At 33.3% G+C, this 113,487-nt stretch overlaps 3 protein-coding genes and 1 long non-coding RNA gene across 4 annotated transcripts; 1 reads left to right on the top strand and 3 right to left on the bottom strand.

Annotated features, from left to right (window-relative positions):
- Positions 1-20,482: 20,482 nt before the first annotated feature.
- On the bottom strand, positions 20,483-24,001 carry LOC110103051 (protein FAR1-RELATED SEQUENCE 5). The gene is made up of 2 exons (XM_020831596.2): positions 23,763-24,001; positions 20,483-23,338 (listed from the first exon to the last, which is right to left on the bottom strand). The coding sequence occupies exon 2, from the start codon at positions 23,335-23,337 to the stop codon at positions 20,782-20,784; it is 2,556 nt and encodes an 851-aa protein (XP_020687255.1). The 5' UTR covers position 23,338; positions 23,763-24,001; the 3' UTR covers positions 20,483-20,781.
- A 27,105-nt stretch (positions 24,002-51,106) lies between these two features.
- Positions 51,107-56,319, top strand: LOC114580503. The gene is made up of 2 exons (XR_003701939.1): positions 51,107-51,334; positions 56,117-56,319. It is a non-coding gene; the product is annotated as an uncharacterized LOC114580503 (long non-coding RNA).
- A 1,465-nt stretch (positions 56,320-57,784) lies between these two features.
- On the bottom strand, positions 57,785-80,849 carry LOC110103049. Its single transcript, XM_020831595.2, has 3 exons — positions 80,194-80,849; positions 59,592-60,228; positions 57,785-58,761 (listed from the first exon to the last, which is right to left on the bottom strand). Exons 2-3 carry the CDS (start codon positions 60,206-60,208, stop codon positions 58,059-58,061), a joined length of 1,320 nt encoding a protein of 439 aa, XP_020687254.1. The 5' UTR covers positions 60,209-60,228; positions 80,194-80,849; the 3' UTR covers positions 57,785-58,058.
- A 5,879-nt stretch (positions 80,850-86,728) lies between these two features.
- Positions 86,729-102,904, bottom strand: LOC110103044 (probable E3 ubiquitin-protein ligase HIP1). Its single transcript, XM_020831589.2, has 6 exons — positions 102,370-102,904; positions 99,324-100,187; positions 99,064-99,258; positions 98,274-98,428; positions 97,815-97,925; positions 86,729-87,013 (listed from the first exon to the last, which is right to left on the bottom strand). The coding sequence occupies exons 1-6, from the start codon at positions 102,484-102,486 to the stop codon at positions 86,977-86,979; spliced, it is 1,479 nt and encodes a 492-aa protein (XP_020687248.1). The 5' UTR covers positions 102,487-102,904; the 3' UTR covers positions 86,729-86,976.
- Between the last annotated feature and the right edge of the window lie 10,583 nt (positions 102,905-113,487).

Raw genomic sequence — 113,487 nt, 5'->3', positions numbered from 1 at the left:
TATATGTATCAGCCACTAGCCCGCTATTCATTTCTATGTGTATCGTTCCTCTCTTGTCTGTCAGCTCTCCCCTCTTCTCTTATGTATCTTATCTCCTCCACATCCAGAGTTCGCTCGGAGCTTTCTTCGGTTTCGGTTCCTCCTCTTACTTAAGTTTTATTTCATGCAATTTGTTTCTTCTTGACTACTGCTTTCGTAAGTCACGACACATGACTAGGTTTTTTTTTTAGTTTTTTTTTTTTTTTCTTTTATGACTTTTCTTTTTTCAATAGCTATTAGCTCTTTCTCTTTCCGTCTTTCGAATGATCTTGTCTAGGTTTGTGTTGAACCTCTCGTTTTTTGTCTCATTTGCCATTAAAGCTTCATTTTTCTCCTAGTTATACTTTCAATTTTTTATGGCTTTGTATTTTTTAGGGTCGATTAGTACTTCTCTTAAAGGAATAAAGGAATGTATTCCTTTTTGTTATTGGCTTCTTGGCTTGTTAGTTGTTTCATTTATACAATTATACATGTAACATGAACTCCTCCTGTAGTAGCAGCATTGCATGTAGTCTTTCTCACTCTTCAGGTTGGATAAGTTGATTAAACGTAGGGTAAATGAATAAATGTTATTAAGGCAGGACCGGTGGAGAAACCTTTAACCTTTTGAGTGTTGACTACCATAATTTTAAAATGTAGTAATGCTTATGTCATTATATTTCATTTTTGTCCTTTTGCACTTTGCCTTTTCAGTTTGTTGTTGCTCTTATATGCAAATTTATAATACATTCTCACATTCTACAACATTTGTTGTTGTTGTGTTGCACTGTGTTTGCACTTTGTCGTTGTCTATTGCAACTGAAATCAACTTTAATGTGTTACATTATTGTGTACTAGTTTGATATTTAAGAAATAATTATTCATATTTGGCATATTTGGACTGTAAAAATATAGTTTAATTGGTTGGCTAGATGGAGGATTCAAACACCATTGCTAGGAATTTTTTTTATGAGCATAAGCAAGTGGGTAGTGGTGATAATGTGGTAAAGCCATCTAATGATGCATGTAATGATTGTAAACTATTAAAAAGCGTAGAATGATGACTTCAACAGTTTGGGGTCATTTTAAGATGTTGTCTAATGTCAAAGATGATAAACAAAAGTGTAAATATAAGAAATGTGGTGCACAATATATATGTGATAGCAAAAAATGGCACTGATAATTAACGGTGTCACTTAAAAAATTGTAAAAAAAAAAAGAGATATGTAGGATATAGGACAGGTTATATTGTAAACTAACTATAACTCATCTATCTCTATGGCTAAATGTAAGTTTGACTATGTAGAATTTCATTATTTATTTAATTCCTGCATCATTATGCATGATTCCCATGTGCGGAATGGGTTAGTGTTCGAACACTTTTGTTGTATCTTTGTAAAAACCTACAACTATTTTTTTTAGTAATACTGCAAGGAATTATTGTAATAAATTATTCACTAAAGAAAAAAACTCATATATCACAATTATCAAAGTGCATTATTAGGGTTTGTCTAACATCAGACTTATGGACACCAATAAACACTGATGCATTTATTTGCTTAACAGTACATTTTATTGATAATGATTGATACCTACATAAAAAGATCATAAGTTTTTCTTTCATGCCACCCCCTCATGATGGTATATCGATATTTAAGAAATTATAATCTCTTGTGCTTGAGTGGAAATTAGAGTGCAAGCACTTCAGCATTACTTTGGGCAGTGCCTCTACAAATAATATTTATGTTGACTTCCTAAGAAATCAACTTAATTTACATGGCGGTCTGCTATGCGACTGCATATTTTTTCATATCTGATGCACTGCATATATTATTAATCTTATAATTTAGGAAGGGATGAAAGAGATTGAGAGTGCAATCTTAAAAATTAGAGAGAGAATCAAATATGTGAAGGGCTCTTAAGCAAAGAAGCAAAAAAAAAAAAATAGATTGTGTTAAGCAGAGTTGTTTAGAATCAAAAAAGGTCTTAAGCAAGATGTTCCAACAAGATAAAACTCTACTTTCACAATGATTGATAGTGATATATACTATCGTAGGGCATTCCTATATCTGGAGTTGGACGATTTTAACTACAAAGCTTGTCCTATTGTTGCAGAATGGGAAAGAGTATAAACTATTCATACCTTTCTAGCTCCTTTCTATGAAATTACCTTGTAATATTTGGCACAAAGTATCCAATAGTGAATCTTTACTTTCCTTGCATTTTAATTGCTTATACAGCTTTAAAACATGAACTTTCATTTGGTCATGACTACATAAAAAGAATGGTTGTAGGTATGACTGGAAAACTTAAAAAGTACTAGTCATAGTTTAGTGACATATTGGCAATAGCAATTATTCTGGATCCTCGATATAAACATACATTTGTAGAGTGGTGTTACACAAGATTGTATGAAGGTGATTATGCATCCGAACAAAAATAAAATAAGAGATATATTATTCTCATTATTTGCAAACTACACAAGGGTAAGTGGTTAAAGTTCTAATGCAACATAGAGGGGATATAATGATGTCTCTAGAAGCAATTCTTCTACTATCATTAAGTCATAATTTCTTCAGGTATTTGTTATAATACTGTCATTTTTCAATTATTCATATTAGTGTTTTAGTTTGATTAATCAAATATGAGATTCCAAAACATGATTTTGATTCATTCAAAGAGGAAGCCATTTTTCCTAAGAAGTCAGAACTCGAACTCTACCTCGATGAACCTAAACTTGATAGGAAAGGCAATCAATAAAGAATTGTTGAGGTCTATGCAATGGCCCATGATGTGTTGTGTATTCCCATAACAACAATAGCCTTTGAAAGTGCCTTCAATAATAGTGGTAGAATCCTAGATCAATATTGAAGTGCACTTAAACATGATATAGTTGAGACCTTTGTTTGTGCTAAGGATTAGTTATATGGAGAAAATGGTGTAGTATCATATAACCTATTGAGTTCCTCCTTTAAAAAAAATATTTTTACACCACTTTAATTATTTAAGAGGTCAAATTTTTTTCTTGTAGTAGTAAATGATCCCGAACTTGAAAAATATGACTGAAGATATCCTAAATTAAAATATTTGCCAAGTCAAAGAAGATCCTAGTTAAACTTGGTGAAAGTTCAATCATTAGATAATTTTTCATCCTCTTTAAACCTATTGGGTATTAGTTGTTGGCTTGTTCCTGGCTATGAACTGAATTCATTTTTAGTTATTGGGTCTTGTGTGTTGATTATCAGCTAGTTGCTGGTTGTTGGGTGATTGATGCTGGCTTGTCGTTGGTTGTGAATTAAATTTATTGTTGGCTTCTAGCCTGTTGCAATTATGAACTAAATTCATTGTTGATTTTATTATTTTATATATCTATTTTTTATATTTTAATATAAACTAAGCTAATAAATGGTTAGATGTTACTAATTTAGCAATTTTGTACCTATAGTCTGTCGGTTGAATCCTCTTATGGTTGCTGGATAATTTATTTTTGGGTTGTAGTGGTTTCCATGTTTGGTTGTTATTGAACTTGTTAGCTTAGTTTATATTACTAAACATATACTGTTAGTCACTAGTTGTTGTTACCATACTTGTGTTTATGTGTTAATTGTTAGTTGCTTAGCTATTGTTGAACTTGTTAGTTATGCTTGGCAATTTTTTGTGTTGTTTGTGGTATGTTTTAGTCTTACGGCAATTATTTTCAGAACTTGTCTATTTGTCTGGTTCGGTGTTGTTGAGTTCAAGTAATAAGAACTTAAGCAATGATGATAAACCCTTAAAAATTGAAAGTGAGAGCCCGTTGGGGTAAAAATAAAAAACTATTGCAACCAGGTGGCATTTGTATGAAGTTAGCCCAAGCCGATACTATCAATTTTTAAGTAAGCTTAACTTAATGCAAAGAGCAAAGTGTGTCCTTGGATGGTAATAGAAATATTCATAACTCACATTTTATTAGTTGTTGAATGAGTTAGAGGGTAAATCTATGCTATTAAATTAATCATCTTACTATCTCATGATTTAGAATTCTATCTATTTAACCATTTTTTCGCAGTTTTTTCTTCTTGAAGTATCAAAGATAGATTGTTCTCCACTTTCCAGTAGTAAATTCAAAGATTTGAAATTTGTTTCTCTTGTAGTGGTTGCAATGTAAGAAGTTTGGTTGTAAGCTTGTAATGCAAAATTGTAAATTGATCTGTTGCAAAATTATTTATTAAATTTACTCAATTATTCATGTACTAGCTTATGCTTATAAAGAGAAATAGCTCAAATAAAAAAAATTAATTTTTGTGTACAGCTCCCTTTCCTATTCAATCATTTGTTTTTTCTATGTTGCTAATTGTTATTGCTGATTTGATCATTAAAAAAAAATATATTATGTTAAGAAAATTTTGAAGTTGCACTATTATTTTTTTAAATAGTAATTCTACTTAAACTTGGATTTTTTTTAATACACTAAAAAGCTCAATTTAAAAAAAATTGAAACAAATCGAGTTGGTGGGTCATTTCAGGTTTACCCAATACTCGACCAGGTCGATTTTCGGTTAAGAAAGTAGACCCAAAATGCTAATCGAGATGGGTCCAGGTTGGATCAAAATAAGTCGGGTTTGACCCAAACCTGACTCGCCGACCCATTTTGACAACCACTACTTAGGCAAGCCACATACATAGTGCGTAGCTCAAGCTTCAGGCATTATATTTTATATGAGATCTTATTTCTTATTATGCACATGAAATGATTGTGAGATCTTACTTTTTTTATTATGTTTATGATGCTTTATGATTGTGAGCTCTATCACACCTCAATACAAACCTATTAGGGAATGATGATTTATGTTATGTATGTCCTTCCTTTGTTTACTTGAGTAGTTATGATTATTTGATAAAAAAGATAGAAATATTTTCTTTAGATTTCCTTGGATGAAGAGGAGGGTCATCAATTATGAGGTCCCAAGTTCGTACCAAGATAATTTATCTAAAACTATTTAAAAAAATAAGTAATTTGAGTAATTATTGCACATATAATTTGATGATTGCTTTATGTATTATTTACAATGATGACAGTAGAGTGCATGCATTGTAATAACCATTTACTTTACTGACTGATAAAAGTTTTATGATAGAAGGAATCAATATAGACCATTTGATGGAGTACTCCAGCTTTGACCTAGATTTTCTCTTTATTTATGTAGTATGCCACTCTCAAAAACCTATAAATAATTCTTCACATGAAAAAGGAGGAATAAAGGAGAAGAGAGCTATAGAGAAAAGTCTCTTGCATTTTTCAGCGACCACCACCGATGAGAGCCATCAGCTATCGCCATCGAGAATCAGCATAAAAAATCACCACCATATCTAGAATATATCTAAGATCAAACCCTATTGTTAGGTATATTTGTCCTCTTATGAACATCTATTTCTATAATCGCTATTAGGAAAAATTAAGCTATGTTGTTAGGTATAGACTATCCCTTTGTGGATACTTGATCTTTGTACTCTCACTCTTCTTCAACAATGAAGAAAGGAAGGATCTTTATATCATTTTCTATATAGTAGATTTTATAACTAGGACAGACCCCCATGATTTTTTCCCTTTCTAGATTTTCCACATAAAAAAAATCCTTAGTCTTAATACTTTCATCTATATGTGTTGAATCTTTGTACAACTCTAAGACATAAAACATACACTCTACTGACTAAAATTTTATAGCACGCAATAATAATATAAATCCATATGCCCGTTTATTATTCTAATATGAATATAATTTTTTTATGCACATTTATTATTTTATTAATCCAATTTATATTTCTTTTGAATTTACATCTATGTGTTGTGAATGTTGTGTTATAGCTCTTGAATTATACAATTAGATAGACTTTGTGCCATATTTGTTATGTGAAATATCTTCAATTATACTATGTTATGTTATATTATAATATCTCTTATAATTTTTTATTATTATTGCATTAACTCAGCTAAATCATAATTGAATAATCTTAAAAAGAAATTTAAATGATCTTTGAATGTTGTTTGTACCATAATTAAACCATCTATAATCATGATTAAACTCAATTTTCAAATCATGTTAAAACAAAATTTAATAGATACTCAAGATATGTTTGAACCTTGATCAAACTTGTCATATTCAAACCTTGCTGGAACATGATTAGTTCAAATGTGCCCAAAATAAGGTTTAAACTTGCATTGAGTATGGACCTAAACCTTATTATAATAAGGTTCAAAATTTCTTTGAACATTATTTGAATCTTTTTCAAACTAATGGCATTCGAAACGAACTTTAAAAGCAAGGATATTTTAGTCTAAGAGAAACTTTAGGGTATATTTCCTAAAAAAAAAAAAATAAGCAGCGAATATTTCTCTAATTCTTACTATTATAGAGCATATAAAGTCAAATTTTGCTTGTTTAATTACATACTTTAAAAATAAGTGTCATATTATGAGAAAAATTATTTTTTTATAAAATTATTCAAAAATTCTTTATGAAAATTTGATGCATTTAATATGTGCATATTTAAACATTCATTCATAATCAAATGTGTGGCATTAAATTTGAATCCTCTCTTATGTAATGATAATTATGCAAGAGCATTTATCAGTCTTATTCATGCAAAAAACCCACAGATAGTTGGATATATTCCATATTTTCCTCTTATATTTTTAAGAAAATGCTATGACTTTGATAGATTCTGTCCTTGCCCTCCATAAATTGTTACACATTTGAGATAAAAGTAGTTACATATAAATACATTCCAGAATAATTTGTGAGGTTCCAAATGTAATAACTCAAAAATGTAAAAAGTAAATATTTGAATTTTTAAAAGATTTAGATTTGAAATTTTGAGTTTAAAACTCATTTGCATGTGTTTGAAAGTGTTTTAAAGATGTGAACTCTTTGTAGTTGCACAGAATTCCATTGCTTCTTAAACTTAGGGCTCACTCGACTTGGACTCCATGCTACCACTAACCATGTGACAAACCACTCCTTCCAATATCAATTACTCTCCCAGTGCTAGACTGAGGGAGAACGACCACCCCAATCATCATTGTTAAAGCCATAATTCTCTTTGATAGCTTGAGAGAGAAATGATCAAATAAGGTTCAATAAAGTAAGTGGGGGATTACCGATACTATTGGAAGGATTCCTCTTTGGCTGATAGGCACTGTAATTGGTATTCTTGTGATTGGTTTCATAAGCATTTTCTTTTTAGACTAAACTCTTTCTACTAAACTATAATGAATAAGAAAAAGAAAACGAAGAAGTAAAACTAGAGAACAATGGTTGCTTACCCACAAGGAGCATAGCTAAACTTGAGATAACAAGTAATGCATGGATGCAACATCATATCAATAGGTCGAGCATTAGATGGACCCTGACATCTAGATACACAAAGGACCCAAAGAAGATATTAGCATTAGCTTACAAAAAGGGCTAATATTACGTCTTTGTTGTCTTTCAATATACCCAAGTGTTCGGGTGCATCAGGTTAGCACAAAAAACTTCTTGGGCTAAACGGTGGTGCCAATAACATTTTTATAGTGTTGTAGTGTGATTAAAATCTCGAAATGATATTTTACATAATCCTTTGTAATTTTGTTATGTTTTGAAACTATGCATTTTTACTTAGTAGGTATTTTATTAAAAGCATATTGTTATTACAAGCATTGAGAATAAAAATGAACATGTGATTGGATAATAATTGGTCATTATTACTTTTATTATAATGTGTGTACAAGGCAAGTAATGACTGGTTGACCTGTTGGTTGAGGATTGATTGGCCTGTACATGATGGTGAACTGATAAGCTTTTCTTTAGATATTGTGGTTGGGGGTTATCCTCTATTGATTCACTTGATACAACAATACCAAAATTGAGAGTTATGAAGATTTATTACTGTGTAGATGGGCAAAGAGTGACTACTCTGTTTATTGAGCCAATAGTTTATTAATTATTGATTATCGACTAATAAAACATATCATTATAGATAGGATTTCTTACTTGTTTAGTGTGACTATTGAAATGCATTTTATGGATTTATTATTATTGTATGACTTTAGTAATACTGTATTAATTTCCTGTCACTACACGAATCATTGATTTACTTTTACTATCACTAGATTTATTGGTATCAATACGAACACCAATACCATTGTCAATACTACTACTGATTCATTATTATTGTAACTATTATTGATTCATACTATCAATTATTAATATTGAGCATGTGATATATTGACCACATGTTATACTAAGCATGTGATTAAGATATCTAACTAGATAGTACTGGTACATCATTATAAAATTTCACTACATTGATATGAGTTTGACATTTCTTTACCAATACTTTAGTTTTATCATTTTATAGAACTTCTTTACTGATTGAAAGTACTTATTTCCCCACTATACTACTTTACTGATTTTTGTACCATAATATTTTACTGTTTATAAATTTTACTGCTACTGCAAGTGAGTTAGCTATTTTTTACACCGATTCTTGATCATATAATGATTATTTTTATAAATTTATTGATGACATGTATATTACTTCTTTATCATATTTTAAATTCATTGATAGGATTGTAATGTCATGCTGGGCTATTTAACTCATTATATGTGGTTTAAATAATTTCAAGTTGGGAAGAAATTTTGGAATGTGAGGCTGATCAAGGCCCCTCGTGTCCAATTCCTTTTTGTTTTAAGTTATTCTTTCATACTCAGCATTGAAAGGATATATTGTGATTATTTGAATCTTGAGCATTATATATAACTTTTGGGAGTATTGAATTCAGATGTATATTGATGTTTGATTAATAACTTTATTTTTGTTAATATTTTACTAATAAAAGAGATTAGATAGCTCAATTTGTTATTATATTAAAGATAAAAGAATAATGCTTCCAAATTAAATTTTGGGGAGTAACACTAAATCCACATGGCAACCAAGAGACTAAAATCACAATGTATATGTCAATTAAATTTAGTTAAATTTGGTAAAGTTATATGCCCATAACTTACTCATCCAGGAGCATTTAAATGAATCAAATACATTATTATTCAGGCACACTATGGATTGACCTAAGTAATAAATAAAGAGAAATCATTATGAACAAGCAGATTAAGCAGTCAACTAACCATTAAAGTTGTATTACTTCATTATGTCTAGCTACCTAGTATCAAGAGAGAAAATTTGAGCTAATTGGATGTAAAGTCAGATAGATTATGAATTGATTGGTGTGATCCATAAATAATAATTCAACTGGTTGTGCCCTTCTCAATCCTCAAAGCGAGGGTTATGTTTGATTTTGTTCCTAAAATTATGTATTACTTCATTGCCCCTATTAAAAATTCATCTTTTATTAAAGAAAAATTGTAAAAAGACCACAAAGATGAAGAGTTAAATATCCACGATCATTCTAAAATAGTTTAAACCATTTAAATTGACTAATTATAATTAAACCAAATATGTATAGTTTAGGAATTATTTAAGCATCCTATTCAAATGCCAACATCTTGAAGATGAAGGATTAAACATCCATGATTATTTTAATATAAGTTGAACCCACCTTAATTGACCCATTAGAGCAAATCCAAATCTATATAGTCAGGAATTAAATAGCCATGCTAATTATGAGTTAGTGTTGAGTAAAGTTAGAATAAGCCATTGGGGGATTATCAACCTCATTTTTTTTTATGAGGCAACCAAATTTTTCTTTGTGCTTAGCCTTGGTCCTTAAGAAAATTCTTTCTTGATATAAGACTATTCTTGTAGGATCTCCTAGAAGGGTTGCCAATGACCATAGTATTAGCTAGCTATAAAAATTCCTAGATCTTAGATTTCACCTCTAGAGTTCCTAAAGAGCTTAAACTTCATTAGAGTTTAGTTATATGGGTTCAAATCTTATTAGGAATCATTAAAAACCAATCTTAAAAGCCCTTGGTCTAAGTGGTGCTCCATACAAACCCTTCACCTACAATGGATTTTGACTTATTATTTAGGGCCTTTTTGGAATTGAATTAACCTAATTGACCTAGAACCTATCTTATTGGTTTAAAAGTTTAATGGTTGCCTTATTAAATTCAAATGTAAGCTACTATAAACCATTAAAGGACCCCTGGAACTTCATATGTTACATTGGCCCTAATTTGACTGGGGATTTGCCTAGGACCCTTTTGAACCTACCCTAGCACTATTGAAACTAGTTAAAATACTTTAACCCTTACAAATCTATTAGCAAAATGTTGAACCTATGCCTACACCATAAAAACCTAAATATTCCTTAAGAAGATCGTTGGGCTCAATTAGTTTATCCCTTAGGTCAACTAATTCAATTCTTGAGAAATACCAAACCTATTATCTTAGGAGAACCGCCCACCCTAGATTGGTTTTGAACCCCATTTGATCAAGTTTAGGTTAACCTAATGCTAAACCTAAAAAATTACCAAAAGAATCTAAAAATAGACTAAGCTTCTTTTAAGGACATTCTTTCTTAACCAACCATAAGAGGGTCCATTGCACATAACCTTGGACCGCTTTAAGACTCACCCTATGTAACAACCCACCATAATATGACCCACTAATAGAACAAGTCATATCGTGTTGAATGGTGACTGTCAAAGTCCAATATCTATATTTTGGAGGCTCTTCAGATTTCTTTAATTTAAAATAGATGACAGAGCTACTAATTAACCTTTAATAGAACAAAAAAACTCATCCACAAATTTCTTTTATTTTTATTCATATTCAAAATGCATATATAATAAAATTAATACACCATAGTATATTGCTACATAGCAAAATAAAATAAAGCAAAAAATAGCCACGATTGTATAAAGTCTATAAATCATAAATTACATTTACAATCTTGGACATATAAAAACTTGTAACCTCAGATACTCTACTAGCTCCTTCCCCATGCCTTGACCTAAAATAGGATGTAGAATAGGTGTGAGATAACACAGCTCAATATGTCACACCCACCAATCTAAAATTTCAATAATTAACCCATTATGCATTTAATTTAATTTAAAAATAGTCATTAACAATTTATTGTATTGAGGAGAATACTATTTGCATATAATAAAAATTGAATAAATATTACAAAAAAGATCAATAAACAAGCACTTCATATATCATAGCATAAAGTAATAGATTTCCCTCAAGATCTTATACCTCGATATCAGAATGCAAGCCCTTATAACTCCTTGTGCAAGCATATCAAAAAATAAGCTCTTATGACTCCCAAATTCTTAGTACATATTTAGATCTTAAAAAATATTATGCCCTTATGACTCCTAGTGCATTTAGCACAATAAAATTTCCTCCAACATCAGAGCTCCACAAAACACATATTTCAAGAAAGTAAGCATATATATAGTTATAGTGCACTAAAAGAAATATAAATAAATTAAGTTATAAAAACTTATATAGTGCTTTATCGGTAGCCAAGAAATTAAATAATTAGGAAAAATATTAGATTTTTAAAATTTCACCCATATTACTAAAGATTGTTTCAAATGTTATTATGAAGCCTTAAATGTACTACAACAAAGTTGGATGGTAAAAGATTAGCGGATATAAAATTATTCCCATTTATACGCTATAAAATTATAATTTTAATAAAAAAAATATCACAAAATTTTCTTATTTTTTCTAAAAATGAGATATAAAAATATAACAAACCTCGAACCGGATAACTTTTCGAATTGAGTCGACAACAAAAAATGGATTGAAGTCAATTGAAATGGAATTTCTCTCTCTAGAAATCTCTCCCATTCTCTCTTTAGGCTACTACTCGACTAGAGGAAATGTTTTAGTTAAAATAAGAAAATAGTGAATTTTTATAAGAAAATGACCTAACACTACGATGCTCCATATAGCAGTGCCATTGTGTTATCACTATTTATAATAAAATAAACTAAACCTTAGAGCTCAATGCCACATCGTCTCTTACCCTGTTTCAAGGCTCTCCTAAGGAAAAAATTCAAGATTTTATATTCATACACATAAACCCTTGACCCGCTTAAGTATAATTTCAATCATTTGCATGTATATAGAACTCTCACAAACACACGCATTGAGTAGTTAATTCATAATTTTAGTATATTACTCTTACCAGATCGTGTCAAAATAAGTAAAATATTGCATTGCTTCAGTGGGTATTCCAATCTTTCCCTCTTTAGAAAAATATCATCCTCAATATTTCAAACTCAGAATAAGCATATATTAGGATATAATTGTCTCATCTCAGATTCCTACTACCAAGTAGCTTCTCTCTCAGTTCTATTATTTTTACTGCACCTTAATCATTGGGATCTATTTATTCCTCAATCTTCTGAAATCATGCCCCAAATTTTTTTGCAGTTCTTCTCTATAGCTCAAATTTGGTTACACCGCAACTTCCTTTGTAGATATTTAATTTCTAGAAACAAATACTCATTTTATTAAAGATGATAGATAAAAGACATTAGGAATATAAGACATGCTTTGGCAACTATAACCTATATGCTTTCTAATAATTTCTATCACTTTAAATGGTCTAACATATCTTAGATTCAGCTTCCCTTCTTTTTTGAATATGATGATACCTTTCATTGGTTTGATCTTCATGTATATAAAACCTTTAAATTGGAACTCTATAGCTTAATATTTCACAGTATATTACTATATTTTCCTATCTTGAAAAACTTTCAATCTTCTTTGATCATACAAATCTTTTGAGTAGTGTCATCAACCAAAGCTGGCCCAATTAAACTCCTCCATCACACCTCTGTCCAAGGCACATGTGTTTTACATTTTCTATCATAGATAGCTTTAATATGGGTCATACCTATACTTGACTGAAAAGTGTTATTATAAATAAATTCAATCAGAGGAATGTGATATTCCCAACTTCACAAAAGTCTATGACATAGGACCTCAGTAAATCTTCGAATACTTGAATGGTCTTTTCAGACTGTCTGTCAGTCTTTAGATAAAAATTAGTTCTGAAATGTTACTTTGTACCAATACTCTACTATATTCCCCTCATGACTTAGAGATAAATTTGTTATCTCTATAAAAAATTATCACCCTCGGTATCCCATTTAGTTGGACAATTTCTCATACACAGATATGTGTCAACCTATCAAATTGGGATAATAAGCGTAGACTTCATCAGATGATCTACTACAACCCATATAGCATCATATCCCTACCTTGATCTAGAAAATCTCATAGCAAAGTCCATCATAACTTCTTTCCATTTCAATTCTAGAATAGGCAATGACTACATAAGACCTCTCAATCGTCGATGCTCATCTTTTGCTAGCTTATAAGCTTCAAATTTAGCAAAAACATTGCCACATCTTTCTTTAATCTAGGCCACCATAACATACCTTTTAAATCACTTTACATTTCTCTTGTGTCTCATGTAAAATCTCTTGCCTTTAATTTTAGAACTAGGAGCCCATAATATATTCTATAGAAGATGAGACTATTAACAAAAAATCACACTTTAGGTTTTTTACCAAACTAAATTTGATCAATCAAGTTTGAAAATTATGCATCTGATTTTTGGGGTTTGTAAATTATTTTTGGCAGAGATGGTTGGACAATCAGCTGAGTGATAATACTATAATCTCCTCCAATTCTAATCTTTCCATATCTCATACTAAAAAATCATAAGAGGTAAATAGAAGACATGATATCACAAAAGACTTCCTACTTAGTTTATAACACACTATATTTACCTTACCAAGTTAATATTGAATAGTCATATAGCCCTTAATCACCTCAAGCCACCTTTTTTGCCTCAGATTCAATTGTTTATATCTAGATATGTATTCAAGCTCTGATAGTCAATAAAGATCTCACACTTTACTCCGTACAAGTAATGCCTCCAACTTTTCAAAGAAAATACAACATTAGCAAGCTCCAAATCATATGTCAGATAATGACTATCATGCAATTTAACAGCCTAAAAACACATACTAAAACTTTTTCATGATGCATTAAAACACTTGCTAATCCTTTCCATGAAGCATCATTAATCACTTGAAATATTTCTATACCTGATGAGATGATCTTAGGCAAATAATCATTCAACCTTTAAAACTCTCCTCACACTCATTCTTTCTGATGAAAGGCATTGAATTCCAAGTTAGTCTCATTAAGGTGTAAAAATTTAAGAAATTTTTTTCACAAACTTTCTATAATAACATTCCATACCTATGAAATTATGTACCTCAGATATCGTAGTAGGTCTTAGGCCAATCAGCAATAGTTGAACCTTCTGAGGGACTGTAGAAATACCTACATACTCACTACATGATCCATAAATGAAATGCCCTTAACCAAAATTCACACATAAAAAACTTTGCATATAGCTGGTGCTGACTTAAGGTCTTCGGAATAATCCTCAAATGGGCTACAACCTACAAACACCTCCTTAGAAGTTGAAAAAATTAGGATATTATCTATAATATGATCACAAATTGATCCAGATATTCTCTAAACATCTTATTCATCAAATCTATAAAGGTTGCAGGTGCATTAATCACCAAAAAAAGCATAGTTAAGAACTCATAATAATCATATATAATACTGATTGTATTCTTCATTACATTTTCATTCTTCACCTTTACTTGATAATATCCCGACCTCAAATCAATCTTGGAAAATAAAGAAGCTCACACAAGTAGATCAAATATATTATTGATCATTAGAAGAGGATACTTATTCCTAATTGCTATCCCATAGTTCCATATAGTCAATACACATATATATAATACCATCCTTGTTCTTCAAAAATAAAATAGGTACTTCCCACAAAGATATAGTATGATGGAAAAATCCTTTTTCGATCAACTTCTGAAGCTGTACTTTCAGTTCCTAAAGCTTCTCAGGTTTCATCATATACACAACCTTAGATATTGAAGCAATGTTAAGAAACACGTCAATATAGAACTTGATCTCCCTACCATGTATCAAACTCACTAACTCCTTATAGCACACATCAGGAAGTTCCCATACTACTAGGATTTCATGTAAAGGTCCATATTCTATGCTCTAATCATAAACATATGCCAAAAATATAAAACAACCCTTCCTCCATAATTTATCTAGTTGCACAACATACATCAGAAAAGTTATAACTCACATAACTCTCTAAAATAAATAACTCTCATTGCCCATAAATAAAATGACTCTCTTATTGACATAATCAATCAGGGCTCTATACCAACTCAACCAGTCCATACCTAGAATTATATCAAACTAAAAAATAGGTAATAATATTAAACCAAACACCCATTTCCTACTAGATATATCTATATCATATAAACATACTCTCTAGCTACCCTACTATCCCTAATTGGCAAAATAAAAGATAAGAAGAAGGCAACATTATGGAAGGCAAACATAACAAGTCAAAGTATCTTAGAAATAAATGATTGATTAGCTATAAAATCAAATAAAATGTAATAAGGCATATCAAAAATATAAGTCATATCTATTGCCACATTTGGAAGATCTCTAACCTTGTGTTAAGTCAAATTGTATACACATGCTTGAATTGAAGTTACAATAATATAACTACCATGCTCTCCCTAACCAAAAATAATTGACCTCCCAATGATTAAACCTAAACCACTACCTCTACTAGAAGATCTTTTAGAACTATCCTTAGTCTTATTTTCAGTCTAATAGAACTCTCAAACATAGGTTCAAAATGTTAACCAAGTGATACCTGTGGACGCTCAATCACCTTTTGTTTAGTTTGACCACACCAAAAACAATGATCTATCATTCTATAACACTAGCCTAAGTATCTCCTATCACAACTTTGGCATATAGGTACAACATTAATAGAGCCTCCAGAATTGGCAATATTACAACCACTAGATAAGGGTGTCAATATTTAACATGAACCAAAAACTTAATCCGAACCTCACTAAAAAATTTTGGGTTAGGGTCAACCTGTTTGTCATATAGATTGGGTTTAGATTCAACAACTTGACCCATTTTAAAAATCAGGTCGGGTTCTAGTTGACCCAAAAACCTAAGAATGAATTGTATTTGACCCAGCGTGATCAACATCACTCGACTCATAGTCCAACCTATCATGTGGTGCTTCTCTGACTGCTCGTACAGTCTGGTCGCACCCCCGTGGCCACACGTCTCCCTTAGACTTCCTAGTCACCTACAAGGATGTAATTCCTAACATGTGCAACTTGCACATCTGGTGTTTGTCACGTCTTGCCTCTGCCCCCAATGTGCAAGTCCGACAACTCCAATGAGACTAACTCACGCCTCAACGTACGCCTTCGCAGCTTCGCTTTATATTTCTGCCCAGCCCTGAGTTAGTCATGTTCGGTCGAGTCTAGGTTATAAAATTTGTCCTTTTACAAAAATAGGTTAGGTTTGAGTCTTATAAAATATAAGGGGGTCAATGTTGGGTTCGACTTGAACTTGACTCGTAACCCGATTTTACACCTTTACCACCAGAAATTAAAATAATTAGTTCACATCTCCTAGAGTCTCTGGGTCTGAACTTGCTCCTCTTCTAGAAAAAGCTACTACTAAAAGCCTCACCACCAAATATCTTCCTTCTAGTAGCCCACCATTACTAAGTAGCTGACATATAATTCTTAATCATATGGGCTTTATCTACCAGCTCATAGAAATTAGTAATGTGGAATGGGGCTAACACCTACCTCAAACTATCCTAGTGCCCTCTTAGAAACCTATAACACTTCTCCTCTGATGTGCTAACTAACTGCGAAGCATGCTTGACTAGAGTAGTAAATTATGTCTCATATTGCATAACTATCCAACTCCCTTAAACTAATCATAGAAAAATCTCTTATATATGTTGCTGAGATGAAAGAATTATGAATTATAACCTAAAGACATCTGTAAACTCCTTAAAACTAATAAAAATATTAGCCTTCCTTGGAACTATTCTATCTACTATCTTAGCCACAAGCATTTAGACTCTTCATCAAATAGAAACACAACCATAAATACATTCCCCTCAAGAGGATACTACATCCCATTAAATGACTTCTCTAGCCTCATCAATCAATCATCTACCGCACTGGGCTCACTAATGCCCTCAAACCTCAAAGGCTTCAACCTCAGAAACATCTGTAAATGCCTACCCCCCTCACCCGTTCTAATAGAGAAAATCTTACTTTGGGCTTCACCTATTAATTACACTACCAGATTGCAAATTAAGGGAATAAATCAAAATTGATAGTAGGAATCGTACTCTATAATGATATTGTTTTGCCCATAATGCATATCAAGATCTTATCGATCCATGAAACGATCACATAGAACAAACAGCTAAATAGAACTTGCACATGCAAATAAAATAGAATCAATATCTAACACTACCTAGAACTATCTCACTCGACTACAGATCAATTCTTATAGCTATATGTATAATATGTCATCCAAAATTACTTCTCTGATACTAAAAAAGGCACTGTCACAACCCAACCTAATTTGATCCACTAAAATAATAGGTAATATCGTGTTCATTGGTGATAGGCCAATCCTAAGATTTAAGTTTTAGAGACTTTTCAGATGTCTTTAATTTTTTTTCATTTATTTTCAAAATGTATATATAATAAAGTTTATATACTACAATACATGGCTGCATATAAGAATAAAATAAAGTAGAAAATAACCATAATTGTATATAAAATTTAAATTAGAAAGAACCTATACAAACTTAGATTAATCAGGACCAGTAACCTTAACTACTCTACTAGCTCTTTCCCCTTGCCCTGACTTAAAACAGGATGCATAATAGGTGCGAGCCATCACAACTCAATATATCATATCTACCGATCTTAATTTTCAATAATCAACACATTATTATACATTTAACTAAATTTAAAAGTAGTTATTAGCAATTTATTGTACTGACCAGAGTAGAATTTATAGATAACAAAAAAGAATAAATATTGTGAGAAAGATAAATAAATAAGCACTTCATATATCAAAGAAAAAAGTACACATTTTTTTTCAGGCTCTTAGGCCTCCCATAAAAAATAGATATCAGAATCCAGGCCATTATTATTCTTTTTGCTAACATATCATAAAGCAGTTCATTATAACTCCCAAATTCTTAGCACATATTCATATATTCAAAAATTCATACACTTAAAGTCCTGCATTTAGCATAACAGAACTTTCTTCAACATTAGAGCTCCACAAAATTGCATATTTCAAGTAGATAAGCACATATATAATTTTATTATAGTAAAATAAATCTAAATAATCAAATTGCAAAAAATTTATAGAGTGCTCTATTGATAAACAACAAACTGAATAATTAGGTAAAATTTTAAATTTTCAGAAATTGGCCAGATTAATAGGGATTATTCAGAATATTATTTTAAAGCTTTAAATGTACAACATTATTTTTAGGATCAAAATTTTTTTTTTTTAATTTGCTAAAAATAACATACTTTTAATTTAATCAATTAACTTTTAAAAAAAAAAATACCTAAATATTCAGATGAACATATCTACTACATACAAAAAGTTGTACATTAAAGTTTAGCGAATATGGAATTAGTCTTATTTCTATGCTACAAATTTATAATTTTAATAAAAAATATTCTAAAATATTCTTATTTTTAAAAATTAAGATAAACATAATATATATAACCTATCTTGACCTGGACAACTTTCCAAATTAAGTCGATAGCAAAAAAAAAATGGATTGAAGTCGCTTGAAATGGTCATTCTCTAGCTAGAAATCTCTCCCTTTCTCTCTTTAGGTCGCAACTCAAATGCCAAAAATAGTTTGAGTAAAATGGGAAAATAGTAGATTTTTATATTTTTATAAAAACATGACCTAGCTCTACGACACTCTGCGCGGTGCTGTTGCGCTTGAACTATTCATAATAAAATGAACTAAACTCAATAGCTCAATGCCGTAGCATCGCCTAACCTGGTGTCGTGGTGCTCTCAAGGGAAAATTTTCATATTTTTTATTCCAATAATAACTCACTCTACTTGTGATGTTCAATCAAAATCCATGGTTATCTCCCATGTATCAATGGAGATCAAAGGATCTTGCGTGGACGACTCTTATGAGCTACTGCAGGAAGAGATGATCATATCTCCATTCATTTGAACTAATCTAATCTTAGGGAAATTAGGCTTATTTTGAAATAATTTAAGGTTTAGACTCCATTTAACAAAGTCATGTGATCTATGGCCAGACAACCTCTGTTTAATCTAGTTCAATTTGTATTGTGAACAAAGGGATTAAAATTAAAATAAAAATGTTAAATGGCTTAATTAAGTGCCTAATTAAACTTTGATAACATTTAAACTTTTATGGGATATTCTCAAAATTACTAAAGATCTTTGAGAATTTTCTTAGAAGGTTTTGTGTAGGCATTGAATCTTGATAAATTTTCTAAAGTAACTACTTATATAAATAGCTAAAATCTTACAAAATTTATAATTAAGTCGAATTAAATTTCAAAAATTTAAATTTAATTCTTACCTATTCATAATCAGTTAAAGAACAGAGAATAATAATTTCCAAATATTTGGAAATCAAGATGCCTTTTCTTTTTAATTTTCTACATATTAAACCCTAATTATTGAAAATATACAAAACAAAATCAATTAGAGATTAATTGAATTCAAATTTTAAAGCAATTTTGAGATTAGTAAACATGCTTTATTGATTTTGTAAGATAAATCATCCAAAAAATTATAAAATTCAAATAAAATCAAAACTACTTCCAAAACTCTTAACCTCTTTGATTAATTGCATGGGAATTATATATTATTTGGTTATATATTAGATTTTAGGTCATTAAATAACATAAAGTTTTAATTAAATTCAAAATAATTCCAAATAACTTTTAATATTCCTCTGGCTATTCATGGCCTCTGGAATTATTTAAATACTTTTTGCATTCCATTTAAATAGTAAATTGAATTTATCTTGTTAAATAATTATAAAGATTTTAATATACTTCCAAATTTGTGGAAAAAATTACATAATTTTGGGAAGTCATTTTGATAGAAATAGAAATAATTAAATTGTTTGTTATTAAATAATTAATTAGCCTATAAAATGAGAAATTGACAAATACTTTTATGGAAAAAAAAATACATGAAATAAAATCCTATGAACTAAAAAACATTACAAAGAATATTAATTAAATTGTTAACACTCATTTTATAATTTCATAAATTATTTATTTTTAATACAAAAAAATTCTTGAATTAGAAATTTTTTAACAAAAAACAATTTTATAAAATAACAAAAAAGTTGTCCCAATTGAAGCCTAAATCTATTCCCTAATGCTCTTTCTCATTAATACAATCCCTGCAAGAGCATAGTATTGGATATAAAATGTTTTCAGAAGCAAAAATAAGAACTTTCATAAATATAAATCTTCTCAGAAAAACAAAGCAGATAGTCTGGATATTTATGCTGAGATGCAACTATATTTATTTAAACAGACAAAAAGAGAGAGAGAGATTACATTTGTACAAGAAATCAAAAGGTTAAGCCTCCATTCTTCCTCAAAGAGATTAAACTGATGACAAACTAGTGCTTGCTACCTTAACATTTTAAACATTTTTACAGAAGTTTGTTCTACAGATCGCATCAAGTTTCAGATTTAAACTAAAGTTGCAACCCATCAAAATTTTAGGGCTTTATGTGCTTAATTCGGGATCCAGATAACAATAGCTCTATACAACAAGAAGATACTTCAGAGATTGTTACATGTAATCATTTTCTTCTGGTACTGTTGTCCTCTTAAATGTCTTGCTGGAAGAATCTTTCCTCGGTGTTGTTGTTTTGCCAGGTCTCTTTAGATTTTTCTTCTGGGCTATTTTGAAACTCTGTAGAGTTTGTTCTCCCCTCTTCTGCTTTGCTGATATAATTTCAGCAATAGCTTTCTGGAAAGCTTCCTTAGCTATACTATAGAATTCTGCAGATGTTGCTCCTTCTTTAGCACATCTGATAGCATCATGACAGAGATCATTATACCTAGCAACTGAATGTTCTTCACAATTGGCTCGAATGTCAAGACCAAATTCTTCAGACAGAGAAGAGCCCTTGGCATATTTTGTCCATCGCTTCAAAATGTATTCTTTCGGAAGCGTTCGTATACCAACTATTATAAAGACTTTCAACGCATGCCGACACAAAATTCCTGATGCTTCAAACATACAACAACTACAATGCGCTTTATTTTCAGAAACATTAACCACGACAGTGTAAGTGCCCTCGGCGTCCTCATTTCTTGATACTTGATACTTGCAAGGCATCCCATCCTCTACTTTGTCAACATGGTAACCCAAAGATTCAACAAATTCCTCCTGAAACCTGTCAAATACTGTCCTCGTATAGATATTAGCTGCTTGTTTTTCCATGGGAGAAGCAGTCCTGAGAAATGGTTTGTCAAACATGGTAATATAATCTGCCTGTGCCTCTTTTTCGCAGTTACTTGAAAGTGCCAGTCCAAGTTGCCTGACTGCTAATCGTAATTGAGTCTTGGAGGTGCAATACTTTTCAATAACCTTGTCAAAAGTTTGTGATCTCTGCAATGGAGAGATTTGTACACAGAATGTATCTCTCAAATACAAGGGAACCCACTTATTACGAATACTGTACAAAGAATGCAGATATACATTATCATTCAAATCATACTTTACAAGTATGGCGTTCCAGCAAGCTTCGAACGACTCACTTGTTCTGGACTCATCAATGCATCTGGTTAGTTCTTCCTCAAACACAGGATGCGCGGAGCATAAATCAGATAGTTCAACCAGAATTGTACTTACAACGTGCTTTCTGCAGAAAAAATGCCTAGTGCCTGGAAAGACCTTTGCAACTACAGTGTCAATGGCCCAATTCAGACTGGTAATCAATGAGACAGGAGGGCGGGAAAACATTGCCGCAATCCATGTCTCAAACAGCCATAAAAATGAGGTCTCTGATTCATCCACAAGAAAAGCAGATCCAAAAACTACAGGTTGCAGGTGATGATTAACACCAGTAAACAGAACAAGAGGAATGAAATCTTTATCATTCTTGTAGGTCATATCTAAAGTTACAGCATCACCAAAGTAGTGGTATGCCATCCGAGCTTTAGCATCTGCCCAGAAAATATTGGTCATACAGTTATTCTGCTCATACTGCACGGCATATAAAAATGCAGGATTATCCGTTTGGGTTTTCTTGAAATATTCAAGTAGATTATTGGCATCCTCTGGCCCCAAGTCATTGTACCGAATTTCCCGAGGAAAATTCAGTGAGTCTTGACCATTCAAGAGAAGATTGCGGGTATCAGAGAAGTTTTTGGCAATAACAAGTATCTCTCCCTGGGAACGAACACACCGCACCTTGCTAGGTGGAGATGGTGTCAGCTCATGCGTATGTTCTAACTCAAGCTTGGAAACCATCCAAACATCAGCTTCTTTGCGAACTATCTCAAACAATGCATTGCAACCTTCTTTTGATGGATCCTGATTTGACCCCTTTCTTCCATCATCACCATTTTCATCTCTTCCGGAGTGATATCGATGCTTTGAACAGACTAGTTTCAGCATCTTGAGTGATTCATCATGCAACGAACGGCGAGACTGCCTTACACGAGCTTCAAATCCGACACGACTGGCATATGCATAATAGAATGTTTTTGCCATCTCAAGAGATTCAAACTCCATCCCAACAAATGGAAGCAACTCGGCATCCCCTTCTGTGGCAATGTAATGCACCTTACTTGGCATTCCCACTTCATGATTATGCTCCTTGACAAGCTTGGTCACCACCCATTTCTCATCACCTCTACGAATCACCTCAAGCATTGCTTTGCAACCCTCCCTTATGGATGCCGCCCTCTTCCTTGTCTTCTTTCCTGCAATTATGCGCTTCTCCCTGCTGAACCCTTCTTTTGAGCAGACAAAGCGAAGCATTATGACAGATTCATTGCATTTTGATCTGCGAGACCGTGCAATTCGAACTGAGAATCCTACTTTCCCAGCATAGGCAATGTAAAAGGTCTTTGCAGCCTCTCCAGAATCAAATTCCATTCCAACATAGGGCTCGATCCTTGGGTCAACTTCCACAGCACAGAGCTCCCTGCGAGAAGGATGCTCACTATATGCCATGTGCTGCTCCATTTGCTGTTCGTGGTGCTGGATTGAGTGATCAGGCTCCACGACAACATGTGGGCCTACGCCAAATGATGCCCAGAAGTTGATGTTGTCGTCCAGTTCCACATGGCCTTCGATCAGTCCATTGGTACTGTTCGCATGGCCATCCATCATTCTGCAGAAATCAAAATCGCACACTGAGGACCATCACACCACTCTTTAGTATTTTCAGCATTCATCACACAACTAGACCGATTGCAAATTTAAAATTTTTCACAAGTTCGGATAAAACCAAGTCAATAACGAGTGAAACACAGATGAATTAATTTTATAGATCAATTGCATTAAAAGTAGAAATTTTTACTGGAAGATAAAGCTTGCAATCACTCAAGGTGTATTTTTTAATGAAACAAAAAGCTGCCCGGAAAAGATTAATCAATGAATTAGCAAAAATTACATAAAAATCACAGCTTATTAGCATTTCTTTTCAGGATGTAGAAAGTAGGAATAGGAGAAAAACCCTAAAACAAGGGAAAAGACCGATTTAGGGTTTGGAGGGAATTGAAAGATACAAAGAAGAAGAGGAGCTGACAACTTACAAAACTGGCAACAGAGACTCAGAGCTCGCGCTGCTACAATTTGGTTACGATGCTTCTCCGGGCTGCAGCCACTTGCTCCCTCAAACGAATCTACTCCGTCCTCCTTGGCGTGACGACAGTCTAAAGTTCACCGCACCGCAGCACAAACCCTCCGATTATTGGGCGTGACATGTTTCGGGAAAAGCCCTTAGTTATTTTTGAAGATGTAGAATAATTTTTAAAGTCCTTGTTTGAGGAACTAATTCAGGTTGTGAAAATTTGACTGAATAAATAACTGAAAAGAAAAGATGTTCGTGATTTAATCGGTTTGACGGATCGAGATCAAATTGAAAGATGTAATAATAATAATATTATTAAAATTAATTAAATTAACATAATACTATTAATATTATATATTTACTCTAAATTTAATTCAAATATAAGTTTATGAATTTAATATAAATTATTATTAATTTATATTATATGTTTAAATATACTTTACATATATATGTTATATACAAAATTTATTTTTTAAATTTATATCTAACAATTATTTATGCAAAAATAATTTATCATTAATTAATAGATATAATTATTTTTATAGTGTATAAATAAATAAATAAATTATTATTAACTAATATATAAATATTATTAGGTATATTATAAGTAGATGTATATTATAAATATAAATATATAAGCATTAAATATATATTTCAAAATTAAAAAAAAAACATATATAATATAAATGTATAAATATAACTTATAATAAGAATAATATTTAATGTAATTATAAATTTATAATATTAAAAAATTATATTATTACTTTGTAATACAGTTTATAATAAAATTATAATACATATTTGTTGCGTCTTTAAATATTAGCGGTAAAAGAGAAATATAAAATTCAATGTCTTAGCTTTGTAAGAAGATCCGACACACAATCAGATTAAAGAGATAGTGTAGTGTTATAAGAGACAACATTTTTACGTGAAAATTTCTGAAAATGAGGAAAAATCATAGGGTTTGCCCAATATGAATGAATCCACTAGTGTTTGCAATTGATTACAAATGAGGTTTTTTCTTAGGGGAAGGTCATGGCTTGATGTAGCAAATATACATCATATAGAGTCATTACATGGTGGAAATTAGAAGAATCAATATTGACATGTTTGTTTGGTTGGCACGACCATAGTCGGTGGGCGACGCAGGTCGAAAAGATCATAGTCGGGTGACGGTGGTTGGAAAGACCTTAGTGGGAAGGCGACGAAGGGCAGAAAGACCATTATTAGGTGATGAAAGTCGAAAGGATCATAGTCGGCGGGTGACTGATGCCATAAAGAACGTTGTCTTATGACGTAGGTCAGAAGGACCATAGTCGGCTGGCAACAGTGTTCAAAAAGAACGTTTTCTAGTGACAGATGTCAAAAGGATTGTAGTCGGCGGGCAACACAGGTTGAGAAGTCTGTTGTCTGGCAATGAAGGTTGGAAGGATCGTAGTCTAGCAACGGAGGTCGGATGTGTTGCAACTTAGTTTTCAAATATATGCTTTTATATCATATGAGTTTTTGATGATGCCAAAATATTATTGTGTTTGTTATTGTTTCTCCTAACACATATTGAAAAAATCTTGTTTGTGTTGTTTGAGTGTACTAATATTTAGGAAAATCATACTCCACACTACAGAAGAATTTAAAACAAATTATATTAGGGTTTCTTGTAATTAAAGTATGTTCATTTTTGAGAGAGTGTGATTGTAATTGAGTAACCATGTACAGACACACTGGGGGAGTGAGTCAAAAATTATTTTTCTTAAAACTAATTATTTTCCTGAGTGTTCCTCCAGAAAAAAGTTAATAGAATCATGCATTGAAAATTTCTTTTGTACTGTTCGTACTGTATGAAGTTGGATTCATACAGATGACGTACAGAGTATGAAATGGATATGTACCAGTTCATACCATATGAATAGGTATATTTTTTGAACTATTTATACTGTATGAAACTAGTTTCATACAAATGACGTCCAGAGTACGAAATGGGCTCGTCCATGTTCGTACCATACGAAGAATGATTTGATTTAAACAATTCATACTATATTATGTGTACAGACGATGATTAGAGTACTAAATAGATTCATACAAAATTATATAGGATGAACTTATTTAATTTTGAATTATTTGTATTGCATGATGTCAATTCGTATATATGACTGACATAGTACAAAATAAGTTTGTCCAGGATCATACAAGGATTTTTTTGAACTATTCTTATGTATGAAGTACGATCATATTGTATGATCTAAGATAGTCAACTTGAAATTTTTAGTTTTATGGATGATTTTTCTTATCCTTTCTATATAAGGGTCCTAAAAAATAACTGTCAATGCTTCTTCTATGAATTTTCTCTTAGGAGTGAGAGTGAGAGTGTTTGGGAGTGAGGATTGAGATATCTATCAAGTAGAAATTGTGAAGGGTTCATAAGATTACCCAAAGGTGATGACCTCTTTGTAATTTCGTCAAATCTCTTCCCTACTTCTTTGAAGACTCTTGATAGAAAGTTTTTGAAGAATATCCAATACTCTATCATCACCAAGAGGGTGAGAAAGGATATCGGTACTCTGTCGACACCAGGAGAGTGTAAAAGGAAGTCGATACTCTACCGACACAAGGAGGGTGTGAAAGGATGCTAATTCTTTACCTTCACTAGGAGGATAAGAAAGAACGATGGTACTCAGCCACACTAGGGTTTGGTGAAAGAGAGGTTATTGTAAGGGCTTCTCTGCCTTGCTATTGAAATTACTAAACGACAAGAGGGGGGGTGAATTGTAAAAATTGTTTTCTTAATAAAAATAACCCTAAACAAGAGTTCTAATTTTTTGTTGTTTTTGAAATTTTATAACAAAATTTTTATGCAATTTTTCTTCCACAAAATTTCACATGCAATAGATATGAAAAATTAAAAGCAAGTAAAACATAAATGACGAAAAGGAAAAAACACACCAAGAATTTTATAGTGGTTCGGTCAAAATATGACCTACGTCCACTCCCCGGAGTCCTCCACTCCGGGATTTTCACTATCAAAATAGTTCTCCTTTTGCCCCCCTCGGCAAGGCGGAGAAGCCTTTACAAACTTCCCTTTCACCAACCCGGCGTGGCGGAGTGCCAACCTCTGTTTTCGCCCTCCTAGCGACGACAGAGAACCTTCTCGTTTTTCTCCCTCCTGGAGAAGGCAGAGAACCTCGAGGTAACGGATGTAGACGAGCCTTTCCCTTGGAGATCCTCCCTCAAATCCTTCTAGGGACACAGGAGGAGCAAGATGCAGCAAGCTTGGAGCAACAGTGTGATCTCCCTCACACCTCTTCTCCCTCACAACGCTCACCTCCTCCTTCCTCTCTCAACCCTCAAGAACTTCTCTAGAGTTTTCTCCCTTGGAATCCCTCTCTAACCACGTTCACCCCCTCTGTAAATCTTACTGAAAAAGGACTTGATTGATATCTAAAAAAGGCTCCAAAAACCTCTGAATTCAAAAGTAACTGTTACTGTTCGTACAGTATGATTCCACATCGTACAGAACGATCTTCATAAACAGACGTCGTCCTGGTACGAAGATGTACGAACAGTTCAAAAACAATTCGTACTGTGCGATATAATATCGTACGGTACGATCCAACAAGATACTATTCATACAGGACGATGTTCTGGACGATCGGATGTCGTCTCTGTTCATCGTATGGTATGATTACTATCGTACAGTACGATGTGACAAAAACCAAGAGATCGTCTAGGACAATATCCGGGACGATCATACTTCGTCTCTGTTCATCGTATGGTACGATCGGGTTCGTACAGTACGATGTTCAAATTTTAATTAGGCCTGGATTACATGCACTAATCACGGGTTAATTTAAGTAAGTATTTAAAATAGATCGTACGAACGGCGCAAAATCACTTACTTAAACTAAACTACGGCTAAGGTTTTGGATCTGAACATATCGTACAGTACGAAGGGATTTGTACAGTACGATCTATTCATAGAATTGTCCACATAGCTTGGATCGTACGGTACGAATTAAAATCGTACAGTACGATATCCAGAGAAGAATTTTAATTACATTTTGCAGTTAAAAAATAACTCTCCCCCTGTGTGTGTGCATGGTTGCTCTTACTCTTACGCATTTTGTGGCCAGACTCAATAAAGAAAAAACAAAATAAATGAAAAAATACAATGTTTGACTCATACTCCTAATCTACCCGGTCTTGAGTCTTCCTTTCTTCCTGAGTCATTTGTGATCTTCCTGAAATGTTAGTGCTCAATTTAAATAGCAAATAAAATAATATTAAATGAAAGGTTGTTCCAAAACACTCATTATTTGGCATCATCAAAATCTCAAGCTCAGGGTCATGGGTTGCAACAGCTATGTGAGTAAAAAGAGAGTCACTTTGGTATAATGCAATACCTGAAGAGGGAGTGTTTAGGAAGGAACATATGTCTAGTTAGACCAAACCACTATAAAATTTTATATTTTGTCTTTACTTTTATTGCATTTTTATTTTCTACAAGTTTTAATTTTGTGGTTGGAAAAATATTTTTAAGAAAATTTATCATTATGATAAAATCTAAAATCAATTTTCTAAAATTCCAAGAGAATTTTTAAATTACCAATTCACCCCCTCTTGGATAGCCTTGGGATAGATCTTTAGGTCTAACAATATATTCAAACTTTCAAGTGGTATCAGAGCCTATATTCAAAAATTGAGGTTCAGACAACTTTTTGAAAATGTTCATGATTACTTTTGAAAACTGTAACAAACCTGAAGAATATTCGATCACTATATCACCACTATTTTATAACATGCTTTTTTTAACTTTTGAAAAACTCATATGTCTAATTTTCTTTAATCGCTTGACTAGCATGTGAACTTTTGTATAAGAATGTTACACTAGACCAACTAAACTTGTTGATGGTGTTAGAATCGAAGCATTATTTATTGATTGGACACTAGAGGAAAAAGAACTAGCTCAGTTAAATGCTAAATATTTAAATAGCTTTTTATGTACACTTAAATCTGAGAACTATATGCATGTTTTAACTTGTAAAATAGGAAAAGAAAATTGGGATAGAATTTGCTTAATGTATAAATGCACTAATGAAGTAAAATAGTCTAAATTGAACATTCTATTACACGATTACAAACATTTTCGCATGAAACCAAAAGAATCAATCACTGGCATGCATACTCATTTTATACAAATAGTCACTTCATTACATGTTTTAGGTAGGGAATTAATGAATTCTGAAAAGTCAATAAAATACTTCGTTGTTTACGCACATCTTATGATGCAAAGATTACTATTGACACCAGGAGGCTGTGAAAGGACGTCGATTCTCTGCCATCACCAAGAGGGTCAGAAAGGATGAAGGTACTCTACCACACTAGGGTTTGGTGGAAGAAATGTTATTGTAAGGGCTTCTCCACCTTGTTGTGGGAGCAAAATGAGAGTAACTTTGGTATAGTGCAATTCCTGAAGATGGAGTCTTCAGGGAGTGGATGTAGGTCAAGTTAGACCAAACCTTTATAAAATTATATATTTTTCTGTCTTTACTTTTACTACATTTCTATTTTTTATAAGTTTTAATTTTATGGTTGGAAAAATATTTTTGAGAGAATTTGTTATTGTGATAAAATCTAAAATTAGTTTTCTAAATTTCTAAGAGAATTTTTAAATTACCAAATCATCCCCCTCTTGGTTTGCCTTGGGAAAAATATTTAGGTATAACAACATATTCAAACTTTTAGGATGGATCATAATGGATGGGTGATAGTGGTCAGAAAGACCATTGTCTAGCGACAGAGGTTGGAAGGACCATAGTCGATAGACGACAGTGGTAAGAAAAATTATTGTCGATTATGGAGGCTAGAAAGATCATAGCCAGTAGGTGACGGAGGTCAGAAGGATCATAATCGATGAGTAATAATGGTTAGAAAGACCATTATCGCTGGTCAAGAAAGACCATTATTTAGCAATAGAGGTTGGAAGGATCATAGTCAATGGGTGACGAAGGTCGAAAGATCATTTTATGGTGAAGGAGGTTATAAGGATGGTAGACTATCTATAGATGTCTAAAGGAACTTATTAAAAGGTGACGGAGGTCAGAAGGATCGTAGTAGTTGGGTGACAGTGGTTAGAAATACCATTTTATGGTGATGGAGGTCAAAATGATCGTAGTCGGTCGGCAATAATAGTCAAGATTATTGTTTAGCAAATGAGTTTAGAAGGTCCATAGTCTGGTGATGGAGGTTGGAAGGACTTAGTCAGCAGGTGATGAAGCTCATAAGGATTGTATTAGGCGGGCGACTATGATAAAAAAGAATATTTTCTGGCAAAGGAGGTCAGAAGGATCATAGACTGCAGGAGACAAAGGTTAAAAAGACCTTAGTCCGCAAGCGACGCTGGTAAAAAAAAAAACTGTTGTTTGGCGATGGAGGTCGGAAGGATCATGGTTGGCAGACGACAGTGGTTAGAAAGACTATTATTTAGCAACAGAGGTCAGAAGGACTGTAGCCTATGGGAAATAAAGGTAAGAAAGATTGTTTCTTGGCGACGGAGGTTGGAAGGACCATAGTTTGGTGATGGAGGTCAAAAGTACTACAGTTGGTTGGAGACAAATGTTAGAAGGATTGTAATTGATGGATGATAATGGTCAAACAGATCATTGTCTAGTGACGAAGGTCAAAAGGACTATAGACGATGTGTGATAGTGGTCAGAAAGACCATTATATGGCAATAGAGGTCAAAAGATTGTAGTCGATAAATGATGGTGGTCAGAATGATCGTTGTCTAGCGATGGAGGCCGGAAGGACCAATAATAGTTGGTGCCCATGTGTAAATCCAACATTAGTTGGTGGCCCGACTTAAGTTTGACAATAGTTGGTGGGTGGGCAGAAGTCCAACGACAGCCGGTGGCAGGGTGGTGGTCGAGGAGAGGTTTGATGACAAGGAAGATCTCAAATTTCTATTCTTCTCCTCTCCTCTTTCCTTTTCTTCCCCCTTTGCTCCCTCCTTCCTACCCCTCCTAAATAAAGAATGATGGGTCTATTTATAGTTTTTGGGAGTAGCGTGACCAATAGGAGGGATATCAAAGGTATGTTGGGAGTGGTTTGAATGGATGATCAATATTGATCCCCTTAATCCTTGACTATTTACTGAGCATTTAAATATCTTAATGATATCAAAATTCAGTGATCTTGAGCTTGTTGGATTAGTCTCATCAAGTTGCTAGATTTGACTATAAGCATGTCACATTTGGAAACATTTTGGTCATCCAATATATAGTATGAACCTTTCAAATATGCTTTGAGTCTTTGATTTGGACCAATTTGGGTTCAGATTGAGTCAAATTTGGTGTCCTTGGGTTCATCTTTTTGAAACGTTCAGTATGACTATAAGTTGGCTAATATCATAGTTCATATGGTTTCAGATTTATTTTTTGAAGTTTCCAACTTAATTTTGCCTCGAGATTCATGCTTGATCATTATTAATTTTTTAGGATATATCAATATTAAAAGATTTTGCATCCCCAAATTATCATTCTAACCAATATAATATTCACGGCTTCATGCAATTTTTTTAGTCTCACATCATATAGGCATTTAAAAGAGTTATCCTGACATAGTTAAAAAGTACATACAACCTATAACAAGACCTGTTTAGTGAGATGACTTGTATATACCATGCTTAAGTTTATCTCTAACTTTAATAAAAATATTTTAAAATTTTTAAAAGATTTAAATAAAATAAACTATATTATTTAAACGAAAATAAATTAAAAATTAAATATTTTTTTAAAAAAATGACTAGTTATACAAAATCAACACCAATTTTACTAGTTTGAGCTAGATTGATGCAAATCCGATTTTTTTTTTAATTTGACCGGATCAGAAATTAGGACGGTTCATGCTCTAACTGATTGAACCGATCAGTCTGGTTTGATTTTCAAAATGTTGGAACTAATTCCTCATTGTTCTTAAAAGGCTAAGGACTAAATGAACTTCAACTTATCACCAAATGTAATTTTTCTTCAGAGAAAATATTGGTTAGAGTGGATAGAAAGACAAAAAAATCACACAATGGGCGATAATGAGTGTTTATTGATAAATAATCTCCAGATTTTATTTATTATAGTAGTAGTGGGTGACTATTTGTATCAATCTATCTATGGAAAATATCAAATTTCAAGTAACTATGAATTAAGTTCTAAAATGAATAATTGATTACTTTTTGCTAAAAATCCACTCATAATTGAATAAGAATATAAATTATGTAAGGATATAACATATTTATAAATTTTTGAAGGGGGTGTTCTAATTATCTCTATTATAATTATAGTCATTCTATTAGAGAGTCTAAATAGGTCTTGTACGATCCTTTCATTTTTTTGGGGACGAATTAGTGTCTTAAATGTTAGATATTGGTCCAGTTTTAAGTTAGTTATTTCTTAAGATCTCTTTATCTTAATAGGTTCATTCTTCTATAAATAGAAGAGGTTGTAATAGTAATTGTAAGGCCCATGAATGAAGGAATATATAATTCATGTGCAAGTTCTCTCCCTCTCCTCACTTCCCTGCCTCTCTTTCTTATCCAAGAATCATCTTCCTCATTTAAGAATTCGTAACACGTGGTATCAGAGCCTCATTAAGATGATCTCAAGGAGGAAGGAGGTGTTCGAGTTGCTAGTGACTCGCAGATCAAGTTTGTTGTAACAAGCACATGCGAGAGGTGGATAGGCATATTAGAGTGGCTTGTGTGTAGGGTTTGTGCGAGTAGTGTATAATGATGCGGCTTTGTGTCATGATCAAGAAAAGCATATGTGTAAGGGACGTGGGTAGGCTGGAAGGACACTCACTGGTTCCATATGTAAATAAACGGAAGACCAGCAGTGTGTGGTCGAAGTTAAATGATGTGAGCATGGGAACCAGGCGAACACTCACCAGAGAACACGCACCTAAAGAGAAAATGTTCTATTTATGTAAGGTGGAGTGGACAAAAAATTTTGCGGAGAAGGATAATGCATGGTGCGGGAGGTTAAATGCAAAAATGAAGTAGGGTCGCATGCTGAGCACAGATTCTTGCAAACACACTTAGACAGAAGCATAAGGAGAACATGAGTGGGATGACACATGAGCAAGACAAAAGCATGAATTGCACAAGGCATGGTGGTGTAGCACGAGCAGGCTGGAGGTGTTATTCTAGATCTTGGTGGAGCTATTCGGATTTGTGAACCTATGGATGGTGGAGCCGAAGCCCATGTAGGTATTGCGATTAGGGCTTGGTGTCACCTGGGTGGCAGTACGGGAGGAGGCCATAGGGCCGACGGGACTTATGTATCCTTTCATGTGGGGCAAAGGCAGATCAACAAGCATGATCTTTCTGATTTGGTGTGTTGGAGCAGCAGAGATAAAAGCATAATCAAGAACCTCAGGGCAATAGGCTGGTCACAAGCCGTGAAATTACACTAGCAGATGAGTGGCACGTGCGAAGTCATTAATCAGCGTGCACATGAGTGCTCGGGAAATACAAGTGAGCTGGAGGGTGGTGGGTGCTCAAGAGCGAGCATGTCGCATAGGAATAAGTACGTGAGATGAAAGCATATAGGAGCAAGAAATGTACAAGGCAGGAGTATACAGATCCCAAGAGGAACATTAAAGGTTGCAGGTGCACGCGGTTTGGAACATGTGGGAGATGAGCTGGATTCAGCTCGACTCAATGGATTTGCTTGTGGAGGTAGTATAAAGAGCATGTTAAATTCCAGCAGGCTCACATGTGGTTCTTTGATTGTAAAATTTGGACCAATGTGGAGTTTATTAGATATCATTTTAGTTTTAGATTAGTTTGTTTTGCAAGACACCGCACAATGTGTAAATGAGTATAAATACACTTATATGTGCTGTAATTGAAAGGTGCCTAATGAGTCAATAAAGAAGGCTCTCCTCCCATTCTTCACACTTTACCCTTCCCTGTCTCTCTCCCTTATTCAAGAAACATCTCTTCTTCCTTCAATAAATTTCATAACATTAATAAACATACAATTTTGTTATCTTGGACTCCTCAAAATAGTTTCATTGAGGAAATCATTTTAATTATAATTGCATAAAACCTGTATCATTTAATTCTTCAATGCCTTTTAGAAGTTTATAATTATACTTTTAAGCTCTTGATTTTGGCTCAGTTAAACTCAAATGAGAGGTTCTCATGAGATACCTCAGTTTTAAAATTTCTAAGATGAAGTACGCATGATTTTATAATCAAATTTTTAAACTTTTGGACTAAATACTCACATACATGACATTCAACAATTTTATCATATTCGTACTTGATTAGGTAAATTATACAATCCACATCACTAAAAAACTTGCTAAAAATTCATATTAATAATAACTCACCATAAAAAAGTTTAGAATTTCTTCTAATAATATGATAAATTGAATGATGATTTCTTCTCAAAAGAAAATCTTGAAAAATGATTATAATAAGGCAATCATCATTATAGCTTGAGAATTATTTAATCACTTTATGATCCATGCACTAGTTATACAATCCACAAACAATCATTAAGTCACCAATCAATTATCTTGAATAGCATATCATGTATACACTAGTTATAAAGCCATCAACACAAATTTAGTAATTCATTTAAATCTATTTAATATTTAATCTATGCACAACCACGTCAAGGAGATGACACAAATTACATGTGTGTAATATTGATTTGTTATGGAAGTAAAATAAGAGGAACATAGTTTAATTAATGGATTTACTAGGCTCCATGCATGGAGGAAGAAGTTCTTCCTTAAATCCCCTCTCTACTTATCCCTCTCTCTTGATTTCTTTCAAGTTTATGTCTCAAGGCATAATGAAACCCACTTAAAACCCTTATCTAACTTCCCTTTATAAAGAGAATGATAATCACTTAAATATAGGGTAACGATATATGTTTTATGGAAGAAAATATATATTATATATTTATGACAAAAATCAAGGCTCTGAATGAAGAAGTTATGGGGTATGAACCCTCATTATTATTGAAATCTTAGAGTGTCATTGCTATGCTATAATTATCATTACACGATTGATGATATATATAGCTATGATTTTGGCTTATCTTTAGAGTAAAATCATAGTTTTAAGGCTTAATACATGCTTTCAAGTATTTGTTAAGCCTCTTCTCAAGCTCTCTTCTCATCTTAAATCCTCTCACTAGCAATGTTGTTGGCTTAGAATCCTTTCGACTATATTATAGATTCTCTCATATGTCTACTTGGCTTTTACATATCATAACCAATTTCTAGATCATTGAATCAACAAGCTCTTGAGCATACACCTATCTTTATGAGGTGATCTATAAATCAAGTTGAGGAAGAAGAAACATTTCAACTTCTCTCTCCAAAGTGTGCCACTTTGAGTTAGATACTACTAGCCACCTTTACCTATTTTATAGAGCAATTTGATGCATTGATGGGTTATTGTGATCCTTTTCTCCACGAGTTGGCCAAAATTTAACTAATACTCTTAACCTAACAATAGATTATTAAAAGGACGTTTTATGCCACATTACTTATTATTGAAGAATCGGGTAACTTAATATTTTTCAATTTCACTATTGTGTATATCTTTGTGTAAGTGGGAAAGTCCAACAAAGTAAGTATTGACTCTAGCCATCTTCAAGATTTTGAATGTTCCATACCTTATGGCCTTGATTTTTTTTCTTTCAAATTTTGTTCTCTTTTTATTAATATAGAGTTAGATAAAAATTTTCTTCTTCAAACTTATTTTTTAGTCAATATTGGATATGTTAACTCTTATAGAGGTGTTGCATTTTCTTGAAGTGTGCTATTAAATTAAAGTAAATTCTTTAGATTTTCTCCAAACATATTTGATCTTTCTGGAGGCTTTCAACTTGACTCTTGAGGGTATTCATCATTTAGATGCGAACTCTTAATCAATTTTGTTTTAAACATGAGAGCAATGGCACATCTCAAATGGAGCTAGCTTGTTGAACCATGGACTATCTTATTTAAAGTGAATCTAATTTATGATAGATATTTCTTCAATATCTTTAGATATTGTGCATTAAATCATCATAAAAGATTAGTAATCATGTTCACCTCATAAAATTGGCCATCAATTTAATAATGGAAGGGGATGCTTCTCTTGAACATTGTATTTATTATGAATTTCAAAGTGATTTTCAAAATGGTCTATAAAGTAAGAATTTCTATTTGAGATGATCAAGCTAGGCAAACCAACATGCTCCAAAACATTCTTAATGAAAAGACATCACTTCTTCTCTCATGATGCTCTTTTGCAATTATGTAAGAATGATAATCTTCAAAAACCTATTAAATAGAACAAAAAATATGATTACATGATAAAGTAATGTTATAGTCTTAAAGATGTGTGAAAAACAAATGTAAGCAAGGCAAGAGCACTAGTTGAAAATAATAACCTAATAACAACCATGCCCTCTCTAAAGGAGTTATCATTCTCTAAAAAAAAGGATGGTTATCATTCTCAACCTTGACAATGAAAGAGATAATAAATTTACCACCAGGCTATGTTTGGAAGAAAAATGAGTAATCTTAATTACATTTCAAACTATACTTCCTTACAACATAGAATTCCATAGCTATTTATAAAATTTACTTCATGAAAAATATTAAAAACATAAGAATATAAAATATATTAAATTATATGAGAAGTTATAATTTAATAAAAATACTTAATTACATGAGTTTTAACCTATTACCTTTGCATATTTAATATCCCGTTATTAAGCATCTTCATGGAGAAGTTATTGTATGTTAAATCCAAATCTCCAAATGAAAACTATATTAAGATCACTACAAATCTTCAAGAAGAACCTACCTCAAAATGATTTAAATATTGAAAAGAAGATACCTCAACATTTTCCCATATGATCTATGGCCAATTTTAGAATACTCAAAGTGTCCATTTTACTCATTGTGATCCTAGCCATGTAAGAGTGCATGATTCCTATGTAAGAAGAATAAATTCATATACAAGGCAATGATAATTTGTCTATATATATATATATATATATATATATTCTCTCTTTTTCCAAATTTATTGTTTAATAAATAATAATAAACTAAGACAATTAGCTTATATTATGATACAAATCTTTTGTATATAATTCAAACAAGGTTATGCATTTATGGATAGAATGTTTTACATAGTACTTGTGGATGTGGCCATCCATTTAGACATACAAATGCCTTATAATCTTAATTAAATTCAATTATTTTATTATCCTTACATATCTTAAAAGAACTCTTCTCTGGCACTTAAAAAAGATATTTGCAAGCATAAATGGGACACAAAATTAATATTTTCATCCACAAATTAGCTTAAAATCCTTAAAAATATTAATTAACCTTTTTATAATATATGCATTTATATAATTGGTATGAGATGCACAAAGTGTTTTAAATAAAATGAAAATAGCTATATTAGTATTAATTTTCTATTGGTTAATTCTAGAGTGGGGGATATTCTCGTTGGTAGTGTCTTCATGGTGGAGACTAGATCATCCTTACAAAGAGACAATGACCCCAATAGACATCAGGAACATAAGGAAGAGGAGTCATTTGTTGTAGATTCAGACTCAGATATGTTCGTCAGAGTTAGGGATAAAGATGAGCATATAATGAATCTAGAAAAAGAAGGTAGAAAAATGTTGTTAAGAGTAGTGAAAATGTAGGATCAATTAGCAAGAACACATTAACCTCATATTCATCAGCCTCGACCAGTAGTTCAAGTGTTAGATGAGTAGAATAAAAAGGCAAAAATAGACCCTATAGTCCTTGTAGAAAAAGATATCAAGTAAATGATTGAAAATCAAGTAAGTGAGGCCTTAGCCCAATCTTAAGGGGCCATATCTATTCCAAAAGGCAGACCCTACTCTGAAGAGTATGATTTGGTTCCTTATCCATAGGGCTTTGTGTCACATTCATTCAAAGTATTAAGAAGTTTGGAAAACTCAAGAAAATATCTAGCCCACTTCTGTGCCAGTTGTTGCAGCATTGGAGAGATGAATGCTCTGTTATTTTAATAGTTTATTAACAATCTTTCTGGAATTACTTTTATGGTATGTCGATATGCCTAGTGGGTCAGTTAGAATTTTGGTTAACTTGGAGAGTCTGTTTTTAAAGAGATTCTCTAGAACTCAACATTATATCACTGTAGGTAATTTGGTCATTGAATAGAAAAAGCCAAGTGAGATTCTAATTAAGTATATCTTGAGATGGAACCTTTCAATGAAATGTGAATCATAGCTGCAAGAGCAGTATGCATTAGAGATTTTTTAAAAGAATATTCATTGACCTATTGCATTTCTTCTAAAGAGTTCATAATAAAGACTTTTGAGAAACTACTTAACAAGGAAAATAGCCTACAAGAAGAGGCTCCTGTAATACCATTCTTGAAAGATTTATCTCATGAAAGAAAAGTTGTAAAGCCTCAAAAATCTTTTGAGAAAAAGTCAGCTACCGTGTTAGCAATAGATAACAGGAAGCTTAATGAAGAGCTCGTCAAATAATCCTCCACCTCAACCATTTCAGGCAACCTCTTATCCTCCTAGAGATGCTTTCCTTACAACTTTTAACGAGAAGATAACTAAGGTCAATACCTTAAAAGAAAGTCAGTAAGGAAGATATTTAAAAATTTATTAAAGAAAATATACTTCAAATTGTTGGAGGCCAAGAAGTCAAATGAGGCAAATATAAAGGATGACCCTAATTTCATTATCGTCTTATGTTAGGTCACACAATTGAAGATAGTTTTACCTTTAAGAATTGATTGGAAAATAATTTTAGATAGGGAAATGTAATCATCCCAAAGGAGTATCTTATGGATCTGGATTAGAGGCTTATCAAAATCATCTTAAGTAAATCATCTAACATTTCTTCTCCTCTTGAGATGAATCAGATGTTATTTTATCACGTGCATCTAAAAAGTCAATTAACAAATATTTTTAACTTTTAAATAATTTCCAATGAGAGCCAGGAGCCGATCTAGAAGATTAATCTACAGGAGGATGTTGGGATGATATCTTTTCTAGTAATTTTGAGAACTACTATAGATAAGAAACAAAGGAAAAATAATGGATGTGAATTTTGAGAGGAAGGAAAGAGTTGAAAAGAGATGTAGGCATGTGGTGGGTGGCGGAGTTAGATCCCTATCCCTGTTGATTTTACTTGGCTTTTACTTTGCCCCATCTAAGGAAAAGTGACCAAAATTAATGAAAAATCATTCTACATACATTTTAATGGTTAATGACAAAATGAAATGAAAGAAAAAATTATTAGTGATCAAAATTCAAATCTAGTAATGATCAATGAGAATCTAATAAATTATAATCCATTAATCTCAATTTCTAAAGAGAAAGAAAAACCTAGAACCTTATTAGATAGTAATTCTCCTAAAGTTAACTTTAAAGGAGTCCTATTATGATAGATTTTTCAAATTTTGACCCTCCATCAGAAAATTACATTACTTCGCCTAAGTGTGGTGTATACCTAACTATATTTTATCATCTCGAGGAGATTGTAGAAGTATAACTTCGTGGTGGCAAAGTTTTACCCCCTAGGCTTTCAATTAATGAGAAAGGCAAACAACTCATATCCAATGATCAAATTCAAACTTCAACTCAATAAGCAAATACTTGCTTAGTAGCATTGGTACCGAGGCTAATATTCTCAAAGTTGATTATAATGTTTTAGCTCATCTTAAAAAATTGCCAGCTAGGTTGAGTATCTATGATGCCCTCATTCTCTCAAAAGAAATGAAGGAGTCCTTAATTAAAGCACTTCTTGACCTAGAGATTTATTTAGCTCAGTTGGCTAAAACTTTATAAGATGAAGCTTTATATTTCAAAGAAATCCCAAGAGCAACCTTTTTTTAATGAGGATCTACTTTTGGGGACTGCATATCACAATCACCCATTGTACATTTTTGTAAAAGTAGGAAATTTTAAATTATCATGAGTCCTTATTGATTTTAGTGCATCAGTCAACATTATAAAAATAAAGACTCTAGCATATATTAAAGTTGACACGTGTAAACTTAGCACCGATAATATGATGCTACATGGGTATAATGAAAAAGGAGAGAAGGCTTTAGGTTCAATTACACTCTTGTTAGAAAAAAGAGAATTAAAAATAGAATTCAAATTTTATATAATTTATTTAAAGAAGTCTTTCAATGCACTCTTAGGTAGACCTTAGATCCACGAATATATGATGGTTCCATCTACCCTACACCAATGCATCGAGTACCAATGAGATGGCATTGAATTTGTGATTCTGGGTGATTTGCAATCATTCTCTATCCATAAGATTGATATCTACAAAGATGCTTCATATTATGCACTTAATAATATGTTACTTATTCTAAATGTGAAACTATGAATAAGGAGGATAAAATAAATAAAGAAAGAGCGGAAGAAAAAGTAATGACGAAAGAAAGAGAAAATGAAAGAGGAAAGAAAATAAAGAAAGAGAAGATATAGATAATGAATATAATGTTAAGGTCATAATCATTAGGCCTCTAAATACTTTCCCTCAAAAAGGTGGGAGAATGTCCCAAATAGCATGTAATCGAGGTCGTGCTTCATTTGAAAGAAAAATACCTCATATACACATTGAATTGGAGTTAAGTTCAGATGATGATTCATAGGTGCAGGGTGTAAAAATTCTTTTTGACTACAACAAGATAAATACTCCAAAATTTAATATAACTTTAAAATAAGATAACGATCTAGAGGATAATGTTCCAAAAATTTAGGTGACAAGCCTAAATTAACAACATACGAAAAGTTGAGTAGAAGAATAAAATTTTTAACCTTAACCTCTATGCTTATTTATAGGGTTACAAGGTTAGTAGTTAAGGACTCTAATTTAGATGGTGAAGTGGGTAAGGTCCAGAAGTTACTTTCCTGGTCCATCCACCTCAAGGAATGAAGAAGATGTAAATCTTTATGAGGTTGATTTCAATGAATTAATGAAATTATTTTTTGGCTACTTTCTTGTATATGTAAAAAGTTATGTTTCTAAATATTTTATCTAAGGTGTTTGACCAAGGGTCAATCTAGATACCATAAAGAGCTCTAGTATACCTTAAATAAAGAAATTTAAGGGTTTGGTATCCTCTTTGGTACCTTTGGGCTATTCTGCAATGATCAATATCATCTTTTGATAGCAAACCATCTTGAATCTGAAAGGGTACCTATATAAACTATCAATTCTCTCAATAGGATTTATTTTGAAACATCTGATGGCTTAAATGAACTTTAAGTTAGGGATGCACCCCCTGAATTTGTGGAAACAATTAAATTGACAATCAACGAGTTAAAAGAAATCAACCTTAGAATAGAGGATAAGCCTCGCTCTACTTTCATTTTCTCTTTATTTAGTGAAGGTGAATCAAATGATCTAATTAAACTCCTTTTCTAGTTTAAGGATTTCTTTGCTTAGTTAATATGACTAGATGCCAGGCTTTTCCTCCAATGTAGTGGTTCATAAACTCAAGATTCGACTTAATATTATTCTAATTAAGTAAGTTTCTCAATGCATTCATCTAGAGATCAAATAGTAAGTCATTTCTAAAATTAAGAAATTTATCAAGGCCGATTTTATTTAGGAGGATTAATATCCCTCTTAGGTGGCCAACATCATGCCAGTTTGAAAATTGGTCAAATTCAAATATTAACTATAAATATCTGAATAAGGTATGTCCCAAGGATGAGTTCCCATTGCCTATACCCGAACTTGTGGTGGATATTGCATCTTCTCATGTTCTTCTCTCCTTTATGAATGGCTCATATGGATATAACCAAATGAATATGGACCTAAAAGATGAGAGAAATACTGCATTTAGAACTCTTATAGGGATCTTTTATTATAAGGTGATGTCATTTGGTCTTAAAAATGATGGAATAACCTACCAACGAGCTATGACCCGAATCTTTGATGAACTTATTCATAATTTGGTGGAATGTTATATCGATGATTTAATCATAAAAAAGGAAGGTCAAAGAGTCTCATCTATATAACTTAAGAATTATCTTTGAATTATTGCATAGCTATGACCTCAAAACAAATACCTTAAAATGTGCCTTCGGCATCACTTTAGGAAAATTTTCTAGCTTTGTAGTGAGGCACCACATAATAAAAATTGATCATGCTAAGATTAAAGTCATCTTAAGCATGCAAACTCCTAGACATCTTACTCAGTTAAGGTCTCTTCAAGGTATGTTAACATACATAAGAAGGTTCATTTCCAATCTCTCTGAAAGATATCAACCTTTTTTGTCCTAGTTAAAAATGATTCCAAATTTATATGGGATGAAAAATATCAAAGTGCTTTTAAAAATACAAAGTAATATCTTATAAATCCTCAAGTTTTGGTAGCCCCAATTCCTGGGGAGCCTTTGATCCTATACAGTACCGCTTAGATGAGTTATATGGTGCTTTGTTGGCACAAATTGATGAGAATGGAAAAGAAGAGGCATTATACTATCTTAATTGATGACTAATTATTATAGAAATTTGATATCCTTCCAATGAGAAACATTATCATGCTTTAATTTTTATAACCAAAAGCTAAGGCATTACATGCTTTCTCACAAGATAAGTTTAATCTCTAGAATAAATTCATTACAATATATTATGACCTAACCTATGTTAGGATATTTGATATGGTGGTCTATGATATTGCTTCAATTTGAAATAACATTTATTCATCAACAAACTGTAAAAGAATAGGTCATTACTGACTTCCTTGCAGTGCATCCAGCTTTGGCAAAATCTTTCCTAAATGATGATTTACCTAATGACCAAATCATGAGTTTAGAAGAATCAAATGATCATGTTTGGGAGTTGCATTTTGATGGTGCAGCATCTTTTCAGTGAGATGAAGCACTAAAAGTTACTCTTCCTAAAAAAGTTGTAATCAACTTGATTTTCATAACACCAAAAAAGGGAATGATGTATTTTTCCTATCATTTGTCAGAGCCTTATTCAAACAACAAGGTTGAATATGAAGCTCAAATAAATGGTTTAGAGCTTACGATATTAATAGAAATAAAAGAAATTAAAATCTTTGGAGATTCTCAATTGGTTATCAACCTTATTGCAGGAACCTATAAGATTTTGAATCTAAAACTCCTAAAATATTATCAATACATAAATCATCTCCTCAAGTAGATTCTTATTGTAACTTTGTATAAGATTCCTCATAGAAGCAATTCTGTAGTGGATGTCTTAGCAAAGCTTCCAAATAAATTTGCATGTCTAAAAAAGGACTCCACTCCCATAAGTTCAGAATCGATAGGCTCTAGCTCATATAGATTTCAATCACATTAATAAGAAATCCTCTGGAATCCTCATTGCCACTTCAACGAGTAATGAAGAAGGTTATTAAAGATAGCCTTATATTGATTATCTTCAAGAAGGCAAACATCCTTGTGAGAAATAACTTTCCAATCAAATCATGAAAAGTGCCATCTTATATGCACTTTTGAATGAAATATTCTACTACCAATCATTTGATTAAATGTGGATGTATTATTTAAAAAAGCTTGAAGCACTAAGGATCATGAATGAGATGTATGATGGATTATGCGGTGCTCATCAATTGGGTCCCAAATTAAAACTAAAAATTAAATGACTTTGATATTATTAGCCTTATATGATTGACAATTACTTGAACGTTGTAAGATGTTGTCATCAATATAAAGTTCAAGCTATGATTTTACATAAACCACCTAATGTGTTTCATCCAATGATAGCTTCGTGACCCTTTAAAAGTTGGGGCACAAATATTATCAAACCTATTAACCCTCCTTTTCCAAAGGGTCATCATTTTATCTTAGTTGTAGATTGACTACTTCTCCAAGTGGGTGAAATAAATCACCTACGACAAGTAACATCACATCATATCTTAAATTTCTTCTATGACCATATTGTATATCGATTTGGCGTACCCCATAGAATCATATTTTATAATGGATTTGCATTTAAGTCTAAATAAATAAATAATTTTTATAAGGCATCATAGTATTTATTGGAGAACTCAACCATCTACTACCATCAAACAAATGATTGTGTTGAGGCCTTCAATAAAACTTTGATACAAATAACAAATAAACCCTAGATAATAATAAGTGTCACTAGCATGAGAGATTGACTGAAGCCTTGAGGGCCTACTAGAATACCTAAAATACTCCAACTCAATCGACTCTATTTTCTTTAGTCTATGGGTTTGAGGATGTTCTCTCTTTGGAAGTGCAGCTTCCATCACTAAGAGTGGACATTAAAAATCAAATCACAATAAAGTGCACAACTACAATTGGATAAGCTTGAAGGCCTTGAAGAGCATCATCTCTAAGCCTAATAAAACTAGAATTATATAAAGCACGAATGGTTTAAGCTTATGATAAATTGGTATGCCCTAAAACTTTTCAAGTAGGAGACATGGTTAGGAGGCCTATTATATCCCATCGAAAGATAAGTGGAAAGTTTGAACCAACATGGGCGAGACCTTTTATCATAGAGATAGTCTACAAAGGAGGCTTCTATCAGTTAACTAATTGTAAAGGAAACCACCCAATTCTTCTTGTCAATGGGCATTTCCTCAAAAAATATTATACTTGATGTATTTCAAATATGAAATTAATAAAAAAAAAAAATCTTTAGTTTCAATTATCTTTAAATACAATTGTTTGAAGTCAAAATTCAAATTTTAAATAAAAAATCAAAATATTCTAACCCTTAATATTAAGTGTGAGTCCCCGTACTTCCTCTCTATTAGATTAAATCTAATAGTGGTGGAGCAAGCCCTCTGTGGAACCACCCTTACATCAAAATTTTAGTCTTTTAGGAGAAGGTGTGAGTCCATACGCTTCCAATTTCCTTTAGACCTAGACCAGCTAGTGATGGATTTAAGCCTACTTGGCCCATCATTACTTAGTCGCATTCTGTTCCTTAAGGGTATGTATGAGTCTCCATGCTTTCTTTTCTTAGGATTAGGCCCAATCATAGTGGAGCAAGCCAACTATGGCACCATCCTAACATCAAAATTAAATACATGATTAGATATATTTTGCCAATTTCCTAAAGGTTTAGGTAGAATATCTCCTTGATTAGTTGCTTTTTGTAAGATGTTAGTTCCCGTGTTTTCTATCTCGTTTAGTTATTAAAAATGCAAAAGAAATTTTGATTTTTGAGGTGAGATGTGAGTCATCAAGCATCTAATTTTCTTAGATCTTAGCTTTCGATTATTAGATTTAAGCATTTTGGGCCCCATCATAGCTTAGTCATATTTTAGACTTAAGGATAGGTGTGTTTCCTCATGCTTTATTTTCTTTGATCTAATGAAAATCAAACCCAAAATAAATCAATCTCTTAAGTATAAGTCCCCTATTAGCATCCTCTCAAGGTTAGATGTGAGTTCCTATACTTCTTATCCTCAAAATCAAGTAAACCAAATCAAAGTTAACTTTACCAAAAAGTCTCTTTTCTTTTTGAGAAAATGTCATGCACAACTGCCCTTAAATCCCTGGTGGGATAATGATTTGATGCTGCAATCATTTAAGTAGGAAAAATAATTAACTTCTAACAAATTCATTGATTTTTTAATTTTTAAAATAAATTATTTCAAATTTATTAGTGGTGGATCAAGCCCCTTGTGGCACCATCCTATTTTCAAATCAAACCCAAGCTTACTTGTGGTGGAGTAAGCCTCTCGCAGCACCATCCTAATTTCAAATCAAATATCCATTTTTAAATCTAAAACTCAAATCAAATCAATCATCATATCTTTCAGATATAGTTGACTGCTTCAATCAATGCCAACACATGTGATTCACTTTTTCAAAAATTCATCACACCCTTTGGGGGTCTATTTATTAACCTCATTTTGAATGAGGTTGGCTACATCACCTTAAAATTTACAATCTAAAGTTAAATCCTTGATTGTAATCAAACTAAAACTCAAATCACTCAAGTGCACTCCACTTCATGCCTTAAGTGAACTCAAGTTCAATATGAGTCAACTCATTGTGAGTTAACTCAATCAACTCACCTAAATTGTTCAAATATCTTTCATTTTTTTTTTCAAATTCAAACTTCACACCTATGCAATCAAATCCACTAAGACTCATGTAAATAGTCTCTAGGAACTCTGAATATTCCATCCTAGGTCACTTGATCATGTTGACTAGTCAATATAGCCAAAATTACTAAAATGTTCTTCAATGGTCATATTTGGTAAACTTTTTCCAAAGCCCTCAAACCTACTCCACATCAGCTCTTATGGTCTGCCTAAACTCCTTTTGGAGGCTTCACAAGCAACCCAAGAATGTTGTGTAAGCTTTTGGCTCAATCAATTGAGGCACCTAAAAGGTCACCTCATGAAAAGTGGCCAATGGCCTCTTCCCCCTTCCAACAACCCTCCTGCACAAAAGCTTAGCTCCTTTCCACTTATTAGCCATCTAAGAAGAAGCCAAATTAATCCTAGCTATTGCTTCGAGAATGGGAACCTAAAGTAGGACAAAATCTATCATTCCTCCTCATTTCAAATCAAGTGCACCTCTAGTTCCCCTCCACGAAGAGAAGATGTTTCTGGAGCTCTAAGGAGGAGATCAACTAGTCATTCCAAGTCTTCTAGAATCAATTCCACCAAGGTAAAATACAAAAACCTAGCTTCTTGATCTAGAATTAAATGGTTTTATGTTTGATGTATTTTTGAACTCAAAAATATCTCCTGACTTCTTCTTTAATCATGCTTTATCTCTTCCTAAAATTTCATGCCATTTTCACCAAACATTAAGTTTGAAAACTTTCTTATGTTTAGGATTTTTGGTCATTCATGTGAAGAAGATGAAATCATAGCTCTTTATTTTGTTTGCATGGGTTTGAAGAGCTATGATTTTGCCACAATTTCATGCAAAATTGTTATGTATGAACCATTATAATTCTACATTATGATTCAAATCATATTATATGATCATCCCTTCATACAGTAAGGTTTTCCACACATAAATTATATGTTACCACCCCTGGCTGACCTGTGGCACGTATTAATGGACAATGATTGACTGTCAAAAAATTAGGATTAAAAATTAAGAATAAATTAAAAAAATGGCTAAAACATAAAAAAATGATTAAAATTTTATTTCTCACCAAAATTTGGACTTCTTGAGTTTGCTGAACCTAGGTTGAGCTTAACTTTGCTTTAAAATTATTTTAAAAATATTTTGGACATTATATAGAGAGTTATTACAGTTTTAATGTTTGTGGTTTTCCCTTAATTACTCCCTAAATAATTGTCCATTTGAGCTCAAATTTGGGCAGTAGATATTAGGGCATGTATACAACATCCCCTAATTTAAATGAGCTTTGGTGAGTAATATATTTATGGTTGTTGAGTTTCTAAGGTTTTGGGTCATAATTTGACCCAAAGTTTTAAAAATTCATTACATATAATAGGTTATGAAACTCCTATAGTTTATGTATATTGCTTGAAGGGTTAGACACATCAGATTTTAAGCCCAAATGAATAGTAGAGACATTTATAAAAAATAATTTAGAAGATTATCTAGATAACTTAAAAAAACTATAGAAAATTCTCCTTGTATATAATAAGGATGAAACTTGAACATAGCACACTTAGTGACATAATGAACCATAGTAATTAATTTCACAATAATTAGAATTTAATAAGAACATTAATTAATTAACCATTGCCAAAATCAGCCTTTATATTAGGGATAATTTTTTAAAAAATCATAATAAATTCAAATTAAATCCAAAAACTACAAATTATTTAACAAATGAAAATTAAAAGCCCAATCACAAATCCTTAAAATAAAAAGTAATTTAAAATAAAAAATTATTAATTAATTAAAAATAAAGAATTAAATATTAAAACTACCAAAATAATTTAAACACTTATTAGGAAATAGGAACCAAAAAATAAAATTAATTAAATAATAAATAATATTAATTAAATAATAAGATAATTGCTAGGTAGCTCGGACCCACGAGTCTATTAAATTATCCTTAAAGAGGGTGTAATAAATCTCACGGCCCTGGTATAAATAAATACAATTACTACTCAACATAAATAGGTAATTGATAAATCATTAGTTAATTGAATCAATTTAAAATCAACAAAAAAATAAAATAAAAAAATAAAAGATAATTTTTGGTAACCCGAGCTTACGAGACTATTAAATTAGCTCCAAAGAGGGTGAAATATACCTCATGACCTAGATGTAAATAACGACAAGTATTATTTAACTTAAATAATTAATAATAAATCATTAATAAACTAAAACTTTCATACCCTTTTCTTGATTCTATTCAAAGAACAAAGGTGTATTGGATTGGAAAGCTTAAGAACTAAAACACTTATTAAAAATCAGAGACTTCAAAGAATTAATAATTAATCAAAATTAACATTTAAAACTCATTTTAAAATAAACTTAAAAATATTAAGACTTAAACTCAAAATAAATTTCCCCTAACCTAAAACAAACTAAAAGTTTTAGAAAATTTCAAACAACAACTACTCAGGACACATCCAAACTGCACAGACTGGTCGTTGTTCTTTCATGCGATGTGTTTACTATTTTTTATGCGTAATAAAGAAGATTGGTGAGTGATGAGTGCTAATTATTATATTTTTATGCAATAAATCTGATGATGTTTATGCTTTGATGGTTTTGCTATGATTTTTTTCTCCGTTGATCTGTTATGGGAGTTTAAATTTTCCTAGGTTAGGAATGATCTTGATATTAACAGTTTTTTTGCTGGAGGTCATGCTTATGTAGGATTATAAAAGGGGGCTAATTGAAATATGAATTAACCAAAAATTTTTGTAGATGCTTTTGTAGCTTAGGCCCCTAAAAAAATTAAAAGCATGCCAAGCTATTATTTTTACTCAAAAGTAAGTAATTGATTACATATTTGTGCTTGGGATTTTTATGATTGATTTTATATAAATTGCATAGAATAACCTACAGGGTGTACAAAGCTTTTTAATTTTCTCAAATGCAAATGTAATTTAAAATGAGTTGTGAAAGTTAATTGAAGTGAAGCAGTTCCTATATCCAATTTGAAATCCAAAGAAGAAGAAGACATCCCTTAGGGAAGAGTTCCTTCCATTTGGAGCTCTAAATTTTGATAATTTGGGATCTAAAGAGGAAAGAAAAACCCCTAAAATGGGACTGTTTCTTTCCATTTAGAGATCCAGATCTAACGGACCCAAGGATCCTGAAGAAGAAAGCCGAAGAAATGAAGATAAAAAATGCTTCACTTTAAAAGAACTTGCGTCATTATTTGAAAATTCGGGTTGTTGTTGATGAAGATTGGCCACCATTACATTCTGCATACCCTTGTTCGTAATTAAGTAGCATTGGCCACATGGCCTCTAATTCATATTATTTAATTTAATTTTATATTTATAAGTTTTTTAAAACTATTTATACATTAGAAATTGCCTATTTTATAGCTTTTTTCTTACATGTTCTATTTTATCATGGATTTCACTAGACCCATAAGGAAAAAAAAATCTTCTACTTATAACTAAATAAAATAAATTAAGCTCATATAGAAAGATAAACATTCCAAATAAGAGTCAGAGCACGTATGGAATTCTCATGCATTCATACCTTTCTTCTCTCCTTGTTAAGCACTTCCCCGCCTGTGAGTCATGGCAAACTAGCTGATCTATTAGCGCATAGTTCTATCTACGATATGTTGTGATCTTTAGAGGAAAAAATCTATTTTTTATACCTAATTTTAAAAGTTCAAATATATCATTTTTATATAAAGAGTTCATTTATAGGCATTGCATTAGAAATAATTATAAGTTAATTAAAATTTAATTACATCAAGCATGATTATACCACTCATAAGAAAATGATCTTGTTTTTCTTATTTAAAAATAACCAGTCCGAGTTTTATTATAATTCTTGTAAGTGGCAAGAAGCTCCTCTCTTTTATTAAATATGACATTAATAATTATAAAATCATAAGCTAAAATTAAATCAAATATGATCCTACCACATTCATTAGTCTCTCTAAACTCATAGCCATCATGAATATTTTTAAAATCTCCTACCACTATATCAACATGTCCATTTAATTCTTCTCCAATAAATTTTTTTCTTCAAGAGTTATCCTTTGTATTAATTCTTTTATGACATTCCAAAATTTTATTGAACATATATCCAAATCTACTTGAAGAGTATAAACAATTATAGTATTTATAAACTTAGCATCAACAATAATATTTAAAGTTATAATTACATCTTCAATTCTATTAATTTTTATAATATTTTACTTCAAACTTTTATCTATAATCACATCCATACCATTTTTAATACTCAAAAGAAATAAAACTTCTAGTACATAGAATAATTATAGTACTCAAAACAATCTTTTTTTCATGTATTGTTTAACAAAATATCCATATAAATATATTGTTTTTAATTAGATTATAAGTGATATCTAATATAAAATTTAGCTCATGAACCAAATAATTTAATGATGTTACTACTATGAGAATCTAATTTAATTCTAATGGGTAATTTCAGCCTCCCTTGCTTGTTTTGTTTGCCTTTAATATTTTTATTTTGAGTTGGTCTTAATATGATAGTACACTACATTTTCCTAGTTTAATAAATTTTTTTTTTTGCATGCTTGAATAATCCTAATGATGAAGCTATTCCTAGGTTAACTTCATTTAAAACCATCTATTCAAATTTCTTAGTTTAATTTGTGACCATCAAAATCTAACATAAGTTTGAGTTCATGAAGTCAACAGCTTTAGCCAAACTCATCATATATTCTCTACAACTTTGCCAATTAATAAAACCTTGAATCAATTGATTTTCTTTTGCTCACACCCAAATGCCCTCCTTAGGGATTGGATGGCATGGATTCCAATTTTCCTTCTAACTCCTCTTCAAAATTGGGAATTTACTTCAGATATGAACTACGGGTGTAAGTGAGCCAAGCTAGCTCATGAGCCGGCTCGAAATCAACTCGTTAACAAACTTGCGAGCCGAGCTAATTGAGCTCGAGCTCAAGCCTATAATAGAGCTCGTTTAATTAATGAGCTTAAGTTCGAGCTTAAACTGGCTTGACTCGAAAGCTTATCAAGCTACTCGATTAAATTGTATATATTTATATGCTAATATATTATAATTATGATATTATTATTTTTAAAATACTTTTAAAGGTTTATTGCTAAAAACCATACCCATAAGGCCTTGGGGACATAACCCGCGCACGCTTTTTTCATTTTTTTTCTTCGCCTCAATGCCTCCTGACGCCCTAGCTTCAAGTCGTGCCCTCCGTCTCTCGTCTCTCCCGCTTCTTCGGTTCATTTAACCCCATAGAAGCCAAGCTCCCAGGTCCGAGCCATCCAACCCTCTTACACGCCATAGCCGTGCAAAGACCCCGCCTAGGTCCGGGGCTCTCTCACGCAACTGCAGTCGACTCCTTGTAATTTCTTTTTCCTTCTTTCCCTTCTTCCTCCTCTTCCTTCTTTAGTTCTTGCCCTTCATTTTTCTTTCTATGTTGATTTCTCATATCTCACACAACTACAGCCATCAGATCTGTTATTTATGCTTCATGTTGATAACTTGAATTTTCCTTTCATTATGTTACGGTATTTGTTCATATTTATAGTAGATTATCATGCTTTAGGAAAAAAAGGGTGATGATGCTGGCATGTTGTGATAATTTATGAATTTTATATTTGTATTCTCCATGATTAATTGCAACTTCTGAGAAGATATTCTTGTCCCAACTAGCCAAAGTTTGTTTTGCTTTGTATATGGGTCTATAACAATAAAACACTAGGGCTTTTGTTTGTAAATTTACAAAGCTAGCTTTCTAAAAGCTTGTTTAATCCATGTGTTTCTATGATGTACTCATTTGTTACTGCATCATTATTTCAATTTAATTTTCATAACTATATTTTCATATCATATGTATTTTTAATTATTCCAAATATTATTATTTTAATTAATATTTCTCCTAACATATATTGGATATATTATTTTTATTATTCGTCTGTACTAATATTTCAAAAAAAAAAATCATATTCTAGTCTGTTGAAGACTTTAGGTCAGATTAGATTAGAATTTATTATAAATGAAATTTGTATTTTTTACTTTTTTTTGAGTTTGAGAGTTTGTGATGTAATTGGAAAATCGTGCACACACACACTAGGGAAGAGTTAAAACTTGTAAATTTTTTTAAACTAATCGTATTGTATGATTTCTAATCGTACGGGGTAATTTTTCCAATTAGTTCCTCTAGTAAGCAGTTAATAAAATCTTTGATGGAAAAATTTTCTAAGTATTGTTTGTACTATACGAAGTTTCCTTCGTGCAGACGAAGTCCAGAGTACAAAATCGATGTGAACATTTTTGTCCACATGAATAGGTTAATTTTTTTAATTGTTTGCCCGGGACGATCTTGCCTTCATATAGACGATGTATAGAGTATAAAAAAGATGCAAACATTTTCATCCATACGAAAAGGAAAAATTTTTTAACTATTCGTTCAGGATGATTTTGTCTTCGTACAAATGACGTCAAGAGTATGAAATTGATGCAAACATTTTCGTCCATACGAACAGGAATTTTTTTTGAATTGTTCATCCGAGACGATATAGATTTGTACTATATGATGATCATGCACAAAAATATTTTGTATAGGATTGTAAGAGCAAACTTTGAACTATTCGTACGTACAATTATCAATCGTACTTTATGATCTGGGATAGTTAAAATTAAAATTTTTCAGTTTTCTGAACGGTTTTTTGTGTCTCTCAAATATAGGTTCTTAAAACTGACTAAGGACGAATCCTTCTTCATTTTTCTTGAGAGCAAAAGTGTAAGAATGATTTGGGAGAGTGTTGAAAGAGATTTATTGTAAATTGAGAGTGTGAAAGGTTCACAAGGTTACTCAAAGGTGAGATTCTGTTAGTATTTGTAGCAAATCTCTTTTTTACTTCTTTAAAGACGCTCGAGGGAAGATCTTTGAAGAAGATCTGGCTCTCAGCAGACACTTGGAGAGTGAAAGGATGTCAGTTCTCTACTGACAATATGAGGATGTGAAAGGACGCCGGTTCTCTGCCGACACCAGGGTGTGAAAAGTTGTCGATTCTCTACCGACATCAGGAGGGTGTGAAAGGACGTCGATTTTCTGCCAACACTTGAAGAGTGTGAAAGGACGCTGGTACTCTGCCGATGCTTGGAGGGTGTGAAAGGATGACAGTACTCTGCCGTACCGGGATTTGGTGGAAGAGAAGGTAATTGTAAAGGCTTCTTCGCCTTGTTGTGGGAGTAAAAGGAGAGTCACTTTGGTAATAGTGCAATACCTGAAAAGGGGGTCTTCAGGGAGTGAACATAGGTCTTGTTGGACCAAACCACTATAAATTACTGTGTTTTTTTTTTACATTTCTGCATTTTTATTTTTCCTGCAATGTTAATTCTATGGTTATGGAGCATAGGTTGCGGCATGATACTAATGCTTCTCAAAATCAATTTGGATTCATGCCGGGTAGGTCGACTATGGAAGCCATACATTTATTAAGAGGTTTGATGAAGAAATATAGAGAAAATAAGGAGGATCTACATATGATATTTATTGATTTAGAAAAAGCATATGATAAAGTTCCAAGAGAAGTGCTATGGAGAGTTCTTGAAAAGAAAGGAGTCAATAATGCTTATATTCAAATCATTAAAGATATGTATGCAGGAGTTATTACTTGTGTTCAAACACAAGGTGGATTGTCCAAGTATTTCCCTATTTCGGTTGGGTTACATCAACGATCAGCCTTAAGCCCATATCTTTTTGCTTTAGTCTTAGATGTTCTCACTAGACATTTGTAAAAGTATGTACCTTGGTGTATGCTTTTTGCTGATGATATTCTTCTTGTTGATAAGACTAGAGAGGTAGTTGAAGGTAAACTTGAATTATGGAGGTCAACCTTAGAGTCTAAAGGTTTTCGCTTGGGTAGATCTAAAACGGAATATATGGAGTGTAATTTTAGTAGTAATAGACCTAGAGATGGGTTTGTGACTTTGGGCGATCAAATCATTAATAAGAGTACATGTTTTAGATATCTTGGATCTATTGTTCAGAGTGATGGTGAAATAGATGGGGATATTATCAGCAGAATTCAAGTTGGATGGTTGAAGTGGAGGAATGCATCGTGCTTGTTATGTGGTAGAAATGTACCCCTCAAACTTAAGGGAAAATTCTATAAGATGGTAGTGAGGCTTGCAATGCTTTATCGTGCCGAATGTTGGCCATTAAAAGAGAAGCATAATACTAAGTTAAGTGTGGCAGAGATGAGGATGCTCAGGTGGATGAGTGGCTTTACCCTTAGAGATATGATACGAAATGAGCATATACGTGGAAAGGTTGGAGTAGCACCAATAGAAGATAAGATTAGAGAGAATCGCCTTAGATGGGTTGGTCACATAAAACGGCGGCCTTCCGATGACCTGGTTAGGAGAGTAGAGGTATTAGATTTGACTTATGTTAAGAAAGGTAGGGGTAGACCTAAAAAGACTTGGTTAGAAAATATTAGGAATGGCCTTTCTTTATTAGATTTAAACGAGAATTTGACTTTTAATAGGATATAATGGAGAAAATTGATTCATGTAGCCGACCCCACGTAGTGGGATAAAGGCTTGATGTCGTTGTTGTCGTCGTCGTTGTTGTTAATTCTATGGTTGAAAAATTTTATTTTGTTAAAACTTAAATTGTGCAAATAATTTTATAAAATGGTTTTCATAAATTTCCAAGAAAAATTTAAAAAAACTAATTCATCCCCCTCTTAGATAACATTGGGACAACTGCTATAGGTCTAACAACCTATACGAACTTTTCAATCATTTTTTGATTGCCAGTTGAATCATGAAAATCTGTATAACTTTAAAGTCTAAGATGTATCACTCAATTGCTGTTGTTTTCATATTTAAAGGTGGTCAACTTCTTTTGTTACTGCATCTTTTCTGTGATGTTTTTGGTTTCGATTGAAATAAAACTTTTGTCAAGATTTATAACTGTTGTGTGGATGGTTATCCTTCTCTTTTGGTGACGGGCAATACTTTAACTGCTGATTTGTATGAAAAGCAAATTCATGTTGTAGTTTGCTAATTAGCTCCTTAACATTGTTGATGTTCATTACAATACTTTTCTAACTTAGTATTCTCATGCTATTATCATTTTTTTAAAATGTCAACACTAATAAGTATGGAAGGAGATAATATTGAGCCTATAAATACTGAGACTAGAAGACTTAATGATCATCTTCGCTCTTTTGTTGATAGTCAACCTGAAAATGAGAATGATATACATAATGATGACAATGAGATTGACGAAGATGTTGAAAAGTGGACTAATGAAAATCAAGTGAATTGTATTGAAGAAGCTGATGATATTATAGAAATAAATAAAAGAAAAAAGATCCAAAGTTTGGGATGAGTTTAAGGAAGTTATTCTTCCTGCTGGGCAAAGAAAAAGAGAATGTGTGCATTGTAAAAAACAACTACTTATTGAAGTTACTGGTGCAACATCACAATTTAAAAGACATTTGGATCGTTGTGCTCTTAGGATTCATGCCTTAAAAAAAATATAAAATCTTACATTTTCAACAAACAGATCTAGAGAACTCATTTTCTCAGAGCAGTCAAGAATATGATCATGAAAAAGTGAGGGAGATGGTAGCACATTGCATACTAATTAATGAGAAACCATTTTCGTTTGTTGAAGAATTTGGATTCAATTTAATTTTAAAATCTATTTCACTTTTTTTTGTTAAGCTCTACTTTGCATCCAAATTTTGATAAATTGATTTCCTCTTGCTTTGACAAAATTTGATATATTGATTTAATATAAGAAACATTCATCGATTTTTGTAGTGCAAACTATCAATTGTTACAATCTCTTTGTTGTACGATTTCATTTTAACATGAGGTGGAGAGCTTCTCCTAAATCATCTTTATTTGGAAATGTAATTTCCACCATTTAAATTTTACCAAGTCTTGATAAATTGTTTTGCTAACTATTTCAAGATTTAAGATTTACGAGTGGAAGATATCCTTAAATCCAATAATTCTTGTGGACAAAGTTTATCTCAATTTACTCTTTCAGTTTTATTCTTTTGAAAAAATTCAGGTTGGTCTTGCTATTCATAATATTGCAGTTGTTAAATGCATTTTCCACTTTGATTATTATTTAGCTTTTCTCTTAATTTTTCAGGTTTGCATCATATTAGTTGGTACTAGAGAGCAGAGCTGGAAGAGTTTGAAGAATTTGAATTATCAGATAGAAAAAGGAAAAATAGTTTTACCTTTTGTTGAGTTTTTATTTTTTATTACATCATGAAACTTCTTAATGGGTTGTATAATTCCAATTACTTTTTTTGTAATGATGTGATGATATGCAATTTGGTCTAATTTTGATATGAATGCTCTTTTCCATATTTATCAAGTTTTAATTGTATTTAATTGCATAAAAATTGCACTTGATATTGATCATTTTTTTAAATAAAATTTTTTAAAGAAAGATGATTGCTCATTATATATTGATTTCTTTTACAATTAATTTGTTTTTTAAGAAATTAAAAGGTAAAGTTGTGTATATTTTATGATTAGTTAAGTTATTTTTCATAATTTAAAATAAATTTAAATTAAGTGTTAGAAAAAAAAATTTAAAATTTTGGTTTATAATTGAAGAATCAAGCCAATCAGCTTGAGTTCGAGCTTTTCAAACGAGCTCGAGCTTTCGAGTTGAGCTTGAGCTTTTGAGTCGATCTCGAGCTTGGTATTTTCTAAACAAGTCGAGCTCGAGCTTATTAATCAAGCTCAGTTCGAGCTAATTGAGGGTTAAACGAGCCAGATTTGATAAGACATTTGACTCGACTTGTTTACACCTCTATATGAACAACACATCCAATGCGATTAAGAACTTTTATCTTCTTTCAATTACCTCTGCCAAATACCATCTTTGAAGTGAAAGAAATGAGAATATTCAGCTATAGAGAAACTAATTTACCATCTTCCATTTTTCAGATTAGGAGTGCATTATGCACCAAATTGAAAAGATGAAAGCAAACCTAAAACATTTAAGATTAATTTGGAATGTATACAATATTTTGTAAAATTAACTATATAATTATTATAAAAATAATTTAACTAATCTTTACAAAAATAACATCTCATTAGAATTTAAAAAAATAATAAGAAGAAAAAATAAGAAAAATAAAAATCAAAACAAAATTATGACTATTATCTGAAAAATTAAATAAATAAACTCTTAAACATTTTCTAGCTTGACGCTAGTTCCCTTTTTTTTTTTTTTTTTTTTATAGCTTGACGCTTGTTTCATGATTGTTGCAATAAGTAGTTGTGTTCTTTTAAAGCGTGATTTGGCTCTAAATTTTCTGTGTCTTTTGGAAGAGCTCCTTGCATGCTTTCGTTTGTTCATTCTCTTGCTCTTTCATGTTTTAGGCAGCCATATGCAAACACTTAGACTTCGTTTGAGACAACTTTCTTTCTACTTCTTAAAATAATTTTTTAATACAAAAATTAAATTTTTACACTAAAAAATTACTTTAAAAAGCATTAAAAAAATCATCCCAAACGAAACCTTAGACTTCATTTGAAACAACTTTTTTAATGATTTTTAAAACAGCTTTTTAGTCTAAAAATTTTTTAAACTTAAAACTTCTTACTAAAAAAAAAATTACTATTGAAATTATTAAGAAAGATGCCCCAAATAAACCTCAATTTTTCTTGGGCTCTCTTTTGATTAGCCAATGCTCACTTGACCTTTTCTAAGTTTTTAAATTCAATCTATGAAATGTGAAATCAAATACATTTTATATCAAATAAAATCAAAGCAAAACAAACCAAAAAAACAAAAACATTAAACCAAACCATGTGCTTACTTTCCAGGGAGAACCATTCAATGACTTTTCATCTCCTATCCGACAACTTGAAAGGTTCAACTGGTCGTCTTATACTTTCAATCGCGCACAATTGTAACATTTCTATAATCAGATAACAAAGTTTCCTGAAGTTGTTCTATCAGAGTGGATTTCCTAATATAAGTATGCAGTAAACCAACATGAAGATAATAGAAGTGTTTAGACTCACGGAATATCACTTGTAAGGCTCATTAATGAATGCATCCCAGTATATTACAGGATGGAGTGCCAACTTGGCTTTCGGGTCTTTCTCCTGAAGGGCCTGCAGGTCTCCATGCTAAGGTCTACAGCTGCTGCGACGGCCATGAAGATGGCTGCATCTTCCACACAGGTTACATGCCTCATTGCAAGCTGCACAATTGGCCTGCTGCTCTTCCCCTCCCCTTGAACTCTGCAGTTCATAACAAATCCACATGAACCTGCAGCAACCCCTGTTGTAGCAGCAGAGGCATGGTCACCTTCGGCGGCCCGATGATGTTGGCTTTGAGCTGGCATACTGACTGGTGTTTTCCTATCCAAGTCTATGTAAAATTCACCTCCCTTTTCAGCACTTAACATTACCTCTGACACAAGTACACCAGCATCTTGGCCTTCAGGGAGGAGGTGAAGGCGAAGGCAAACCGAGTCACGAGGCCCGGTTTCCCGCCATGCCTCGAGGCGGCCCCATGGTTGCCAACTCTCACCTGAATGAAAATGGTCAGGTCGAAGGATGAGCCAAGCACCAGGATTGGATCGAGCGACCCAATCACAGCCGGTTGAGGGAACAAATGGGGTTGACATGAAAGCAGCTGCCACAGCAGAGCCAGAAAGATCATAAATCATCACTTTCCAGCCCTTCCTTTCCCTTCTTTCTCCGCCTTGTTCAACACGGCTTGGATTTGTCCAGGTCCCGACAATTGAATCAAGCTGAGTTGCCCTGTTATTTTGGAAAATATAAGTTAGAAAATATGCACCGCATTGCAAGTTTGAGTGAACTTTGAGTGTTAATCTATGATGAATACAAAGCAGAGGAATCAACACAAGGGGCCTGGCCTATGAAATATAAGTGGATGAAATATTGAATCATCTTCTTCATAAGTGACTAACAACATAAAATGTTCAAAACGAAAATCATCTTAAAAGCAAGATTTTTAAAAAGATAATTAAATAATGAATAGGGAAAATGATTTCACCCCCAGTCCGTTTTTCAAGCTTTTAGCTCCCCTTAGGCTCAGATGAACTAAAAACCTTGTCCCACTCAACAGTGGAGGAAAGATAAATACTCTGGAACAAATGCAGCAACAAAAGTATTGAGAATTTGAGTTAAAGGGCAACTACTGGTGTTAGAGAGGTGAGTATTAGTAGTGGAATAATTAGCTGGTGTAGGGGGAATTACATGGTGATGAAGGTTCCTTACACATTATAATTAATTATAAGTATAATAAAAAATATTCAGGAATTCGCCTGTGTATATAAGAAAATCAAATGAACTGATAGTAAAAGTTAAAAGAATCAAGTCTAAACAGTCAAACAAATGCATTTGAAGTTCTGAATAAATAAATAAATGCTGAGTTTTCTGGCATGCAAAATATTGTCGAAGGGTAACTTCAACAAGAAGTTTAGCAATATGCAGACAGCAAGTAAAAACTTCAAGGAAACAGAATGAAGTTACTTTATATTAAGTTCTGAATCTTGATGAGTGCATAATTTCCCTTGTCTATGTATAAACATCAATAAAACAAAGAATGAAAAGCTTCTCTTTCTTACCTCCTATCTTGGCTGAAGTTACAGCTGAAAATGGGCTGCCTCGAGTTTCCTTTAAGTTGAAATATCTGCGGACTCAAGGATGTCTCATCATCAAACTGGAATACGTATCTTGGGTCTGGATCTAGCTTTACTCTCAGATGCAGCTCCGGCACAAGCTTGCGGCCTTCCGGCTTGTTCTTCCCAAAGCTAATCCACCCACTATGAAGCAAAGTTGGCTTTGCCTCGCTCCATTCTGGTCCCACCTCCACCCTGAATGTCCCAATCTGCTGCTTCCTACCTGTAACACCACAATGAGAACCCTTCCTCCCCAAGTAAACAGCAATTTCAAGATATGGTTGGGCAGCCTGAAAGCATCCATGAGCCATCAATGCCTTCAAATCAGATTTCTCAAGGTAGAAGACTGTCGTGTTGCTGTGAGGAACTGGGCTAGCTTCAGGGGAGGATATAAGGGGAACAGATGCTGTTTGAACTGGGAAGCCTCGAAGGCGGATCTCACACAGACAAGAGGATAACGATAAGTAATTGGCACTTTGCCCAGCATTTGAAGTAGCTGCCACTGGGATTCTTAATCCCAGTGACCCAACTGACAACCTAACAAAAGCTTGGGGATCCATCATTCTCAAGAACTAGCGTTCATCTGGACAGGATAGAAAACATTGATGCCATTGGAATTAGGCTTCAGAAAGTACACAAACATAGCTTATTTAAAGAAGAAAAATGTATCAAGGCAGTGTTGAATACACCGGACCAAGAAGTGGAAACCAGAGAACGAAACAGAGAAAGAAACTAAGCTTTATTATTGTTATCTATAATCGTATTGTACAGTGTTCTATTTATAGGAAAATGACAGCAAGAAAGTACATAGCCCTAGTCTAACGGTCTTTAGGAAATCCAGTAAAGTGACGCCACGTGTATGGTGTCTAATAGCCCCCCTCAAACTGGCGGTTGCAGAGCAGCTGTGAGTTTGCTGGACATCAATTGAAACCGGATTGTAGGGAGAGCTTTAGTGAAGAAATCTGCGAGCTGGTCGGTAGTGCAGATATGATGAACCGTGATCTGTGTTTTTCCGAATATGCTCTCTGATAAAGTGACAGTCGACTTCGATGTGTTTAGTTAGGGCGTGGAAGACCGGGTTGTTGGCTAGTGCAATGGCGGATGTGTTGTCGCAGTATATTATTGTTGGAGCGTTTTGAGGTAGATGGAAGTCTTCAAGGAGGCGACGAAGCCATATGATTTCAGCTGTCGCGGAGGCGAGGGCCCTATATTCCACCTCTGTAGATGAGCGGGTGATAGTGTTTTGTTTCTTTACTTGCCAAGAAATGAGAGAATTGCCAAGGAAGTGGCAGTGACCGGAAATGGATTTCCGGTCTTGCATATTACTTGCCCAGTCAGCGTCCACATATCCATGTAGAGTGAGATTGTTTGGTTGCAGATTGATGCCAATTTGAGTGATGCCATTGATGAACCGAAGAAGGCGTTTGAGGGCGTCGTAGTGCTGGTTGAGCGGATGTTGCATATGTTGACAGAGTTGATGAACGGCGAACTGTATGTCCGGTCTTGTTAACGTGAGGTACTGCAGTGAGCCGATTAGATGTCGGTATAGTTGAGGATTATAAAATGGATCCTGAGAAGTGGGTGTCGTTGTAATCTTGCATGCTACTGGAGTTGACAAGGCCTTGGACTGACTCATTCCGGCACGTTCGACGATAGCCCGAGCATATGGATGTTGATGTAGTAGAATGCCGGTTTTGGTGTTGACTGCATGAATTTCCAAGAATTGATTTAATGAACCGAGATTTCGCATCTGAAACGTGGAATGTAAGTTAGACAAGAGTTTGTTGATCTCGGAACTTGAATTACCTGTAAGGAGGATGTCATCGACGTAGATAAGGATGTATAAGCGTGTGCCATTGGAGTTGTATGTGAGGAGGGATGGATCGGAGTTGCTGATTTGGAACCCGAGCTTGAGGAGGTGGTTTGATAGCATGGCATACCATTCTCTCGGCGACTGTTTTAGCCCGTACAGAGCTTTCTTAAGCTTGCAGACATAGTGTGGATAAGTGGAGTCTTGAAAGCCGGGTGGTTGTTTCATAAAAATGGTGTATGAGAGGGTACCGTTTAAGAACGAGTTCGAAATGTCAAGTTGATGAATGTCCCATTGGTAGTGTAATGCGATGAGGATGAGAACGCAAATTGTACTGATTTTGGCGACCGGGCTGAATGTCTCTGTATAGTCGAGACCGTGTTCTTGATCATACCCTTTGGCGACGAGTCTAGCTTTATATCTGTTTATGGATCCGTCCGCATTATATTTGAAACGAAACGTCCATTTGGAGCCGAGGACATTTTGAGTAGGATGCGGTGGTACCAAGTCCCAGGTTCCTTGAGCCATGAGAGCTTGAAATTCTTGGGACATTGCAGCTCTCCATTGTTCTGATTTGGCGGCTTGGAGATATGTTGTTGGTTCGTTGTGTTGAATTGTGTGAGCTAGATTGAAAAGTTTCTTTGGTTTGGAAATTCCGTGTTGTAGCCTTGTTACCATTGGATGAGTAGATTTCGGTATAATGGGTGAGGTATTGTCGGGTTGAAGGGAGCTCGTATTAGAGGTCTGTCGTAGTGGTGTGGTTGTTTCGTCAGGAACTGGAATTGTTGGTTGTGGGGTCTGTGGGGGCGGATGAGGATTAATTGGTTTTTGGTGATCTTTACACCGTGGAGAGCACGGTATGTTGGTGGGTACAAGGAGGAGGGGCGGTGTATAGGGAGGACTGTTGGTATTGGTTACCTGATTGTTTTGCGGTGATGAAAACGGAAAGATGCTTTCGTCAAATATAACATGACATGAGGTGTAGACTTTGTTGGTGGTAGGATCCAGACATCTGTACCCTTTCTGAGAACTAGGATAGCCTATGAAGACGCATGGTTGTGAAACAGGGGATAATTTGTTTGGTGATTGCAGCTTTAGCCACGGGTAGCAAAGGCTACTGAAGATTCGGAGGTAATTGTATTTCGGTGGCTGTTTATAGAGTAGTTCATATGGGGATTTAAATTGTGTATTTGGGGATGGCATACGATTGATGAGGTGGTTTGCCATGAGCAGCGTGTCGACCCAGAGGTATTGAGGTAGTGAGGCTTGGAGAAGCAGGGTCCGAGTTGTTTCGATCAAGTGGCGATGTTTGCATTCGGCGACGCCGTTTTGGGATGGAGTGTGAGGGCATGTGGTTTGATGTATGATGCCTTGAGATTGGCAGTAAGTCTTAAATTTACTGTTGATGTACTCCCCGCCATTATCTGTGCGAATTATGCGTATCTTTTTGTTAAATTGACGAAGTATAAGCTGAGAAAATTCAATGAATTTGTTAAGTGTTTCAGACTTATAAACCAGAGGAAAGATCCATGTTTCTCTAGTAAAATCATCAATAAAGGACACGTAGTAACTAAAACCGTTTGGGGAGACCACGGGGAAGGGTCCCCATACATCAGAATGCACAAGAGAAAATGGAGAAGTACTAATGGTTTGAGAAATTGGCTTATGTAGCCGATGGCACTTAGCCATTTTACAAGAGTTGCAGGTAGCGATCTTGGTAGGGACGGTGATGTTGTTGTGACGTCAAATGATTAGCCGCAGAACGTGAGTAGACGGGTGGCCTAGCCGGCGGTGCCATAGGTCGGGAATGTGCTGCACTGAAAGAAGAGCAAGCTGTTGAGTGTAGTTAGGTGCTGCTTTGAGAGGATAAAGACCGTCAATAACAGGACCCGTGAGAAGAAGCCGGTGGCTTTTCCGATCCTTGATTTCGTAGCCATTGGAGGAAAATGTAATAAGGCAATTGTTGTCAGTAGTAAGTTTGTGTACAGATAGAAAGATTAAATGCAAGGTTTGGTACGAGATTGAGATTTGCTAGTTGGAGGCTACCTGTTGGCGTCGGCAAGATACCTTTACCCGTGTTTTGGATTGGAAGCTGGTGTCCATTTCCTAGAACGATTTGATTTGTGCCTTGATATGGCTGAGATTGTTGTAACTGGTTGGGATCCGAGGTGAGATGGGCGGATGCGCCGCTATCAAGGAACCAGTCTATGGAACTGGTTTGAGATGGGGATGTGAACAGCGCGGATTTTGGTTCAGTGTTGTAGTCGTCATTGTGACGATGCCAACATTTGACGGCTGAATGGCCAAATTTGCCGCAGATTTGGCAGGTAATTTGCGGGCGAGGTTGTTTGTTGTTGCAGTTGTTGGTAGAATTATAGGAGAGACGAGTGTTAGATCTCCCGTGGTTCAACGAGTTGCGACCACGGCCGCGTCCACGGCTTGCTGCAAGTGCCGTGCAATTACCATTGAGCTGAAGTGATCGGAGATCTTTGGTGGTTTCGTGTGCAAGATTTAGTTCTTCGCTGCATAATAGGGTATAGAGCTTGTCTAGGCTTACCGACCGGAGATTTGTACGTATGGCGGTCTTGAAGGCTTGGTAGTTATTTGGAAGACCGTTTAGCGTGTAATGTATGATATCTTCAACCTCAACGGGTGCTCCGGCGGCGGCGAGGGCGTCGACCTTGGTTTTGACCTCAAGAAGATATTGAGTAATGGAGTTTTCCTTCATTGATAGAAAATGAAGTTCGTTTTTCAGCTGGCTGATTCTTGATCTAGTGCAAGATTGTAAACGCAGATCAAGAGTTTTCCAAATGTCGACACAGTGATCGAGCGACAGAACGTATGGGAGGATAGAAGGGGTGATAACAGAGTAGAGAGCGGCTGCGAGGTTTTGATCTATGAGTACCCAGGTGTCGTGGGAAGGATTGGTGGTGGTTTGGCCGGATTTATCGGTAATGAGGGGTGGCGGGCTGTTGATAGAACCAATCAAGAAACCTTCGTATCCATTAGCACGAAAAAGTTTTATGACTTGCGAACGCCAGAGAGCGTGATTTTCGGAAGTGAGGGGTTGTGTGATGACGTTTTTGATAGTTTGCATCAAAAATTTTAAAGAAGCAGGGATTTGAGTGGTAGAGAAAGTATCTGTGAAAGTGGTGGAGATGTCCGCCGGTGCTGGAGGAGACGAGGGGGAGGTGGCAGATGATATGGCTGTTGTTTGAGCCATTTGAGAAACCGGAGGATCTTTAGGCTCTTGATACCATGTTGAATACACCGGACCAAGAAGTGGAAACCAGAGAATGAAACAGAGAAAGAAACTAAGCTTTATTATTGTTATCTATAATCGTATTGTACAGTGTTCTATTTATAGGAAAATGATAGCAAGAAAGTACAGAGGCCTAGTCTAACGGTCTTTAGGAAATCCAGTAAAGTGACGCCACGTGTATGGTGTCGAATAGGAAGCACACAACAATCACCTTAATAGCACATACATGTATGATGTACACACAAACACACAGCTATGCATGTCCGTTCATAGAAATGGAGGGAAGGAGGCTGAGGGGGAGAGAGAGAAAGAGAGGTACAACAGTGAAAGTTGTAGTTAAAGTAGCATAGGTTTTTTTTTTGTTTCCTTCAAGCATCAAGTTAATAATAATAAGCCGATTACATTTACAAAACACAACATCCAAAGTTCCAAACAACCGTTGAGATCAGGATTCCAAGTACAAATTACTCGAGAAGTGTTTAAGTTCTTGTCTTCACTTTAACAACCATAGTTAATGAGTAAAGTTAGTCTGTCATTATTGTCTTTATAAAATCTAAAAAAAGACGGGGAACTATATTTCTGGGGTCCGGGCACAAATTCCACAACGCTATATACTTCATGAAATTATGCCAGAAGTATATGAACTAGTTGAATTTTCTCAATCATTGAATAAGGACAAAAATGATTTTACTTGTACGTGAATTTTCTAAAAAATAGCACTAGAAAATCCAGTGAAGCTGAAACATAATTTTCAGAAATTTAAAACAGAAGACAAATACTTATGCTATTCAGCCAAGTTTATTTTGTTTATGTCCACAAACACTATTATAGAAGAGTACATCAACTTTTCTCAAAGATATTTAAATTTTGTTAGAACAATAAAATTATGCAAATACAAAACAAAAGCCTTAAAAAAGAACATGCCAGAAAAAAAAAATTATAGTATTTCCTATTCCAATCAACAAAATATTATCTAATAATACCACCCCGGTTTGCAACCCACCACAATGCTTGCACTATGTTGAAATGTTCACGACAACCATAACCGACAGATCAAAGTAACTCCTCTCACCTTCATTTTCTCTCTCCTACATTCATTTTCATTTTTTTAGAATTAAAACGATGACACTCAATCCTCTTCTTGTCCCAAGGGGTTGTTTAGTTAGATAAAAAAAGTAATGAATGCAATGTAAAAGGAATGTAGTGTAAAAGGAATACTTTGAGTTATTTAGATAAATGTAAAAGTAAATGCAAGTGAATAATTTTTTTGCTTCGTTTGAAGTTATAAATGTAATGTAATGTCAAAAAATTGGTGGCGGCCGGCGGGGGAGGAGGAGGTGGTGGTGGTCGGCGGCAAGTGGCAGTGTTGGCCGGTGTTGTTGGTGCCCAACTAGACCTGTCAATTTCGGGTTACGGGTCGGGTTGACCCGAACCCGAAACTGACCCGGTATTATTCGGGTTCGGGTTGACCCGACCCGGTTTTGCAAACGGGTCAATTTTCTGGACCCGAACCCGACCCGCTTCGGGTTCGGGTGGGTCGGCAGTGGTGGTGACTGGCACCGACGGTGTCCTACATATAGCGGCGATGGTGGCCAGCAACCGAAGGGTGGGGAGGGGGGATGGCGGCAACGGCTGGTGGTGGCGGCAACTTGTGGAGGCCAGCGATTGGTGACGGGTGGCAGCAACAACCGATGGCGAGTGGAGGCGGGCCACGGTTGGCGGTAGTCAAGCAAGCTTCATTATGGTATAAATCTTTCTCACTCAAAATTGGGTGAGTTTTGTTTACCTAAAAAATATACTAGAATGGTTTACACTACATTTACTTTGGATTACCTTTTCATCAAACCAAACACCAAATTATCAAAACCCCTGCATTTGGAATGCTTTATACCCTAAAGTATTCCAACTAACAACCCCTAATTCATCTCCGATCAACCCATACTACACTCAAAATTTCACCCTATTTCTTTTTCTTCTTCTTCTTCTTCTGAAGTTCTATTTCAAGCACAATTTATAAAAGGCCCACAAAACTTTCCATCTCCGAAGGTATAGAAAAGAAATCTGAATGCAATGACATTGGCGTGTTCTGTTATGTGGCTATTTATCAATCAAATAGGTGGTGGAAATCTGGTTTGATTTGGTATTAATCCTAATACCAAATATTTAACAAAATTATATATTAATTCATACACAAGAAGATAATATGTTATAATTATCAAGAAAATAATCCTCTTTTTTTTTGTGTTACAATTGTTGAACCAATGGAGAAAAATAATTCATGTAACCGACCCAACGTAGTGGGATAAAGACTTGATGATGTTAATGTTGTACACTTGTTGAACCAAATTTAGCCTCAAGCAATTAAGGCTTTTCAACTTGAACACAAAAGTTTATGTACCAACATTCATATATTAACTATTTATGACTACTCTCAGTTATCAATTGGAACTTGATTGAGTTTTTGCAAAACCTCAATTTCTAGTCGAGTTTTCAATTACTTTTATCTTGTAAAACAGGACATCCTTTTCCAACAAACCTTTAGATAAAGTAATATTTTGGTTGAATAGGCTCTCACAGAACAAAACTTCGCATCCTTAGCTAAATGTCAGGCACTCTAACACAAGAAAATGTTCTCCTGTTACAAATTCTTTCAAAAACAAATTCAATCATATCATTTTATGCCTGTCTTGAAAATTACAATATTCTGACTTTGTGATTGATAATGCAACTTTATTTTGTAAATATGATAACAAAGTAATAATAATGTCATCCAATAAATAAATATATCAAGTCATACTTTGAGTATCCAAATCACCACCTAGATCACTATCAACAAAACCTGGAGTTTTATGTTACCTTTACAATAAATCAATGAGGTGTTTATAATACCTTTCAAGTAGCTCAAATTCCATTTCATTACCTCCTAATATGATTTTTTTGGATTTGACATATACTTTATTATTGCTCCCCTACATGAGCTATATCAAGTCCAGTGCACAGAATAGCATATATTGACTTTTAGTCATATGTTCTATCTTCTCACTAATTTCAAGTGGCTAATTCTTTAAGAGTTTAAAATGAGCAGTCAAAAAAATAATAAAAAAACTTTGCCTTTAACAATTCAATTTATTTAACATAATCTGAATATAATCAGAATGAAACAACTTTAATGCACTGGCAAATTTTTCAGGAGTAATTCTCATCCAAGGAAATTTCTTTACCTCCGACAACATGTCAAACTCGTTGGATAATTACTACTTCACTCTATTAATCTCAATAATATTTGTTCCAAAAATCAACATGTAATTCATATATAAGAGCAAGATGATGCAACCCTTAGCAACGTCTTTGGTACAGCAACAATGATATCACTGATATAACTAATTTAATGCGCAAAACTAGAAATATTCTTGATGCCACTACTGAGAAGATTGCTTTCAAACACATAGACTATTATATATTAGAACCATAATACCAGATAACGCTATTACTTATGTAAAGCAGCATTCTTGTTATCCAATGACAACAGTACACGTGTATCGTCTCTTGTCTTAGTCTTGTCTTTGTCTATTTATAATTATGTACTAAAGGTTTTCATACAATGAGAAATAGTTTTGTCCGATTCTTTCTTCCTCATCTCTTCCTCTTTCCTCTTCGTTTCGGTGCCTGCGTTTCCACATGGTATCAGTAGCGGGTTGAATCTCTGGGCAACCCCTCTATGGCAACGTCGGCATCAACATTGTCGACCATGGCAGCAGCCACCACAGGTACTTCGTCTGCGAAATCTACTCTTTACCCCTCTCTCAAATTCATCATCTCCAACCTAAAGACTTTGGTTCCCCATCAACTATCATCGGAAAACTGCCCGATCTTGCGAAATCAAATCCTCAAACTCTTTAAAGCTAACGAGTTTGAAACATTTCTTGAATCTTCATCTGTCAACTCCTCTCAGCAATCTTCCGAACAAGAAAATCAAGATCCCAATTCCGCCGATTCTACCTGGATCCTCATAGATCAGAACCTTGCGGCGGCGATCTGCTTTACCATCCCCGCTCCGGTGCTGCCGTATGTTATGCACCTTGATTCCACCTCCGAAATCTGGCAAGCTCTTCAACTTCATTTTCAATCTTCGAACCGATCCAAAGTGATCCAGCTCAAGAACGAGCTGCACAACATATCAATGAAGAACATGTCTATGCAAACGTATCTTACCGAAATCAAGAAAATAGTTGACAATATTGCATCCGCCGGCTCGACCATTGACACCGAAGATATTATCTTACACATCTTGAACGGGTTACCTCCCTCTTATCAATCCTTCAAGACTGCTATTAGAACAATGCAATCCCCTCTTAAGTTGGATAATCTATATGCTCTCTTGATTAGTGAAGAAATTCACATTCACGCTGACTCTCAAAGACTCGCCATTCCACCCGACGCTCAAACGGCCTTGTACGCGAATCGCGGTCGTGGACGTCGAGGCAGAGGACGAAACTCTCAAAATCCTAGCTCGACACAAAAACTGGATCCAAATCATCTCTTATCTGTCATATTTGCACAAAGCGTGGCCACACTGCGGACATATGCTGGCATCGCCTCAACGCCAACTACATTCCGCCAAGATCTCAATCGGACAACAGCAACGCTCTTCTTGCCACCACCGACGCAACCTCCACGGATTGGTATCTCGATTCGGGGGCATCGTCCCACATGACAAATCGTCCTGACCAACTTCTTCAAGGTTTGGTATACAATGGCTCGAATCAGGTTATGGTTGGGGATGGAAGATCAGTCCCTATTGCCCACTCAGGCACGGGTCTCCTCCCCACACCGGATCGTAAGTTATTTCTATCTAAATTACTCCATATACCTTCCATATCTCATAATCTGATTTCAATTTCCAAAATAGTTGCCGAAAATCAAATTTCCATTACTTTTGCTCCTAATGGTTTTGTATTGAAGGATTTGCAGACCAACCGAACCCTTCTCAAAGGTCCCTGTAGAAATGGGCTCTACCCAATACCAATCAAGAACATCTCGAATCAACCGCATGCTCTGCCCGCTGTACACAACGAGAACATCAACTGGCACGAGCGACTGGGACATCCTCATCAACGAATTCTTCAAACTATCTCTTACAACAATCCTCTGTTACATATATCGCCTATTTCTAACACTTGTATTTCCTGTAAGATGTGCAAAAGTCATAAATTACCATTTGAACAATATGTAAACCGTGCAACTACACCTCTTTCTCTCATTTACTCTGATGTGTGGGGACCTTCGGTCATCTCACACCAAGGATTTAGATAGATTTAGATATTACCTCATACTTGTGGACGATTATTCTCACTTGACTTGGGTATTTCCACTCCTATTTAAGTCTGATGTGGTACAAATGTTCATTAATTTCATTATATTCATTGAAAAATAGACTGATCACCCTGTTAAAGCCATTCGCACGGATGGTGGCGGCGAGTTCATTAACCACAGCTTCCAAAACTTTCTTCGATCAAAAGGCATCAAACACCAAATGTCGTGCCCACATACGCCAGAACAGAACAGAGTCGCCGAGCACAAGCATCGTCATATTTTGGACACAGCACGCACGCTGCTGCAAACGGCATCTATACCGCATTCCTACTGGCCTGAAGCCGTCGAAACTGCTGTGCACCTTGTCAACAGGCTTCCCACTCCGACAACCAAATACCTGACTCCGATCAAACTAATGTTCAACATTAACCCCGACTACCTCCACTTGCGAACCTTCGGATGCGCTTGGTTTCCTCGTCTTCCTCCTCACACAACTACTAAGCTTCATCCTAACTCTACCACTTGTATTTTCATAGGCTACTCGGACAATCAAAAAGGATATAAGTATCTAAATCAAGATACTAACAAAATCTTAGTTTCCAGACATGTACAATTTATAGAAAATCTCTTCCCGTTCAAACAAACGGCTGTCACTACTCAGCCATATGAAAATACTATGCCCACACGGCTTCTTCTATCGGTCTCCAAAGCTCCAACAAACTCTTCTACTGCCAGATCTCTGCCTTAGCCACAACAGAGTTCTCCTCCAATATCTACAGCAAATGCTAGTCCTCACACCCTGCCTATCCGCACTCCAGCTAGAAACCCGTCTCCTACTCCTCATCCGATCCAACACCCTATGGCTACCAAATTTAAAACAAGATCACTTAAACCTATTTGTCGTCTCAATCTGCTACATCAAATAAAACAATGTGATCAACAACTGACTCCTACTACGTACACGGAGGCAATCAAAGACTCACAGTGGCGACAAGCTATGGCAGAGGAATTTGCCGCCCTTCAACAACAAGGCACCTGGTGTCTTGTTCTCCGCCACCCAACACCTCTATCTTAGGATGCAAATGGACATTCCGCAAGAAATTCAACTCGGATGGATCTGTAGCTAGGTTCAAAGCTCGCTTAGTGGCGCAAGGGAATCGTCAAGAATACGGGTTGGACTATGACGAGACATTTAGTCCGGTTGCAAAACTCCCGACCATTTGTGTACTCTTCACCATAGCTCTGCATCATGGCTGGCCAGTTCATCAATTGAACGTAACGAACGCATTTCTTCATGGCAATCTAAACGAAACGGTATACATGCGTCAACCTAAAGGATTTGAAGGCATAGTTCATCCAGATCATGTTTGTTGTCTTCGAAAAGCCATCTACGGGCTTAAACAAGCTCCGAGGCAATGGTATACAACCTTCACTAATCATCTCCTCAACATCAGCTTTAAAGACAGTAAAGCCGATCCATCCCTTCTCACATATCATCGGCAGAACACCCACATATTCCTCTTAGTGTACGTCGACGACATACTGATCACCGGCGATGACAAAGAGGCTATCTCAGCTCTCCTAGCTAATTTGAACTCCCAATTTACTATGAAACACCTTGGTCCATCGAGGCATTTTCTTGGTATCAACATTCAACACACACAAGATAAGTACTTCCTCTCTCAACAATCTTATGCTTATTCACTTCTTCAACAAACGAATCTCACACACTGCAATTCTATTGCTAATCCCTCCTCAATGAAACAGCCAACGCAATTCTTGCCCGACAACACTCTTGCGGATGCCATGACATACAAACGAATAACTGGAGCTCTCCAATACCTCACCATAACACGTCCCGACATTGCTTATGCGGTCAACATTCTATCGCAGCCTATGCACAATCCCGAATTACCTCACATTTCTCTACTCAAGAGACTCCTTAGATACATCAAAGGAACGCTCAACTTTGGGTTACCCATTACAAAATCTAATATCAATCTTTGCACATTCTCGGATGCGGATTGGGCTGGTGATCCGATCACCCGGAAATCGACCTCCGGTTACTGCACTTTCTTGGGAGATACTCTCGTGTCATGGACAGTTAAGAAACAAACTACAGTCTCTCGCTCATCTACAGAATCGGAATACCGAGCTCTAGCGGCAGCAACCGCAGACACTATCTGGCTCAAGAGGCTGATTGTTGACTTCAATATTGTTCAAGACACTCCCATCGATATCTACTGTGACAATACGTCGGCCATCGCACTGGCTAACAACCCAGTGTACCATGTCCGAACAAAGCATATCGAGATAGACCACCGCTTCATTCGGGATCACATTCATAACAAGATCATTCGTTTGTTACCAATAAGCACGGTAGATCAACTGGCAGATCTTCTTAAAAAGCCATTGCCCACACCTAGGTTCAAGATGCTTCGCACCAAACTTACGCTCATACAAGATCCATTAGTTTGCGGGGAGATATTAGAACCATAATACCAAATAACACTATTACTTATGTAAAGCAGCATTCTTGTTATCCAATGACAACTATACACGTGTATCATCTCTTGTCTTAGTCTATTTATACTTATGTACTAAAGGTTTTCATACAATGAGAAATAGTTTTGTCCGATTCTTTCTTCCTCATCTCATCTCTATTCTTCCTCTTTCCTCTTCGTTTCGGTGCCTGCGTTTCCACATTATATCCATTGCTACAAGGCTTTCCTTTGAAAGAACTTCAAAGCCTCAAGATTGCACCACATAGACATCCTCCAATCAACATAAGAAAAAAGACGGGTTACTATTCCTTGATCTTAAAAACTCATTTGTTTTGTAATACCCTTGATATATCATCAAAAAATTATCTTAATCGGGCAAGAATTTCGAGCCAAAATCAAGTTGGAAACTTCCGAAATTAAATCCAAACTCCAATTTCAACAAACTTACAATCGAACTGAACGTCTCGAACATACGAACCCAACGATACCAAATTCGACTCAATCCGAGCCCAAATGGGTCCAAATCGAAGACTCGAAGCGCATTTGGAAAGTTTAAACCATAAATTAGAAGACCAAACGATTTCCAAACGTGACATGGTTATAGGCGAATTGAACGGCTCAACGAGATTAATCCAATGAGCCCAAGATCGTCAAATTATGACATTATAAGTACTTCAAATGCCCAATAAACAATCCACGATCAAGGGGATCAACATTGGCCGTCCATTCAAACCACTCCCAACTTACCCTTAATTTCCCTCCTATATACTGGTCATGGCACTCTCAGAAAACTGTAAATAGACCCCTCATTCCTTATGAAAGGGGGACTCAAATAAAGAAGAGAAGGAAGAGAGAGAAACTATAGTTATCTACTTATCTTGCCACTAAACGACTCATCAACCATCGCCTGGCGCCACTAAATGACTCATCAGCCACCGCCAGACTTCCGCCCGGCCACCGACTGTCGCCAGACTTTTGCTTGGCCACCGACTGACACCGGACTTCTTCCCGGTCACCTACTAACACCGAACTTCCACCCTGCAATCAACTGATGCATGATTTGCACCTGACCACCAGCTGTCGCCGTACTACCGTCCGGCTGCCACCTGACGCCGGATTTCTGCTTGACCATTGAACGTCGTCGGATTTCCATATGATCTTCGTTTGTAACTAGATTTCAACCCGACGGTTGACTGCTGTAATCTGATCATCCTCAATTTCATGGACAGACCAATCATTTGTAATCTAGTCAAACACTAGTGAAATTATTTCAACTTAGCGTGGCCCCATGGTTTTACCCTTTTTTGAAGTTTTCCATGTAAAAAATCTTAAGTTTTTGAATTCTCTATTTGTGTGTTGGATATCCATGCAACGCTAAGACAAAAAATTCTAGCTCTATCACCGCTAATATTCTAGCCCACAACAACCCTCTTTTCCTTTGATAGTTTATTCAACGCCAAAGTACCATGTTTATATAAATAATTAATTTCTATAAATAATTATTTCCTCTTTATTTCCAGCTCTTATTTGATGGAGTTGGTGCCTATTTATCCTTTAATAGCTTAGCCATGTATCATTCTTATATAAAGAATTATTCAACATTGATTTATTATACAATGTTCTCTTACCTTTTGATAGCTTAGACCATGCTTGAAACCACTTTTTTTGTTACAAAATAAATAATTAAAAATAATAAAATATGTTTATTCTGAATTTTTAGAATGTTGAGCATAATATTTGGAAGCGTGTCTTTGAGGGTCTATTTGGGACAACTTTCCAACTACTTTGCTTTCAGACTACAACTACACTTTTGTTTGTCTATACTTTCTTGTTGCTTTCTAGAAATTTTTATAGTGGAAAGCTTCTTTTTTGCTACTAAAGCTACTAATGTATAGTAGCTATAAGAAAGCTCTTAACTGATTTTTCAAAAAATATACATATTTACAATACCTATAGCAACTTTCAAAAAAAAAAAAAAAAATTCCCACAACAGCACCACCACCTTTATATAAAATAGTGTAGGCCCTAAAACTACACATTTTTAAGGAGGACAAAATCAAGAAACACTAGAGCAACTAATTGGCCATATTAAATTTAGTTTAGAAACAAACTAATTTGTTTTAAGAAATTAGTTCAAAATAATTTTGAGATGTTTTGATATTTTAAAAGCAATTTGTTTTCTAACTAAATTTCAAAATAATTCCATGGGCAGGAGGGACGGATAAACAAGAAACATGGAGATATAGGAAAGCTATATAGCTGCAATCAATGATGTGACCTTCACCGATGAGGATAATGTAGTTGAAGTCTATCAACTAGATATGCCTTAACGATATACCAGAATTATCATTTTGTTAATTATGGCCATAAATCTACATATTTAAATAGTAAAATTGTAAATATTTATCTTTTAATAACAAATATACCATCTTATATAATCATAAAAATTACTCAAACATTATCTTATATCATATGTACTCTTTATTATATAATGAGAAAAACCCTCTCAGTGAGGGCAAGCAATTGTCAATCAACAACAATAATATCAAGCCATTATCTCACTACATGGGGTCGGCTACATGAATCCTTTTTTCTCTATTGTGTCCTATTAAAAAGTCAAATTCTCGTTTAAATCTAATAAAAAAATGTCATTCCTAATATTTTCTAACCAAGTCTTTTTAGGTTTTCCTCTACCCTTCTTAACATAAGTCAGATCTAATACCTCTACTCTCCTAACTGGGTCATCGATCTACTCAAGCGAAAATCTTTAGTCTCTAATGTTGACCTCCATAATTCAAGTTTACTTTCAACTCCCTCTTTAGTCTTATCAACAAGAAGAATATCATCTGCAAAAAGCATACACCAAGGTACATCCTCTTGCAAATGTCTAGTGAGAACATCCATGACTAAAGCAAATAGATATGGGCTTAAGGCTGATCCTTGATGTAACCCAACCGAAATAGGGAAATACTTGGTCAAACCACCTTGTGTTTGAACACAAGTAATAGCTCCTGCATACATATCTTTAATGATTTTAATATAAGCATTATTGACTCCTTTCTTTTCAAGAACTCTCCATAGCACTTCTCTTGGAACTTTATCATATGTTTTTTCTAAATCAATAAATATCATATGTAGATCTTCCTTATTTCCTCTATATTTTTCCATCAAACCTCTTAATAAATGTATGGCTTCCATAGTCGACCTACCCGGCATGAATCAAATTTGGTTTTGAGAAACATTAGTATCACGCCACAACCTATGTTCCATAACTCACTCCCATAGTTTTAAAGTATGACACATTAACTTAATTCCTCTATAATTTGCACAATCTTGTGCATCACCTTTATTCTTAAAAATAGGAATTAACACACTCATTCTCCACTTATCTGACATATTTTTATTCTTCAAAATAGTATTAAAAATTTTAGTAAGCCAAGAAATTCGTTCATCTCCTAAGCATTTCCACACCTCTATTGGAATATCATCAGGTCAACAACTTTTCCACCCTTCATTTTCTTTAAAGCCTCTCTAACTTCGGTTTTACTAATCGCTGATAAAAACAGAAATCTTTATTTTTATTTAGGGTGCTAAAGTCACTACAATCAATCTTTTTTTCGCAATCTTCATTAAAAAGTTTAACAAAATATCTTATCCACCTTTGTTGAATATCATCTTCTAAGAAAAATATTTTTTGATCTTCATCCTTAATACACTTCACTTGAACTAAATCCTTACTACTAATATCTCTTTGTTTGGCTAACTTATACATATATCTTTCACCCTCCCCAGTATCTAATCTATTATATAAAACACTAAAAGCTAAGGTCTTTGCATCGCATATTGCTTTCTTAGATTCCTTATGAGCCTCATTATATCTTTTCCAATTATCAGAATTTTTAAAATTAAACCAATTTTAATAACAAATCTTCTTATTTTTAATCTTTTCTTGCACATTTGAATTCCACCACCAACTATTTTTACTATTAGGAGCTTTTCCCTTTGATACTCCAAGCTCATCTTTTGTAATACTCTTAATATCACTAGCCACTTTTTCCCACATAACATTAGCATCCTCATGCACATACAAAATCTTAAGATCTAAAATCTTACTATCAAAAATATTTTTGTTAATATTCTTTAAATGCCCCCATCTAATCCTAGAATACCGTTTTACTTTATTTTTTATTTTCTGTCCCTTTATCTTAAAGTCCAAAACTAATAATCAATGTTGGGAACATAAATTTTCACTTTGAATAACTTCACAATCTTTGCAATCTAAACGATCGAATTTTCTTATAAGAAAATAATCAATCTGAGTTGTACTATATCCATTTTTATAAGTGATGAGATGCTCATTCCTTTTCTTAAAAAGAGTATCAGCAATTAAAAAATCATAAGCTAAACAAAAATCTAATATGATTTTGCCTGTCATAGTATAAAAATCCATAATCTAAGCCTTTAACTTCATCTCCCATTTACGACGCTTAAGCATCATGTCTCTCATCCCAAGTGCTCATCCGAGAGCATTTCATCTCCTTATATCTCATATGAGAATGTTTTATTCCCTACTGATCTCGTACAAAAGTGATTTGAAAGCAAGCCACTCTAGTGTTTCATCTCCATCGATCCTCTACAATGGCAATTCGAAGGCTTCCATCCTCCTTTTGAAAGTGACGATCTGTTGCAGTCTTGTCTCAACCTGATCCACTAAGTATACTCAAAAACTTAATTTTTTTTTAAAATCATCGCATCCATCTCTAGGCTTGAGCATCCAATATCTCTTTAAATAATCAATCTCTTAACTAGAAAATCTCCAGGCTCAGAAACTCACTAAATCAAATGATATAAGACAAACCTAATTGATTTATTTTTTCTCAAAACTCGCTTGGTGAATACTTAGAGGGTATTTTGTTCACCATATCAACAAGTAATTTGACTTGTTCAGTGTACATCTCATAGATAAAAGCTATCTACTTGGGAATATAAATTTTAATTATTTGTTATAGGAAAAGTGGTATGACGACATGTTGACAGGTGTGATCCAACTCCTATTAAATTTTCAAAAATAGCTCAATGACAAATCAAGGATACACGACTCATGGCGTGGATATTAGGATTCATTGATCAAGCAGTTATCCCCAATAAAAGGTCATCCAAGACAACTAAAAATATGTGAGCATATTTACAAAAAATTTATAATCAAACAATGTAATCAAATTTTGGACATTAGAATATGAGATTGTTAGTTACACTCAAAGAGATCTCTTGATCCAAGATTATTTTTTTGTATTTTAGAATTTATGAGCTGAATTTGTTAACAAAATTTATGCTAAGGTGCCCACTAAATCTCTTTCAATTGTTCAAGAGATACAAAAAAAAAGATTAATTTTTTAATTTGAGGCAGCCTGACCCAATTTGACGAGCTATGCCCTTCTCATTTGAATGTGTGCTTTAGAGAATTACATCGTAAAGTAACATTTTGATACCCAAACTATCTTTTAGCAACATAAAATGCACGACAAAAAACAAAGAGATATACAACAGATACAATGCTCAATTTGTGAGGATGATAGACATTTTGCTATCCACTGTGTAATGAAATTTTGCATCTATTTTAAGCCAGGGCATATTATCAAGGAATTTTGTGCTCATCCTCATTTGTTAATCAAATGCTAAATAAATTATTGTTATTAGTTTAGCAACTATGGGTACATTAGATCATACTCCTAAAATGGCTCAACAAATGATTATCAGAGCTCTACTAGCCTTAGGGCTACAAGGTACAATAGCTCTACCTCCTTCATCTTGGATTGTGAACTTTGGTGCATCCAATCATATGACTAGCTCCTTGCATCTTCTTTCCACTATTAGATCCTATCATGGATTACCCTCTAGTAAATTATCTACTAATGATATTGGGTATATTAACTCTTTTGTGAAATGTCCTCAATCTCCTAAAATTTCAACTAATCTTATCTAAATAGGAAAAATAATTGAGAATAACTAGGATATTTGATTTTCTCATGATGGTTGCATTGTGCAGGGCCAGGTGATGAAAAAAATGCTTTAGTTGAATGATTATTTCTCTTTTATCCTTTTGCTTATGAGGTTGTCTCGTTCTCTTACATTGCATATCAAAATGTCAATCTATGGAACAAAAATTTAGGTCATTCCAATTATATTATTTCATCTCATTTAATGAACTCTAATTTGGTAGTTAATAAAGAGCAATTATCTTCTCCTCTTTCTTTTGATGGCTCAATATTTAAAATCGGGAAAGGTAAAATTCTTCCTTTTTCATCCGATGATAATGCCAAAAATTATTTTGACTCAACTTATAGTGCCGCATAGGGCATTACTTTGCATACAAATTATAAATAGTTTGTGAAATTCATTGATGAGCACGGCATATATATATATATATATATATATATATTCTTCATTAAGAATATGATGTATGAACCATCTTTCAAAAACGTGTAAGCTTTGTTGAAAATCAATTCTCGTCTAGCATTAAAGTGGTAAGGTCTAATTATGAGGGAAAATATATGACACTTGAATTTTATGAATTTCTTTGAATAAGGAAATTATTTCTTAATGATAAAGTTCCCATACACCTAAAAATAATAATATTGTTGAACATAAGAATTGCCGCATGTTAGATTTTGTTCAAACTTTGATGCTAGAATCTTATGTTTCACCTAATGTATGGGTACAACAACCTATTTAATTAATACATAATATGTCTTGAAGTTTGACTCTCTTTATTATCATCTCATTCAAGTGTACCGCAACTACCATTATATGTATATATTTAGTTGTGTTTATTTTGTTCATCCACCAGACTATGATATCATAAACTCTCTACTTAATCTATTAAATGTGAATTTATTTGTTATAACACTTCTCATAAAACATGAAGTGTAGTTTGGGGATAAACCAAACAGAAATTGGTGGGCCGATGAGTTCTCTAATCCAAAGTGAGCAGTTCAAAGTGAGTAAGGAATGAACGTCCGGGTAGACATACGAGCATATACTGAGTCCTAAAAGACATCTAGGAGAATAAAAAATGGCAAAAAAGAACTAAATCTTACATTTAAAATATAGAATTCCTAATAAATTTTGGGAGATTTAATACATACCACACAATTCTTAAGTCTTTATATATCTAACACGTAAACTTTGATATATTTTTATATAACACTCAAATCTTTAAATTCCATCAACAATATCATTAATATGAGCTTTCTAAAAGTTAAATATACTTTTTTCGTTAATATATTTTTGTGTAATTGATACATCAAATGATTGGAAAATAAATAGTAAAGTTTAGGTGTTAGATATATAAATAAATTAAAATTATGTGATAGTATGCAAATCCCCAATAAATTTTTCTTTCCATTTTTTACTAAAGTTGAGTGAGAAATTAATGATCGACAAATGCATATGTTAACATTTCTCAGGTGAATCAAATTTTCCTAGTGCTTGCGTTTAAATAAAAAAATAAGGCCTAATATGAAAATATGAAGAAAATGCATTTGCATTCCCTCAAATTCAATTCCTTTGAGCAAAACAGAATATTCAAAAAGCATAAATTAAAAAAAGAGCAACGCATATGCCTACAGATAGAGAAAGAGCTGGAATTTGGAAGCATGCCTTTTTATTTCCGACTTTCTTTAGGTTTGCTCTTTTCCTGCTTCACTTTTGGGGACGACCTCCCCGCAGCTTTTCGAAGAGTCCAAATCCTTCGAACCGGACCGGGCGCTGAGATTCTTCAAAGAAGCAAACACTTTGAAGACCTATACAAATAAAAAAACAGAAGATCTATCTTCCCTCGTCTTCTTCTTCCTTCCGTACATGGATATCCTAGGTTCCGACAAAACCTAGCTCAAATCCCTAAACTTAAAGAAGAGCAAAAACATAACTTTTGCTTAATTATTTTCTTCCCCTTCCCAACTGCTCTACCAAGAGAAATGCAAAGAATATACCCGAACCCTCTCAAAAACCCTCTTCGCTGTCTTCTTCCCCAAAGAATCCAGACAATCCCCAGAACTCAAATCTCAACAGTCCACTCTCAATCCACAATCAAAATACTCCGAAAACCAAAAAAAAAAAACTATACTGCTCCGCCTCCAGATTCCGTTTATCGATGCTATCAGCAGAGCCTTTCAACGCTAATCAACATCAAAGAAACGGAAGAGGAAGGCAGTTCAATCTTTCCTCGGGAAAAGGTAGAGAGTTCAGAGTGTAGCGGAAACTCGCAATATGTATATCCCGAGGAGCGAAAGAGTAAACGTTAAAAATGGTGGGAAAATTGGAAATATTGGAATATTGGATACAGCTGTAAGCAAGCATCGGATGTCGCTTTTAGCCAGAGAGGTTAGATACCAATAGGCTTAAAATCTCGTTTTTTATTCATAATTTTTCAGACAACCACCGGTTCTTAGCTGTATAAGATAATGGCAATAATGGAATTTGGCATTGGTACTGATCTTCAAAATAATTTTTTTTTTATTTATTATTATTTAAATTATATTTAAATTTAATTAAACGGGCTTTTTTATTTTGTAAAATATAAAGTTTACCTTTTGATGGGTGTTAAATGTAAATATTTGTAATGTGATATAAGTTCAGAAAATGCATATGATGTGCATGAATCTCGATATAATCTTTAAACTTTGATTTCAATAAATTTATAGTCAAATCAAATGTTACAATGAGATGAATTTACGACACTATAAATGATTCGATTCATCTTAAAGTGGATAAATTATTCTATGCGGACACCGAACATAGCTCTACGTCCCGAGATGAATCAGGTGCAGCCACAACAGTGGTACCGAGCCGCGGTACCGAGCGAATGGGTGACATGACACAGTTTAGCTGGTCTCCGGACGGCGTTTGGCGTCCGCACAGAATAATTTTTCCTTTAAACCCAAATCAAACTCTTAAATTTTGTTTGAAAACTTATGAACATTCATTGATGGACCAAATGATCTGCAATTATACCATGCTTATAGTCAAATTGAGTGGCTCGACAAGACAAATCTAACGAGCTTAATATCACTTAATTCTAACATCTTTAAGGAATTCAAATATTTAATAAAATGACCTATGATCAAGTGAATTAATATGAACGATATGATGGATTGTTTTGAATTTTGGTCCAAATATATCAAAATGTGCATTCCAAAATGTCGAAAACTAAGATATTAAACACCATTTTTATTACCGTAAATTTTCTATCACATAACAATATGTATAATTAATATCAATTATAGACATATTTTTCTATTGTATAAGCATATAAGGATATTATTATATATTCATATATATATCAGATCAATTTGTAGTTGAATTGAACTGATCTCAAGTGGGTCATTAGTCAGCCAAAGTAAATAGGTGTGGACTGCATTAAATATAAGTGATTATTGAGCAAATTTTATATTAAATTAAATTATTAGTTGTATTTTTTTAAGGCTATGAGCGAATTTGAGCACTAACTGATGCCTATATTCATACTCATAAAACTAATTAAATCCAATATCTTTGTAGTGAGAACGGAAGCTGTCAATCATGAGATTAGGCTCAGCTGCATAATAAATTCAAGTTTACTGATACGTCATCATAAATTATCTTGATCGGGCACGAATCTTAAGGAAAAATCAAGCTAGAAACTTCAAAAATTAATTCTGGGATCATATGAACTCCGATTTCAGCAAACTTATTGTCGAACTGATCGTCTCGGAAATACGAACCCAACGACACCAAAATCGACTCAATTTGAGCCCAAATGAGTCCAAATCAAGGACCTGAAGTGCTGTTGGAAGGTTCAAACCACAAATTGAGTTATCAAACGGTTTTCAAACATGACGTGCTTATAGTCGAATCGAGCGGCTCGACGAGAAGAATCCAACGAGTCCAAGATCGCCAAATTCTGACATCATTAAGACCTTCAAATGTCTGATGAACGGTCCACGATCAAGGGATTCAATATCGGTCGTCCATTCAAACCAGTACCGATTCGCCCCTGATCTCTCACCTATTTACAGGTCATGTCACTCAAGAAATCTATAAATAGACCCCTCATTTATCTTGTGAAGGGGGGCCGAAGGAAGAGAAGAAGGAGAAGAGAATATATGTAAATAAGTGATTCAATATCGGTCGTCCATTAAATATATATATATATTTCTTACCCCCGCCCCCCCCCCCTCAATCATGGCTTCATGCTGTATTGACATCTCATCTTTGACCAACATCACCTCAACATACACAATCGATGTTGTCTCGACATCGACGCTCAATGCCCGACTCTTGATAGCATTGTCGACTCCCCTTTTGACACTTGAAACTTGACATCGACACCGAACTCTTGACTCTTAGTTAAATGATTTATTAATTTTCAATCATTTTTAATATTCTTCTATTTACTCAATTTCTATACACTATTTTAAAGATATAAAAGTTATAATCCCATGTCAAATTCATGTTTGTGTCCTATATTTTTTAATAATTGACATGTTTTATGTCCATGTTGTCGTGTTCGTATTTGTGCATCATAGGCATTAGCTTGCACAATGATAAATGAAGGTTGCAATATACATCAAAGTTTTTTACATAAAAATTAGCAAAGGGTGAAAATCATAGGTTTGATTTAGTGGAAATGATTTTACTTGTGTATGTAGGAGGTTTCAAATGATGGCCTTCAATTTAATTGATGAAGGTTAATATAATGTAGTAGGAATAAATTGAAGATGATGGATCCAATGGTAAAAGTTGGAGAAGGATTGAGGCCTTCAAAGTTTTCTTTAACATATTGTTTAATATTTCTAGTTTTACGAAAATAGACCAAAAAAATCAAGTGTAAATAACGGTATTGATATCATGAGTTATAGTTGGTGTATATATAGTGCATTGGTCATATTGGCATGATGCGCGTCAACATTTTTTGCAACGAGAAGTCAGCAAGAATCGACGTTTGTGTTAGTGCATCAACCTTATAGGTGATAATATGTGCCAATGTTGTTGGCAATGATCAGACGACGAAAATAACAGACATTAGCATTTTGTGTCAATGGCATGCATATCCCTTATAGGGAATGACATCCGCTGAACTTGATGGCAAGGATTGGGGTTGAGGTTGATGAGTGGAGTTTGTATTGATAGCATGCATCAGCTCTATATATAGTGGATGTATGTTGGTGTTGTTAGCATGATGGGAGAAAATGGACAATAAAGTTGGCGAGTGTTGGCATTTTTGTCGATGGCATGCACTGGTCTTATATGTGATTGCATGCCTCGACAATATTAGCGAGTGGACAGTAAAGTTGTCAATGTTCATGTATCAATTTTATAGGCCATAACACGTATGGATATTGTTAGCAACAAACTCAATAGAGAAGATAAAAAAAATGACGGAGATCAAGAAATCATGGTTAGATAACAATGTTTGAGTAATCGCATTAAGACAACAATGGTCATGAGATCATAGTTTGGTGAACAAGTCAACAAGTCATTCATTTTGATCGTACACATGCAAGGTTTAGCTATCATTAAATCAATCAATTTATATCCCAAAGTTGATCACTATACTTCAAGTGCTTGATTTTGACTCATTTGGACTCAAACAAAAGTACATTTTGCATCATTAGACTCATCTCATCAAAAAATATTAGGTTCAACTATAAATTTGCTGAAATCAAAGCATAAGATATCCTAAATTAATTCCGAAAGTTTCTAAATCAAACATTATATCAGGATTCATGCTTGATCATATCGATTTCTGATAACGTGTTGAGGTGATAGTTTTATATTTGAGAAAAATAAATTTTATTTCATTAAAATGTTTTTATATTTAGCAAAATTTTATATTTGAATAAAACATATGATACCTAAATAAAAAAATCTTATTTCCACATTGTTGAATAATAAATATTAATAACTTATGTGATACTAACTTCAACTGCGAATATCGAACACTCAATAAAATAATTAATACAGATCATTCAATGAAATGTTTTATATTTGCTTCAGATTTTTTTTTATATTTATGGGATATGACACTCTCAAAAATTTATAAATAAACCCCAACTATCCATACAAAAGGAGAGCTTACACCTTTGGCTAGAGAGGAAAGAGAGTTCTTAGGCTTGAAAATTTTTAGAGCTCCACTGGAGTACCATCATCAGCAAACCCTATGTTGGATGACCATGGCATCCCAAAGGCATGGTGATTTGGAGTTTTATATTTTTTTTATAAAATAAAATAAATTAATATAATTTTGAAACTAATTGACAAGGGAATAAATAAATAAACAATTTTAAGATTTATACGTAAATTTAATAAAAAAAAATGCCTTGACTAAATTCAATATTACCCATTGATTTCTCTTTTTTGATTGGAAAAGTTATAGATAAGGCATAAATCAACTTTTTCAGTAGCTATGCTTTTAACAATTATCATGATAAAACTATTATTATAACATTGTAACATAAATTATTTTCTTATGATTAAATGCCAAATTCATGATTTATTTTATTATGCATTCATGTAAATGACTTTGACCTTAGTGCAATTTTGAAAACCAACAAAGATGCAACCACTGCCAATTTTTATAAATGTTTGAATAAATCAACCTTAAGGGAGAATGTCAACAAGCTTGAAAGATGAACCACAAAGACAAAGACATCTCTCTAAGAGGAAATAATTAACTGTCAAATTCGTTTAATGAATACAAAATAAACAAATTATTAAAAATTTAACAAAATAAAACTACCGATTGGAATTTCATTTCTGAATTGTAATATTTAATGATAATTAAAAGAGTAGAGAAAAAAAAACTAACATAGCTCTATAAATAGAAAGGATTTATTAAATTTATTTAGTATTTTGCAATTTATTTTTTCAGTTAGAAAAAAATTTATACCAAATAATTTGATTCATTTAAAAAAATATGGCGAGACTAATTATTATAGATGAAGAAAGTTCAAGAATAATTATGGATTAAAGCTCCACTTTGGATAATTTTCTTATTATTTTCTAAAATTATTTTTTAATACACAATTCACCTTGGTCCATTGAGGCTACCAATTAAATAGATCCGATTCTTATTTATATGATATGTGTATAAGTCTACCTTAATTAACCTAAATGTCCCCAAAAAAAATTATTTGTTAGCAAAAAAAAAATTCAATTAAAATTTTTTTTTACGCTAAAAAGGGGTTAATTTACTATCCTAAGCCGAGCTAAAGCTTCAAATTTAAGAAGCAATAAGAAGGTCATCCCAAATGAAGTCTAAGGCTTCGTTTGAGATAGCTTTTTTATTGCTTTTTAAAATAACTTTCTAATTTAAAAATTAAAATTTTTATACTAAAAAATTACTTTAACAAACAATAAAAAAACCATCCCAAACAAAGCTTAAGTTTTATCAACAAACTTTTAGCATTTCAATCACATTTAAGCCCCTTAAAAAAAAGAAGCAAAATCCCTGATGAAGTCATATACCTGATCCTCATCCATGTCATCTGAGCTGTTTTTTAGCAGTTAAGTATAGACTGGTGATCCCCTCTTAAGCTTCAGTTTCGGATGATTCTGAATCAGAATTAGCTCAGAAAGCTCTATGAGATTTTTGTATCTTGTTGGATTATGAACAAAAGAAAAACAAAGTATCAGAATATTCTTATCCAACCTACATTAGAAAGAGTTTCACAGCCGCTTTAATTTGTGTTAAAATTAATGCAGTTCAGGATAATGTATAGAGAACCGATTTCAACAAAAGTTCTAAGAACTTTGGCTTCGTTGGGATGAATTTTTTACTGTTTCTTAAAATAAATTTTTAGTACAAAATTAAATTTTTATAATAGAAAATTGTTTTAAAAAATAGTGAAAAATTATCCCAAACAAAACCTTCATCTAAATGCACATCAAGAAATCTTTTTTTTTTCTTTGATAGGGAGCAACTGAAAGGAGAAATTATTACGTGCGAAAATCGGATACAAAGAACCATCTGATTTGCCTATATGAACAGTAAAAGCATACTGAACTGTTTCACTATGCTTTTACTACTCAGCACTACTGTTCACAAAGACAAAATCAAATAATTCTCTATGTTCGATCTCTGCATGTAATAATCTCTCAACTGAAATGGCCTTCTAATTGAGGATCTCATATCTTCCAAAGAAAACAGGAGAGGTTTATTGGAGGAAAATCACAATTTTTTTTCTTCTTTTGTCCAGAAGATCAACGAAACAAAGAATGCACGCTTGTACGTAAGACAACATATCACAGACAAATAGGCAAGTTAGCAACTGTTGCTTCAACATAACATCCGAAAAACAAATTAATAATTCGAGTTTGTGCAATTTAAGGTTGGAATCTTACTGCATTGAAAAAGCTTAAATCCGGCATTAATTTGCTCTTCGTGGAGGTTGAGGACAATTCTCATCTGCAAACATTTCCTCGACAAACAGGACATACCCTGCAAAGAAAATCAATAAATCAGGAAAGAATTCACTGCTTGCAGGAGCTATATAGACATATAGATGTAAGAAACACTTAGAAATAGGGAAAAAGGATACAAAATTGTGGTCAGAATGTAGCACGCAGGGCATATACAATATGCATTCATAGGAATTATTTAAGAAGACAACTTATCGAAGTCATGAAAATACATATTTTAATGTATGTACAGTATGCATTCATAGCAATTATTTAAAAAAGATAACTTGTCAACATGAAAAATACATATTTTATAATTTTTAGAAGTATAATATTGCACTTTTTCTATTCTATGCCCACATTTCATGAATATTTTTTTTATGCGTATAATTTGCATTTGAAGATACTAGTTACAAGAAATAAATTATTGATACATCATCAAAAATTATTTTGATTGGACTCGAATTTTGATGCATATTTAAATTGAAAATTTTCAAAATTAAATTCAGGACCATTTGAATTTTAATTTAGGCAAACTTATAGTCGAATTAAATATCTCAATAAGATAAATCCAAGGATATCAACAATGATCCAATCCAAGCCTGCATGAGCCGAAATCAAGGGTCTGAAGCATAATTGAAAATTTCAGGACATTAATTGAATGGTGACAAAACAATCTCCAAAATTTAGCAAGCTCATATTTGAATCGAGCGGCTCAACGAAACAAATCCAATGGCCCAAGATTTCTAGATTCCAACATTATTAAGGTACTTAAATGTCGAGCAAACGATTCAAATCAAGGGAATCAATATAGAATGTCTGATGAAATGTTCGAGATTTTCTCTATATTTATGAGACATGCCACTATCAAAAATTTATAAGTAGGTCCCCATTTTCTACATGAAAGGGACCCTTAAATAGAGATTCAAGAGAACTTAAGATGCTTGAAGAATCTTGGACCTCCCCATTTTCTACATGCACTTTCATTTAGTTGTTTGTGTATTGAATCTTTGTATAAAGCTAGGACACAAAACTCTCTCATTCTACCGTTGTGAAATTTCTAGCTTGCAACAATTATATTAGAGTAATTTAGATAATTTTCTAGATTATCACTTGCATTTGGTTAATATAAATTAAGTGCTAGGATAAATTAGATGAAATTTTGTTACTTTTCATACTTGTTTGAAACAATTTTATTCATCAAACTTGATCAACATATAACAGATCAATATATATATATATATATACAATCTAAAAATTAACTATCAAATATATTCAAAATATTACAAATTAATAATCAAAACGATTATCTACTCATGAATATTCTAACAATACCAAATCCAACAAATATGATTTGGTATAGGGGATAGACCAACCCTCCCTATTCTTCCTCAAGTAGATCTCATCAAGCACCTGACTTAGGGTAGGCAAGGGCCGCCCACAATTGGTTCAGCTTATTAGTTGCAATACTCTCGTTGGCCTCAAATCATAACATACCTTGCCTAGTCTTAAATGATTCATACATATAAATATTTATCCCTCCTTAGAAGATAGCATCCAATAACATGAAGTTATCCCAAGATGAGACCCTTCATCTTCCAAGTGAATTCCACCAATCAGGACTATCATGCCAAACTTTTAGTGCTTCATATCTCTATGACGGTTGAAAAATGTCGGTGCAACAACCTCTCACTATCAGGCCAAGATTCATCCACCTATAAGCTAAACAATGTTATCTTGACTCACCTGATTCGACTAGCACTTCCAGCTCACAACCCATGATAATAATGCCAAATCTACCCCTACCACACATTAATAGCATCCCTAGAAATGTTCTTTGGCGACTTGCATCGCTTGGTTTATATAGAACTCTTATGAGATAGGCTATATACATTATCCCTAATTGATCTTCCTCCTCACCACTCAATAATACCATCCTTCGACAACTCATATCATAGGATTCAAAATACCAACCATCTATTTGTATAATGGATTTTCCAACCCTTATGACTACGTTGGCCACCGACCACTATAAAATAATCTACACATCCAATGTGCCTCTGATGTACTCTTTTGATGGGTCTTTCCCTGCCATTCTCAAGGGTTGAGATTGGACATGATTATACTCCCTAATGTGTGGGTTCATCAATACCTTCGTCAAATTAGCCTAACTCTTAGTTGACAAGTTCATTTTTTTGGCATTTGCCAAAATGGGGTCCCTAAAGAAATACTTTCATAGGTTATGTTCTCCACTTGACCCTGGGGTTGTTCCTTAGACTTTGCCTTTGATAGTTTTATAAAGACAGTGCGCTCCGCTCTCATGATGATCTCCTCTATAATATTGAGGCATAGATCTCCGCCAAAAAGGCCATCAATATCTATTCAAAGAACTTCGATTACCCATTGGCAAAGCAAACACTACTCATAAGGAAATCATCTAGTAGTAGAAGCCACCTAAGGATCATGATCTTCCTCCCAAACCCCAACAACAACAACAAAATTCTCAACAGAGTGGGAATTCACTACACTATGTAAATCTTTTGATTATCTTTTACAATAACAAGAGCATTAAGTGGTCCTACACCCTTAAGCCAAATACAAATAATCGAAACTAGTATTGTCATCTCCTTCAAAGTTGCAAACACAATATATAATCATACAACCAACTAAAAAAATAAAATTTAGAGAATGATTAGAAGTACCTTCACCTTTTTCTCCAATGTTTGCATGCTCATACCAACACATGCCTCACATGGGGGCAAGCCTAAAAGACAATACAACAATAGCTAAATATTGGGCGAAGTTGAGAATATCATTGGTGGACCGCAACTTTTAAGCAAAGTCCTCATTACTTCTTTTGAAAATTCAATGTTTAAAGAATTGGGGATTGACACAATCACGTTTGACAACTACAAATTCATGGTGGAGCAAAACTACAACAGGATTAACTTATAATTAATGTTGGGAGCAAAGAGCCATGCTTCAAAGTCAAAAGGATCCTAATTGATAAATAGAGTTCTATCGATTTCCTCCTTTTACTGCATATTTCTAAACTTAGGCCTAGCAAAAGAGAATTCCAGCTAAACATTGCTTCCTTTTAAAAGTTCAACAACACCTCGTTAAGTAAAAGGAAGCATCACGCTAGATCTTATAATTAATTAAGTCTCTTGTCAAACATATGAATCAATTATGATGGTCAAATTTAAGTTGCTACAATGCAATATTTGTCAGACCCTTCTAATTAATCTTCAACATTATTGCATCCATCACATACTTGAAGATCAAGTTTACAACTTTTGGAAACCTCATTTCCATCCCACCCTCTAAGAACTTTTGCCTCAAACATTTTAGATAGGTTCCATATTTGGCTAGCCAATTTTATATTGCATTAATGTCAAAGATGTTGAGCTCCTATGATGATCTTGTAATGTATTATTTTGGCATAGATCATCACCAATAAAGCCAACAATATCCACTGGAAGCATTTCGATCATCCCATTGGCAAACGATACCTAGGAAAAAATAATCCAGTAAACACTGCAAGGAAAATAGAAGTCACTTAAGGACTATGGTCTTCCTCCTAAACCTTTGCAACAACAACAAATCCCAGTTGATCGTTGATTCATTTTAAAAGTTCAACAACCACCCCATTAGGGTAAAAGGAAGCATTACGTTTGATATTATACTCAAGTAATTCTTTTGTCAAGCATATGATTCAATTCAGGATGGTCAAATTTGAATTGTAAGTTTGAATTGCCTATAATTTAATATTTGATAGGCCCCTCTAATTGATCATCAACATTATCACATCCATCACACACTTGAAGATCAACTTTATGACTTCTGCATTACTAGGGGGAACCAACTAGAGAAACAATCGTATTACCATTGGAAGATGCAACCATGGCATGGACAACTTCAACCTCTTAGAATAAAGACACATGACAAATGACTCACTCTCCTACTGGAGAACACATTTCAATCCCACTCTCTAAGAACTTTCGCCTCAAACATTTTAGGTTGGTTCTATATTTGGCTAGTCAATTTATATTGCCCTAATGCGAAAGTTGTCCAACTCCTATGATGATCATGTAATGTAATGTTTTGGCATAGATCATTACCAATAAAGCCATCAATACCCAATGGAAGCATTTCAATCCCATTGGCAAATAATACCCGGGAGGAAATAATCCAGTGAACACAGTAAAAAATGTAGAAGTCATCTAAGGTCTCTCCTCGACCTTCGCAACAACAACAAAGTTCTCAATAAGACTAGGCATGCAACCCCGTTAAAGTAAAAGGAAGCATTAAGCTAGATGTTATACTCAAGTAATTCCGTTATCAAGCATATGATTGGATTAATGACGGTCAAATTTGAATTACCTATAATGCAATATTTAACAGGCATCTCAATTGATCTACAATATTGTCATATCCATCACACATTTGAAGATCAAGTTCATGACTTTTGTCATTACTAGGGGGAATCAACAAGCAAACCACTTCTATTACCATTGAAAGAAGCATTTATGATTGACAATGAGCATCAATATCCACAACTTCAATCTCTAAGAATAAAGACACATTTCAAAAGACTTGATGGATAATACTGTGGAATTAGTATTTTAAAAAATTCATAAATAATTCAAATAATATATATATATATATATAATCAATTTTCACATAGCCTTAATGGATAATAGAAAAAAGAAAAAAACTAATTTCAAACCATTTTAAAATCAGAAAATATGCATTCTTAACAACAACAACAACAAGTCTTTATCCAACTATGTGGGGTCGGCTAAATGATTTTTTTTTCTCCATTGTGCCATATTAAGAGTCAAATTCTCATTTAAATCTAATAAATAAATCTCATTTTTAATATTTTATAACCAAGTCTTCTTAGGTCTACCTCTACCTTTCTTAACATAAGCCAAATCTAATACATCTACTCTCCTAACTGGGTAATCGAAGGACGAAGTTTTATGTGACCAAACCATCTAAAGCAACTCTCTCTAATCTTATCTACCACTGGAGTTACTCTAACCTTTTCACGTATGTGATCATTTCATATCCTATCTCTAAGAGTAAAGCCACTCATCCACCTAAGCATCCTTATTTCTGCAACACTCAACTTGATATAATGTTTCTATTTAAGGGTCATCATTCTATGTCATAAAGCATTGCAGATCTCACCACCATCTCATAGAATTTTCCCTTTAAGTTTGAGGGGCACTTTACTATCACACAACAAGCATGATGCATTCCTCCACTTCAACCATCCAACTTGAATTATACTAATAATATCCCCATCTATTTCACCATCACTCTGGACAATAGACCCAAGATATCTAAAACATGTACTCTTATTAATGGCCTGATCGACCAAAGTTATAATCCCCCTACTAGATCTATTATTGCTAAAATTACACTCCAAGGTTTCTATTTTAGATCTGCTCAAACGAAAACCTTAAAACTCTAATATTGACTCCATATGCATTCTTAAGATTGAACTAATTTTAAAATAAATAAATCATTGAATAACAAAGTCAATTCTAAATGAGCTCAATATTTTAGAGATTGATCTTTAAACCCTCTAAAGTATGTGATTTAAATTTAATGAAGATTGGAGTTCTTTAGAGGATTAACAACTAAAACCTAATTTCAATATAAAGAAAATCCCATAATAAGCCGTGAAACTTGTAATATGCATAACTAATTCAAAAAAATCCTAAATAACATAAGCTAAGTAAATTTAAATGGATTTGATAATAATAAACACACTTTATTAAATTTGAAACATTAATGAATAAATAATTTCAATAAATCATTAATGACTCCAAATGACTTCAATTTTTCAAAGAAGGATCTCCAAGCACTTTTGATTTGAGAATTAAATTTCATGAATGTTTAAGTTCATTTATATGATCAAACCTCAAACTCTAATTCATAGGTTTAACTTAAATTTTAGAATAATAATTAAAAATCCAAGTTAATTCCTAAAAATGTAAAGTAAATTATCTTGGGGTCTTAATAATCTCTAGAAATAAGGAGAGACAGATTTCTAAAATTTTAAATAAAAACTTTTCATTTAAATAACTATGCTAATAACATACATCATTAAATCAAATAAATCATAAAAAATAAGAAACAAATACAATTAACTTCAAATTGTTACGAGATCTTCATGAGACCAGATCCATCTCTTGTGATAAAGCTTATCAAATTTTGAGTTAATATAATTGAAATTTTAAATATGTTCATTAAATAATATAAAAATATAAAAAAATTCAAATTAATTTCAAACATGTTAAAATTTTTACCGGAGGTTGCTATACTTACCCCTAACCCCTAGTAATTTTATATAAATTTTTAAGCTTATCTAAACAACAAAATAAATTTTTATCATTAAATAATTAATAATAATATAAAATTTAGAACAATTCAAAATAACTTCAAACTTCAAATTTTCATATGATATTCCTAGAGTTGTCTCTAGCATCAAAGAATTATTTTATGAATTTTAGATATCATCTAAACCTAAAATAAAAATTAACAAACTCTAGACTTAATAAAAGAATAATTAGATAACCTAGAAATTAAAAATATTATCAAAAATTAAATATAAATAAAAATAGTTAAATGAATTTCTATAAACTCATAAAATTACAAAGATTAATAAACTAAATAGTTTAAAATGTCATCAAATTTAAAATTAAAAAACTTTGGCAAATTCCTATATAAAATTTTTAAATAAATACAAAATCATAAAAAACACTTGTTTACTTTTGATGCAACTCACCTCTTAGGTGGAGGCATACATCTTACTATATTTAGGATGCTTCCAATGGTAAGGTTCACCTAAGGATGAATATTATACATTTAAAGTATTATTTAAAACCTTAAAATAAAAAAAAAAAAACCTAAACTATAACCCAAATAAATTTTTTAAAACACAAATGACTTAAATTTGAAATTACTTGTGGATTAAATTGAATAATTTAAAATTAAAACAGAGACAACAAATAAATAATACCCTCACAATTTAGCACACACTAGGTGTTTGATATGACCCTCCAAAAGCAAACTTGCATTTTGACAAGTGCGTCAACATATAAATCAAAATCAAGACAGTTCTTAAGTGTTGCATGCTCTACTCGATAGAAAATGTAACTCAAAATATGTTATGTTGGAAATCATCTTAATGCATCAAGAGACATAAAATTGCTTTAAAAAACATGTGTATCACTAAAAGAACAAAATGAAAGCACTCGCCTTCAAACTCTAACTCATCATATTACATGCATGGACTTTATCAAATTGCCCTGCCTATAGGAAATCATCTTTAAGTCCTAATATTCTGGCATGATCCTTCATGAAAAAGAAGTGGAGTCACATGGCTAATAACTGATGAATTTTCATAATTTTAGAAGTTTTATATAAAAGAAGGGTCAAATGGGCCCACATTCTATTGGGAAAGATTGTAAGCCCCAAATTTTAGGTCAGATTCTTTAAATGCCAATAATGGACTCAACAAGACCTATTCTACTATTTGCAAGCCTAATCCTCCACAAAAAGAACTGGATTTCATAAGGCTAACAACCTAATGATGTCTCTTAATTACAAAAGTTTTAAAAGAAACATGAATAGACTACCTTGCCTATATGCAAAGTGATAAGTTCCAAAATTTTAAGTCTAATCATATATATGTTTAAAATGGAGCAAATAAGAACTACTCGAGGAATTCCGCTAGGCCAGATCGTCCATTTGTTAAAAGGTTGGAGTTAGCGGGATCCACATCCTAAAGACCATTCTTGTAGCAGAATACTCATGAAAATCCGAGTCTTACTCAAATCAAACAAGCTCGCATTATCATATCTTGAATATCAAATATTGGAGCATAAATCTCGCTAAATTATTTTGTTTACATTTGCACAAGATCTTTAAGGCTTTTTCCAAATAATATCAATTGTAAAAAGAAAACACTGGCGATGATTATGCCTACAAGGCACAACCGCAATATCTAAATTACAAAATTAATTATTTATAAATAGTCGACACAATTTGCAACACAATAACTATCTTAAGTAACTCAAATGACACACAAAACTGTGAACTAAGTCATTTGTAAACAAGGAAGTAGAGTCAACAATATTCAAAACGATAAGTTTAATCATTAAGTTGGCCCTATGATGGGCACATTTATTGCGCATCATAATCAGACATGTTTATTAATCAACAAAACTCCTGATTTCTTAGGCTCATGGTCACCCATGGTGGATCATGGAAAATCCAAAGAAGATAAAAGCAATCCAGGAAATGCAAATCTTAAGCAATAATAACAAGTCTAACATTTGAATGAATGTATAATTGTCCTATCTCATTTCCTCATCAGGATTGTGGTTAAGTTTCTAGCGATGAAGAATTTTGGTCCACCTTTGAGCAACTAAAGGCTTATTTATCTTTATCATCTCTATTGTCAAAGCCAATTACAAGAGAAGTCCTATACACCTATGTTGGTTCTATCCCCAAGCACTTCTCTTATAATTGGGGATATAACCAACATAGGTGTATAGGACTTCTCTTATATTGGCTTTCACAATACAGATTAGAAAAAACAAACCTAAGGTTAAGAGAAGATGGAATGAATAAAACATGAGAAACACAAAATACCATAGGAAGTTCGAAGCTGGAATGAAGGATCTGCGGACAGGCCATGAAACAAATGCGACTCTAAAGTTCGGAACGAACGTGATACGCAAAGTCGCAAACAAAGGAACCGCTTCCGCCTTCCGCATTCATTCTATTTCTTTTCGTGAAAAAACCTAAACCCATTGTCCGCTCGCCTCACAAATGCTTTGTCCCGCAATCCGCAACCACGCTTGTCTGATTGGATCAGATGTTTGCCTCTGCGGACCCATTATTCAAGCAACTTGACAGGCTGCCAAGTCGAGCGGTTCTTTGATCGAGCTCGAGCTCGATATACTACTCGAACTCAAGCTCGAAGCTCGGCTTGTGAACTCCTATGATGCACAAACACGGACACAGTAACACAGATACAACACGACACAAACATCTAGTGTCGAGCATCAATGTTAAGAAAGTGTCAAAAACTTTGATCTTGAGATAGTTTTGAAAGGTCAAAATTGTAACGACGTCAAACGTCGATGTTGAGATGACATCGGGCATTGTTGTGAAACTAAAGTCACAACCCTCCAAAGAGAAATAAAAATGAGAATATTTGATGAATGAGGTATTGAGTGCATGTGATTAATTTGGTGTTGCGGAGAGGAAATAAGAAATTTAATTTTTATATTTTAAATAAATAAAAATTTTAAATACAAGAAATTATATTTTAAAAAATTTATAAAATATTTAATACACGTGCGTCCAATTTGTATTTAATATATTTTTTAAACAAACACGTTTTTTGCGTGTCCAACACATGTCAGATGTGTGTCTTGTCAACTACGTGTCAGATACTACACGACTCTTTGAGGATAAGTGTCGATGCATCATAGGTGAGCTCGTTACCGGGTCGAGCTCGAGTAAGCTTACGAGCCGACTTGACTCGCTTGCACCCCTCCACTATGCAACACCAACAACTCCAAACTCTTTTCACCACAAACCATAGGAGATGCTAACACAATTCAGGTCTTTTACATTGTACTCACACTTTCTCCAAATTTTGGAAAAAGCTGTCCTATATAATCTAGGATTACAGCTAGTGGAATCCATTTAAGTGTAACATCATGTCTTGTGTGTGTTACAACAAATTTTTTGATTGTGGGATCTCCATTTGAAAATAAGAAATAAAATCCCCAATCTATAGTCATGAAATTCTAGCAAGCAACAATACATAGAGGTTAAAGTTTAATTGTGTCTTCAAATTGAAAACCACATAATACATATATTTTAACCAGTTGTGAAGTTAACCAAATAATGTTTCAACGATATTTTATATCATATTAATGAAAAAGAAAGACAATTAAACATGTTATATACAAAAAAAGTGAATCTATCATGCATACCAATATATTTATTACTTGTCCCACATTTTTCCAATTTGCATAGCTAATAATTATTTATCTAAGGTGACAATCAAAAAACCAAAATATCCAATGGGACTGCAATTTTGTATGTGCACTCCCAAAAAGTTGCTTTTCTACGTTACTCGTTAAAACAAATCCTGCTTACCAAATATCTCAAGAACTTAAACATAGAGCTAAAAAGATGTCCATACCAGCATATTCTTAGCGCATCAGATGCCGAATTGGGACCATATGCAATTCCAAACAATTTGTAACAAGATGACTCATATAATGCATGAATTATTTCAAGACACGGAAAACAACTTTCGTTCAAAGCTAGTTATAATATGACTAAACGATTAAATTCTCAACTTTTGGTGCTAGAAATGAAATTCAAAGTCTGTGTCCAATGTAGATAGAAGCGTGTCTTTACCGTAGTAGCGTCAGTTTTTTTTCAAGTATAGAACTCTTTGCTAAAATATGAAGTACTTCAATATTGATCCAAACATGAAAAATTAACCAGCAACTTAATTAGTATCAGATAACAAAGTACAGCCCAATGCGATTCTCAAATATTATCTGCATATTTAGCCAACGTTAATAGATTTGAGAAAACTCATCCATTTTCGGAAGTAAATTCTCAACTATTATACACTTCAACTTTATAAAAGAAAAAAAAAAAGAAAAACGACATCAATGGAATACGTCAAATCGTTACTTTTAAATGGTGAAGTTGCTAGAACTTATCGTTTGAGAAGAGAATAAAGGACGATGGTTACATTAATAAGTGGGATCAAATGAAATTCAAACCTATGGATCTCTTTCAGCCACTTGTCAACACAAGTCTGGTGAAATTCATGCTGGCATGGTAGTGTCCTAATATATTCTCCATCTTCATATTCCACAAGGCAAATGTAGCATCTGTAAAATCAGAAAAAGCCAATTTAATGCAAATTAGTGCATCTCAATAGCAAACATACGATTATACCACGTCTTCCTAAAGTTAAAATTCAAGAAAATCAGAGTTCCACTTCAGGATAACAGGAAACATATTAATTTGTTTATTTGGACACATTAGTTAACCTGTAAAAAATATGAACAGAATTAAAGCTCATTGTAAAGCTTTTCAAGACAGATGGAAAAATTATGAAACAAGAAATAGTGATGATACATTGAGCCTGTACGAGATGCTTCTTCTCAAGAGAGCAATGAGAGAGAGAAACAGAGAGAGAGTGTGTGTATTCTGTGAAAGCAAAGATAGATACTCACTGTGGAACCTCCTGATTCAAGTGTGTTTTTGATTTCACATAAACTTTCAGCGGAATGTTATCCACAGCCTCTTTTGGTGCAGGAAAAGATCCAAGAGAAGAAATTGATTGCCTGGATGAAAGTACAGCGGATTGCTGGTGGATTTCATCCAAAACCTACATGTTTGAATTGTCATGAAATAATGATAAACTTCTAGTACTAGACAGCTAATTTAGTAAATTCGATTATTACAGTGGAACAATCACGTTTGAATGAATTATTTTTAAAAAATTCATTTCCCGCATCTTATCATATTTACAAAAAAATGTGTATTTTAAAACTCAAAAGTCAATTATTTTGTATATGCTTTCAATATTTTATGAAACATACACCTAGCCAAATTGTCATTTTGACATGTAAAGATTAGAATTTTATTAAAATAACTGATGTTTTTTTTTTCTTTTTCTTTACCTCTAGCATTGAGTCAATGTAGCCTTCTATCTTTTATATTGCACTCTGTGGTTAAGGCCATCAACTTTTCTAGACTTTAAAATTGAGATGATTTAAATTAAATTTGAACTTTTTTTTTTTTAAATATAAATTCAATCTTGATAGACTTTTTAATGTCACTAAGTACATATATATCTTTATTATACTTAAAATTTGCATATATTAGTATACAAGTTTTCTGGTATTCCTTTCTTTTCAGAATTTAGACTGAAAATCATATAATTCAAGCACATATCAATGCTTGTTAAATAAACCAGTTCCATGTTTTACCGAGTTTACACAGTATGGAAGTCATCTTTACCTCAAAAAGTGCCTCAGCTAGCATGACAATTCTTGAGATGCTGGAGGTGTTACTAGTGTCATTATTATCATGGGGATGTCTGTTACTTAATCTGCATGTGCACTGTCCTGTTCGGTGCTGTCCAGATAGAATGCAGGATCTATCATGGCCTGATAGGTTCTCAAACCGGCTACCTAGCCTCTGAAGAGCTCGAACCTGCCAGTAGACATCATGTTATAGAAGCTTGTAACAACGAAAACTGAAGTGATGTGTGTAGTTACCTGGGATCTTATTCTCCTTCTTCTCTCTAGAAAAGCTGATCTATGCTCCAACAAATCATGATTACCAATCTCTCTAATCTGTGAAGCTCTTGAGGTATGAAGCTGGCCACTTCCAGTAGACCCATCCACATGTGAAGACAGCAGTGCTTCGTTAGCCTGAGTAGAACTTGATGTCCTGGCCATGGTTTGCCTACTGAAAACCTGACTGTTGGACCTTATCAGTGACCTCTCTTCTAGAAGTAATGCCCCAAACAAATCCTCAGATAATGTACTTCTCCGAAGAACTCTATCACGGAGCCGTCCAACACTGCGTGTTCTGCTAAATCGCATGCTTCCTTCCAAAGGTAAGGGGGGTCCATGGCGTCGAAAATGGTTCATAACATCACTGTTGTCAGTTTCCTGGAGATTTTGATGGGAGAGTTCTTCCAAGCTAGCCTCAACATGTACACTGCTTCTATCATTATCATGATTATTTTCCACTCTAATATTTTCCCCACTTCCAGTACTATTACCAAAAGAGCCATCATCTCCTGAAGAAACATTATTTCGGGATGATCTCAAAGCACTGGCTTTACATATTCTAAAGCAAGTTCTGTCTGGCATGAAAGTACAAGGACAATGCAAGCAGCCTGAATGGTTGGAAGATTGATCAATTAAGGATAGTCCCTGAGAATTGCTGCATCCTGGATCATTTTGATGCATAAAGCTTTTCATTCCCCTGTTCTGATCAATATTAGTATTAATCAATGAAGTACACTGGCAAACAGTAAAGTCTCCGCAGGATGCATGATTTTCTAGGCATGATTTGCTTGCACCGTCATCTCTACATGTGCTTCCTTTTGAACTCCTATGAATTTGTGCGATCTAAAAATAAGAACACAAACAAAATCAATTAGTTTCCCTTGGCGGGAGTTTATTAGTCAAAGAAAATATAATATTTTAGCTAGGTTGAATAAATTTCCATCCTTCAAAATTATGAAAATTTATATTGTTACAACAAAAGAAAGAATCTATTGATTTTCTCTCAATTATTCACTTTTCTCTTTCTCTACCTTTCTCTTTCTAATATTTCTATTTCCATCAATCATTTTCTTCAAAATCACCCAACCAGCCTCTTTCTTGCTATGGAAGAAGAATGTTAAGGGCTTATCTACGTTAAAATTTAGTAAGAAGAATGTCTAGTGGGAAAATGCTTTAAATTTTCTTGAACACTTGCATTTGTATATTTCAAACTAATGACCCGAGTATACTTTTTCAAAGCTATTGAGCTGAATGAAACTGAGCGATTTTATATAACGAAGCAAGTCAACTAATGATTATGCAAAATACATAAAAAAATTGTCAAGTAGATTGTTGAGAGATGTCCAAGTCAACAAATTCGAAAACTTTTGTATTACCCTCATGTATTACTTGGCCTTCAATTTTTGAACAAAATTGCCGCCTCAGAAGGGCATCATTTTAGGCCAAAACTTTATTCTTTGCATCGATAACCATCGAGACTCATTTCTTGGAAGAGACTTCTCTTACTCTCAGTATAGATCTTGTTACAATATGGAGGAATCTGACTTCTAAAACTAAACTTTCTGACTATTAGATATTAATATTTTCAACATGATGCTTAATTCATGACACAGTTCTCATGATAGTAATTATTAAAGTAGGCCAACTTCAAGTTAAATCTTCATATGCAAGAATTTGTATATTTAAAAAATTAATAAATAACTGCACTAATAAAATAAAAACTGCTTCAAAGCATAAGATGATATTTACTTCATTCCATTAGTTATATCATTTTTCCTTCTAATAAAAATCATGTTTTGAATTAAGTATAAGAGATGACTTTACTAAGAGATGACTTTATTCAGAATTAGGCAAAGCAAAGTTGGCCAAAAAATCAGTTAACATCTTTGCTTTGATTGCAATCATTAGCGTCTAGAAAATTTGGAATTCACTAAAACCCATTGACCATTTTAGTAGTGTCTCCTTAAGTAATCAAGTTTTGATAGAACCATTCTCAAAAGATGATCAATGCTAGCTAACCTAAATTGAATGTGCTTGAAAATATGACCGAAGTTGTCGAGCAATAATAACTAAAATCATGGCCAATTTCTTCACGATTGAATATCTCAATTCAGCTCCTCAAAGAATCTTACTCGAATAGTATATTGGCCACTATTTTTACTATCTTCCTTTATTAAAACAAAACTCACGGCTTCACCCCCTACTCCAAGATATAATAACAAATCTTCACCTGACTTAAGACTTTAGAGTCATGGAGGTGAAGAGAGAAGAGTTTTTAGTTGATTTGTTGCATTCATCATTTCATAGATATTTAAATCTTTTCATACATGGAGAAATAAGTAGCACAAACAAGAACTTCATAGCTCACCTTGAATTGGTGGATGATATTTAAATAAGAAGAAATGCTAACAAAATCCACCCAAAAAGCATTGGACAATCCTACATGCAACATCATGGTTCTAGCCCTAGCCCCTTTTGTCAGCGTTGTGTCCACAAAATGAGCTTCTCTAATAACAGACTACAAGAACTACTGGGTCTATAAAAGAAAAGTAATGCCACACTCAGATAAAACTAACTTTAACTAGTTTTTTTTTTCGTTCTTCTACTCAAGATTGATGTGTAGATTTCATCCATTTCTTTTGATTGTCATATAAAGTGGTGAAATGTGGAATAAAAAAATTTAATATTAAGTATGGATCGATTTGAGTGGTGCAGCATTACTCTTAAAGATATTTGAAACAGAAAATGATATTTTAACATAAAAAACAAAGCAACCGTTGCGATCAAGCCACGTCTAACCCTGCACAGGATTCCTTAATGACTACACGTAAATAAATGCAACGTTTGAGTTAAGTTAGTAACGCCAAGAGCAGCAATCATGCGCTCAACGTAGCTGAACTAAATGCAGAACGTCAGATTTTCATCAATCATAGTTGGGCCAGGAAAAACCTAATCAAAGAATACATTTACACCTGAGCAAGAGAAATCAAATTAAGTTTAAAAAAAAAACATTTTTAAAAGCCACCTGTTCATCACAAAGAGTGGGAGAGCAAGCAAAACAGCAATAGCTAAACACTCCAACTTCTCTAGATCTTGGTCTCATGCCTCCATCTTCCGACGCTTTGCTACTGCTCGATCCCATCGCCCAAGAATCCCCAATGTAGCTTCAATCACGTAATGCTTCTTTCCTCAACACCAGAACAACTCTCAAACCCTAAAAATCTGTCCCCCAGAAAACGGAATAAGAACAGGAAGATATCGAGGATATGCCACTGGCTTTTCTCGACTAAAAAAAATTACATCAAGAAATGGAAGGAAGAATACAGACGATCGGCAAGCGGTTAAGACACCGTAGGTGGGTTTAGGGCTTTTTTACTTCAATGATTTCTAATTCAGAGAAAGAGGGAGCGAGAGTGGTATGGGAGGCAGTGAAGTACACCGTTCTTTTTGAATCAGAGTGGGGTGCTGGAGGGGGACAGGTTACAGAGCTCTCCGCGCTAGCAATGGCGATGCGTTGGCCAGATCTGAGTGCGATCCGGTGCACGACTTCAGCCATAGGACAGCAAGCATCAATGCTATCGCCAATCTATAATCCCCATTAATCAATACTCTTAATAAATGAATCAATATTATTTATTATTTATTTATTTTAATTGGCCAATTTAAAATAGAGCTAAATTTTATTTAATTTGTGGATTTGTTTGAAGAGTGTAGCAATACTTATATGGGAAACAAATAAGAATAAATATTATATGAGGGATAAGAATAAATATTCTAAAGAGCTCATGTAGATCTCACATGCAATTAATAAAATAATTTTGTGCATCCATCCAATGCTCTTCATGTTCTCCTGATTTCCCACAAAGTTATTTTTTAAGGTTTTTGTTATTATATTATCCTAAAAATTGTTATCAATTAAAATACTTATGTTCTATTCAAAGCAGTGATTGATGGCAAGTAGAATGTAAATGAGTTCAAATATTATTGGTATATCATCATATTCTATTACGCGGTGTGTTTGATTGCGAGTGCAATTTATTAGGGTATTAAATCTTAAAAGTTATTTGATTATGTAATTGTTATATCTAGTTGAATTCTGATAAATTATTTGGTTTTTTAATTAAAAATTGAGGGAAATAAAGCAAAAATTCCCTTAAAATTTTAAAAATTATGATGTTTTATGAGTTATGATAAAATCACATGACCTAAGAATTCAATTAGTAAAACCCACAACAAAAGTTTCACTAAGTTTGTAATGGTAAAGTACCTTGTGTGAATGATAGAAGATGATATGGGATTGAATAATGGAATAGGATAAAAGGGTGCAAAAAGGTAAAAGGGAAAATGGTTTGGAGATGAAGTGGTGAATTCTGATATTGAAGAAAGAAATTGATAAGGTTGTCATCCTTATTTTGAATGATGAGAATTTTTGAATGTTTGAATGAACAAATTGGAAAATATAATCTGCCAAGAGTTTACAAAAGAGAAGGTGATTAATAGATTAACTAACTACCTGACATAGGAACCACTCAAGGTATGCGAAAGACATGAAAGGGCCTAAAAAAAAATCGATCTATGATATTGTTGAGATATCTCGAGACAAGAACATTGTTGCTAAGTGGATTTATATATGAGAAGAGAACTTGAGAATGGTTCTTGAGAAATACTTAAGAACCATGCACCAAGCACAAAAGAGTTAGAACCAGCAAGTAACATCCTAGAAGGTGATTGATAGACAAGCTAGCTTTGGACCTGAGAAGATATTGCACATTAGTGATGATATTATGGTAATGTTATTTTTCTATTGAGGTGTCAATGTGGTGTCAAGTCTCATAACTTTCTTTTGATTTTGATTTTGCACCATAACATATTAAATGTGGTCCAAATTGTAACTAACATTCTTTCTCTATAAAGGGAAGTAAGAGAAGGGTTAATGTCTTAGTATTTATTGTCTTTGTCTTTAGAGAGTGACTATTGTGCCTTGGGTTATATATATGACCTAAGATAAACAAATGCTATTAGAATACTAACAAGAATGGGGATTCATGAGAGAGAACCTCCCTCCTATTTTTCCATGTCATCCATTAATGAATTTCAGTGCTTAATGTCTTTCTTCACAATGACTCACTCTATTTGGCCTCCTTTACATGACGACTCATGAATTAAGTTTGGTATAAGGGTGGTAGGTTCAAAGAGAACACTAACTCATGGTGTTGATGAAGAGTGTCTATAAGAAGATATGAGAATCATTCCCTAGAATAAACCTTAAAATAATAGTCAAAGGAAAGTCATGATGTTGACCAATTAAGGAGAAAACCTAATAACTTGGCAAATTACATTGCGATTCTTAAATACTAGATGGTTGTAATGATGGAGATGTCAAACAAACTGAGTCATGTGCATCAAGGTTAGATCAAGAATCATAAAAATTGTGCTTAAAAAGGATTTCATCATTAAATTTGTTACAAATTGTGAGTTCTATAGACAAGAAGATGATTTAGAAGCTGAGGATCTTAAGATTTCTTTTATAAGGCGACTTCCATTTTTTGAAAATTTTAATTTCCAATTAATACTTGGTTTTGCTTAACTCAAGTTACTCTCACTCACTTTATTAAGTTAGCCATCCTCAATTTACTTGCTTATACATTTGATTGAGTATATAACCACATTGCCTTAATCTTTTGCGCTAGCTCAACTTGTCACCTGGCCAATGTACATATAGGACATCTAAACTCAATCCTTATTATGATTGACCCTTTTAGAGCTAGAGATAAGCATTCCTCAGCTTAAGGTCTTCTAGATAATCCATTTAGGATTATTCTAGTCTTTGAATATCCCTAGGTATTCTTTTAATTAGCCCAATAAAATTTCCAATTGAGTTCATAGATTAGGCTAATTAGGCTTAACCATAGATTTACCAATATGACCCAATTAAATTTGACTACCAATAGGATGCACCTTAAATTTTAAAGCAATACAGTGAATTTGATCATTTAACTCAAGTTTAACCAAAGTAAACCCTAGCTCAAAGCTAACTTGAGCTTTAACGTGATCCAATGGGTTAATTAGGGATGTAATTCACTAATAAGAGTTTTAATGATCACAAATAATATTCAGTTGAAATGATTTTAAATTAATTTAGCTTTGTCCATGGCTTAGTTTTAACAATAATAGGCATTCACTATTTAAAGATGCAGGTGTTATGCACCATTAATTCTATAATATATTGGACTCGATTGGAGATTTTAGCTCAAGAAAAAAATGTCAAGCTTCACACCTAACAGGCTAAAGTCTTAGGATGAACTACATGCAATCTGGATTGAGAGTTATATAAGTAAAATTTTAGAGATATATTTTAATATTATTTTAGTCATACTTTTAAGTAAAGAAATTGGTAAAGAAATCAATACATAGGCATAAGTGGATTTTATATATAAAAAAAAATTATTAATATAAATTGATCAAAATAGATCGTATTATATGATGTTTATTATATTCTATTATATGATTTGCACTAAAATTTTAGAATTCGATCAAACCAATTTGCATCAATTGATGGATTTTTAAATTAATATCTATGAATTAATTGTACAATACAATTTATATTACAACATAATATCATAATTAAGCTCAAATTAAATTCAGAGTATAATATTTTTCTTAGTTAGATTAATTCAAATATTAAATTATTCACACTACATGACTTGTTTCCTAATTTAATCTAGTTAAGCAATGTGAATTAATGGATAAATTAATACATATCAGACTTAATTGATCATATTGTACAATGTGAATTAGATCATGCAATCAACTTGAAATCAATTTGTAATATACGAATCAATCTATACTAATTGTACTACATGATGAGCATATTGTGTTATACGATCCCCATGACTTTTATTATTAGCCTTTTTTATGGTTTTGTTTTAAATTACTTGATATAAACACTATAAAAATCCTATAACGTGAAAAAGGCTAGAAATAGTAAAAGAAAGAAAAGTGAGGGATTTGCTTTTGGGAGGCATCCTTTACCTTTTCGTTTTGTAAATTTTAAAATAAGAGATCTTATTGTGAGAGTATGCTACTTGGTTGTTTCCCCTTTATTCTTTCACCTCATTCCTTTGATAGGTTTTATGGCTTTTTTGGAGTTTTTTGTTATGATTATATGGCATCTTTGAGAACTTGAAAGGCACTTTGTTTCTTTGGTTGATTAGTTAGTGAGCTAGAGTAGCAATTTTCTTGCTTAGAGTAGAAAAGGGTGTAGGGTTTCTCCATTAAATGTTAAGGAGAGAAGTTTCTCTGAGTTATATTTGTTGAAGGAATTATTATTAGAATGATTGGGAAGAAGACTCAAGGAATGGATGTAGGCCAGTAGGATCGAACCATTATAAATCAATTTACACCCCTATTTTTGCTTGCTTTTACTTATACCTTTTCTTTTGACCACATGATATTTCTCATCAATATTATTCATTGATGTATTAGTGGATGATGATGATGATTTACTTGGCATAAATATGAGATAGGGAAGTTTTCATATGTATACCACTCTTGTAATACCTACTAAAGCCAAGCATAGTTGCACCTGTTTTGATCATATATGGTAAAGGTAATGTAACAAAATTTCTACATTAACACCTCTTGCATGTGCCTATGAGTGTTATGCATGTATGTGAATATATGGATTTATTCTAACGTGTATCTCCGGGGTCTGTGTGCATGAATAAAAAATCTAAATTTTTTTCTCGGGAGCGTTTCAATGCTATATTTGGGTGTTACGACACTAAGCTCTAAGGTTTGTTAGCATTGCGATTGTGTTGTCAGAAGCGCTATGACGCTGAGTTAAATTTTTATGAAAAATATCAATTTTTTACTTCATTCTCATTTTTATAAAACCAACCACTACCAACTATTTAGAGAGGGGGGATTTCTAGTTAGAGAAAGCTAATTTCGGGTGAGTTCAGTCCATTTTCTGTTATCAACACAGTTTAAAAAGTTATCTAGATTAAGGTAGGTTGCATTTTGACAAACTTATTTTTTAAAAATACAAAAGTTTTATTGTGTTACCTATACTTGAAAGGGCAAGAAATTTTGAATATTTGATAGGCCAAATTATAAAAAGGATCACGTTTAATGTCTAAATATGCATAAAGAGCGTCAATAAATTTTTTTTTAAAAAGGAGTGAAAACGGAGGGCGGAAATCTGATTTCTATAGAAACCGGATTATCAAAATCCGGTTTCCTTATATTAATCCCGGTTTCCATTGATTAAAGCCGTATTAAACTCTTATTATCACGTATCAGCATGCTTAAGCACGGGTTTGCGGTGTTAGTGAAGAAATCAGATTTTTGCATTCCGGTTTCTATATTAAATTATTTCTTGCCTATATCCTGTAAAATTAGCTTGTCTGCCCCGTCAATTATGCCTGGATTTTTCTCCTCAATTTTCACGCGGGGCTCGCCATTATCTCCTCCATTTCCAAGCCGGAATCATTGTTGGCGTGCCCGTGATCCACTAAATTCTGCTCCCGTAAAATTCGCTCGTCTTTCTTATAACTTTTGCCACCCCGACCTCTATAAATTAGGAAGAATTAGAAGGTTTTGGGTGCTAGAAAAATTCAAACATTATTTTGAAGAAGCATATCAAAGTTTGAAAGGTTAGTTTGTTTTCCTTAATTATAAATTTTTTATTTTTTTTTAATGTTATGTTGTTAAATTTTTTATATTTGTTATTTTTTGTAATAATCATAATCAAAAGAATGAATTTGTTTCCTTTAAAAAAAATTGTAGATGTTTACAATATACATTAGATATGTTAATATTGTGTTTGATTTGAATTTTTTAGAAATATTTGTTCATGATTTAGTTGACAGTTGTGACAAAAAGTCTTATATATGACCTTAAATTTTATTGATCAATCATTTAGTATTAATTTCTTTAGAGAACAATGCTATTGGATTAGTGGAAGAGAAAGTTATTGTGAACGATAATAAAAAAATTATGATATTTAAAAATTTTATAGAATGTAAATTTATAAAGACATAATGTTTTAGTATATTTTTCTTAATGTCGTCTTAGAAAATATTATCAAAATAATAAAAGTAGAATTTTAGATTTAAAATCATATCTTATTAAAACAATTAAACCATAAACCAAGAAAATTATTCCTATCCAAAAAAAAAAAAAAAAACAGTGATGATTTTTATTTTTATGTAAAGTTAAGAAATCATACATCCAATGCCAAATTCCTTTTAGAAGGTGATAGAAACACTAAATTTTTTCATGCTTTAGCTAACAAGAAGAATACTAGAAGTCATATTCACAAGATTATTGATACGAATGGCACTGCTCTTACTACTGATGATTCTATTTGTAATTCTGCTGTTCACTATTTTCAGCATATCTTTAACTCCTCTACTGATTGCATGCCCATCACTAACCCGCATTTAATTCCAAACATTATTACTCAAGTCGACAATGATATGCTTTGCCAAATTCCTACTGAAGATGAAATTTTTAATGTTATTAAAGATCTTAATAGCAATGCTGTTGCGGGTCCTGATGGGTATACTACTAGATTTTTTCAAGATAATTGGGTGATCATTAAGGATGATGTGATTAATGCTGTGGAGGACTTTTTTGCGGGTAACTCTTACCCTAAATTTTTCTCTTCTACTTATATTGTTCTTATTCCTAAAAAAGAGGGCCCCAATCAATGGCAAGACTTTAGACCTATTAGCTTATGCACTTTCTTAATAAATTGAATTCTAAAATCATTGCTTCGAGATTAATTAATATTATGCCTAATATTATTTCTCTTAATCAGACCGGCTATGTGAAAGGTAGAAGCATTTTTGATAATGTTTTGTTAGCTCAAGAAATTACTCATGATATTAATGTTAAAGTTAAAGGTGGTAATGTGATTTTTAAACTTGATGTGTCTAAAGCTTATGATAATATCAATTGGAATTTCCTTTACAAAGTTCTTTCTCTTTTTGGCTTCAATAACTCTTTCATTTCTCTTATCAAGAATAGCATTGAAAACTGTTATTTCTCTGTGATCATCAATGGCAAGAACAATGGTTTTTTCAAGTCTTCCAAAGGTTTAAGACAAGGTGATACGATGTCTCCTGCCCTCTTTATTATTGCCATGGAATACCTTTCAAGAGGTTTAAATGATTTATACTTGAGAAATCCTATGCTTAATTTTTGTACTATTAGAGGTTTTCCCATTACGCATCTTAGCTTTGCTGATGATTTCATTTTATTCACTAATGGTTCTATCAACAACGTATCTTTATTGCTTAATTTCTTAGTTAGCTTTTATAATCAAAGTGGTTTATCGATTAACAAAGAGAAAAGCACCTTTATTGTTGGCAAGTCCATTAATCATCATAGAACTAATGCTATTCAGAATATTTGTGGTTTTCAACACAAAGCACTGCCCATTACCTACCTTGGAACTCCCATCTATAAAGGTAAAAAAAGGATTTTCCTTTTTGACAATATCTTCTCGAAAATTGAAAAGAAGCTGAATAATTAGTCGTCAAATTTCTTATCTTATGGTGGTAGGCTCACTTTGATCAAGTCTGTTTTAAACTCTATGCCTATTTATATTTTTCATACTTTACTTCCCTCTAATTACACTTGTGCTAAACTTGAAAGGATTTTGAACAAATTTTTTTGGGGCTCTACTTTTAACAATAAGGGCATCCATTGGTCTACCTGGGACAAGAATTGTGGTACTTTATCTGAGGGTGGACTTGGTTGCAAATCCTTATCTGACACTGCCAAAGCTTTCTCTTTTAAACTTTGGTTCTCTTTTAGATCCAACTTAAGCTTATGGGCCCGCTACATGAATACTAAATACTGCTCCAACATTCATCCTTCTTTATGCTTTCATAGAAACACTGACTCTTTCGTTTGGAAGAGACTTTGCAATATTAAATGGGAGGCTGAGCAGTACATTCAATGGGGTCTTGGGAAAGGTGACATTTATTTTTGGCAAGATAAGTGGCTTGATTGCACTTCTATTGATAGTTTACTCAACACCTGTTCTTTAAGTAATATTAAAGTTGCTCATTTTTTTAATAATGATGGTTGGGATATTACTAAACTTTTGGAGATGATTCCTCAGTACATTGTTGATAAAATCTTAGAGATTCCTCTTCAACATAATGATAAAGACGTGATCTTATTTTCCCTTTCCTCTTCTGGTAAATTTATTTTGAAAAATACTTGGGATGCTTTCAGAACTCACAAGGAAAGCTCGACTTTATATTCGGACATTTGGAATGCAAATTTTCCTTTATCCTATTCTGTGTTAAGTTGGAGATGTATCAAAGGTTACATTCCTGTTGATGTTAGGCTTCAATCGAAAGGTTTTCAACTCTCTTCTAAATGTTTGTGCTGCTCGAATGTTGAAAGCATTGATCACTTATTTGTCTCTGGTGTTATTGCTGAAAAAATTTGGCATGTCTTTAACAACATTGCTAATAAACCTTCTATTACTATGGATGATAACGTTGTTTCCGTTTTCAAAAATTGGTTTCATAATTATAAAGGTCATATTTTAAACCTGATTCCTATTCTTATTGTGTGGTATATTTGGCAAGCTCGCAATAAGGCCAAGCACAATGGTATTAATATGGTTGCTGATACCATCATTTCTAATGTTAAGCACAAAATCCTTCAAATGCACGCTCATAAACTCCTCTCTAAAAAACATTTTAAAGGTTGCCGTTATTTAGCTGATTACCTCGGTCTTACCTTCTCAGATATTCATGTTAATTCTGCCGACAAAATTGTAAGATGGATTAAACCAAAGCCCCCTTACGTTAAACTTAATACTGATGGTTCTTATAGCCCTGTTAATGCTGGTGCTGGTGGTATTATTCGTGATGATATTGGTAATGTTCTGGCTACTTTTTCTGAACCTATTTGCTACAATTCTGCTATTCAAGCCGAGCTCTATGCCCTTTTTGTTGGTCTAAAAATTTGCTCTAACAGGGGTTTTACCTTCATCTGGATTGAGGTTGATTCTATGCTCTTAATTCAAATTGTTAATAATAAGGTGCCAGGCAATCCGAATTGTTTTTATCTTATTAGGAAAATTAAGATGTTCCTTTCTAATGTCAACTTTTATATCTCTCATAATTTTCGTGAAGCTAATACTTGTGTTGATTGGTTAGCTGAGAAAGGCTGCAATATTTCTCATTATGTTGAGTTTAATCCTTCTGATTTGAATCCTACTTTACAATCTTTGATCAATTTAGATAACACTGGCTTACCCTATATTCGGCATGGTAGTTGAGATTTGGATTCTTCCTTTTACCTGGAATCTGCTGGTCATTCCTTTACTGCCCTGTTTTTTGGACTCTGTTTCTGATTTGAAATTTATTTCTCTGTTTACATTTTATAATGTGCTTTGCTGGCTTCGTCTTAATTTAAGGACTATAAATTTTCCTTACCATGCAATTCATTTAACTGATCCTGCTTTTCTTGCTGTCCACTTACGGTTGTGCTTAAACCATTTGCATTGTAGCATTATGAATCCAACCTTGAATCCCTTGCACCTTTGCTGTGTGATTTATGGTTTTTGTTTGCTGCAGCTGAGCTATATGTGTAATACCCATTTTCGCTGTAGCTGGGGTATTTGTTTTATGCTGGATGTTCTCTCTAACCTGTACAATTCGACTATTTATATGGGCAATAGTTTTTTCTGTATTAGCTTCAAAGCTGCTGATGTCTATTATCTGAATTTCTTCACTGATGTGTTAAATTGTTTATCTCCTTTTTGGGTTTTTTGGAGGGTTCTTTACAGATGTTTTTCCAATCTTTCTTTTATGATCTTAGACCCTCAGGTATGTTATTTTGGTTCTCTTTTTGTGCTGTATTCCCTTTTGTCTCTCCTTTTTTGCAGGAAGCCTTTTCTTAACGAGTATCTTTTGAGCTTCATTTTTTGGGTGCTGAGTGATTTCAGCCCTTATCCTCAGGTATGTTATTTTGGTTCTCTTTTTGTGCTGTATTCCCTTTTGTTTCTCCTTTTTTGCAGGAAGCCTTTTCTTAACGAGTATCTTTTTGAGCTTCATTTTTTGGGTGCTGAGTGATTTCAGCCCTTGTCTTTTTATTTACAATTATTGTAATTTTAGATTGAGGAACCACAGGCTCATAGGTCTTTTTTACTTTTTCCTTGTAGCTCATTCGAGCATTAGCGAGCTAGTGGATCCTTTTAAGGACATTGTAACCTCTTTTTTGAAATTAACACGTAGGCCCCTCCGCGGGTTTTAACCAAAAAAAAAAAAATACAGAGAATCCCGTTAAACTTATTTTGTATAGATGTTCATTAATTAGTTAAAAAGATATCACAGATATTTAATAAGAAATATTAAAGAAAATATATATTAATTAAATATATTAGATACAATTGAATAAGTGTGTTATATAAATAAAATAGAAATTATTATTATAATATGAATAAAAATAATTATATGAACAAATAATATAATGTATATCATTTCATTATATATTATATTGACCCAAAAATATATATTCATAAAATATACTTAATAATAAAATATAGAAAGAAATTTATATTATAATAGTATCAAAAACTAATAAAGAAGAATAAATATAAGTATAGTATGTACAGTATAAAGAATTAATTTCATTATGATATTTAATTAATAATAAATGTTAAATTTGATTATAAAAGATTTGAAAATGAAATAAAAATAGATATACCACAAAACTTGTGTTGTTGCTTAATGATAATTACACTGTTTGATCTTCTTTGTCATTCATCGTCTTCTGATTTTATCAATTGTTCTTGTTGATATTTGATAGTTATTGAAACTTGTTGTTGCATGTCTCTTAGCCTAATGAATGCCTGAAGGTAAATGAAGGCAATAAAACAAGTGTAAATAAACTTAGCCCAAGTTGTATGTTGCTCAGTGGCTGGATTGACTGACGAAATCGATGAGTGCAAATAGATAGAAATATGTGAAATCTTATCTGTGCTATCAATATTTATTTTGAGAATGATGAGCAATAAATCATAAAATCTGTTACTATGGATAGCTTTTCAATTTGAATCTTCCTAGCCACTATAATTGTATTAATTCTAGTACTTTTTCATTGATTA

Source organism: Dendrobium catenatum, unplaced genomic scaffold, assembly GCF_001605985.2.
Source record: "Dendrobium catenatum unplaced genomic scaffold, ASM160598v2 fragScaff_scaffold_1061, whole genome shotgun sequence".
Lineage (NCBI taxonomy): Eukaryota > Viridiplantae > Streptophyta > Magnoliopsida > Asparagales > Orchidaceae > Dendrobium > Dendrobium catenatum.
The sequence above is the reverse complement of the archived record's forward strand: the minus strand, read 5'-3'. Positions and strand labels throughout refer to the sequence as shown.

Excerpts from the sequence above, each read along its gene's own strand:
- LOC110103051 (XM_020831596.2), bottom strand. The coding sequence starts at position 23,337 with ATGATGGATGGCCATGCGAACAGTACCAATGGACTGATCGAAGGCCAT.
- LOC110103049 (XM_020831595.2), bottom strand. The coding sequence starts at position 60,208 with ATGATGGATCCCCAAGCTTTTGTTAGGTTGTCAGTTGGGTCACTGGGA. Across the intron at positions 58,762-59,591 it reads AACTTCAGCCAAGATAGGAG|GGCAACTCAGCTTGATTCAA; the intron begins GTAAGAAAGAGA and ends CCAAAATAACAG.
- LOC110103044 (XM_020831589.2), bottom strand. The coding sequence starts at position 102,486 with ATGGGATCGAGCAGTAGCAAAGCGTCGGAAGATGGAGGCATGAGACCA. Across the intron at positions 100,188-102,369 it reads CCACTCTTTGTGATGAACAG|ATCGCACAAATTCATAGGAG; the intron begins GTGGCTTTTAAA and ends TCTTATTTTTAG. Across the intron at positions 98,429-99,063 it reads TAGCTGAGGCACTTTTTGAG|GTTTTGGATGAAATCCACCA; the intron begins GTAAAGATGACT and ends TCAAACATGTAG.